Source organism: Ochotona curzoniae, unplaced genomic scaffold (assembly GCF_017591425.1).
Source record: "Ochotona curzoniae isolate NIBS_2020 unplaced genomic scaffold, NIBS_Ocur_1.0 contig_2927, whole genome shotgun sequence".
Classification (NCBI taxonomy): domain Eukaryota; kingdom Metazoa; phylum Chordata; class Mammalia; order Lagomorpha; family Ochotonidae; genus Ochotona; species Ochotona curzoniae.
In genome coordinates, this window is record NW_024465654.1 from 3,189,893 (window position 1) to 3,311,195 (window position 121,303).

The 121,303-nt window shown below is 53.2% G+C and overlaps 7 protein-coding genes, 1 non-coding gene and 1 pseudogene across 11 annotated transcripts; 3 read left to right on the top strand and 6 right to left on the bottom strand.

The window, feature by feature from the left end:
* Window positions 1-637: 637 nt before the first annotated feature.
* Window positions 638-4,961, bottom strand: PHB2 (prohibitin 2). 2 transcript variants are annotated; one of them, XM_040978827.1, is made up of 10 exons: window positions 4,628-4,961; window positions 4,454-4,538; window positions 4,083-4,162; window positions 2,943-3,127; window positions 2,370-2,499; window positions 2,176-2,279; window positions 1,693-1,770; window positions 1,335-1,411; window positions 1,037-1,042; window positions 638-947 (listed from the first exon to the last, which is right to left on the bottom strand). In XM_040978827.1, exons 1-10 carry the CDS (start codon window positions 4,752-4,754, stop codon window positions 920-922), a joined length of 900 nt encoding a protein of 299 aa, XP_040834761.1. In that variant the 5' UTR covers window positions 4,755-4,961; the 3' UTR covers window positions 638-919. The 2 variants fall into 2 exon arrangements, with proteins under 2 accessions (XP_040834761.1, XP_040834762.1); XM_040978828.1 differs by lacking the exon at window positions 2,176-2,279 and having other exon boundaries at window positions 1,693-1,763; window positions 4,628-4,930.
* Window positions 1,843-2,100, bottom strand: LOC121155609. The gene has a single exon (XR_005883687.1). It is a non-coding gene; the product is annotated as a small nucleolar RNA U89 (small nucleolar RNA).
* A 136-nt stretch (window positions 4,962-5,097) lies between the features above and the next one.
* On the top strand, window positions 5,098-11,756 carry EMG1 (EMG1 N1-specific pseudouridine methyltransferase). Of its 2 annotated transcripts, XM_040978831.1 has the most exons (6): window positions 5,106-5,323; window positions 9,404-9,505; window positions 9,610-9,751; window positions 10,044-10,102; window positions 11,091-11,240; window positions 11,467-11,755. In XM_040978831.1, the coding sequence occupies exons 1-6, from the start codon at window positions 5,150-5,152 to the stop codon at window positions 11,578-11,580; spliced, it is 741 nt and encodes a 246-aa protein (XP_040834765.1). In that variant the 5' UTR covers window positions 5,106-5,149; the 3' UTR covers window positions 11,581-11,755. The 2 variants fall into 2 exon arrangements, with proteins under 2 accessions (XP_040834766.1, XP_040834765.1); XM_040978832.1 differs by lacking the exon at window positions 11,091-11,240 and having other exon boundaries at window positions 5,098-5,323; window positions 11,467-11,756.
* Window positions 11,757-11,958: 202 nt separating this feature from the next.
* On the bottom strand, window positions 11,959-42,322 carry LPCAT3 (lysophosphatidylcholine acyltransferase 3). Of its 2 annotated transcripts, none has more exons than XM_040978829.1 (13): window positions 42,168-42,322; window positions 17,959-18,066; window positions 16,829-16,935; window positions 16,189-16,282; window positions 16,038-16,075; window positions 15,450-15,628; window positions 14,668-14,776; window positions 14,076-14,162; window positions 13,818-13,981; window positions 13,510-13,657; window positions 13,280-13,438; window positions 13,070-13,198; window positions 11,959-12,340 (listed from the first exon to the last, which is right to left on the bottom strand). In XM_040978829.1, exons 1-12 carry the CDS (start codon window positions 42,316-42,318, stop codon window positions 13,082-13,084), a joined length of 1,461 nt encoding a protein of 486 aa, XP_040834763.1. In that variant the 5' UTR covers window positions 42,319-42,322; the 3' UTR covers window positions 11,959-12,340; window positions 13,070-13,081. The 2 variants fall into 2 exon arrangements, with proteins under 2 accessions (XP_040834763.1, XP_040834764.1); XM_040978830.1 differs by having other exon boundaries at window positions 11,959-12,337; window positions 13,068-13,198.
* Window positions 42,323-46,817: 4,495 nt separating this feature from the next.
* Window positions 46,818-56,151, top strand: C1S (complement C1s). The gene is made up of 12 exons (XM_040978833.1): window positions 46,818-46,937; window positions 47,626-47,793; window positions 48,030-48,237; window positions 48,441-48,618; window positions 49,410-49,535; window positions 50,289-50,488; window positions 50,682-50,835; window positions 51,177-51,292; window positions 51,585-51,663; window positions 52,097-52,225; window positions 52,876-52,950; window positions 54,685-56,151. The coding sequence occupies exons 2-12, from the start codon at window positions 47,771-47,773 to the stop codon at window positions 55,470-55,472; spliced, it is 2,076 nt and encodes a 691-aa protein (XP_040834767.1). The 5' UTR covers window positions 46,818-46,937; window positions 47,626-47,770; the 3' UTR covers window positions 55,473-56,151.
* Window positions 56,152-59,827: 3,676 nt separating this feature from the next.
* Window positions 59,828-76,986, bottom strand: C1RL (complement C1r subcomponent like). The gene is made up of 17 exons (XM_040978966.1): window positions 76,920-76,986; window positions 76,202-76,430; window positions 73,575-73,764; window positions 72,560-72,685; window positions 72,363-72,437; window positions 70,721-71,489; window positions 70,070-70,102; window positions 65,602-65,830; window positions 64,622-64,814; window positions 64,189-64,338; window positions 63,910-64,106; window positions 63,519-63,666; window positions 63,310-63,431; window positions 62,409-62,487; window positions 61,950-62,105; window positions 61,232-61,306; window positions 59,828-60,903 (listed from the first exon to the last, which is right to left on the bottom strand). Coding segments are annotated over exons 1-17 (3,549 nt in total). The 5' UTR covers window positions 76,922-76,986; the 3' UTR covers window positions 59,828-60,127.
* A 3,037-nt stretch (window positions 76,987-80,023) lies between these two features.
* On the bottom strand, window positions 80,024-80,438 carry LOC121155586 (annotated as a pseudogene).
* Window positions 80,439-85,053: 4,615 nt separating this feature from the next.
* On the bottom strand, window positions 85,054-87,791 carry RBP5 (retinol binding protein 5). The gene is made up of 4 exons (XM_040979028.1): window positions 87,719-87,791; window positions 87,269-87,447; window positions 85,457-85,558; window positions 85,054-85,107 (listed from the first exon to the last, which is right to left on the bottom strand). The coding sequence occupies exons 1-4, from the start codon at window positions 87,789-87,791 to the stop codon at window positions 85,054-85,056; spliced, it is 408 nt and encodes a 135-aa protein (XP_040834962.1).
* A 1,709-nt stretch (window positions 87,792-89,500) lies between these two features.
* Window positions 89,501-115,413, top strand: CLSTN3 (calsyntenin 3). Its single transcript, XM_040979029.1, has 18 exons — window positions 89,501-89,642; window positions 91,766-91,888; window positions 92,239-92,434; window positions 94,193-94,401; window positions 94,610-94,759; window positions 94,985-95,170; window positions 96,549-96,830; window positions 97,152-97,264; window positions 98,725-98,887; window positions 99,037-99,093; window positions 99,591-99,748; window positions 99,854-100,002; window positions 106,575-106,801; window positions 107,102-107,272; window positions 107,508-107,653; window positions 107,832-107,967; window positions 114,790-114,992; window positions 115,244-115,413. The coding sequence occupies exons 1-18, from the start codon at window positions 89,579-89,581 to the stop codon at window positions 115,382-115,384; spliced, it is 2,874 nt and encodes a 957-aa protein (XP_040834963.1). The 5' UTR covers window positions 89,501-89,578; the 3' UTR covers window positions 115,385-115,413.
* Window positions 115,414-121,303: the final 5,890 nt, after the last annotated feature.

A 121,303-nucleotide genomic window follows, 5' to 3' on the forward strand; every position in this document is an offset into this window, starting at 1 on the left:
GTGTCACTGCAGAGCCAGGAAACAATCAACCAAGACGCTGGAGCTGACCTGGCCCTTAAATCCTGGATCTGGGGTGCCAGGGGTGGGAGTCTGGCGACTACAGGGGCTCAGGGCTCAGCACCAGCCTCTCTGATGCAATGAGGGCTATCTTGGAGGGAGGGTGGGTGCACCTGTTGTGGGCGGAAGGGGCCCCTGTCGTCAGGGGCCTGCCATGGGACTAGCCCCTCTGAATTTCCTGATGAGACTGAGTGCAGAAGCAGGCAGGGAGTCTGACTCCGCTGGGCTTCTGCAGTCCCTCAGGAGGCACCTGCGAGTCTTCCCCATAGCTACGGAACCCCGTTGCCAAGGAAGCTGCTCCCCGAGGCCTTCACGTTTCTAGTCTGGCTCAGCAAAGCCACAGCTGCGAGAGCCATGGGGTGATGTGGCAGGAGCGGGGTGTGTGCATGTGCGCGCTGACCAGGACGGTTGGGTTCCCGGATCCTGGACCTCGGCTGGCCTCGGAGGGCAGCGCCCGCCTGGCAGCTACCCCGGGCCGCGCTCTCCTGCGCCCCCTGCTGGCGGACACAGGGAAAGGCCCGAGTGCATGGATGTGACCTTGTGCACGCGCCTCCAGAACCCAGACACACGAGGCGCCGACTTCAGCTTAAGTAATAAAAATTTATTGAGAATTCCTGGGATGGTGGTTATTTCCTCCCACCACTGTAGGAAATTACTGAGAAATCACACGGTCCCAGTCCCTGGACATCATTTCCCCAACTCCTCAGGCTTAATCCGAGAGTGCTGGGGGATGAGCCAGAGGGGACCATCACGTGGGAGTGGGGTTGGGGTGGGTGTGGGCTGGGCTGGCCCCCGTCGCTCCTGGAGAACTGGAGGAACAGACATCCACTTCCTCCCTCGGGACAGTTCTTGGTTACCAGGCTCATTTCTTACCCTTGATGAGGCTGTCACTGGAAAACGGGACAGATGATGACATTGTCAGGGAGTGTTAAGTGTGAGATGCACAGCACCCCACCAGCTCCCCCTGCCCCCAACTCACCTTCCCCTGTGGCAGCAGTCATCAGCCCAGCAGGAAACAGAAAGAAAAAGCAGGTGTCACTGACAGCTCCGGCCCAGCTAGCCCCGCCCTGTTGGGCTCCCAGGCTCCAAGCGGGAGTGACTCCTGACTGGCCCAGGCCACTTTCCTCACATCCTGCCAGGTGCCACAGGGACAACCGAGTGGCATTGATACTACTTTTCGGTTACACAAAATACCACCCCCAACAATCACCCTACTTCATCTCTGAGTATTGAGCCTATGGTGAGAGGGGCCCAGGTGAGCAGACTCCATCCCTCACCGCGTGAAGCTCTCATCCTGCAGGTTCAGCACGAGGTTGTCCGCTGTGAGATATATTCGGTTCTGTGACGTGGCGATCTACAGGGCAGTGGACAAGACAGGCTTCAGTCCCAGCCCTCACATTGGGCCCTGGGCAGCTCTGACAGGACCCAATGCGACTCAGGGCAATGGGCTAATGGCCTAAGTAGCTCAGGGTTTCTGGGCTTTTGCTCTGGTGCACTGTCACTTGGACAGGAGCCTGCTTGCCAGCCTGGGGGGCCCATGGGGAGCATCCTTGGTGAGAGAAGAGGGAGAGGCTGGTCCGAGCAGTGCAGGCATCTCAGGGTGGCTGCCCCCACTCCTGGTGGTCCTGCACTCACCGTCTTGGAGATGTTCTGGGCGGCCCGGATCTTGCGTAGTTTGATGTAGCCGGGGTTCTTGCTCAGTGCCTCTCCAAGGTGAGCAGGACAGGGTTAAGGGGTCACAGCAGGCTGGCTCTCAGTCCCCCGTCGCCCCAGTCCTCCTGGGGCTGTCAGATCCAAGGATGCGCTCAGCCAGCTCCTGCGCAGGCTCCGTCTGTGGGCCTGCCCCGCAGGCTGCTGCCCGGGACTGGCCAGCAGCAGCAGTGGGGGAGGCCAGTGGGTGCTGTGGATCTGACCTTACAGTGGGGAGCTGGGCCTTTGGAGCCCCCACTAAGATTTCAGATCCCATCTGTGGCCCCTCCCTCCCTCCCCCCGCGGAGCCCTGGGCAGAGCAGGATTCGCCTTCGCCTTAGTCTCATCAGCCAGCCCGTGGGGTGTGGGGGGGGTGCCTTAGTCTCATCAGCCAGCCCGTGGGGGGGGGGGGACGTGAGGGGAGGATATCATCTTGGCGGCCTCAGCCTCTCCCTCGGCCTGCACAATCTTCTGCCTCTGTTCCTGTTTGGCCTTTTCCACCAAGAACTGAGCCCGCTGGGCCTCCTGCTGGGCTGCAGAGGGCGAGAGGCGGGGCGGTGGGGGGTCAGGGACAGAGTCCATCCTTCTCCCACATTCTCGGGTGCCTGTCCCCAGCGACTCACCCACTTGCTTGGCTTCCACGGCGGCCGTGTACTCTCGGCTGAAGCTCAGCTCTGTGATGGCCACATCGTCCAGGATGAGGCTGAAGTCCTTGGCCCGTTCTGTCAGCTCACGCCGGATCAGCAGAGAGACCTGGGGGCAGGGGAGGGCAGGGCAGGGCAGGGATGGTTGGTGGGAACTGGTGAACTGAAAGGAAGGTTTGTGTTGCTGTGACCACGGGGCTACAAGCTCCTGAGCGCCGCCTTCAGCTGGGCCTCCCCTGGCTCCTCGCCTTAACGGCCCACAGGTGGAGAACAGCCTCAGGGGTGGGACCACCACAGCTCACACTCCAGACCCTCTGCTGTCTCCCTCACAACGCGCATCTGCTCAGCTTCCCACCACCAGCCTGGGCGCCCCAAGCGATGCCCAAAAAGCCCAGCGACCTCTCTGCTTCCGCCCTAACTGCTCCCAAGTCTAGGTGCGCGTGTCCCTTATTCCTCATTGTGCCAGTGGGCTCAGCTTTTAGGTGGTAACCGTTCTGGGGCTATAACCCTAGGAGGGACATGCTGACACGGTACCGGTGGTGACGGACAGACCTGGGCTCTCTGGGTGATGAGCTGTGAGGCGTTGAACTTGGCCACCACGCTCTTGAGCACCTCGTTGACGATGGACGGCAGCACTCGCTCCTCGTAGTCCAGCCCCAGGCGCTGGTACATGCTGGGCAGCTCTTGGGCGTTGGGGCGAGACAGCACGCGCAGGGAGATGTTCACCATCTGCAGGTCTGCGAGGGGAGTGAGAGGAGAGGGGTGCTCAGGGACGACCCCCTGCCCTGATCATTTGCTTGCCCCCCTACGCCCAGTACCAGGCTGTGCAGCCCTGCCACTCCCCAGGGGAAAGAGAGCAGCCAAGCCGACAAGGAACATGGACACAGACAGAAACCACCCTCACCGGGGCTGGCGCTGTGGCCTATGGGTAAAACCACCTCATGACAACCAGCACCCCACCTGGGCGCTGGCGGGAGGCCCTGCCCAGCGCCCTGCTTGTGCCCTGGGAAAGCAGCAGCCGATGGCCCAAGTCCTCAGAACCCTGCCCCTGCATGGGAGACCCAGCAGCAGCTTCTGGCATCCACCCGGCCCAGCCCTAGCTGCTATGGCCATTTGAGAAGTGAACCAGGATGAAAGAGCCAGTTGCTCTTCGGGTATCACTGGGCAGTCTTTACTCATGACTCCAGCCAAGAGCAGAGCTAACTCCTCTTCAGCCATTGCATCTTACTAGACCACGAAGACATGAGGACAGGGCTGTTGCTTTGTGAACCTTCCCAAGACCCAGGCTCTAGTCAATGAGTAACAGAGCTGCGCTCAAAATGGAACAGAGCAGCGCAGGCTCTAGGTGAGCTACTTGTCTAAGTGCATACGTGTTTGTGTGTGAAGGGGGGAATGAGAGGGGAACAGGTGCACTGAGCGGGGCCAAATTTCTCCAGGACAGAGGGTACTAGTGGAGGTAGCGATCAAGTGAAACATTAGAGAACAAGGCTTTGATCTTGGCAGTGAGGCAAAGGACAGCGGGTGTGTGGGGGAAGGGACAGTGTTCCAGGAGCATTAACCCTTGGCGGCAGAGCCTTCTGTCAGAGCTCCTCGCCATACGTGTGGAGTCCAAGCCCTAGGCTACCATGTTCCGTTAGTCTAATAATAATAATTTTTTTTTTTCCAGAGTGGCCGCCAAGCACCCAGACCTACCTTTGGAGCCTGTGGGGGAGGAGATTTTGCGGGGCCTGGCCCGAATGTCATAGATTATAGGGTACTGGAACCAGGGGATCCTGCAAGGGAAAAGGACGGGCAGAGGTCTCGGGAGACTGCGGCTTCACGGCCTGGCCGGGCGGCCTCTGGCCACGCGGTTCTGGCCCGGCCCCTCCCCGCGTCCTCCCGACAGGACAAGGGGGCGACTCCCCGCTCCTCGTGGACAGCAACAGGTATGGGTCGACCACACTTGGGGCGGCACTGGCTGCCCAGGCTCAAGGGGCTGAGGAGAGAGAAGGGGCAGCGCGGACGCCCAGTCCGATCACAGCCAAAGGGCGGGTCAGGGTCAAGTCCGTTCTGTCCACTGTTACCTGAAGTGGAGGCCCTCGGCCAGGATGGTGTCCTGCTGCACGCCCCCGATGCGGTTAAAGAAGATGGCTCTGTGTCCGCCTTCCACTGTGGGGGAGAGGGACAGGGGTCAGGCCAGAGAGCGCACGTGCTGGCTGAGGGCTGGCGGGGCGGCCACGGGCGTGCAGACTGCTCACCGGTGAACACGGACTCGCGGACGCCGTAGGCCACCGCGCCGGCCCCCAGCAGCAGCTTCAGCGCCGTGCCCATGCCCCGGGGCCCGGCGGGCAGCCGTCCGGCCAAGTCCTTCAAGTTTTGGGCCATGTCTGGTCCCGAGGCCGGCGACACCAGAAGTCAGAGCTGGGGTGCCGGCCAGTCTCCACCCCACTCCAGTTTAGAGATCACACCCCACACACACGAGGGTCTCAGGCCGTGGTGCTCCAGGGAGAAAGGGCACCGGAAGTGCGCTCTTCGCTAAACCCTCCCTCTCGGCTCAAGGAGGACCCGAACTTGGCGGCCAGGAACGCGCACCCGGAAGTCCCGCCCCCTCCTGGAACCCTGCCCTCTCGGGGAGGCTTCGTTAGCGCCGGGAGGCAAAGCCCGTCGCCATTTTCAAGCGCCCATTTTCAAAATGGTGTCCGGAAGGAAGTTTGTCGCGTTGCGACGAGCGCGTGGTCTTCATCTCAGGACGCTGGCGCAACTTCCGGTCCGGTGGCAAGATGGCTGCCCCCAAGCGCGAATTTCCAGCTCGTGAGCGGCGCTTCGGGGAGCCGGAGCAGGAGCAGGACTGGGATGCTACGGCGCCCAAGCGGCCCCGGCTCGGGGCGGGAAGCAAGAGCGGAGGCCGCCGGCTGATTGTGGTGCTGGAAGGGGCCAGTCTGGAGACGGTCAAGGTAGTTTGCGACAGGAAGTGTTTATCGTGGGTTAGATGGGGCTTGGAATGATGGCGAGGCGTTCGGGGTGGATGGGGAACGCGGAGAGGCGAACTGGCGCATTTCGTGGGAGGGTTGAGTTGCCCGTGTTCTGGTTGGACATCCTGGGACGACTGCTGATTTCCTTCTCACACCCCTTCCGGCCCGCGTCTTCTTGCTTGTGGTTGCTTGAGCACGCTGCTGCGTTGTTATTAAGTCATTTGAGGGGATGCGAGTTACTGAAGACGGACAGCTACTGTAGCTTAGTAAGCCCACCCTTTAGTGCCTGCGAGCTGGGTGTTTGCATTCGTTAAGGGGTCCACTGCCGCCCCCCTCTGGATAGGATGAGCCAGATCGTATTTAATGCTTTTGTGTTTTCATTTTTTGCTGATCGGTCGTATCGTTCCCCGAATGTTGTAAAGCCAGCAGCGTCTATCGTAAATCCTTGTGAAATCTTTTCTTTCCTTCTTGGCGCTCATGCTTTTCTTACTCTTTAGAGCGAAACTTGTTCCAGAAGACCTAGGATTGGTTTAGCAACCAGACCTGGATTTTATTTATCCTTGCTTTTGTCACTTATGTCAAGTATGTGATTTTGAGAGTGCGTTCTGTCCTCGGTTTGTACACTGAGGAGAATTCTCTGAGTGAGACCCATTGTGAAAATGTTTTCATCTAAGGGGACGTGGTTTTGCATCTGTGCCACTTTATTAAGCTTACAGTCTGGAGAAACCTGTGTCTTATTGAATGATAGCCAACTTTTGTTGTCATTTTCTTCTGTAGTCAATGTTTATAGCCTAATTCTAGGTTGGTTTTTCTTGTTTGTTTTTAAAGATTTATTTTTATTTGAAAGGCTAATTTACAGAGAAAAGGAGACACAGGCAGGCTGTGTTTTATAACTTCCATTCCTCAGCTCTTTGCTGCATTAATTCCTCCTGCTGATCCGTTGATTTCACTTACAGTTACTGAATTTCTGCTGTGTTGGTTATTGGATTAAATGTACGTGGCTGTGTTATGAATGAGATCCTCTTGTAAATGATTTTCCCTTCATACTGTTAATCAATTTGAACTGTCCATGTAATTGCTTATTGTTTGCTAAGGACAAGAAATTAGCTTTTGAAATGATTTCTTATATCTTTACTAGCTTTTGTAGTCATGACAGGTGGTGGCATTAGTTCTGACTATTCTGGTTAGTAGTTTTCAACCTTAATCATCACAACCCACCTTAAAAGTTACTATATAGGCCAATGTACACTTCTAGCTACATAAATTCCAAATGTTTCCTAAGCCAGCGGGGGGGCCTGCGTGTACCAAAGGGCTCCTCACAGCCCGCCACAGGCTCCTCTCATTCAGTTCAGTGTCATCTTCTGCCTCTTGCAAGATTGTTGGGAAAAGAAGGTAAGAATGAACATACCTACGTGTGGAAGTACTCGGATATTTTCTATTTGTTTCATTGAATGAACAACCCCCCTGGTTATATCCTAATGGGCCCAAACAGGATTATTCTTCTTAAGAGATTTTTTTTCTGCAACTAAGAATTCCCCATGGATTTAGTTCTTGCTCCTTTGTGGTGCTTCTTTTTTCTTTAAGGTTTATTTATTTACCTGTAAGCAGAGTTACCAGAGTTGGGGGGAGGACAGCTCCGTGGCCCTCACTGAAGACCAGCAGTTGTACCGTAGCTGTTGGTTTCCAGCAGAGGCCTGAAGCACCGTCTTTCACTGGTCTGGAACCTCAACAGGGAATGGCTGTTTGATTCAGCACTCAAACGTAACTCTGTCTCCCACTGGGAGAGCCTCAGGAATGCTGTGATAGCTTCTGACCTTGGGGGACAAGCCAGCTAAGGGTGTGGAGGAAAACTACCCGGCTGCCTTGTTTATGTTGTCTCACTCTTGTGGCTAGACATGGGTGTTGGTAAATGAGGCTTACTTCAGAATGAATAAATGAGCTCCTAACTGAAATAAAACAGAACTCTTTCAGCTGCTTCTTCACTTCCCCTGTGGCTGCCATGGCCTGGGACTCCCACGTGGGCCCTGTTTTGCTGCTCTCTCAGGCATGTAACAGAGCTGGGCTGGAAGAGGAGTAGCTGGGACTTGAACTGGCGCCCATGTGGATGTGGCGCTGCATAGGGTGGCTTCTCTTGTACATCCTAATGCTGGCCCCCTTTGTGCTATTGTTTTATTTCAGCTTGTCAGATCATTTAAAAATCTGCATTCCCTTTCCCCCAAGCCTTGTGGAGCCAGGTGCTAGGACACAAATGTCCTTTGATACAAAACATCTCTGCCTTTCAGAACTTGTGTTCCTGCCAGTTTGTGATTGTTATGGACCAGCCTGATTCACCATGAGTCAGATTGTAATTTGCAGTTACTTTTAGCTACTATTGGTCCAATTGCTTAGCATTATCAAACTTTTTTTTTTCCTTTTAGAGATTTATGTATTTTTATTGGAAAGGCATATTTACAGAGAGGAGAGAGAAAAATATTATGTCTGTGAGTTCACTCCCAAAGGGGCTGCAACGGCTGAAACTGAATCAGTGTGAAGCCAGGGGCATCTTCCAAATCTCCCATGCAGGTGCAGGGTTCCAAGGTTTGGGGCCATTCTCCACTGATTTCCCAGGCCACAAGCAGGGAGCTGGATGTGAAGTGGACCAGCTGGGACATGAATTGGCACCCATATGAGAGCCTGGTGTGTATAAGGCGAGGATTTAGCTCCTGAGCCATTGCATTAGGCCCATTATCAAACTTGTAACTCGTGTCTTTTCTGGTACAGAATCCGCAGATTTCTGTCATTTCCTCTTCCTTTAGAACTGTTGCGCTATCCTCTGCTGCTTTGCCAAGTGCTTTAGTGGGGAACTGCATGGGAAGTGAAGCATCCGGAATTTAAAGGGGCATATGCCAATGGGATGCTGGTGTAACAGGTGGTGGCTTAATATGCAGGCCACGGTGCTGGCCCTTGGCAGGCCACTGGGTCTGTGGGAGGCTTGTCGGCTGTGACTCTTCTGGCCTTGTTCTTGATTGGGGAGGATCTGCATTTTACAAAGTGACTAAATTCACTACCCATTAGTGGGCTCAGTTCCCACTTTTGTACAGATATTCCTGTTTCTGCTTTGTCTTGATTTTATTTGCTCATGCTGGTCTTTTTAAAACCTTTTTTTTTTTTTTTTTTTAAGTTCCAGGGTGTATTTGAGCCAGGAAGTTGGTTTGGAGGTGGGGTGGGACTTGAACCCAGCACTACGAGACGGAAACATGCCGTGTCTTCATCGCTGTTCTGTTCTGCTTTGCTCGGCCTCACGCTGCTCACACTCGGAGCCGCTCTTCCTGTTTTATTTCCAGCTGCCTCCTGCAGCAGCAGTTTTCACACATCCCTATTTAGATGAGTAGCCCTCCACTTAGTGCGCGTCTGTCATAAGCAGACTGAAGCTAGCTGCTTTGGTGTGTTTTGCCCGGGCCATACAAGGGCATTTCAAAAACTTCATGGAAAAATAAAGTTGAGATTTTCTTTTTCCCCCATTACCTACTTTTTTCTCAGGAGTTCTGGAAGGTCTTTTGCACGCAGTGCTTCCATGATAGACATAAGCTATCAGCTCTGCTTTGCAGCCTAACACCTGCCTGGCTCTGGGATCTTATATGGAGCTTGCCAAGCCCAGAATCCATCCTGTGAAACTACAGCTCGTGCCCCCTTAAGATGTCAACTGGGTGCTGAGTGCTAGGGTGTCGTGCGTTAACTCAGCGCTTCAAGTCCCAGCTGTTCCACTTTGTCTCTAGCAGGTGACGGCTTGACTTCCGTCACCAACCTGGGAGACCTGGCTGGATTTCCGTGCCTCTGGCGTCAGCCCGCCTCATCCCTGGCTGTCATGCGCTTTTCAGGGAGTGAACCAGCCGATGAACATCTGTCAGCCTGCCTTTCAAGTATAGGCAGGATGTGCGCTTCTGATGTAGCAAGTGTGGCTATACCTCAGAATCTGCCTGGAAGTTTCCAGATGACAGAGGAGCCTGCTGGTTCTGGGAGCACGCCTCGACCTTGAGAACCACTGGGTTAGCAGTCATTGACCCTTCCGTCCTCGTTCTTCAGGTAGGGAAGACATACGAGCTGCTCAACTGTGACAAGCACAAATCTGTGTTGTTGAAGAATGGCCGAGACCCCGGGGAAGTGAGGCCAGACATAGCGCACCAGGTAACCCCCAGGCAGTTTGCAACCTTCTGGGGCCCCGGGCAGGCGAGGCAGCCACATGCTGCTTCCCCACAGCCTTAGCTCGGCCGTGCCTCCCGCTTCCTTAGAGCCTGCTCATGCTCATGGACAGCCCGCTGAACCGCGCCGGCCTGCTGCAGGTCTACATCCACACGCAGAGGAACGTGCTGATTGAAGTGAACCCGCAGACTCGGATTCCCCGGACCTTCGACCGCTTCTGTGGACTCATGGGTGAGAGGCCCTAGGTGGCTCTGGGAAGCAGGACGGGAGCATGGGGACTTCAGCAGGCACTTTCACGCCTTGGCCCTTCTCTGTGGATTTTCACATGGAGAGTGCTGTCTCCTGCTGTTGGGCGTAGCCAGTCTTCCTGGCTTTGTGAAAAAGCAGAGCGAGCAGGCACGCGTGCAGCAGCATTTATCTGTAACCTGCACGCGGGCTCGTCTGACCTGTGGGTTCTTCTAGGTACATGACTGGCTAGGATTGCCGCTCCCACCCAACTCTCAACTCTTTCTTTTATTCCTAGTTCAGCTTCTACACAAACTCAGTGTTCGAGCAGCTGATGGCCCTCAGAAGCTGTTGAAGGTAAGGAACTAAGCCTGCTGCTTGGAGCAGGTGTTGTGGCGCAGTGGGTTAACCCACCACCTGTGCTGCTGGCATCCTGTATTTGATTGGTTGGAGTTTCAGCTGTTGGGCTTCTGATGCAACTTTCTGCTCATGTGCCTGGAAAAGCATTAGTGAAAGCGGATGGGTCTCGGCGAGCGCGTGGGTGGCCCAGATGGAGTTGTAGGCTCCTGGCTTTGGTGTTTAGCGTTGGCTATTGAGGATGAGCCAGTGGCTGGAAGCTTTCTCCCTTTCTCTGAGTTTCAGTCATTCTGCCTTTCAAGGAAATAGCTTCGCTGTCCCCTCTCCGAGTGTCTGGGATCAGGCCCTAGCCCCCACCTTTGCTTCTCACCACCCAGCTTCTTGCCAGTTTGCCTGGGAAGCTGTGGACGATGGCTCCAGCACTGAGTCCCTGCTGCCCGTGCCGGAGTCCCCAGGTGCAGCTGCTGTCTCCCGGCCCAGCCTGTTGCAGGCATTTAGGGAGTGAACCAGTGGATGAAGATCTCCCTGTCTCTTCCTCTTTCTGTCACTCTGCCTTTCTGATAAATAAAAAATGAGTACTTAGGGCCTAGCATGGTAGCCTAGTAGTTTAAGTCCTAGCCTTGCTTGTGCTGGGATCCCATATGAGCGCCGGTTCTAATCCCTGCAGCTCCATTTCCCATCCAGCCTGTGGCCTGGGAAGGCAGTCGAGGACGGCCCAAAGCCTTGGGACTCTGCACCCACGTGGGAGGCCTGGAAGGGGCTCCTGTCTCCTGGCTTTGGATCAGCTCAGTTTTCGCCATTGTGGCCACTTGGGGAGTGAATCAGTAGAAGGAAGATCTTTTTGTCTCTCCTCTCTTTATATCTGTCTTTCCAATAAAATTGAATAAATCTTAAAAAAGCCCAAATATACATTTGGAGAAAAAAATGAGAGCTGCTGGCTGGAGGCGGTGTTCTGGGAATGTTTTTGGACTTTCTCCCACTCCATCAGGTCATTAAGAACCCAGTGTCCGACCACTTCCCAGTTGGATGCATGAAAATCGGCACTTCGTTCTCGGTGTCAGACGTCAGTGACGTGCGACAGCTGGTGCCCAGCACTGACCCTGTCGTCTTTGTGGTCGGAGCCTTTGCCCACGGCAAGGTAAGGTCTAGGTTCAGCCTGCAGGTGTTGCCACACTGTGTGCTCAGCACAGAATCCCAAGGGTGTCAGCACTCAGCGGTGCCTGTTCCTACATGTTGGGAACTTGAGGGTGGCTCCACTTCTTTCCCGGGGGTCGTCTGGTGGGGACTGCTTACTGCTGGCCTGCCCTAAGCAGGGCTGAACCTGCTGCAGGGCCAGAGCGGGTGACAAGACTCTCTGCCCCCAGGTGAGCGTGGACTATGCAGAGAAGATGGTGTCCATCAGCAACTACCCCCTCTCGGCTGCGCTCACCTGTGCCAAACTCACCACTGCCTTCGAAGAAGTTTGGGGTGTGGTCTGATGACACGAGAGCCTTGTTGGACCAGGACTGTTACCCCACGCGCCTTCTGGCTGCTGCTTGGCCTGGCTGCTGGGGGTGGACCCCTGCCCCAAGGTCACAGTCGGGGACGCCGCGGCTGTCCAAGTGCCGCTTATCCTAAAAATACTGTTCTTGCACATGTGTTTTGTTGTTGTTGCTAAACTTAGCGGTAGCTAATGCTGTAAAAACAGTTTGCTCTCCCTGAGCTGGGGTGGCAGAGTGGTCGAGCAGGAGGGCAGTGTGACTGGACCCCAGGCTGGAAGGCAGGCTTTGTGCTGTAAAGGAGAGAAGCCGATTGTTGAGCTGAGCGAGTGTGGAGGTCGGCCTTGTCTGGGGGAAGGCAGTGAGCAATGCCAGTGGTGAAAAACTGAACAGAAGTGATTTTATCTGGTACAGTTCCAAGGTAGAAAAAGTGGAGCAGGCAGGGCCATGTGCCCCTCCCCCCCATAGGGGGGGCAGTGGGAGCGGCACTTATACAATCATAGTAAATTGGCAGAAGAAAAACAACAGATTCCTGGCTAGAGGGGAAGATAAGGCCACGTGCATGGGGGAGCCGAGAGGGGAGACCCGGCCCCTCAGCTCCTCCCACGAGAGTGTCCCCTTTGGCCCCAGATGAAGACTTGGCTAGCAGCAGAGGCACGGCTGAGAGGACCACGGCTTCCAGCTCCTGGCTTTCCTGTGGTCTGTGCTGTGGGGCGTGGGAGTGCTGTGGGGGGAGACCACCAGTCCTGCTCTAGGCCACCTGCAAGACAGAAGAGATGGGGGGGTGGGAGCTGGAGGGTGGCACACGGGCAGCTGGCTTCACTCCTAGCTGCTCCACTTATTTTTTTTTTAAAGATTTATTTATTTATTTATTTATTTATTTATTTTTGCAAAGTCAGATATACATAGAGGAAGAGAGACAGAGGAAGATCTTCCACCTGATAATTTACTCCCCAAGTGAGCGCAATAGCCAGTGCTGCTTTGATCTGAAGCCAGGAGCCAGGAACCTCCTCTGGGTCTCCCACATGGCTGTGGGTTCCCAAGGCTTTGGGCTGTCCTCGACTGCTTTCCCAAGCCACAAGCAGGGAGCTGGATGGGAAATGGAGCTGCCGGGATTAGAACTGGTGCCCATATGGGATCCTAGTGTGTCCAAGGTGAGGACTTAAGCCACTAGGTCACCACACTGGGCCCCACTGCTCCACTTGTGATCCAGCTCCCAGCTTCATGGGAGCAGTGGGAAATGGACAGGTGTGGGCTCTGTGCCCATGTGGGAGTCCTGGGAGAGGCTCCTGGTTCCTGGTTTGGGCCTGGCCCAGTCCCAGCCATTGTGGCCATGGGCAGGGAACTGGTCATAGTCCTCCTGGCCTGGTCTGTGGCCTCTGCAGCTCTGATGTGGCAGGTCTTCCTCTGAAGGTCAGAGTGCTTGCCCGCCTGTGTGGCCTGACAGCAGGCTACTTCGAATGTCACCCCAGAATGCCACAGGGCTTACCAGGCAATTAGGTTACTCCATTTTCTTCAGCTTCTCTTTCCTTGGCACCATTACTTTGTTAACGTAAGACAGTATGAAGAGTAGACTCAGGAAAAAGACGTGGCCGAGAAAGTAGACGGACCTATACACCTGCAGAGAGAGGGAGACCGCTGCGGCGCGTGAGGGCACAGAGGCTGCTCGCGCCCGGCCAGGGCCCAGTCACCCGGTTACCTTCATCCACTTGTCCCACGTGAAGAGGCAGAAGGCTGTCATGGAGTATCCCATGAAGAGCCAGTGGATGGTCTGTTGCACCAAGTAGAAGAAGGGCTGGAGGGCTGTGATGGAGGCCAGGTGGCTCAGGGCCGGGCTGTTCCTGATCAGGCTCTCCGCCTGCGGAGGGAGCAGAGGCGTCGGGCTCCTGTCCTCACAGTTCCTGTCCCCTGCTGTCCTGGGGGGCCTACCTGTCTCTCCACAATAACAATGAGGAATTCCATCTGAAAGCAGACCAGGTATCCTGAATGCAGGCCGTGCCAAAGGGCCAGGAACAGCAAGGAGAGTCCCTGGGAGATCTGCTTGCTTCCAAGGAACTTGAGGCGTTTATATAAGTAACTAGAGACAAAAGGGTAAGCATGAAGTGACCAGGCTAGGTCTGCAAGCCACCTGAATGCAATATGCAGTGGCTCCAGTTGTGGCCACCAGGGGGAGTGCGAGGCAGGGCTAGCCGGGGAGATAATGGGCAGGTGAAGCCGGGTGGAGGTACCAGGCTTACCGGGACACCCAGGCATTGGTGTTGATGTTGAAGGAGGCGATGGTGCCCGTGAAGCGGGGGGTGGTTTCAAAGAGCCACACCTTCATGTTTGCACAGGCATCCCACCTGGGCTTGCCGTCTTCGAAGCCATTGAAGCCCAGCCCTGTCAAAATGCATACTCCTTCCTGGTGGGGGATGGAGGGAGGGCGGGCTCAGGGTGCTTGCCGTCCTCTTGCGGGCCTGCCCTGCCTGGCACCCCACCTCAGCCTTGCTACTCACCGTGACCAACCAACAGGTGACGTACTTGTACAGCACGAATTTGCCCCAGACCAGCATGTACATACAGCGGAACCAGAATGCGTGGTTCTAGACAGAAGAGAGCACATCAGGGCAGGGTCCTCCCATCCCGGTGCCCTCTCTTCAGAATCCCGCAGCCAGGGAGCCAGCTGTCAGATGCCACTGCCTGCACAAACGGGGCCTAGTGAACATCAGGCACCTCCTGCTCCTTGGAGGACCCCCCAGCATCATCCCGAATCGCTTTGCTTGCTTTCACACAAGATGAGCACTTTTGAAACCAGTGGGTCCAGCTCAGCTTGACGTCTGTCGGACGTTCATGTTAGTAGGCAATCCAGAATGAGCATGGAAGTGGCACAAGCCTTCTGGCTGGGCAGGAGCAGCAGCCAGCACTTCCCCTCCCTCAGCTCCCGGCTGGCTCCCAGGACGAATCGGACAGGGGCCGGGGTGGGAGTGAGGCAGGCTGTTCAAGGAGAAGGGGTGCTCCGAGTGGCCCAGCCCATGAAGGACGTTCAGTGCTGGCTGCTGAACATGGCTTGGCTGCCTGGAGCGAGCATGTGTCCGTGGAGCCACTCACGTCATAGTCCTCGGTGATGAGATAGTCTTCTGTGATGTGGGGGCTGAGCAGAGTGTAGCCCACCAGGTAGACGAGGCCCAGACTGAGGCGTTTGAGAGCAGGCACGGTGCTGGAAGGCAAGAGGAGGGGTCACGGGCTGCAGGGCCTGGCATGGGGGCTCTGCTACCCATGGCCCCCACTGCTGCAAGGAAGGGTGTCCTCCCAGTGTGGGCAGCTCCCAGGAAGGGCACTGCAAGCTGATGAATGCTTTGGGGAAGGAGGGCATTGGGGCGTTCTGGCCCCTCCAGGGTGCCAGGGCTGGCAGGGGGCTGTCGGTCTGCATTAGGACAGAAAATTCAGGGTGGCTGCGCTAACCAGAACCTGTGTGCAGTCTGCTCCTCCCTGGCCTGGGTGAACTGATGCCCGAGACGCAGGCAAGTTCTCAGTGACGGCACTTAGAAGCCCGCATCCTCTGCAGATACACATCTGTGTACACTTTTACATATTTCACAGTTGATACCGTTTCTCTAACGAGCATGTGCATTAAAGGCACAGGCCTCACTGGTCTGGGCAGAATCCTGTGGCACCAAAGTGCATTTCCTGTTTGTACCATGGGGTCAGCAGGGCAGGCTGATGGGGGCCCACCACCGGCTGTGCCTGGGTATGGTACAGTATGGGGCTGTGTGCCAGGGCCAGGCCACAGTGTGAGGCAGGCCACATCTAGCCCTCAAGAGGGGCACGGCAGGTGTGACTTGGCACTGGGCAAGAAACCTACAGAGGTTTTGACCAAGAGGGGCAATTACCTGTTTGGTATCTTCCCTGGTATGTCAGTCAGCTGTCCCTGCACCAGCTTCATGTAGTGGTTCATTGAGAACTGGGGCCCTACCAAGAAGGCCCCATAGAAGTAGGAGAAACCAGCAACTTCCAGCAGGGAAGGGACACCCCGAATGGCATATTTCTGTTGCTCCGAGGACAAGGAGCTCTACGCCGAGAAGAGAATGAATGGTTCAGGACAGCCTCGAATCTCCTTCCGGGAGCCAGTCTGCGTGTCCCACCCGAGTGCCCCACTGCCTGGGTTTCTCCAAACAGCCTTCTCTTTGGGGGGGTAAACAGAGTGGTTGCTTGAGGTGGCAATGGGGGAGTGTGGGGGAGCGGAGTGCCAGGGGCTGCTGCTGCTGCTCTCCCAAGTCCCTTGTTGGCACTGTTCTCTGGACTTTGTGCCAGAGCTGGCTCCTGGGCCAGTGAGGGCTGGGATCCTCACGCTCTGCAATGGCGATCGCACAGGCTGGGATGGGGAGAGAGGCCCTGCCACTGCAGTGGGCTCTGGGGTCTGTCTCCTTCCCACCGGGTCAGGCTGGAGTGCACCTCTCTGCAGAGGAGCTGGTGCTTACCTGCAGCTTCCCTCCGTCAAAGTAGTCGATGGCCAGACCTGAGCAGAGAGAGGAGGTGTGGGTGGAGCAGAGGGGAGCAGCCAGTGGTGTGTGCGCTGAGCACAGCCCGGGCGGGAGGGCGCCTAGGAGGCCTCCCGGGGACGGCACTCACCGATCAGCTTCAAGGTCAGGACGCAGTGAGGCATTGTCCACTTGATGTCGTAGTTGCCAGTGGCCGTGTAATAATACCCTGCGAGAAGGTAGGCCTGGAGGAGGGAAGTGTGTGGGGCTCTTCAGGAGGCTCATGGAGCACGTACGGTACAAGGAAAAACCATGGGTTTCTTAACTTTTCTTCATGCTTGTCTTAATCCACCTCCCACCTTCCTCCTGTCTCCTGCCCAGCCCCTGCTCTGGTCCCTGTGCGCTTGCGTTCTCCCTGTCTCCGGGCACCATCGATGAGAGCTTGCAGAGCTTCGGGAGGAGAGCCGTGCGGGGGGTCACGGGCAGAGACCTCCAGCTTTCCCAGAGAGATGCAGCTGTCCAAGCTTGGCCACGTCCGCTCATGCTCAGTCCCTCCCCGGCCTTGCCCTCCCCGGCCTTCCCTCCTGGACATCTGGGTGAACCCTAGTGTGGGTTCCAAGGATCTTCCCTGGCAGGGAGGGCCCCCTGAGCCTGGGGCACTCTGCTCGGTGCTGGGAGAAGGGGAGAGATGCCGGGGGCTCTCCTGCCCTGCGTTCCTCACCCCAAGTCCCCTCCAACCCCCCGCCCTGTGCTGTGGGCGGCCAGGGCCTCAGCTGGGGAGAGCCGCTCACCATCTGGACACAGAAGGTGGTGAGCACGGCAGTGATGGTGCGGCCCATGAGGCGCAGGATGAGGAACTGCAGCACGATACATAGCAGGGAGTGGTAGAACTGGGATCCTGGAATCAGAGAAGAGCAGGATCGAGCCTCACCCTGAGACCTCCAACACAAAGCACACAGGAAAAGAAAATGTTGGTCTGGATATTGTGGTGGAGTGGGCCAACCTGCTCCTTGGGATGCTGGCATCTCACTTGGCCTGGGTTTGAGCCCAAGCTATTTCACTTCTGATCCAGCTTCCTGCTAAGGGCCCCTGGGAGGCAGCAATGGGGGGGTCAACTAGTTGAGGTCCTAGTGCCAGTAAAGTACCACTTCAGATATTGGCATCCCATATTACAGTGTTGATTCAAGTCCAGGCTGTGCCACTTGCAATCCAACTTCCTGCTTACTCACCTCAGGGGCCCAGGGTGACTAAATCCTTTGCCTTATAACTGTTGGGATCCTATGTGGGTGCCAGTTCATGTCCTGGTGCTTTAATTGCCATCCAGCTCCCTGCTTGTGGCCTGGGAAAGCAGTGGAGGACAGCCCAAAGCTTTGGGATCCTGCACCTGCATGGGAGACCTGGAGGAAGTTCCGGGCTCCTGGCTTCAGACTGGCTCAGCTCTGGCTGTTGTGGCCATTTGGGGAGTAAATCAGTGGATTCAAGATCTTTCTCCTTTTATCTGTAAATTTCTTAATAATCTTGAAAATACATTTTAAAAAGGAAACTTGGGTATTAGGATCTTTTTCTAGAAAACTCCTAGGTATTAGCGGAAGGGATGCAGATGAAGGAGGAGAGCACACTGGGAACTGAGCATGCCTGCGCATGGAGTGTGGGGGTGCCCTTGGTCAGAGCTATGCCAGGGGACCTGCAGGCTCTCTGTGGCAGGGGCTGCCAGGGGCACCATGTTCCCAGTGCTTTTTTTCTGATCAGAGTGTCCGTAACAGCATAAAAGAAATGTTTCACGGTGTTCCTGTCCACTGGACCCTCTAAGCGAGCAGGGCATTCTAACTCCTCGACCCACCAGGTTCTCTCGAGGAGATTCTGGAGTCTGAGTCGTCCAGGCTCCCTGGCACCGCACTGGCACCGCCCACAAGCCACTCACCAAAGTTAAAATAGGCAATGGAGAGGCCGGTGAAGGTGTGGTAGAGATGGATGAGGTAGCTCTCCTTGTAGAAAAGGTAATGCCGGTAAAACAAGGCGAAGGGGTAACCTGGATGGGCAGAGATGGGAAACGGTTACTTGGGCCTGGTGCCAACCGGGGAGTGGCTTGGCTGTTTATCGGGCATGAAACTTGGCCTGGAGAGAAAAACGCATGCATGGCATGAATGTCAGCAGAGCAGACGTAACAGCACCCCTAAACTGGGGCCTGGGGAAGACGACTTGTAAAGAGGTTATCTGGAACAGGCCCCCAACACCACCTTTCACTCACAGCCTCTTAACTATTGCTGCGGATTTTCTCATCATGGAATTAAATATCCAAGGAACTCAAGATGCCCAACCACACCCCAGAAACACAAGTGTAGTTTTACAGAAAAAATTTACACTCTGTGACGTGTCCTGTCAGCACAGTACCATCTGATTGTGATGTTGGCCACGCACAGCACGGACCCTGAATGAGCACTGTGTGTGCATGCCCACACGCCCTGCAGTTACCAGATGCCTGGTTCACAGATACCCCTCCCCCTCCCGACAGCTGGGCAGTGACCACGTTGTAAAATCCCTGTTGGTGCACTGGGAGAATGCCTTCTCAACCATGACCCAGAGTAGGGCGTCGAGACCCCGGGAGACAATAGGGACCTCCAGATGGCGGGGGCTGGAACACAGGGCCCAGGGCTGCTGGCTGAGTTCACATGGGGGTGGTATACTTAGTGTTCTTAAACTACAACCGGTGTGGTCCTCTACACGGCCAGGCTGCTGCGTGTCACCAGCGGTCCACTGCATGGCCAGGCTGCTGCTGCGTGTCACCAGCGGTCCACTGCATGGCCAGGCTGCTGCTGCGTGTCACCAGCGGTCCACTGCACGGCCAGGCTGCTGCGTGTCACCAGTGGACGCCTCCCGCTGTGCTTGCTGGGGCACCCCACTGTCTTGCTGGCCTGTCACACTGGGCACTCTTGAGTTGGCTATGGCTTGCATCTGCTGTGATTCTTGCTTTTAAATGACAAGTGGCAGTTTACTGCGGGCAGTACAGTTCCTCATGAGCTCGGGGAATTCAGCTGTGCTTACAAAGTTGTCATACAGAAAGTGCTCCGATTTTTTGGATAATCACATTGTACATACGCTTATATCCTTCTATGGTCATTTTCACTGTTTATCTTTCGGTCTTTAAAAAGGTTTATTTGGGGCCCAATGCAATGACTGACCTGGTTGGCTAATCTCCCCACCCTCCCGCAAAGTCCTGGGATCTCATATATGCACTGGTTCGTATCCTGGATACTCCATTTCCCAGCCAGCTCCCTGCTGTGGCCTGGGAAAACAGTGGAGGATGGCCCAATGCTAGGGACCCTGCACCTATGCAGGAGACCTGGAAGAAGCTTCTGGCTTCAGATCGGCTCAGCTCTGGCTGCTGTGACCATCTGGGCAGTGAAGCAGCGAATGGAAGATCTGTCTCCCCTCTCTCTAAATCTGCCTTTCCACTAAAAACAAATAAATCTTAAGTAAATAAAAGATTTACTTGAAAGTGTTACAGAAAGAGAATCTTCAAGCTGCTGCTTCACTCCTCAGATGATTCCAACAGCCGGGGCTGGGGGAGGCTGACCAGGAGTTTCAGCCGGGTCTCCCACATGCGTGGCTCAGGGCCAGGCACCTGGCCATTCTCTACTGCTTTTTCAGACCCCTAGCAGGGAGCTGGACGGGAAGAGGAGCAGTCAGGCTTTGAACAGGTGCCCATGTGGGATAAGGCCAGCATTCCAGGAGGCAGCTTTGCCTGCTACCTGACAATGCAGCCCTGTGAACAAAGCAAGCATGGACACAGCCTGTATCCTCATATAATTTATTCACATGCAGAATACCAACCATTCGATTTTCCTGGTGCCAGGGTTTACTGGTGTTTCTTTGATGATTATTCTCATAATGGGCCGATTTATTCCTCAAATTTACACCTCCATGCAAGCAGTTAATTCTATAGAGAAGTCTGGGGCTCGTTCACTTATTTCACAAGCATTTATGAAATTCTTACCACATGGAAGCTATTTTATGCACATAGTGGGGGAGGTGAGGCATGTAATTTTTTTAAAAAGGCTTTTTTGGGCCTGGCGCGGTGGCGCAGTGGTTAAGGTCCTTGCCTTGCACGCCCGGGATCCCATATGGGCGGCGGTTCTAATCCCGGCAGCCCTGCTTCCCATCCAGCTCCCTGCCTGTGGCCTGGGAAAGCAGTCGAGGACGGCCCAAAGCTTTGGGACCCTGCACCCGTGTGGGAGACCCGGAAGAGGCTCCTGGCTTCGGATCGGCATAGCATCGACCGTTGCGCTCACTTGGGGAGTGAATCATCGGACAGAAGATCTTCCTCTCTGTCTCTCCTCTCTGTATATCTGCCTTTCCAATAAAAATAATAAAATAAATCTTTAAAAAAAATAAAAAGGCTTTTTTATTTGAAAGGCAGAGGGAGGGACGGAGGGATTGAGTATCTCCCATATGCTGGTTCACTCTCCAGAATGTCCTCAGTAGCCTGGGTTGGGCCAGGCCAAAGCCAGGAACCGGAAACTCCATTCTAGTTTCCCACATGAGTGACGGGGGCCCAAGCTCCTGACCTATCATCTGCTGCCTTTCCGGACACATTAGCATAGAGCCAGGTCAGAAGCAGGGTCGCCAGGACTTGGGTGGCACTCTGACATAAGATGCTGGGATTGCCACACCCAGATTAACTCACAGAGCTACAACCCCAGACCCAATGGTTTTCTTTTTCTTTTATTTATTTGAAAGGCAGAGTTAGAGAGAGAGAGAGAAATCTTCCATTATCTGGTTCACTCCCCAAATAGGAAACAGCCAGGGCTAGGCCAGGCTGAAGCCAGCAGCCAGGAGCCTCCTCTGGATCTCCTATGTGGGTGCCGGGGCCCAGGGACTTGAGTCATCCTCTGCTGCTTTCCCAGGCCATAGCAGGGAGCAGGATTGGAAGTGGAACTGCAGGGATTTGAATGGTGCCCATATGGGATGCTGGTACAACCCCGACACCACAGCGCTCGGCCCAGGTTTGTTTTCCAGTTGGCTGAGACAATGTGATACAGGATCACCAGTTCAGTGCAGAGGGAGACAACCCTTTTACAGCCAGACGGATAAGTAAAGAAAGGAGATCAAGTTTTAGTCAAGTATTATAAAGTACACAGCATAAGGCCCAATGCCTGGGAGTCTTGGTGCGGGGAATGTCCAGCCCGCAGGCTGCAGGAGGCTCACAAAGCATCTGGCCCTGCCCTGCCAAGGCGACCGCAGATGGGCCCAGCACTTCAACAGATTTGTACAGCAGGCTAATTTTTAAGCTAGTAATTTGGTGTGAACCATGGATGGTATTATAAACACCCAAATGGCCCTGGGCAGAACAGAAGCTTCCCACCCCTGCCACTTCTGCTGCTTCTTTCAGAAACTGAGGGGTAAGTTACGGACAGCCAAGAGCTTCTCTTTCTCGCTCCGGTTCCCTCTCCAAATGGCCGAAGCCAGGAGCTTCTTTGGGTCTCCCATTTGGGTGCGGGGGCCCGACTACTTGGGCCATCTTCTGCTGCTTTCCCAGGGGCCTTAACAGGGAGCTGGATGGCAAGCTCCAAGAGTTGAACTCCTTGAGCCCTGCAACCATGTTGAATCCTTCCTACAGAGTGCTGGGCTCATTCCAACTGAGCAGAGCCGAACATCTTGGTGGACAGGCTGTGGCCAGTGCGTAGCAAAGTCGCATGACCCATTGAGGGGTGTGACACTGCTCCAGCCCTCTTAGGGCCTCCGCCGCCTGGAATTCCTGCATTTTGTACCCATTTCATGGAGCTTTTTGGCTGCTTTCCCTGCTATTCTGGGATCAACAGTCACTTCTGGAGCTTTCAGTATGCCTGCCAAGAATAATAGTTCTTCTCCCTGTTTTGGATTTAGAGCAGTCTTTAGAAATTGGAACTGTAGGGAGACTTACTTCCTGGAGAGACAGAAAGAGACAGCAAATACTCCTATTTATACCCCGATGCTTACAACATCTGGAGCTAGGCCAGGGAGCTGGAACCCCATGTTAGGCAGCTGGAACACTGTATCCACTGCCATCCTTCACTCATGTGGCTACCACTGCCTCCAGAGTGCCCACAGTAGGCAGCTGGACTCAGGAGGGCAGAACAGAATTGGAGGGACTCTGATATGTAATGTGGACACCCAGCAGGCAGCCGGGGCTCTCAGCCAAACACCTGCCCCATAACTTGGCTTCAGGGATGAAAGTAAAAAAAGGTACAGTGAGAGTGTTGAGTGCTGGGCCTGGTGCAGTAGCCCAGTGGCTAAAGTGCTCACCTTGCATGTACCAGGATCCCATATGGGCAATGGTTAGTGTCCTGGCTGCTCCCATCCAGCTCCCTGCCTGTGGCCTGGGAAAGCAGAAGAGGATGGTCCAAAGCCTTGGGACTCTGCGCTGGTGTGGGAGACCTGGAAAAAGCTCCTGGCTCTAGATCAGCTAAGCTCTGGCTGTTGCAGCCGCCTGAGGAGTGAACCAGCAGATGGAACAGCTGTCTGTCTCTCTTTCTCTCTGTATATCTGACTTTCCAATAAAAATAAATAAATCTTTAAAAATAAAAGTGTTGGGTGCTGTCCTTAGATTCAGCGCTCAGGGCTAAGAACAGCTGGTGTGCAACCCTGAAGGGCCATTTTTGCCATCTGGTGTTTATGGGAATGGAGGCTGTGGATGCCACGCAGGTGAAGTGCATGCCGACAAGCACACATGAGGAGGAGATGCAGAACTCGGAGAAACAAAAAGAACACAGCAGGCCGGGTTACCAAGGGCACTGACAGGCTTCAGAGACGACAAAGCCTGGAAGGAAGCCGCCCGGGCAAGAGGAACTGCGCGGGGAGTTGCTGTGACAACCCGGGCTGATTTTGCGTGTGTAAACACTGAACCTCGCTCCTGGCCCCCTCTCAGCTCAGCAGGCTCTGGAGCCAGCTGTCCAGGCAGCCCCTGAGGAACGGGGCTGTTTCTAGGGAGGCCATGCTCCCACAAGCTGCTTCTGGGTCTCAGTGTTTTTCCGTGGGCGCCAGGGTTCCAGCAGAGCCTACAAAATCCACCCAGGGCCATGCAAGCACCCCCACCTCACCTCTCGCCCTCTGAAGTCTGAGCCCTGCTGGGCCAGGGAAGTGGAGCCATCTGGCCATGCTGCCAGGGCCGAGGCCTGGCCTTCCTGGCATCCTGGTGTGAAGGGGATTGCAGGGGTGGTGTGTGTGTGTGGGGGGGGCGTCTAGTTCCATGCCCAAGGCCAGGGGCTGGCATCTCCCGTTTCACAGCCCCAGACTTGGGTTTAACCAGGCTGCTCAGAGAGCCTCCTTTTGGAAGGCCTCATGACCTGAAGTACACTCCAGCCCTGAGAACCACCTCTGAGGGCAACAACCAGGTCGTGCAGATGCTGCGGCTGCGAAGGCAGCCAGCAGGGCACACCAGCACCAGCCTCTCCACGCAGGTGGAGGATGCACAGCTGTGCTCCGCAGTGGCAGCCGTGACCACAGTCCCGAGAGATGTCCGTGCTCCAGAGCGTGTCTAGCCCAACGCTGCAGTGCTGGGACAACTCCTTCCCGTGACAGCAGTCGTGAAATCACTTAGGAAGCCCAAGGTGGCGGCGTTCCCCTCAATAGACTGCTCATGCCCTGGCCCCAGTCAATTAGTCAGTGGCTCCTAAGACCCTGGGGAATGGAAATCAGAGCTGGTTTTGGAGAGCGTGAGGGAGCAGGCGGAATCGGACAGGATGGCTATGTGTTGGCTCAGAGACCAGTTCTACAGAAGACAGAACACATTACCCGATACCACCCAGACACGGACAGGGTGCAGCATCTATAGTGCATAGGGCCGTATTCCAGTTTTGTGATCTGAGGATCAATTTACACTTTTGAAAATTCCTGGGGACCTCCGGCGATGTCTGTTACTGAGGGTACTGTCCACCATGCCTGCTACATTAGGAAGGAAGCATAGCAGTGTGCTGTTGCACTCACTCCTTCTGATGGCTGAGTGCCACTCCTTTGTACCCGGAGTGTGCCTGGGTACATTAGCTGACTCTGGGATGGGCTGCTTTTATAGTTTTTAGTGCTTTGGAAAATGCGGCTATAAGCATTGCTGCTTTTGATGTGAAAGTGTGTTCTCAGTTCTCTGGGCTGGATAGCTGGGAGTGGACCTCCCGTTCCTTTTATTCTTTAATCCCACACTTCTCAGTGAGGGGCACAGTGGTTTGTTGGTTTTCCCATCAACAATGGATCAATGCTTTGATAAGTTACAGTATTTTTATAAAATATAGGGGTGAGAGTGTCAGGGCGGCGGGGCTGGCAAACTGCTACACAAGTTCCTAACCATTTACTCTCACTTCTATGCTTATTTCACCAGCTACAGGGGCTGCTGGCTGGCTCAACCTGTCTGCGGTGCCCTCATCCATCTCCCTCTTCCCCTTGGAACAAAGCCTTTTGGTCCTGGCTCCTAAACATGGCTGACTTCCATATTTAGGAGCTGGCCTTGGCTCCTGACCAGCCTTGCTATAGTGCCTTTTGGGAAATTTATCTGTTCTCCTGTGACTTAATACGATTATTATATGAGTTCTAACTTTAGTCCTAACTTCTCAAAAGTTTTAGCTCCACACTTCCTACTTCCTCAGTGGACGCCTGTAATTTGGTATTTTATACCATCTCAAGCTGCGCACATCTAAAGCATCATTTTCTTTCTAAATCTGTCTTCTCTTGGCTCCTTTTTCTGTCCATCAGTGGTGTGGGCATTCCCTAGGCCGCACAACCACATCCACACCCTGGAGGTTGTCTTGGGTTCCCCATTTCTAGGCCTCAGACCCTCCACATCTCTCACCATCAACCACTCCATTTTGTGGGCTGCATCTGTGGTAAAGGCTCTCAAGTACTTCGATCTTGAACTCTTACAATGTCTCCCACCTGCTTGCTGTGGGCAGTCACACACTCCCAGCAGGTTTATACCAGATTAATCTTCAACTTCTGCTCAGGAACTACCAATGGGTACCAGCTGACTACACAGCTGCTCCCAGTTCCTAAGCACGAGACTCAAAGTCTGCCAGCCATGTAGGGTGGTGGTGAAGGTGCTGCCTCAGTCCCCACTGCCTGTATTGGCATGCCTTGCCTTGGGCCATGCTCCATTGCTGATTCCAGATGCAGTCCCAGGCTTCAGCCTGCTCCAGCCCCTGCCAGTGTGACTGAAGATCTCTCTCTCTGTCTCTGTGCCTTTCACATAAAATAAGAACAAGCAAAATTTTCCTTGAAAGGCAGAGTTCTGCATTAAGATTTTCCCATGTTCACATCTCCTTTCCTAAAGTCTTGCATGCCTTTAGAGCTCTGACAGCACACTGCCCTGCTCACCTTAGCTTCTGACTGATTGACCCAAGGCTACTGACATTCAATAGCTGTTCAACAATGAGCCTCAGCTTTGTAATGTGGAACGGGGGCACTAACAGCATCTCCCTTAGTCAGGAATGGAGGGAGACAGCGTATCTCATGGGGTTACACAGTGCTAAGTTAAACACACAGACTCAAAGTTAGGGCGAAGTACAGCAGGCCTTATCAGAATTCTGGGGCAAGTGGCTATGGGTGTTCCTGACTCTAATCTTCATTTGAGTGTGACAATCAAATGACAATCAAATGACGGAGGATTCTCCTCCGTCTGCATCTCTACAGGATTCATAACATTTTATAAAGATACTGATTATGGCTTGCCAAGAGCATGCTGTCTAAATTGGAATATACCATTAATTATGGCACTGGATGGTTAGAACATGGAGATTGGAGTGAAGTTGAGCCTCAGTTTGAATTCTGGGTCCTCCACTTCCCACCTGTCACCTAACACTGGCTGTTTAATCAATCTCTCTGATTCCTTGTTTGCACACAACAAGTGCTCAATCAGTACGATCGCAGTGCTTGGGACTCTCATTCAGTCACGTGCTTTAACATCCATAGACTGGAGTCTCCAAGCGTTCATCATGAGCCCTTGCCCCGAGTTCTGTGCCTGCAGTATCTGCTGACATGTCAAGCATGTGCGTGCCTAAGGTTCCCCCGTACTTCAACAGGTGCCAAATCCTTCTCACAGCCTGCTAAACTTCCTTCCCATTCAGCCTTCCCCAATTCACCAGACAGCATCTTATCTTCATGTTTGCTCAGTCATTCTTGACCTTGCTGCACTCTGTCCCCGGTCCAGCCCACGGACTGTGTCTGCTCTACGTTCCAAGCAGACCCAGCACCTGCCTTGCCCTCTTCACCTGTCCTGCTTCCCTCTGGGCCATCATCTCTGGCTGCCCTCCAGGTAGTTCTCAGAGCAGAGTTCAGGCCAGTTCCTGCTTTTGCTCAGAGCTCTGAAGGCCTCCCGCCTCGGTGGGAGTCAAAGTCCCACCCCAACCTCCGGACTGGCTCCTTCCCTCCCAGCCACTGGCCTCTGCCGCTGCACAGAGCTATTCCTTTCTGGACCGCCAGGCAGGCAGAGCCTCAGACTCTTCACGATATTGGTTCCTTCACTGGAACGCTTTTTCTCCAGGTTAAGTTCCGGTCCTTGCACTTCACATCTTTGGCAAACTGTCGCTTAACTGTGAAGACTGCGCTGACCATCTTAGCTAAAACCGTAACCCGCCTCCCTGCACCTTCGCATTCCGTTTTTTTCCCTCAGCACTTCTCACTCTTGAACATACTGTGTATTTTACTGACTTCTCAGTGGTTCTGGGACAGCACTGTCATCTATTTCGCTCCCTACTGTACCCAGTGCCTATTACATCAATTCTCAAATACACTTGCTGGGGTTGGCGTTCAGCTTGGTGGGGTAAGGCACTGGTTAAGACCCCCCATGTCCCACACAGAAGGACCTTCGTTCCAATCCTGGCTCCTGGTTCTGGCTTCCTACTAATGCAGCCCCAGGGAGACAGTGTCCATGGCTCCTGCTCCCATGTCGGGGCTGTCTGGTTCGGGTCTGCTGAGCCCTGGCCATGCGGGCAGTTAGGGACTGGGCAGGTGGTTGAGAGCTCTGTCTTTCAAGTAAATAATTTAAAATATTTGCTGAGAGCATGGAGGAACGAGTAAACAATTGCTCTGAACTTTAGACAGTCAATAATAAAACATGCATTAAGCACCCATTATGTGGTTAGCACTGTGCCAGGCATTACAGGGAATACGGCAGAAGAAGTGCTTTTTACTCCAAGGAGCTTATTTTTTAGATAGACAAAAGGAATTTTGAATATGTCCTATGACAGATGACAACTGCAGGAAATGGCCACTGCAGCAGAGTTCAGAGAGAAATCCATTAGGCCAGAGGTGTCGGGATGGGGAGGATTTGGAACCAGAGGAGACTCCAAGGGTGGGGCAGAGCGGAGCAGGACACGGAGAATGCGGGAACAGAGTGCGGGAGAGGCATTCTGGGCAGTGATTAGCAGGGGTGGGAGAAGAGCTCAACAAAAGCAGACAGGGGGAGCCACGCACCCAACAGGGCTGACTGCATGTGGGAGAAGGACTCGGCCGGGATGATTAAGCTGCTTAATGGCTGGAGGTCTCATATATTTCAGACAAAAACCTGCCATCTGCAAGTTCCCTCCTTGGCTGGGCTGGGCTGGGCTGGCTGGAGTCTGGAGCCAGAGGCTCAATCCCGATCTTCCAGGTGGGGGATTGGAACCAGGTATTTGACTGCTCAGGCTCTGCCTCACAGAGGGTGCAGAACTGGATTAGAGGTGGAGCTGGGACTCAATCTAAGACTCTGACATGGGCGACACAGGATTTGAGGGTCCCAGATCTGCCTCCACAACTTACACAAGCGTAAGTAATAGTGATGACACTGGTATGTCCTAGTGTCTGTTGAAGAGTTACTTTAAAAGGCCTCTGGCAGATGTCTGTCGCATAGCCTAGTCTCAGGAGGCCCTCCAGCTCCCTGCCTGTGGCCTGGAAAAGCAGTGGAGGACGGCCCAAGTCCTTGGGACTGCACTCCACAGGGAGACCTGAAAGAAGCTCCTGGCTCCAGATCAGCTCAGCTTTAGCCACTGTGGCCATTTGGGGAGTAAACCAGAGGATGGAAGACCTTTTCTCTGTAAATTTGCCTTACCAATAAAATCAATCAATCTAAAACAACAACAACAACAAAACAAAACAAAACCCAAAAGCCCAGCTTTATTAAAAAAAAATAAATAAAAAACAAAACCCAAAAGGTTAGTGGAGCTGGCTCTTGAACCCAGGCCTCCTGATAAGGGTTGGGCCTGTCCTCACTGGTATCTTAACTGCTGTGTCAAATGCCTGCCCTGGTCAAATTTTTTCATGATAACATTATCATTAAGATTTCTACTTTGAAGACATGTCATTTTTTTCTTATTCTTTCATCTAACTGGGACTTCCTGGGCTAGAAAACAGAGAAAAGGCAAACAGGAAGGAGGAGCGAGGCCCACCGACCCGCTGCGGGAGCACCTGCGGATTACGCAGGAGGCGCTGCGGGAACTCCCCTCTGGAGTGCGCACTGCTTCCTTGTGCACACAGATAACGCTGTGCTGACAGTGAGGGCAGGGCGGCAGCACACCTTGCACTTTCCAGCAATCCTGTACCTCTCAGAATGAGTCATATGTGCTGAATGGTTTGCATGAACAGATTCTTAGAACTGGAGAAACCTTAGAGATCACCCATCCCAGGCCCTTCACTGGATCAGGCACGCAGGCCCGAAGGCCGGAGAACTGCCACGCCCAAGGTTAACCCGGCAGAGCCCAAAGTAGAATCCACATCACCCGATTTCCATTCTACAACCTTAGCTGCATACCGTGGTGCTTGGCAATGGTTGGGAAGTGGCTTTCTAGCACCAGCTCTGTGTTCTGTTAGAGCTATAGCTGTATTATTCTCCGAGTTCTAGATTACAATCTACATTCCTGCAACTGTTTGTGGACACAAAAGTCACTTTGCTGATATTCCTATCCAAGGACATTTATCAATTTCATATTAGTGCTTAAATGAGCTTTTATATTTTTCTTTATGTATCTAATTCTTTACCCCATCTCCCTTCAATGTGTGGTTACTAGCTAACTCAGGGTGAAAATTTCAAGCATTCTGAAAGCCAGGACACAGGATTGGGAGAGATGAGGACAGGTGATGAAAACCACCCTGGGGATGTCATTGTGGTGTGGCATGTTAAGCTGCCACGTGCCACCTGCAATGCACTGGTTAGGGTCCTGGCTGCTCTGCTTGAAATCCAGCTCCCTGCTATTGTGCCTGGGAAAACAGAGGATGAGCCCTCAAGTAGTGAGACTTCAATAAAATTCCAGGATCCTGGCTTGGGCCTGGCTCAGCCCTCACCACTGCAGCGACTTGGGGAGTGAACCATCAGATGGAACGTCTCCTCGGTCACTTGGCCTTTTAAAGAAATGAACAAATCTTCAAAGCAAAGCTGTGCTAAAGATGAGGGAACATGAGCGGAAACCAGTAGGTGGCTGTTACTTTATGAAGGAGAAAAAGGGCTGTTACGAAGAGTAAGAAATACTATTTTGGGGCTGGAGTCATGGTGAGCAAAGCCACTGCTCATCACACTGGCATCCCATGCCGGTGCTGGTTCAAGTCCAGTTTGCTCCAGTTTTAATCCAGCTCCCTGCGAACATGTGTGGGAAAGCAGCAGATGGCGGCCTCAGGTATCCACGTGGGAGACCTAGATGGAGCTCCTGACTCCTGGCACTGGCCTGGTTCAGGAATGCAGGCTGTTTAGTGCCAGCAGAACCTGGAAAGCTGTGTTACAGCATTTGGGATTAGGCACACAGAGCCTCTCACAAGCTTTCCAGTCCGTGGCAAGCTTGGCCAACCAGTGGGTGCGCTCTGCATCGTCATCAGCTGGCAAGAACATTTGGATTATAGCACCTTCCTATTCCCCAGTAGACTGTCCCAATGGCATTTTGATTTGAAAGGCAGGGAGACGCGCATATACACACACAACATGAAGAGAGGACTATCACCTGCTGGTTTACTTCCTAAACGCCAACAGCCAGCACTTGGCCAGGCCAAAGCCAGAAGGCTGGACCTCCATCTGGGTCTCCTTTGTGGGTGGCAGGGGCCTCCTGGAGTGTGCCTTAGCAGGACACTGGCTCGGAAGCAGAACAGTTGGCACTTGAACAAGACAGCACAATACGGGATGCAGACATTCGAAGCAGAGTTCTGAACTGATGTGCCACACACTGTCCCCACTTACTCATTCTAAATACTTCTTCCCTCCCCAAAGATATTCTATAAAGATTCGTAGGTTGGGGGTCCATGTTACGGCGTACCAGGTTAGGAGAGCACTATGACATGGGCAGCCCATACAGGGGTGCTGGTTTGAGTCTGGGTTGCTCTTGCTTCTGATCCTGCTCCCGGCTAAAGCACCCGAGAAGGCAGCAGATGATGGCCCAAGTGCCTGGGTCCCTGCCACCCATGTGGCTTTGGCCTGGCCCACACCCAGCTGAAGTGGGCACCTGGGGAGTGAACCAGCAGACTGGCCCTATCTCTTTTTCTGTCTTTCCTTGTCACTTCACCTTTTAAACAAATAAATCATTAACAATATTCTTAGTCTGAAGGAATGTTAAAGCTCAAAGGGGTTACTCTATCTTTATCTTTTAATTTTAGAACAAGAGAACAGCTGCTCAGATGGACTTTAGAGGAACTTAAAGATACCTTATGTGCCTTAAAAAAAAAAGATTTATTTATCTTTATTGTTAGATATACAAACAGGAAGAGATACAGAGAGAAAGGGCTTCCAAAGGCTGAATCACTCCCCAAGTGACCACAATGGCTGGAGCTGAGCCAATCTGGAGCCAGGAGCTTCTTCTGGGTCTCCCACGCGGGTGCAGGGTCCCCAAGGCTTTGGGCCATCCTTGAGTGCTTTCCTAGGCCACAAGCAGGGAGCTGGATGGGAAACAGGGCAGCTAGGATTAGGACTGGTGCCCATATGGGATCACAGTGTGTGCAAAGCGAGTTGGTTAGCCACTCGGCTACTGTGCCAGGCCCACCTTATGTGTCTTTACTAGCAACAATAGAACCATCTCCCCGCCCCTGAACCCTGCTGCCTGCATTGGGGCGATCTGCCCTGTGGTAAACCTCCTAGGTCATGCGGAGGCAGTTTCCAGCTAGGTGACCCGAGTTCTGCAAGCACTCCCTCTGTCCCCGATTTCTCCATCTGTAAAGCTGACCACTGTGGCCATCCTGCAGGGCTCCTGCACAGCACATATTCAATAGGAAAGTATTTCCACAAGCATGACAGACACGGCTGTCCCCATATCTGCCATTTATTACCTGCAGTTTGGAAACATTGGTACTGGATGGAAAATCCCAGAAATAACTCCTCAGTTTGGAACTGCGTGGTGTTCCAAGTGGCGTGACAAATCCTGCTCCATCCTGCCCGGGTGTGAATCATCCCTTCGTCCAGTACATCCACTCTGTCTACAGTCCTCGCCCACCAGCCACTTGGAAGCTCCCCAGCTGTCAGCTGGACACTGGCGTAGCCATCGCACTGCCTGTATCCGCGGGTGCGCATTGGGCGGGGGGAGGGGGTCCTGGCAATTCAGAGCCCCCAAAGGGAAGCAGTAGTGCCTGCTTGAGGCAAAAAGGTCGAAGCCCACGAAGGTATTTTGAGAGACAAAGTAATCCACATGCATGTGAATTTTATTACAGGAAATTACTCTTACTGTTCTGTGCATTTCTTACTATGCCTAATTCCGAACAGGTTATATGGGTGGGAGGCTCACGTCGTGCACAGGGTCGGCTGCCACTGCCCTTGGCAGCTTCAGGCGTGGACTGGGGTCTCAGAATGCATCCTGTGGAATGGGGAGGGAGTCTGAATGTAGTTCCTTTAGGTCACTTTTGAAATATTTGCTCTGTGCATGTCCAAATATTTACACAGGCATATCTATACCTGCTTCCTGAAAACGCACTCTTTTAACTGTGTGGAGGCTTTTTGTTTTTAAAGACTTAAGCTATGCTGCTTCTTTTTTGGAAGGCAAAAATTACAAGAGAGAGATCTCCCATGCATTGGTTCTCTCCCCTGCTGGCCGCAATGGACAAAACTGAACCAATCTGAAGCCAAGGAGCCAGAAGCTTCCTCCAGGTCTTCCTCATGGGTACAGGGGCCCAAGGACTTCGGCTATGTTCCACTGCCTTCCCAGGCCACAAGCAGGGAGCTGAATGGGAAGTAGAGCACCCAGGACATGAACCGGCACAGTGCCAAAGGTGGAAGCTTAGCCTACTATCCCCCAGTACAGAGACCCCTTAACTGTTCGCCCAGCCTGCACTGATTTGATGAAAGCAAGCCTACGGAAAGTTCAACCACAGCGCTCTGTGAGCTGCACGCAGCCAGCAGCTCGTTCACTGCAACGAGTGTCTGCCTGAACATCCTGCTGCTTCTGCCAGAATCGCACGGCTGCAGGCCTTCACCCACGCTCTCCCCACAGGCAGGCACAGTCCCAAGCCTGGGCCCAGCAGGGATGGCGGGAGGGAGGTGTGTGGATGCAGGGTTAGTGCTGGCAGGAGCTGCTGGTGGCCTGCAGCAGGCACCAGGAGAGGTGAGGCTGGGACCGCCAGGCAGGGCAGCAGTTGGCAGGCAGGGTGTGGGGTGCCAGGACTGGATCTGCACCAGGGAGGCCCAGGAGTTGCCCTGTGGCACAGCCCGGTGACTGACAAATTAGCTGCTCTCTCTCCAAGGCTCATAATCTCCCATCTTCCAAGTTGCCAGATCCTATCTCTGCACATAGAAACAAGCTGGGAGAAGCGGCTCTGCCGGGCAGGTGTTTCAGACAATGTAACAATAAACCCTTTCTTACTCAATTGAAGATTCTAATGAGAGAAAAGATAGCTGTGCTAAATATCCTCATTGTCCCTACGCATGTAGACAGGTGTAAACTGTTGGCTTCTCTCTCTTTTTGAATACCCCTTCAAAAGGAAACAGAGCAGGAGTGTGACTTCTATAACAACATTTCCCGGCTAGTTTCCATGCAACAAGTGCTGCATGCTCGCACACACTTGTGGACAGCTGGGGCACATTTTCCTTTAGATTATGCAGAAGAGAAAATGAGCAAAGCACAGAAGTATAACATTCAATTGTGTCAAGACATGTGTGTTACCTAAAGAATTTGAAACTGGCCTGAATGAAAGCCATTTTATTTGGTTATTAAAACAAGAGTTGGGCCTGGCGCAGTAGTCTAGTGGCTAGTCTTCGCCTGGCAAGTGCCAGGATCTCATACGGACACCGGTTCTAATCCTGGCAGCCCTGCTTCCCATCCAGCTCCCTGCTTGTGGCCTGGGAAAGCAACTGAGGACAGCTTAAGGCCTTGGGACCCTGCACCTGTGTGGAAAAACCCAGAAGTGGCTCCGGGATCCTGGCTTTGGATCGGCTCAGCTCCAGTCATTGTGGTTGCTTGGAGCGTGATAATCAATGGATGGAAGGTCTTCCTCTCTCTCTCCTTTGTATATTTGACTTTCCAATAAACATAAATAAATCTTAAACACATACACACGTGAATTATGAGCCCTGAGTGATAGCCTAGTGGCTAATGCCCTTGCCTTGCATATGCCGGGATCCCGTATGACTGCTGGTTCTAATCTCAGTAGTCCTGCTTCCCATCCAGCTCCCTGCCTGTGGCCTGGGAAAGCAAGCAGGAAACACATCATAAGTGTTTTTAAAATAAATGCATATTGCTGGTTGGTGCAGGTAATGAACAGAACCTACCCTGCACTAGGCAATACACAGACGCAAGTCTGAGGTCTCCCTCAGCAAGGTTTTTTTTGGACTCCCCAATTAGATCACTGGACTCAAATTCTGGCACAGGATGTGTGGTTTGACCTTGGAGTTCACGTATCAAAACTGGGCTTCCTCAGTTGCTGATGCCTGTGCAGTGGACAGCATGCCCAGATGCTCACAGGAGACATGGCAGCCAGCTTATCTAGGCCAGCAGGGATGTCAACTGCCTCATCAGAGGATGGAAAGCAGAGCAGGTTGGACAATTCTCCCGGCCAAGCCTTACAGCATGCTCCTGCGTCTATGGCTGTTCCAAGGTGGACTTTGTCAACCAACAGACCTTGGAAAGCTTTTTCTCAATGACGGAGCTCATCGCTGATGAAGCCAACCGCATCTCAGAACAAAACTATTCAAGTCACACTCTTGGAACACCTTTTCCCACACTGGGGTTTCTAAGGCATCATCAAATAACCTCCCCCATCCTCACGTGATGTAGTTTGACAGCAAGGAGTAGACCCCTCTCCCGGCCTCAGTGTGAACGTAAGGAGGGAAGAAAAATGAAGAACTGAATCATGTGTCCCACCTACCTTCCTCCATACCCTGACCCTCCCCACCCTAACGGAGGCCCAAAAGGGTGGGCAGCCCTTTCAACTATGAAAAGAATATGACAAATAAAATTTAAAAAATAAGAAATGCTAGCCATTTAAGAATTCCCATGTTTTGGTTTTCCTTCCTATCCTTTCAGAGAGATGGTGATCAATGAAGACTTAAGTAGTGGAGTCTGAGATTATCCTTGTGCTAGAAAATGAAGCTTTCTGGGCGCTCCTGCTCGTATTTTAAGCCAGGGTCCCCCAGTAGGTCTCCACTCCAATCAATGTCTCCTCCTTGTCCGAGGTATGTGCCACCAGAACCTCCTGGGGGCAGTATTCTAGGTGGCTTCTACCTGTTGGCTGGTCACCAGAGGTTTTATATTTACAGACGATAAGCAGAGTGGTGTCCAAGTCCATCTGAGAGTAGAGTTGCTATCACAGCAGAAATGGGAAACCTCAAGAGCTAAAATCATCTGCCCATCTACAAGGGTGCGACTTCTCCTGACAGCACACACAAACACACCGCGAGGGCGACCCGTTCCCCTTCAGGGCTCTCACCCGCATTCAAGCAGAGCAAGTAACAGCAGACATTCCTCAACCTTCCGGGGTTTGACCCCGAGATTTCTGTTTAAAAAGATGCACAGGAATCCTCTATTTTTACAATGAATTCTTAATTGCCAGATTACTATCTCATCATAAGTAATTTATGTAGACAGGGCCAAGTATAGTTTCCTCACGAAAATGCCATAGCAACATGAGTAGCTGCTACTGAAAAACATCTTTTCTTAAAAACAAAACACTTTTATTATTATTATTTTAAAAAGAAGAAAAGGCACAGCCTCCTTCCTTCGGTCCTTCTGTTTTACATCTTCTAGTTTTCTTTCTTTCAAAGGCAAAGTGACTGAGGCGTGGGGCAGGGAGATCTGCCTTCTGCTTACTAGTTCACTCTCCAGGAGGTGACTTAACTTGCTGTGTCATAATGCTGGCTCTCAGCTTTTTATTTTCTTAAAAAAGAGTTATTTGGGGTTGGCACAGTGGTATAGTGGGTTCGGCTGCTCTCTGAAGTGCCAGTCTGCATGAAGAAATACCTTAAGCCTGCCTTTCTTCAACTCAAAGGGGATACGCATTAGGCCGGGGAGTTTGTTGTCCCAAGGTGAGTTTCTGGGCCACTTGTCCAAGTTTCTCATGCAGTAGGTCTAGCTGGGTAGACCCCCAAGTCCTTGAGACAGGCAGATGTTGGCTTCAAGAGCCTCGCCGGAAGGAAGCAGATGGCTGTGTGAATGCACCTGAGCCCTGCACGGCCAAGTGTTTACACAGCTTCTCACTGAATCCTCCTGGCATCTCAGTGAGCCAGAGTGGCAGGGCGGGGGCGGTAGGAGACACACCCCACACGGGAGGACTGTGTCCCCCACGGGAGCCACGACTGACTTTACCCAGTCCTACAACTGTTCTATTGCTCCCAAGTATGCAATCGTACTAACTGTACTGCTGCTTATTAGGAAGAATTAGAATTCTAAAAATTATTAGAAGAATTGCTCAACTCTTAACCTCACCTCTTTTAGTGTGACTGATCTGTGGGAATGTGAGGAAACGGGTGGCTGAAGTGTGCTAATTAGCCAATGAGCGAACGTGGGGAGATGTGATGGTGAAATAACCATCAGCTCATTCTTATTGGGTCCAGAGCTTGAATGGAGGCCAGCGGGTCTCTAAGGATGACGAAGCCCTTCCACCTGCCCCTCCGGCTCTCCCCGCCGCTCTCAAGGCTCTTCCGCTCTTCAAAGAGGACTACTTGCTATTCCTCGGGTTTTTCTCACACGTCCCCTTCTCCCCAGATGTGGCCATTATTCTGTGCAGTTGGTCAGCTTCTCCTTGCATTCGCCTCATGATTAGAATCTCCTCACTCCCTCTAAGACTTGCCTGAAATGCCATTTTCTTTTTAAAGTGACTTATTTATATGAAAGGCAGACAGAGACAGACACGCAGAGCCCTCCTCCATTGGTTCATCCCACAGCTGACTGCAATGGCTGTCCAGGTGGTGCTGAGGCAGGGGTCTCAGGTCAAGTCTCGCCCCATGGGTGGCAAGGACTCGACTACCTCAGCCATTGTCATGGTGCCTAGGGTATGCATCAGCAGGAAGCTGGGAGTGGGCAGTGGGAGCTGGGTACTGCACCCAGGTACTCCGACAGGGGATGTGGGGATATTGCCTACCAGGCCAAAGGTCTGCCTCATGATTTTCTTTCTGGAGACCAAATACCACTTCTAAGAGGGTGCGGGACGGAATGCCTTCCATCCATTCCCAGAGCTGCCCAGACAAGCTTTAATGTCACTGGTATGTCATTTTCTTGTAAATAAGCTTGTGCAAACAATCTCATATACCCACATTTCCTCATGTTTCTGCAAAGAAATGGTTCTGTTTGATAATAGTTATACTACGGAATTCAAAACCAGTTTTCTACAGTGTAAGACACTGGCTATCAAAAACAGAAGTTGGAAAATCTAGTGAAAAGAACTTTCCAGAAAAGGTGTTGTGTTGTGATATTTTAAACTGCCCTTTGGGGTGCCCATATCACCAGAGCCCCATCTCAGCCTCTGGCTACAGTGCACCCGAGGAGCAGATGATGCCACCCACGTGGGAGATTCAGATAAAGCCCCTTGCCCTTGGCTTTGGCTGGTGTGGCCATCTGAGGAGTAAATGAGAGGATGGAAGATGGCTCTCCCCTGTCCCTTCTAGCTCTGTTTTCCAGATAAATCAAAGAAGAATTCCCAAATAGGAAGCTTTGTCGAATACAGTCCTTTGGGCCTGTGAGTTAGGATAAGAACGAAAAAGAGAGCAGTAATATACTCACACTTGCAGAATTGGAAGGGGCCTTGAAAGTCATTTAGGACTTGCCCTTGATTTTGTGTTGACGTAATGTTTGGACCGCGTGTTACTGTCAGAAGTCCCATTTGTTTGGCTGATGCCATTCAATTTCCATCTATCTTGGCTTTGGTCTTTTCATACTGGGATTTCATGGCTACCAGAGAAAGAAAACTTTTTATCCCCAAAAAGCTTTAGTTGCTTTGTTTCTGGAATGGATTTCGTCTGAAGGGTCAGCCCTGACTCTGGTCCACAGGGAGTCAGCCTGCAGGATGGACGTGCGTTAGCTTTACTGTGGCTGGTTCTGAGCCGCAAAGGAACGAGTTCCTGTTCCCCCTCCACTGCACTGTGGCATCAGTCCGAGAGCCGAGCAGCCACAGTCACGCCCAAGACCAGAGCCACTCCTACGAAGGCAGCAGGGTGACCATCTGCTCCACTTGGCCAGCTCCGGCTTTGGAAGCTGAGAGGTATCTCAGATGCTGATTATATCTTGGCTTAACCTTGGAGAGTGAAAAGAGGGATGCATATCAAGGGCATTTATCTTTCTACCCCACAGGCTCCTCCCAATTCCAATATGGTTCAAAGCAGGAACTCCAGAGTAGGTGGAAGTGAGCGTGACCCCAGGCAGGTCCCCTCACCTTGGCAGGTCGTATCTGGGCAAGGACATGGTGACGGAACTGCAGCTTCTGGGTAACTGCCAGGGTTAGGTGGGAAATCACCAGCCTCGCATTTAGGACAATGTTCAGGAAGTGGCCAATTCTCAATAAATGGCAACTGTAACTAGTTTCAACAAGAGTAGCAACATTCACACAACGCACATGGACTCAATCCTCTCCTTTACATGGGCTTCACCGTGCATTTCAGTCCTTTTTTATTTGATCATAATAACAATATCGACTCCGCAAACTATCTTTTGCCTAACTCCCCATCTGAGCTGAACACCAGTCCTCACAATTTCACTGACACCCAGTGCTCAGAGCCCAAAGTAAACCTCAAGATCTGACCTCTGTGAATGATCCCATTAGTTTTCCAGTTACCTAGGCAGAAGGATAGAGCTATTAAAAATAACAATACCATCCATTAATCAGCTGCCAAATCATTCATTCATTGCATTCATTTGTTTGACAAATATCAACGGGTCCTTTTCTACACCAAGCACAGTGCTAAACCCTAGGTACATGCAGCGACCAGAATGGACACGGTTTCTGTCCTCAGCTGCAAATATAGACTTTACACTTGGATGGACATTTCAATCCATATGAGAAAGTGTAACGGGGACATAATTTACAACAAAGAGTTAGGGGAGAACCCCAAGAGAAGTGACAATTTGAAAAGCGGGGCAGAGAGGTCAGCGTGTGCCCAGGCACTGGGGCCGGCGAGGGGCGCTGCCCTTTCCTGAGCAGCTGGAAGGTGGCCATGGGCTGCAGGGTGGTGAGCTGGCTGCAGGGGAGGCTGCAGCGGTGGGCAGGGGCTTACCAGCCACGCATGGGAGCCCCTGAAGGGTTCTGAGCAGGAGAGGCACAGCATCGGGTCGCTCTGGCTGCTCTTGGCGAATGGACTGGAGGGGGCAAGAACAGAGTTAGAGACTGGTCAGGGGGCTGCCTGGCTGCTTGTGAGGACAGATGGCTGGTGGCTGTGGCGATGGAGAGGAGCAGATGGGTCTGAGGCAGTCTGGAGGACCGACAGGGACTTGGTGGCCAGGATGTGCAGAGCAAGGAAGGGGAGGTGCCGAGGTGGAGTGTCAGGTTTCTGACCGCCAGCTGCTCTGTGCAGCTCAAAGTGTCGACAGAATCTACCTTTCGGGAGACCTTATGTTCCTAGAATATCACACGAGAGATCCCTGCTTGGCCTCCAAGACATGATAACTCCCTCCCTGAGTCACTGCTCCTTCTTTGGAGTTTTCCTACCCCCTTTCTATGCCAACCTCAGATCACCCCATGCGGCACTTCCTCCCCACTTCAGTCCAGTCACATGGCGCCCCATTCACAAATCTCCAGCAGTTCCTTCACACCTGTTTCGGCACACCTCAGCGTGGCTTCCAGGGTTCCCAACAGCCCGTGTTGCCCCACTTCTGCCCTTTTTGGGGGAACTGCATTACTGACTGTCCCTTGCCTTGGCTCCAGTCCTGAAATCTTACCATCTCAGTTAAGTGAAACCTCGCCCAGTCCTCAAAGTTCACTGCTTACGAAATGCCCCATCTTTAAATCCCCTAATGCTTTGTATCTTTGCAATAGTACTCCAGTTCTGTGTTTTTTTAAATTGGGACTATTAGTTTTATCATGACTTACCTCGTGTGCATTCCCTGCCCCCTTACAGATCACAGTGCCTTTGTGTGTGTGGTTGTTATACTGCTCCCACTTCCCTGCCCTTACAGGGCCAAGAACATGACTTCAGGGGCCAGCATCGAGATGTGGAAGGTTAAGCCACCACCTATGTTACTGGCATCCCGTACGAGCTGTTCCATTTCCTATCTGGCTCCCGGCAAGCAGGCATGGGAACACAACAAACAGAAGCCCAAGGACTTGGACTCCTGTCACCATGTGGGAGACCTAGGAGCTGTAGGCACCTGGCTTTGGCCTGGCTCAGCTCTGGCCATCTGGAGCAAACCAGCAGATGGAAGATCCCTCCATGTCTTCTCCTTCCCACCTGTTAACTCAGCCTTTCAAACAAACACATCTTTTTTGCCACTTTGCCCGTAGCAGGTGCATTTTCTTAACTTTAATTTGGAACAATGTATATTATGTTATGGAGTAATGATAACCAAGTTGGTTATCCTCTCTGTCTCTCCTCTCTGTAGAATATCTGACCTTCCAATAAAAAAATAAAATAAATAAAAAAAAACAGTAATGAATTGGAGCTGGTGTTATGACAGAGTAAAGCCACTTCCTGCCAATACCAGTATCTCACACTGGTTCAAGTCCTGGCTGCTCCACTTAGCTCCCTCCCTGGGAAAAGCAGAGCAAAAGGGCACAGGTACTATGTGGGAGACCTGGATGAAGCTCCTGGTCAGCCTGGCCCAGCCGCAGCTGTTGGGCCATCTGGGAAGTGACCCAAAGGATGGAAGATTCTCTCTGTAACTCTTTCAAATAAATAATTAAAACAGGTACGGGGGCTTGGGAGTGTGGTAGATGTATGATGCTTGGGGTCTACATTGCTGGTGGGTGGTGAGGAGGATACAGAGAAAACCGTTCCCCAGTCAGCTGAGCGCCCGCGACGGTACACGGCACCAGCCCACCTGAGTCACCCCAGGCTCTCGTCGCACCAGCCCACCTGAGTCACCCCAGGCTCTCGTCGCACCAGCCCACCTGAGTCACCCCAGGCTCTCGTCGCACCAGCCCACCTGAGTCACACCCAGGCTCTCGTCTGGCCAGCACACAAGAGACCAGCCCCAAACCCCAACTCCAGACCTAGCTGCACTTCACAGGTTTCCCCTTATAATGTGCTGTTCCTCCCATCACATTCGCCACTGATGGTTGAGAAGCCAGCGCCAGGCTTCCTGACTAATGCATGTAAACACTCTTAATTGTCAATTACACTTCTGACAAATAACTGGGTCAGAAGCCAGAGGTGGCACATCAAAGCTACTGCAGTACAAAGAGCCCTACAACGGGTGCTGACCCATTTGGGTTATGCCTGGGTGACACTGGGCCTATTGCACAACCTCAGGCCCTCCCGCCCCAACTCTGTGGCCGACAGGTGAAGGTAACCTTGGCTGGAAGGAAAAGAAGCCCATGAGATGGAAGAGACACACAATGCCATTCTCCAGGCTTGTTTAAATATGAATTAATTCATCTCTCACAATCCAGATTGGGTTAACACCCTTTGGTGATATTCTATGTCAAGGTCTCTGCTGACGACTGGAGAAAGGCCAAACTTCTTTCTGGCATGGCAACTTTCCCACACTGTCCAATTTCAGCTCCTACTTTCGGTGGCTCCGACCTCCAGCCCTCTGCGCCGCCCCCAGCACCACCCGCCCTGCCCGGGTGTGCTTATCATCACTCTACCTCGGCCGAATTCCTGGCCACCACTCCCTCTGCCAGTAACCTTCATTAAACCTTCCGGAGCAAAGTTCTGAAACCTTCGCGAAGACTACCAGCTGCTCCAATCACACTGAGCTCGGGTCTTTGGCTCCGCATTCCTACAGGACCCACCCAGGTGCTGGGAATTATCCTCTTGTCACAGATAAGAACAGGAGGCCCAGGGGAGGTGGGCGTGAGCCACAGCCATTCCAGGTGTGGGTCGTTAACCTGCTTTTTAGTGTACCAAGTCACCTCCACCTCTGAAAAGACGGCAGGAGGAAAGATGGGATTCCAAAAGCTTATCAATCAGCTCTAAAACTGCCTGTGGTAACATACACTCAGGTGCACCTTTGAACCATTCGAGTAATAAATGATTGGAGTAGCACAGGTGGCTCTTAGGGGGAGCGGGTTGCTAGTCCTGTTTCCCAAGCCCAGTATTAAAACGACACTCCAAAGTAAATGACAGGTGGGTGGCTAAGGAGGGAGGAGGGGAGAGGAAGCAATATGGTATAAGAAAATATTAGAAATGTGGCAGGAGATGAAAGTGTAACACAAGCACAAAATGGTCAGAAAGTGGAAGTGTGGCAGACGGGGCTGGGGAAGCCCAAAGGGCTAAAGTGTCTAAGTTCAGGGGCCTGGTGAGAGGCACGCTGCTGTGTGTGTGGTGGGGTGCTCATAGACAGCAGCGCACATGGCCCGGGACGGCAACTCAGCAGAGCGCTGCACAGGGACAGATCCAGGGGCCAAGGGTGGAGCATGGTTTGCCCTGGAGGCTGCGGGCGCCGCCGGAGGGGCCAGAGGGCACGGCACCCCCAGACCCAGACACCCACAGACGGGACCTGTCTTCCCCTACACCGCTTCAGGATTCACACCCACACCCCATAACAGCCCTCCTCGGTGTGTGTGTAGAGAATGAGGTCCTGTCCCTCCCCACGCCGCCTCTATTCCCGGACAACTCTGTGAGGGGGCAGAGGGAAGCAGGAGGGTCCTTACCCAGGAAGATGGAGATGATGAGCCGCAGCGCCTGTTCTGACGCGCCCAGGGACGCCGCCAACTTGTTCAGGCTCAGCTCCTCGAAACCCGACTGCAGCCCCCTCACGAACTCCCCCGCCGTCCCCACGTCCCCCTCCGCTGCGGACGCCATCTTAACTGCGGGCGCCCCCCCTCCCCAGGGACCCCCAAGCTCCGCGCGCCCCGAATGTGGGCAAGACGCTGTGTGGCTTCACCCCCAATTCCGGCCCGGGGCCCGCCCACGGCGTGCGCATTGGCTGCAGGTCCGCCCAGCGCCGCCAGGCCCACCCGATTATTGGTCGAGGCGGGCCTGGGGGGCGGGGCCTCGCGCGGTAAGGTAGGAAGAGGGCGGGCCGGAACGTTTGTAAGGCAAAGGTGACTCCTGCCCGAGAGTGAGCGCCGGTCGGGGCGGGGCGCCGTCCGCCGGAGCTGCCATTGGAAAGGTCCGTGCTAACTGCTCGGGGGGCGGAGTCTGCCGGAGCGAGTGTCCGGCCGGCTCGTTCGCCGCCTTCCCATTGGCCGAGTCGCGAGCAGGCGAGAGTCGGCGCGGGGAGGGGGGCCCGTCACCCGACCGCGAGGTTACTTTCGGTCGCCGGCGCGCTGGGGTTACTGGGGCATGTAACGGGGAGAGGCGGGAATGCCTGCCGCAGCCCCCCTCGAGCGCCTCCTAACGGTGCTTCCCGGCCGTTCCCGGCTTCCTCAGCCGTTAGGCTGGCAGCCACCGCTCCCCAGGGGCTGTCGGGGAGAGCCACCCCCTTTGATCCTTTCCCGGTGAAATTTCCCACAGTAAAAATGTAGCCTGCCCCCACCCCCCTCAGAGGCGATGACATTATAATATGCCTGATGAGCACGTATGAATTGAAATGTCAATTGGTCTGTCCCCAAGCAAGTTCTGTGCAGCCCACAGTGTAGACATGTAAAACGGAGTCGATTATATATATATACTTGTCATGTGCCAGGAGCTGTTGCTGGGTGGGTGTGCGCGCCCCAAAGCCCTCGGTGGGGTGATGCACAGTGGCTCTGACCTGGGGTGAAGCTGCACACGAAGGCAGGAACTCTGAGGACAGGACCCAGGTTCCCTGCGCGTCTGCAACCAAGGAACACGCAGCGTCTTGTAGTCACTGGATTTGCCCAGCATTCTCGGACAGTTACAGCTTGTGTTTTTCATAGTGCTTTGCACTCTCTCACACACATTTTATTATTATCATATCCTCTCAGAGAATCACAGGCTAGGAGAGATTCAGTGCCTTTTCCAGGAAGTGGGAGAGACAAAATGTAGACCTCGGTCTGTAATGTAAGCATCCCACAGTGGACGGCTTGCCTGCGTCCTGCGTTCTCCACTTCCTGCTAATGTGCCTGGGAAGGCAGCAGAAGAGGGTCCAAGAACTTGCATCCTTGCCATTCAGACTGTCAGGCTCACCTAGAGGTGAGAGGGCTGGGCCTAACACCGTAGTCTGGTGGCTAAAGCCTAACACCCACGAGACCCCACATGGATGCCAGTTCAAGTCCTGGTTACTCCACTTCCCATCCAGCTCCCTGCTTGTGGCCTGGGAAAGCAGTCAAGGACGACCCAATGCGTTGGGACCCTGCCCTCGTGTGGGAGACCTGGAGGAGGTTCCTGGCTCCTGGTTTCGCATCAGCACAGAACTGGCAGTTGCACTCAACTTAGGGAGTGAATCATCAGAAGATCTTCCTCTCTCTCCTCTTCTCTGTATATCTGATTTTGTAATAAAAAGAAATAAATATCTTTTAAAAATACCTAGGGGGCCCGGCGCGGTGGCGCAAGTGGTTAAAGGTCCTCGCCTTGCACGCCCGGGATCCCATATGGGCGCCGGTTCTAATCCCGGCAGCCCCGCTTCCCATCCAACTCCCTGCTTGTGGCCTGGGAAAGCAGTCAAGGACGGCCCAAAGCTTTGGGACCCTGCACCCGCGTGGGAGACCCGGAAGAGGCTCCTGGCTTCGGATCGGCATAGTATCGGCCCGTTGCGCTCACTTGGGGAGTGAATCATCGGATGGAAGATCTTCCTCTCTGTCTCTCCTCTCTGTATATCCGCCTTTCCAATGAAAACATAATAAAAATAAATCTTTAAAAATACCTAGGAAGTTAGGTGAGGAGCTCTAGTGTCCATCACTGAACAGAAGAGACAGGATATCTGTCAATTCCAAATTCAGCGTGGAGCTAACCATGTGGAAGATGTGTGCGCAAAGATGAAGCTTCCTTGTATCTAAGGCCCGGCTTCCTCCACCTTCCACCAGTCCTGAAATCAGGATGCACCTTAGCATCAACAGCTTAGCCCAGCGTGGTATATTAAGACATGTGTACCTCCAGGCTGTAGGCAGCTGCCTAGGTTGCCTTGTACCTGTGCAAATGTTACACTGCTGGGAGAAAAGCAGCCAAGGCTGGTGGGCATTCTGGGCCTGGTTAATGCTAAACTTGTGTTAATGATACCAATGCGCTAGCATAGTTGTCTATTGTATTATTTAAAAATAGTTGAGCCATCGACTAAAATAGTTGAGCCATCCTCTTCCACTTTTCCAGGTGCACTGGTAGGAAGCTGGACTGGAGATGGAGCAGCTGGGACTAGAACCAGTTCCTATATGGTATGCCAGCACTGCAGGTGGAAGCGTAGCTTACTATACCACAGTGCCAGCCCGGATGTATTTCCATTGTTATCGTAAAGGTGTGTGTGTGTGGAGAGAGAGAGAGAGAGAGAGAGAGAGAGAGAGAGAGAGACTGCAGCAGCTGGAGCTGGGCCCCGCTGAAACCAGGAGTTGGCACTCAGTGTTGGTCTCCCATGTGCGCAGAGCCATCACCATTCCCTCTCAGGATGTGTGTTAAGAGGAAGTTAGAATTGCAAATGTGGGGGGGACTCAGACCCAGGTCTGGAAAGGGGGTACAGCTGTTCCTAGCAAAGTCCTAACCTCCATGCCCAATACTCATTCAATGCCTTTTTTTAAAAAAGATTTATTTATTTTTATTGGAAAGGCAAATCAGATTTATGAAGAGAAGGAGATATGAGAGGAAGATCTTTCATCCAATGCCTCACTCCCCAAATGGCTGCAACAGCTAGAGCTGAGCCATTCCAAAACCAGGAGCCAGGAGCTTCTTCTGGGTCTCCCCTGCAAGTGCAGGGTCCTAAGACCATCCTCTACTGCTTTCCCAGGCCACAGGCAGGGAGCTTAGTGGGAAATGGAGCAGCTGGCACATGAAGTGGCACCCATTTGCGGATCCTGGTGCTTGCAAGGTGAGGGTTTACCCTTGAGCCATCATGTTGGGTCCCCAAATAGCTTTTTCACTTCTAATGATAGTTGAAATAGTGCAGCATCTTCAATTGATGAGCCCAAGACACTTTGGGATGCAGCGACTCAGACAAATGATGGAAGGGGGTAAGAGACACAGAGAAAAATGAGGCAGCGAAGGCTTTTGTAGAGGAGGGGCTCAGGGTCCCTCATTTGCAATTCTAATGTCTACAAGACTCTGAAAGCAAAGCATTCCCTCGCCACCAAGTGCAGCCACAGACATGGGCAGCAAAACTTGAGCTGAATGGATGGGAAGTGATTTCTAGCCTGAAGTTATTCCACTGGCGGCGAAGATCAATGTTTAGCTGCAGAAATATTAATGTTGGACAATGGCCTTGTTATCCCGGTTTCTGAGGGCAGGGGGCAGAGGAGAGACGTGTGAACTAACACCAAGACTGTTCTGCATTGCATTAAAAAATTGTTTCTGTGTGAAAGGTGGAGAAGCAGCTCTACACACACACACACACACACACACACACACACACGCACACAGAGATATGGTCAATCTGGTGGTTCAGTTGCCAAATGCCTGCGACACAGGAGCTGGGCTAGACTGAAGCCCAAGATCCTGAAACTCAGCCGGGGTCTCCTTTGTGGCTGGCAGGGACCGCAGTACTTGAGTCATCACTAGTTGCCACCCAGGGCATGCGTGAACAGGAAAGCTGGGATGGCAAGCGGAGGTGGGATTTGAACCCAGGCGCTGTAATCAGGCATGTAGGTGTCTTAAACATCATCTGAACTGCTGCTCCAAGTACCCACACTTGTGCTTGTTTGAAATCTGTAAATGTCTCAAAACAAATGCGCCTTCCAGGGCCGTGGCCGAAGGATTCTGGGTTGTAGACACGCTGCGGCTTGAGGAGTGAATAGAATCAAGATGTTGGGGATGTGGAAGAGGCTTTAGGAAGAGGACAAGGCATCATCCACACCAGCTCGGGTCTAGGTTTTGTTCAGCTGAGAAGTGCTACACCAGTCACTCTCCCTTAACGCCCAGTTGGGAGGGTGGGACTTGCTGAGTTTGGCTATTCTCCTCCTGTCAAGCGCCTCCTTTTCCCCCAAATCACCTGACTTACCCGAAAACGCTGCCTCCCACCCTCTTTGGCTGAGCAGGAGCGTTAAGCAATCTCCGAAATCCCCATTCCTCCCATCTGGTGCTGGCTCCACACGCGAGCACAAGAACCTCCACTCGGGCGGAGGCGGTAGTTCTCATTTCAAAAGCAGAGGGAGCTCCAGGATCAAGGCTGATCTGCCCGCTGGCTGTCGTGGTCTCCCAGCCCCCCTCTTTGTTTGGATCAGGGAATTCTGGACATACACCCTGGGGCAGGGACCCAGGACAGGGAAGTGCCTACAGAGGGAGCGGGAAGGCTGGAGCTGCCATCCTAGGGAACCGCTGCCGTCCAGCATGCCTGCTGCTCGGACGGGGACCCCCTCACCTGCTCCCACCAGCTTCTGAAGGTAAAACTCTTGGAAAGGAAGAACAGTTTTGATAGTGCTGGGTGGAGAAAGGTTTGTGGTAGAGCTGTAGGGCTGGGGAGAGGAGAATGAAAAGAAGGCAGAAGTAGGGGTCCATCCTCCGCGTTTTGTGGGACTTTGGCAAGTCTTCCTTGAGGACCCCAGGAAACTAACACACTTTCTTTTTTGTTGGAAAGGAAAACGAACAAATGCTGGACAAGGGATCTAGGAAATTTTCTTCCCTCTCTTTTAGGGTCCTTATAATTCCAATGTTTCTTCTTTTTTTGCTCTCCCGACCCTGTCTCAGACCACTCAGGGTCCTGTTGAACTGCACAAACGCACGCAGCAGATGATTCAGTAAATAAGGTTGGAGTGATAAGGGGTGATGATGGTTGAAGAAGAAGGAAAGCTGTCCAAGGTGGGTGGCCCTGATGAGCAAAGACCCTTGAAGAACCCAGGTGCAACAGGGAGTGTTGCTCTGTGACAGCTGCAGGGGGTAATATAGAACAGAAAGGAAAACTGGGAGGCATTACTCATGCCTTTTGGCAAAAATACAGAAGGCCTCAAGAAGCACTGGAGAAGAATAAGATTTAGTTGAAGTCCAACATTTGCTGAAGTCAGACCAGGGAGGGTCAGACCTATGGTGATGCTTCATGACTCAGCTTTTCTTGAACTTTTGTGTTATTCTTAGGAAGGTGACACTGAATCCTAGGTGACTCCTGGCCATCAAAGCAGACACCTGAATTTGTCAGACATCGCCAGTCAGGCCCACCACTTTCAACGCCAAGGTCCAGAAGTGCCAAGGGCTGGGACCAGGAGACACGCAGCTCGTCAGGATGGGCCAACCTCCAGTGGTGTGGTCAGTGGTCAAGTGTGGGCAGATACCTCCGTGGACTGCCCTCTCCCAGGCCTCTCAGCCAAGGGCTCAAATCTGAAACCTGGGCTTTGGGGTGGCCTAGGTCCTTCCTTTATGGCTCTAGTCTAAGATTCTTTCTGTTATTGGTTGACTATCTTCTCCTTCCCCCTTGCTTCTCCCTGTATCAAGTGTTAAAGGTGGCTGCTGGGTCACCCACATCTTGGTGCTCTTTCTTCCAGGTGTGTTGTCCTGTTTTCCATTTTGGCATGTGTTTATGCTGGGCCTACTATGTATGGGGAGATCCTGTCCCCTAACTATCCTCAGGCCTATCCCAATGAAGTCGAAAAGTCTTGGGATATAGAAGTCCCCGAAGGGTATGGAATCCACCTCTACTTCACCCATCTGGATATTGAGCTCTCTGAGAACTGCGAATATGACTCCGTGCAGGTATGTCACAAGCCTATGAGAAACAGACATGGAAAACCAGGGCTGGGTGGTGAGATTGGGGGCAAAATAAGAAGGATCCAGAAAGTGCCACAGGTGTATGACAGAGTCAGACAGTCCCATGAGGCCAATGTTCTTCCTCTTCCCTCCCGGCCCTCATCCTTAATGTTACCTTTCTCTAGCTCCTGTTGGCCTCTCCTCTTTAGATAATGTCGGGAAACAATGAAGAAGGGAAGCTGTGTGGACAGAGGACCAGCAAGAACCCGAGTTCCCCAGTTGTGGAAGAGTTCAAAGTGCCCTACAATAAGCTACAGGTGATCTTTAGGTCAGACTTTTCCAATGAAGAACGTTTTACTGGGTTTGCCGCCTACTACGTTGCTGTAGGTAAGAGACCCTTATGAGTTTTACTGATCCAGCTAAAAGATAATCCAGTCCACGTACACAATAGTCTTCTTGTAACTCTTACAAGATGTTGACTTGGTTAACAAAGATGTGAATTGCCTTTGTGAAATTCAAGTGCATGGTTGTGTCTTAGAGGTGATGATCATGGTGGTCATAGATAGCAAGCAGTAAGGTATTGAGAACACTATAAATTGGACATCGTGTTAGGAATCTTATCACCATCCTCCAAGGTGGGTGTGATACATACAAAGGTAAGGCAAGTGAGAACTAAGAATGTTAGTAACTCGCCAAAGAATCACACAACAAGCTGTGATTTCGGAACTCATTCAAAACAGGACATTCAGACCTTCCAATTCAGGTGCTTTTAAATCTAGCTCCACATTGGAAATGAAGTTGGAACATCTCATAAATCTGAATTATGGCTTGGATTTTATGAAAGGCTCAATGGCATATAAAGTAAGGCGTGAGCTCATTGTTCCTCCCTGCATGACTGTCGCCGGTAGAGTGCTGTCTCAGGGGCAGACACGCACGCGTGTGTGAACAAGCTAAGTTTTCTGGCTCTGAGAACTCTCTTCAGCTGCTCAAGGGGAGGGTGCAACTCTGAGCTTACAGTTCAGGGGAGGAACCTGGACTAGCATCATCCGCCAGTGAGATTCCTGGAGGGCCTCCAGCAGTCCTCTCCTATGCTCTTGTCCTAGTAAGTTTTGGGTTCCATGCCATTCTGTTTTCCCAGGTCTTTGCACTTGACCTCAATCCTTCTCTCCTCTTTGTAGACATAAATGAATGCACAGAGTTTGCAGATGTCCCTTGCAGCCACTTCTGCAACAACTACATTGGTGGTTACTTCTGCTCCTGCCCACCGGAGTACTTCCTCCACGATGACAGGAGGAACTGTGGAGGTGAGCAGGGTATCGAAACAGGTGCCAGTTGCCTCCGATTTGCAATGGAGGTGGTCTCAGCAAGGGCTTTGTCCTCCTAAGTGTTTGATTAGGATCAACCTTCCTTTGTTATCCTTTTTTAAAATTAAAAACTTGATTTGTTTTCACTTTATTTGAAACGGAGAGAGAGAAAGGCAGAGAGAGAGAGAGAGATATATTCCACCTGCTTGTTTAGTTTCCCAGTGTCCACCAAGAGCTGGGCCAAGCCAAGATCAGTGATCTGAAATTCATCCAGGATCGCTCCCATAGGTGGCAAAGACACGAGCGCTTACCTGTTGTCTTCCAGGGTGCACATTAGCAGGAAGCTGCATCAGAAGCAGAAGAGTTGAACCCAGGCATTCTAATTTAGGATATAGCATCCCAAGCAGTGTCACAGTCTGGGCCCTGATATCCTTAATTGTTCTTAAACTGAGAGGGAGCCACGGGAGAGGAAGAAGAGAAGGCTTCAGGGGTAAAGTTAGCTATTTGGAGAAGAGATCAATGCCCCTGAAGGGTCTGGCTAGATCCTTGTAACATCAGACTCTGCCGTCAGCGAGGCAGTGAAGAGGCCATAGGCATTGAACTTGACGTTTGTATTCCTGGCTATGGCCTGTAACTCCTGGATCGTGGATCCTTCAAGCTCAGGTTTACAGAGTAGGAGTCACAGAATAGGGCAGGATGCCTTTGATTGGCCCTACCTATTTCATTATTCCTTTCTCTTTTTTACCCTCTCAGTCAATTGCAGTGGGAACGTATTTACCACACTGATTGGGGAGATTGCAAGTCCCAATTACCCCAGGCCATACCCAGAGAACTCCAGGTGTGACTACCAGATCCTGCTGGAGGAGGGGTTCCAAGTGGTGGTAACCATGCGGAGAGAAGACTTTGATGTGGAACCAGCTGACACAACGGGGAACTGCCGTGATAGTTTGGTTGTGCGTGATGAGTGACTCATCCATCCCCCCGCCAGCTCACAGATTGCTTTCCAAAGAGAAAATTATCTTTCCTTCTGCCTCACATTTCATGTTGCAAATGACATTTACTGCCTCCTTTGTTTTGTATCTTCTCCATGTCATCTCTTTTCTTCAGTTCTCTCTTCTTGATCTCATCATGGTGTTTCCCTTCCAGTTTGTTGGAAAAGATCAGCAGTTTGGTCCTTACTGTGGCAACGGATTCCCTGGGCCACTGAGTATTGAGACCAAAAGTAATACTCTGGAGATCATCTTTGAAACTGACCTAACAGAAGAACACAAGGGCTGGAAGCTTCGTTATTATGGAGATCGTGAGTAGCCCAGGAGTGCCTTTTTGGTTAGTGATGACCGAGTCCTTGGGCAAGGTAGAATCAAGACAGTGAGACTGCTGTTGTCTGGGAGAGAACCCTGAGCCTCTGCACCTGTTCAGGACAATCCAAGCCTGTTAAGGGCTGTGAGAATTTGACCCAAGCATGAAGACAATTAGTGGATAGTTAGTAACATTTCTGTGATTTGAGATACCTGCCATGTTGGGGTGTCAGGCTTCAGGAATGAGGCTGACTGAATGATTTTAGGAAGTGTAAGAATGATGCATATGGAATTGTGTCTCTAGCTAGTAAAGTTTTTTTTTTTTTTTTCTGTTCTTTCTAAGCAATCCCCTGTCCGAAAGAAGTCACTGCCCATTCTGTTTGGGAACCCGAGAAGGCAAAATACGTGTTTAAAGATGTGGTGAAGATCACCTGTGCGGAGGGGTACGAAGTTGTGGAGGTAAAGTGCTCTCAGGCTCCATACAAGCCCTGGTCCCCAGATCAGGACGAGTATAGTGAAATCACACACTTAGCTTCACTGTAGCTACAACAGCTCACTCACTTCTGATGGGGCCTGGAACTCCTTGGTCAGCTTGGCATTGCCTCTTTGCCTTCTGTCTTCCTGGCCAAGCGGAGCTGACATGTTGTACAACCTCATTGATCCAAGGCCAGAAATTGATGCCATTATTTTGTCTTGGTTTTCCAAATACCTCTTTATGAGTTAATGTTATGTGATGTCTGTTATTTTCCAGAACAATGTTGGCTCAACATCTTTCTATTCTGTTTGTCAAAGCGATGGGAAGTGGAGTAATTCCAAACTGACATGCCAACGTACGTGCCTCCTCCAACTGGAGCTCTCTTTGTCTCTCGAAAGGAATTGGAAGAACAGCACCTCAACATTTCAATGCTTGGATTGAACTTTTGAAAGGAATCCACTCCTGGTGGGGCCTCTCTAGTCCTACGACTGATCTGGTCTCAGGTCATCTCAACTGTCAAGATAGTGTCCAAAGAAAGGGACAATGGGACCAGTAGAGTTAATAGCCCCGTGGAGGTGCATCTGTGGCTTCCACAGGTTCTTCCTTGTAGATTTTAAGGGGCTTTGTGGATTGGCAAATGTTGGTGCACTGGAGTAATACCAGCTAGAAAGGATGGCTGCAGGGGGTGGGTATGGGATGCCTGTGAACAAAGTGCAAAGGAGTGAGGATGACCACTCTTCCCAGGAGGAAGAGGTTCTGACCACCAGTTTCCTGCCTTCCTCTCATAGCTGTGGACTGTGGTGCTCCCGAACCTATCCGGAATGGCAAAGTTAAAGACCCAGGAAGTACCTTATTTGGTTCTGTCACTCGCTACACCTGTGAGGAGCCCTATTATTTCATGGAAAGTGAAGGCGGGGGTAGGTGTCTTCACCTAGAGGAAAGAGAATGTTCTGGAGGGTGTATAGCACAGTCTCTCTGGGTTGCAGAGTCTGGAGGGTGTATAGCACAGTCTCTCTGGGTTGCAGAGTCTGGAGGGCAATGAGAGATGGGACTGGTGGGTTCATCCTCTGGGCTTATTCTGAGGATATGGCTTTCATGTGGGGCACACCCCATCCCTTCACAGGGACCTACAGAGTCCACCTCCATGCCACAGCTGCAGCAGGAATTTCCCTGCTACATCTGTTCCATGGAGTTATCAGCTTTTGAGAAAAGATCCTATGCAAAACCCACATCTTCAAGTCACCATGCTGGGACTGACTGGCTTTGTTGAGGTAGAAGCTTGGTGGTGCTGGAGGAGCCCCAGTATATTCAATCACATTATTGCTCAATTCATTTACTTCCATGTCCGGACTTGAAGTCCTTCCAAAACCATTTGTTCACCTGCTTTGGAGGCTTGTGGCCTGAGGGACTCCTTGGTGGTGAGGCAAGGTTTTCTGAATTCTGATATAGCTGATCTTATCTGATCCTCTACTAAAGTCCTAGAGTAGTGGAGGCTCTGAATGGAAGAGGGGAAGGGAAAGGAGAAGGCATAGGGGTGAGCTTCACTGTGTTCCTTGTGCCCTTGCAGGGGAGTATCGCTGTGCTAGTAACGGGAGCTGGATGAACGAGGTGCTGGGCGCAGAGCTGCCTGCATGTGTTCCAGGTAACGAGGCCTCAGGGATGGGGAGAAACCACAGCTTGGTTTCTATCAGGTCAGGCATGGGTAGAGACCACAGCTATGGGGAAAGGGAACATGTGCATGGGTGGGGCTACACTGTGGGTGTGTGTGGGTGGGTGGGTGGGTGAGTTGGGGGTCATCTGAATGTAGCTACAACCCTCTTGGGACTTGACAATCTGGGCCCACCAGAGCCCAGTTCAGTAATGTGGTGGTGCATTGGGACATGAGCCTTCCAGGACCTTGAGACATCCCCTCAACCACACTGAGTCAGGTCAACTGAAGGGGAATAGAAGTCAGTCTGACGGTTGGTCAGAGCTAGGGCCGGTTCAGTCTAGAGGTGCAGCTGGAACAAGTGTATATATAAACATTAAATGCGGGAACTAAAAGTCGAAAATGAAGAATTGACACATAGAAATAAGACCATTTTCACAGTCTAGTTATGATATTGAAAGGGTTTAGAGGAGTAAGACAAGAGAAAGACGGCAGGAAGAGCAGGGTTGCACAGGAAGCACTGGCCACACCGGAGTAGTGATGACAGTGCTGTCAAGAGCCAGGGTGTGGGCTAATTGATCTGTGGCAATTGTTCTTCTATCCGCGCCTTTGTAGCAACCCTGTGAATGAGATGTTATAGGTCCTGCTTCACAGATGCAATGCAAGTTGGCATAATTAGTTAAGTCACAATGGCAAGCTTTGAACCCAGGTCTGACTGAGTTCAAAATCCATTCTTTTCTTTTTCTTTTTAAAAAAAATTCATTTATTTAATTAGAAAGTCAGATTTACAGAGAGAAGGAGAGACAGGGAGATTTTTCCATCCACTGGTTCATTTCCCAAGTGGTTACAATGGCCAATGCTGATCCGATCCGAAGCCAGGAGCCAGGAGTTGCTTCTGGGTCTCCTACATGGGTGCAGGGTCCCAAGGACTTGGACCGTCCTCAACTGCTTTCTCAGGCCACAGGCAGGGTGCTGGATGGGGAGTGGAGCAGCTGGGATATGAACCGGTGCTGCTATGGGATCCCAGCGTATGCAAGGCGAGGGCTTTAGCCACTGGCTACCGTGCCGGACCCAAAATCCATTATTTTTGAAGTGGAGTCCAAGCAGACTGGCTAGTAAGGGAGCTGGAGAAAGCAAGTTTTCCTGAAATTCAATCCTCGTGGGCAAGGGCAAGCGATCCTCCCTGGAACTGCTTAGTGGGGACTGAGATGCAAACTGAAAAAGAGGCCTGTTTTTACTCCCTAGGCTGATAGACCTGTCCGTAGAAGGGCCAGGCACAGCGGGGCCATCTGTGAAGAAGATGACAAGAGTTTGCTCTGGGCATCAGTAGAGACTAGAGAGCTTGGTGTCCTCTGCCATCCGTATGAGCACGGAGTTTTTCAGCGCTGGTTCTTTGTTGGGTCCCTGGCCTTGAGCCTGAAGGCCAAGTGGACCATGAGTTCACTGGGAATGATTGTGACATTCTGGCTCATTTGGACCAAGCAATTTACACCTACCTCTGTTTAACCAGTCTCTCCCACGAGCTTGCTTGTAGCATGGGCAAAAGAGATGGAGAGGTAAGGCCAGGATGAACTCGGTATGCAGATAGTGGGCCACCTGGGATTAACGAACTGTTTTGTGCTAGAGAACTCAGCAGGCCAGCGTTTAAAAGTCCCCGAGTGGTCAGGTTTGTAGGTGGTCCGCATCGTGTTCTGTTTCACACACTGCCTTCTTACGGCTTCTTCCTAGTCTGTGGTGTTCCCAGCCAGCCTTTTGTCATGAAGCAGAGGATAGTCGGAGGATCCGATGCAGACATTCAGAACTTCCCCTGGCAAGTCTACTTTCGGTACCCCTGGGCTGGTGGGGCGCTCATTGATGAGTACTGGGTGCTGACGGCCGCTCACGTTGTGGAGGACAATGATGCTCCGACCATGTATGTTGGCTCCACATCCGTGCAGAGCTCCCGGCTGAAAAATGCACAGATGCTCACGGCTGAACGTGTGATTATTCACCCGGGCTGGGAGCCTCGGGACCCTTCAAAGGGACGAAAGAATTTTAACAATGATATTGCCCTGGTGCAGCTGAAAGATCCAGTGAAAATGGGACCCACCGTTTCCCCCATCTGCCTGCCTGGCACCTCCTCAGAGTATAACCCCTCAGAGGGACACCTGGGCTTGGTCTCAGGCTGGGGCAGAACGGAGAGGAGAGATCGCGCCATCAAACTCAAAGCCGCAAAGCTGCCCATCACCTCCCTGCAGCACTGCCGGCAGATGCGAGATTCCCGTGTGGACATCAGTAGCTTCACTTTCACTGAGAACATGATCTGCGCTGGAGGCATCATGGGTGTTGATAGCTGTGAAGGGGACAGCGGTGGGGCCTTTGCTGTGCAAGACCCCACCACGGACAGCCCTAAATTCTACGTGGCTGGTCTGGTGTCCTGGGGTGCCACCTGTGGGAAATATGGCTTGTACACCAAAGTGAAGAACTACGTTGATTGGATCACTGATACGATGCGAGAATATGGTATTCCTAGTTAGAACTTAGCAGCCACGCACCCTCAGCCTCTCGCAGGACTGTGGCAAACATAAGGCTCCCAGGTCTTCACAATGTCATTTCCAGGATCTCACCGGACTAAATTACGCCCCTGATTTCCTGGGGACTTGACATGGAGTGTGACTTGCACACATCATAATTGTCAAGATGTGCAAGCTTGATCACAGAATCATGTTGGGCTTGGAGTGGTGGTCTCAGTCTGTGAGGTCCTCTCCCCTATAACCTGGTATAGGTAGCCATATGCGTGGGGGCACACCTACCTTACACTGCTTTGTAGGAGTACCTTCATCTGATCCCTTTGCGCCTGTTTAAAATCGCCTGGACTGTATCATTGTCAATGTTCATCATCCACTTACGATCATGCATGTGTCCTAGCCGATCCAGTTGGACACAGCTTACTCCACATCAAACGCTGAGAACTGGGACTGGGAGGAGAAGGCTGCGGTGTCACTGGATTGGGGCATTTGGGGAGTAGTTATGGAGACAAGGAGTTCAGTGTTTCTCCTGTCTTGTAACTCAGATTTATTGAATGTTGTGAACAGTTAGCATTGGCTCTTTAAGGTCTTTAAGTTTAAAGTGCTTCAGCGTGTAATCTGAACGTTAACTTTCCTCTCAAGCTCCTTTGTATAATGCAAGGCTATGATTTCATTAAAGAAGAAAAGGCAGAGAAATCCAGCATGTTCTCCTTGATGTTCCTGGTGGATCTGATCAACTTGTCGGTCAGGGAAACCACATCTTCCTCAGGCCACAGGCAGGGAGCTGGATGGGAAGTGGAGCTGCCGGGATTAGAACCAGTGCCTATATGGGATCCCGGGCATGCAAGGCGAGAACCTTAACCACTGTGCCATCGCGCCGGGCCCCCAAAACCCTTTTAAAAACACAGATTCTTTGCAAAGTTAGTACAGAGGGGTGCTGTGGACCCTTTCCTAGTTTCTTTGAATGGTTACGACTCCTGGAACTGTAATGCGGGGTCAAAGCCAGGACACACGGCAATGCGACATGCATGCACAGTCTTGTGTCACCTTATCGCGGCCATCAAGATACAGAACGGTTCCAGCACCGTGAACGCTCCCTTATGCTAACCTCTTTGTGGTCAAACCCTTCCTTTTCTTTGCCATTTTTTTCTTATGATTTTGAAAAGATAATTTTGAAAGATTCAGTTTTTCTCAGACCGAGGATCAAGAGAAGTGAATGTTGGGTATGATTGCTTCGGAACCAGGAAAGAACACGAAATTGATTGGCAGAGGTGGGGGTGAGTGGATAGAGTTATCTCAACAGGAACCACAGTGGGGGGAACCCTCAAGGGCTGGGTACCAACCTCTATCAACCAGGTATCCTTGGATGCAGCTTCTGTGTTGGGGAAACTCTTCCTACAGGGGAGAAATTTAAAGGACAAAGGCAACCAGCAACTGCTATAGGAAACCAATTCTAATTATTTTTTAATATTTATTTTTATTATTTTAACATCAGAGTTGCAGAGAGAGAAAGAGAGGAGAGAGAGATGTTTCATCTACTGGTTTACTCCTCAATGACCGCAGCAACCAGAGCTGTGCTGGTCTGAAGTTGGGAGTAAAGAGCTTCTTCCAGGTCTCTCATTTTGGTGCAGAAACCCAAGAAGTTAGACCATCCTCAGCTGCTTTCCCAGGCCACAAGCAGGGAGCTGGATGGGAAGTAGAGCAGCTGGGATTAGAACCAGGGCTCATATAAGATGCTGGCATTTGAAGGTGGAGGGTTAGCTAATTGAGTCGTCATGCTGGTCCCCCAAATTGAGGTCTTGCCTGTATGGGTGTATCTGCCAGTGTTTGGGGAAAAACTCACAACCAAACTTATGTAACCAAAAAATGAGACTGCCGCATCAAAGAACAGCTGAGCAGGAAGCTCCAGGGGACCTTTCTAGCGCCTGGCCACAACCCCCTGATCCCACTCTCCTAGATGACGATTTCATTCCTTCTCTCCTCAAATCCCCACACCGTCTTCATCTTCATTACCTGATGACCTTGTGTCTTTATCTCTCACTTCACTGAGACTGATGGAGAGCAAAGAGGGATGGTGTCGCGGGCAGTGGGTTGAGCTGCCGGCATCCCACGTCACACGAGTGCCTGTTCAAGTCCCAGTTGCGTACAGGGGGAGTTGCAGGCACCTAGCTTCAGCCTGGTCCAACCTTGGTCACTGTGGCCATTGGGAAGAAGATTTCCTTCTCTCTGTCCCCCCCCCCCAACCTTTGTCACTCTGCCTTTCAAATAAAGAACATCTTCATAAATAGGGGAGAACTTCTATATGCTTCTATCATAACATCTAGTGAAATGCTCACTTGTACTCCCTCCTGCCCCCGTTGTTACCATAGATAATTCAACCAAGTTTCCAACGAGATTACGGCTTTGTCCTGCCCCCATGCATCACTCACATTTTCTCCCTCTTGTGCAATTCCCATCAGCAAATAAACACGTTGTTTAAACAGTTCCTCCCACAGTTGCCCTATCTATTTACTCCATTTTGCAGCAAATTTTTTAAAACCCTTGATTATACACTTTCTAGTTCCTTTTTTCCCCCCTTCATGTTTCAGCCCAGCTCTAGGGTGGCCTTTGCCTCCGTCATTTCACTGCCTCATGCTTTTCTGGGTAAAAGCAATGATTTCTGAGCATTGATCCTCCCTCCCCCTTCCCCAGGATGCATTGACCTCTCTGGGACTCCCTTCCCCCTCCGCGGTCAGGGCCTTAGCAGACCCAGCCGACTGGTGAGAGGCTGCTTTGCTTCTCTGCTCAAAGTCCTGGGAAGGCTCGGCGCTGGGTCTGGCTGCTGGGGTCAGGTCCGGCCCTCAGCCCTGCTGATTCAGGGGACTTTCCCCTGCAATGATCACATGTGGTTTTCTTTCTCCTTTCTTGGGGATTTTTCTCTTGTGGTGTTCTCTGCTGCCCTGGGAGTCACCTCTGGGCAGTGTTTGTGGTGGGGACTCCGTGGCTGGAGCCATCACCTCCTGCTTCCTGAGTGCACACAAGCTGGAAGCTGGATCGGAAGTAGAGTAGCTGGGACTTGAACCAGGTATTCTGATGGGACTCTTGTGTCCTAAGTGGTGATTTAACTGCCAAATGCCCACTCCAGTAGGGGATATATAGAGATTGGAATGTGAGCTATTTAAAAAGCCATTAACTTAAAAATATTTTTTTATCTGTCTGAGTGGCAGAGAGATATAAGAGAGAGACAGACAGAGAGATGGAGATCCTCCATCCTCTAGTTCAACTCCCAAATGGCAGCAGCAGCTAGGGCTGGAGCAGGCCAATCCCAGAAGCCCCGGACTCCATCTGCATGGCCCATGTAGGTGTCAGGGCCCGAGGAAGTGGGCCAATATGTGATACATGTTGGAAAATCATAATAATTTTCTTCATAGTATAAAATCAAAACAAAATATGGAAATACATTCTCTATAATTCTGATTCTTTTAAAAAATATTTATTTTTATTTGAAAGGTAGATTTTATATATAGAGAAAAAATAGAGAAGATCTTTTACCTACTGGCTCACTCCCCAAATGGGTGCAACCGCCAGAGCTAAGCTGATCTGAAGCCAGGGGCCAGGAGCTTCTTTCAGATCTCCCACGTGGGTACAGGGTCCCAAAGACTTGGGCCATCCTCCACTGCTTTCTCAGGCCATAAGCAGAGAACTGCATTGGCAGTGTTGCAGCTGGAACACGAACTAGCACCGAAATTGTGTGCTGGGGTCACAGGATGGAGGATTGGCCTGTTGAACCACTGTATCAGCTGCTATAACCCTAATTCTAAAAGTGCAAATAAACTTAATTGTTCTCATTGCATTTTTAAGTAAACATATTTAGATATATATTTACTTATAATATAGTTATTGGGCCTGATGCAATGACTGAATAACTGAATTCTCATCTTGCAAGTGCCAGGATTCCACACGGATGCTGGTCCGTGTCCTGGCTGTCCTACTTCCCATCCAGCTCCCTGCTTATGACCTGGGAAAGCAGTTGAGGACAACCCAAAGCCTGGGCACCCTGCACCCGCATGGGAGACCCAGAGAAGCTCCTGGCTCCTGGCTTCAGACAGGCTCACATTTCCAGCTGTTGTTGCCATCTGGGGAGTGAACCAGTGGACGGTTCTTTCTCTTTGTCTCTTCTCCTGTAAGTTTGATCTGCTTTTCTGATAACAAAAATAAAGAAGTATTTTTTAAAAAGGCAAAGAAATCACAGGTACACGTGGATCATGTTTGGGAATGGAGAGAATTGAGAGTGGAAGGGTTAATTAACTATTTAAAATATGAGTACACTATATAACTTCCTAGTAATTAAACACCACGTTTGAGGCACTGCATGCTATAGAATCTCTCGTAACATTTTATTTGGAAAGGGTGTTTATCCAACTATACAAAGGTGCAAAAATGGGAGAGCAGAATGATAGCTGAGGGATTGGCAGCTGCACGCCCAGAAAGCTACAGAGGGAAGAAAGGGCGCCTGAGAGATTTCAGGTGAAGAATTATGGTGGGACCACAGCAGACAGAGTTCATGTCACACAGCACATCTCTGCATCCGTGGCTTTAATCGTCTTAGTGGTTATCAACACCTGCTTAGGTGGCTTTTTTTTTCCCACCCTTTACTCTGGCTTCTGACCGGGGGCATCCTGGGCTCAGTCCTGCTCCTCCTCCCCCATCTCCTTCTTGATCCAGTCCACGTAGTTGAGTAACTTGGTGTAGAAGCCATACCCCCTGCTACACCCAATGCCCCAGGACACGATGCCCGTGGCCACCCAGCGATCGCTGTGCGGGTCCCTCACCGCAAAGACCCCGCCGCTGTCTCCCTGGCAGGCATCCTGCTTGAGGGTCGGGTCCCCAGCACAGAACATGTTTTCAGAAAACACATCGTTCCTATTTTTCTCCCGGAGCCAGCGCTCACAAGCCTCTCGCCTCGCCACGGGCAGACGGACAAACCTGAGGTCATAGGCAATCCTTTCCTCCATGATCCCAAAGCCGCTGACATAGCCCACGAGGCCCTTGTCATAGAAGGTCTCGTTGTCGGGGAGGCAGATGGGCAGGAGGTTGGGGCCCAGGGTGACACTGTTTTCCAGTTCTAGAAGGGCGATGTCCCCATCGAAATTATGGGACTCGTGTTGACGGTAATCTGGGTGGATGCTGACCCTGCGGATGGGATGATTGGACATCTTTCTGATCTCCTCCACGTTCGTGTGGCCCAGGAACACGTCCACGGATGCATTGAGCTGCGAGCTGTGGTCCTTGGGGAATAGGGTGTGGGCGGCTGTGAGGATCCAGCGGTCGCCCAGCAGGGCACCGCCGCCCCGGCCGTGGATGGAGGTGAGCGCCTGCCAGGGGAAGTTCCCCGGTTTGGCCTTCTGGCCCCCGACAATGCGTTGCTGCTGTTGCACCGGATGCACCGGCTTCCCGCAAACTGGAGAGGAGGAATCAGGAGACAAGGCCAGGTGAGCGCCAGGTCCCGCCCCCTCCGCAGCCCTGCTCCTGGTCCTATTCACAAGCCTCCTTCGCTGGCCTGCTTGTCCTGGTGGATTCCTTCCTCGTTCCCAAGTCTCCACCTGGGCCCTGGGCATTCCGACTGGCCTGGCAGCACTGCGCCCTGCCCTCCGTCCCTCCGTCCCTCCGTCCCTCCGTCCCATCCTCCTGGGGACCTTGTCTCCTGTGTCTCCTCCCCCCTCCCTCAGCTTGGCACCATCTCCCCTTGCTTCACCCATTTTCTGTGTGCTCTGAGGTTTCCCACTGACCAGGCAAACACCGTGGGATTTTTTCTCCTTCCTGTTCGTTCTTCCAAATGCCCTGGGCTGTGCAGGTGAACGTGCCTGCGGAGAGAGGAGGCAGGGTCAGACAGGGAGGTGCGGCAAGAGGCCAGAGCGCCCTGAGCCTGCTCTTGGGGGAGCGGTGGGGGAGGCCCAGGGAGGGCGCCCAGTGACCTGTCTTTTCGCCGTCTGTATAAAGGATTTCAAAAGTATCAGGACGCTCCACATATGTATTTTTTGTTTTTTCTGTTTATAAAACGTTTTTAAAAAATTATTTGAAAGGCAGAGAGAGAGAGAGGTCTTTAATCTGCTGATTCCCGCCCCAAATGTTACCAACAGCTAGGGCTGGCCAGGCTCCAGTCTGTAGCTGGGGACTCAATTCAAGCCTCCCACGTGGGTGGCAGTAACCCACACACCTGAGCTGTCATTTGCTGCCTCGAGGGGTGTGTGTTAGCAGGGGGCTGAGAGGGGACCAGGGCCAAGCAGGGTAGAGGGGGCTGAGAGGGTCCATCTTTTCTTTGCATCAGCTCAGATACCTACTTCTTCAAACCTATTAGGTCCTTCTTGGGATGTAACGTATGTTGCTGAAGCTAGCGCTCCAGGCAGACACCTGAATACACTTTCCCTAGAGGTTCTACAGGAAGAAATGCCACAGGACTCCCCAAGAAGATGGGAGGGAGAGACCGAAACGTTCTCCAGTTCCTACCTCGTGTGGCCTCACTGATGCCAGCTCTGCTGTACATCTTGTAATATGGCTCCCGGCAGTGGTACTGGATTTGGGCCTGGTAGGTGTTGACGCCCGTGGCGGTCGTGTAGTGGAAGTCCCCGTTGGGCAAGTCTTTGGGCTGCCCGCAGTCTTTGACTTTGGGAGAACACAAGGCCATGTGAAGAGCTGAGAAAGACTGGACTAGAACTTCAGTGGGAAGGGATGGGAGTCGTCTGCCTGCTGGACAGGCTGAGTCCCGGAGAAGTGTGCCCAACAGAGATGGCAAGCGTGAGGAGTGTGGGTGCAGCTGAGGGCTCAGTGTGTCCTAAGGGCCTCAGGCTTTAGGGACAAGTCACAGGGGAGGCTCCCTCGTGAGAGGCCTCGTCTGGGGTTCCTTTCCTTCTCAGCCCGGTTCTTCAAGCTGGCGAGAGGCAGACACACCCCTGAGCCATGACTTACTCTTGCATCTGGGCATGGCGCGATGCCATGTGCCGTCATCCTGACAGACAGCCGTGAAGGAGAGCAGCGCTTTGGTGCCCTGTTGGAGCAGAGGTGAGAAGCATGCTGAGTACCTGATGCCCCGCACGTGCTGTGGGGAATGGGTTTCCCTTTCCTTCTGCTTTGCCAGTCCCCTGGATCCTGAGTCCCTGGCAGGAAGTCAGAGCCCAGAGCTCAAGATCAGACCTGGACATCTTCTCCCCACCATTCGTCATTTTTGCCCCCACCCCCGTCATCACGTGTCAAGTGGAGCATTTTCTGCGTTGCAGCACAATCTCTCCCTGACGTGCCCTGAACCTCTTTTTCTCTTCCAGACTGCAGTCTCTCTCCAATACCAGTGCTGCCCCGGGACACCCGGATGTGCGACGTATCGTGTGCCACATGCTGGGTGACTCCAGTGGTATGTTTCTAAGAACAATCTGAGTCTCGCAGCGATCCGAGCTGGGCCGATGGCTGAATCCTGCCTTCCTTCCAGGGTTGGAGGGCAGGCCCAGAATAACGTTACCAGGGTGAGTCAAGGGGAGGACACGGTCCAGCTGGGTCCTAGTTCCTGCTATCCGAGAACCGTGACACGATGCTGAACAAGTCGCTGCGCCTCCAGCCTGCCTTTTCAGTTTTGCAATCTACAGTGAGTGATGAGACTTCACCTGCCGCTTGGCAGCATAGCACGCTCATCCCGAGGCCCAGCCTGCACTCCAGATGGACCCAGGCAAAACCTCCCTTGTGGCCTGCAGACCTCAGTGGTTTTAAAACGTTGTGTTGTCTGGGATTCCAGGCAGGGGTGAACCCACAGCCACTGCGGGCCTCCCCGTCTGCATTTCCTTCTGAGACTGCCTCTGTGCCCTCAGCCCGGGGCTCTCACCTCCACCAGCTGGTAGCCCTGCTTGCAGCTGACAATGAAGTAGTCACGGAACTGGTACTGAGACTGCAGGTCTTGGATGATGGTGAACTCGTCCAGCGCCTTGGGCTGGGGGCACTTGATGACTGCGAGGGAGACCAGAAGGCATGGTTAGTTCAGAGCTGCTTGTCCTTCCTTCCTCCTCCCCACCCTGGGGCCCCAGGCAAGCTTACTTTCGCTGGTGTAGCGCAGCTTCCAGCCTCGGCTGTCCCCCGACTCGTCTGTGAAGAATAGCAGATCCGCAGCGTTGCTGCTGGTGTCTAGGTCGGGGGGCTTTTGTGTCCCGCAGAACTCACCCAGCATCTTGCCATTGGCATAGATCTGGGGGAGCAGAGGAGGAGGAGGCAGGAGATTTGCATCAGCTCAGGTTCTTGGACCAGGGGCCAAGCAGGGTAGCGGCCTGGTGGCCAGGGTGGCAGGACCATGTGTGTGTTTTCAGCTCCTGTCCAGCTGTGTGGGGGACTGGCCAGATCCACTGGCGTGATGCTGGTCCCGCTTGGCTGGGAGGATGCTGGGGGAAGGAGAGGGAGAAGAAAGGAGGGGGCCGTTTCACGGAAGCCGCACCTGGAGCTGGTCATAGGGACAGTGCACTTGCTGGTGGTCGTCAATCTCGAAGGGCTCCAGGAACTTGAGGTGGAGGGTGAGACCGCGTTCCACCCGGATGCTGTAGTTGCACTGCAGGTTTGGCGGGTAGGGCTGGGGATACTCCAGACTGGAGATGTAGCCGGAAGGCTCAGTGTACAGCCTGCTGCTGCACTCGGCTGAAAGTGCGGATGGTGCCGGGTCACAGGGGCCCAACCAGCCCCTGCCTTTCCCCGACTCCGCATCGCTCCCAGGACTCACCCTGGCAGGAATGCTTGTCTTTCTGGAGTGCGTAGCCTGGGTGGCAGGAGCAGAAGTAGCCGCCAATGTAGTTGTGGCACAGGTGCTGGCAGCGGGGTTGGGGAGCATCGTCCACAGAGCTGGCCGTCTGAGGAGCACATTCGTCGAGGTCTGGAAGGGGGTGCGGGAGGGGAGGCTTGCACACGCATCAGAAGCCTAGGGACAAAGTCAGCCCCTGCCCTCCCTGGGACCTCCCGGGCTCTGGCACGGCTCTCTGGGGATTGCCCAAAATGCACACAACCCAAGTGACCAGGCCTTGTCTGGAGGAAGCTCTTTTGGAGTGGAGTCATGGGTTCAGGCAGAGCTATGAGCCCTGCTCAGAAAACAGGGTTCTGGCTCCCCGAGTTCTGTCTGTTCCCCATTCCTACGGCTGAGAACAAGAAAGAGCACCCACCCACAGCGTGGTAGTAGGCCAGGAAGCCCTTGTAGAACATGACGGTGCCATTCTCCTCATTAGAGAAGTCGGTGTGGAACGTCAACAGCATCTTGTTGCCTTGAGACTCGAACTCCCGCCTTCCCGGGGGATTGCCCAATGGAGAGTCCTGCTGCCCGCAGAACCTGCCCAGGCTCTTCTTGTCAGCAGAGATCTGGTCGGAGAGGGGCTAGGTTGGAACTAGGGAGAAGAACCCCAGCTCCCCGTGTGGAGGGCCGTGGGGGCCTTCACCTCGCCCCAGAGTGACTCCTGGCGCAGCACATAGGTCTCGCCCTGCTCGACTCTGGGAGAAGGGGCAGGGGCTGCCAACTCCCACCGGGGTTGCCACTATGTCTGCCTGAGGCTTTGGCACTGCACTGGGTTCCTGCCCTTCCCTATTCATGTTCTTTTCTCTGCCATTTCTTGGGGTGACAGGCAGGGGGAGGGAGGTTACTCCCACAGATGTCCGATCTTTACCATCACTCATTCCTAGAGCCTGTACTGGGCTACTTGATTTTTTGTCTCATTTCATGTTCTGCAGACAGCCGTGCCACGGCTACAGCCAGCAGCACCCGTGAGTGTGCCCTGCCCCCTGGCTCGGTGACCTTGTTCTGTCTGAGGATGTGCCACTTTCATGGGATCCACAGGTTTTCCCCGAGTCCTGGTTTTGTTTTTGTTGTTGTTGTTATGGAAAGAGGGGATTGGAAGGTTCCCTTTGTCTATATTTCCCTTCCTGTGGCTCTGTGAAGGAGGTGTGGGAAGGGAAACTGAGGCACAGCAGCTGCCCGCAAGCTCTGTGGATAAGCCCGTTCTTCCTCTTCTGTGAATCTTGCGGTTCATGGGGGACCCCTCGACCCTGAGAGCACCCCATGCTCGGCCATGAGCTGAGTTGTGTCCAGGGCTAGCCAGGACTGTGGGAGCACAAGTGCCTCTGCTTCCGGGAGTCCCCTGCTGCCCCCTACCTTGACGTAGTCATAGAAACAGCCTTCGGAGGGCTCCACGTCAAAATGCCAGAAGACCAGCTTCACCCGGTGGCCCGCGGGCACCGAGATCACCGTGGTTGCCTCAAAGTTGTTTGGGTACGGCTTGGGGTACAGGGGTGAGGTCACCTCCCCAAAGAGCTTCTGGGGCATGTTGATGGAGCCTCCGGCCCTGCAGAACAAGGCTAGCAGCGAGACACAGAGGAGCCACCTGCCAGAAAGAAGCAAGGGGTCCAGGCAGTGGCTGGGTGCGTGGTGGGAGCGCCTGGCGCTCCACTTGGTCCCTGTTGCCCATGCGGGACCTCCCTGAGACATTGGGGGTAGGGAGACTAGGTGAGACTAGGTGAGACTAGGGTGGCCAGCCTCTGTTGCTGTGTTCTTTTCCCAGGGCGATGTCCAGTCCGGAGGTCATCTCATTATCATCTCACTCCCTCCCCAACCGACCCCTGCACCTCCTCTTCCCGGAACAGGATTGGCCTGGGACCAGCAGAGTGAGGGTGAGGGTTGCCAGCCACGGTGCTCCCAAAGCCCAACCAGCATGGACAAGCACCGAGGGTCCTCCTCCTGGACATAGGGGATCCCCTCCCCGCTTGCCACTCGCTGCCTGGGGAATGCCTCTCTGCGGCTTTGCACAGCTTCAGGAGGTGTGGGGGCTACCTGTAAGTGCGTTTAAGCAGTGCACCCAGGGACAGGGAATGTGCCCAGCTCCCTGAATAACACGGGAGCAGGATGAAGGGGTCTCCCATGCCTGCCCCTGGCTTTCCTTCCCATCAAATGCCCGTCAGCCTTACTCACATTTCTTGGGACTGGGTTCGCAATCCCCGGCTCTCCTTGAGTGCGCCCTCCCGCCCTGCGTGTTGAAGGCGAGAGCAGGGCGTGCAGAGGAGGCCGAGCTGAGGAAATGACTGTGGAGGTGGAGGGGGCCCATTCCCAGAGGAATGTTAGGGAAGAGACTATTTGCATAAACAAAACAAAAATTTGAGTTTCCACTTTAGTTTTGATTTTGAAATCCCTGGTGGTGGTGCCACCTGCTGGTCTCTATGCGGAAGGCCTGCGGCTGGAGTCAGGTTTGAGGGGCTTGGCACTGGTGGGTTGGAGGTTTTCACTCCTTAACTTTAAAATAAAATAAAATAAAATAAAAATAAATAAATAAATAAAAAAAACAAACATTCCTTAACTTTTTGCTTTCTTTCTTAAAAAATAGTTTAAACCTTATTTTATTTGCAAGAGAGAGACAGAGATAGACACTGGCCGAGGCCATTCCTTTGGAAATTCCCACGGAGTGGCAACTTGGTGTAGGTCTTCCATGAGGATGTCAGGTGCTTGGGTATTTTAGCCATCACCTCTTCCTTCCAAAGCATGCATCAGCAGAAAGCTGGACTCAGGAGTGAGTCTGGGACGCAAACACGGGCACCCTGTTATGGGGTGCAGGTACCACCATAAGTGACTTCACGATTGCACCTAATATCTGTTACACTTTTTTGTCTCATGAGCATCCCCTTTCTGCAGAGGCCTTCCTAGGGGTGGCTGCTGTGTGTCCAGGGCTCTGACTCAAAGGGAACTGGGGGATGGGGAGCTGCACGTGTCCTCTGACCTGGTTCTGCTGTGGTCCAGGAAGAGCCAGCACCCGGGGTGAGGTGTCAGGGCCGTGGAGTGGAGCAGGGTGGGGCAAAGGGCAGGTGCAGAGAGGAAAGTGGATCCTAGTTGTCAGGGGTCCTGGCCTACTTTACTCACGAGTGACACTCAGTTGTAGGGGGGAAATTGCCATGGCATTGTGACCCCCAAGGCAGCACCAGCTGTTGATACAATTGCTTGCCACCTCCGTAGTTCAGGCTGGTCAGTGAGCTTGATTTTTAGGGAAGCCAGGGAGTGAGGTGGCCTCTTTTCCCAGACATGTGCTTTCAGTTCCTGAGGGTTATGCAAAAGGGTGTGGCTGGGAAGCAGGAATGGCTCATCCTTTCCGAGGGGAGGGCAGGGCCCTGGCTGGCATGGGTCTCCTGCCCCAGGGCTGTCGTGCCCTTATTGAAAAGCTCCCACACTTCCTAAATTTTTCTTTATCAGCTCTGCGTGCCTCTAAAAACCCAGAGACATTTTGCCCCATGGGAGGCTTGGACTGGAAAGCAGGCCTCCGCGGTCCTGCACAGGCTCGCGTCCTCATGAGCTCAGTCCCACCCTCCAGCCACTCATCTATCCACCACTGTTCCTGTTACTGGAAGCTGTGTTATGTGCCAGGTGCCCTTTCCAAGACGCGTCATCACGCCTGTGGAAGACCTGTGGGGTCCTCCTGCAGCTGGATGCATCAGAGCTGAGGAATGGGTCTGGGGGCAGGACTGATTCTGGACTTGACCATGACACGACCCCTGCCCTTGCAGGTCAGGAAAGGCTTAAGATAGGAGAGAGGAGAAATGGACCAATCAGAAGACAAGAAGGACATGTAATCCTGCCTAGAAAATGGCACCTTAGGATGCTGATTTCTCTGAGTGTGAGTGTTCATAACAGGGGCAGATCCCATAAGGAAGTAAGGGCTCCAAGGTGAGTCTCAGCAGAAGCCCTCTCACTCATCCTAGAGACTTGCAACATCTGCCCTTTAAAAATATATATTTATTTGCAAAGCAGGGTTACAGAGAGAGAAGGAGAGAACAGAAAGATTTTCAATTCACTAGTTCACTTTCCAAATGACCATAATGGCTAGAGTTGGGCTGATCGAAAGCCAGGAATCTGACCCTTTGGGGTTTCCAACAACGGCTGCAGGGGGCTCAGCAGTCGGATTATCCTCCGCGGCTTTCTCAGACACATTAGCAGGGAGTTGGATCGGAAATGGAGCAATTGGGACTGGAACTGATGCCCCTATGGGATACTAGCACCAAAGGCAATGGCTTTACCCACTGTGCCACAGCGGCAGCCCCCAACATCTGCCCTTGTACCACGCAACATCCCCGGGATGCTTGGTTATGCCCTGGGCTCATGGAGCATTCTAGGGGCTGTGAGTTCCAATCCTGGTAACACACACCATGGCTAGAAATAACAGGACTTCCTCCTCGGGCCTAGCCTTGACTCCATTCAAAATAATCTTGATTTATACATTTTTGTTAAAACCTGGTGTCATACCAAGAGCAGAAAGAAGAGCGAGCCGAGTGAAATGGCTGTGCACCTGTTTGAAAACTGGCACGGAATATGCTTGTCTGCTCTATCCCTTCCAAAGAAGGGTGGATTCTGGGGAAAAGATCCCTCTCTTTATGGAATGGTAGGCTTTGCTCTCTGAATCTGCCTCTATCTCACCGTCTCTATTTTTAGATCTAGCTCATCTATATCTTTAGATCTCTGGGTGTAGCTAAATGTGTCTGGAACGCGAGAGCTGGAGAGCTGGATCTAGAGTGTGCAGATAGACAGGTATGTACATTTTGTCTCGGCAGGCAGAAACATGTCCATTTTTTTTAGCATTAAGAATAAGGACAAAAAACAGCATCAAAACTTTCATTAAACAGAATTTAGCAAACAGAGAATGGCAGGAAATCAACCGGCCAAAATCATATGGATTACATAAAGCAATGTCTGTTTAGTAGTTTGCATTTTAAATATTTTCCTGTGTTGAGGTTTTAAAAAAATAAAAGTAACGGGGGCTGGCACAATGGTCTATCAGGCTAGTTCTCTGCCTGCAGCGTTGTCATCCCTGTGGGCACCTGCTCATGTCCTGACTGCTCCTCATCCGGGCAGCACCCTGCTTATGGTCTGGGAAAGCAGCAGAGGATGGCTCAAGCTCTTAGACTCCGCACCCAGATGAAAGACATGGAGGAGGCTCCTGGCTCCTGGCTTTGGATCGGCTCAGTTCTAACAGTTGCAGCTATTTGGAGAGTGAATCAATGGATGGAAGATCTTTCTGTATCTCCTTCTGTCTGTAAGTCTGCCTTTCCAATAAAAATAAATAAATCTTTACGAAAATAGTGGCTTCATCTATTTACAATTTTAGTGTTTTTTAGAAGCAAGTTTGTTTTTAAAAAAAGATTGTATTTGAAAGGCAGGGTCCCAGAGCGAGTGGTGTTCCCATTGCTGGCTCACTCCTCAAATGATCACAATAGCTCGGACAGTCAAAGCCAGGAGTCAGGACTGTAGCCATGACTCCCAGGTGTTTAGCAGGTGCCCAGGCACTCGGCCCATTTTTGCTGCTTTCCCTCGGGGCCAGTGGCAGGGAGCTGGGTTGGAAGCTGAGCAACTGGGACTTGAAGTGAAACTCTGATATGGGATGTTGGGGCCGCAGGCAGTAGCTTAACCAGCTGTGCTAACAAATGTACTCTCGTTTGTTTCATTTCTATTTCCATTGGGAAATTGTATTTTATTTTGTCTTTCAAATTTTCATTATCTCAAATCTAGCTTCCGCCACCCCCCCCCCCAAAAAAAAGAGAGAGTTGGTCTTCACATGGGTCCCAGGGCTCTGGATGTTGGAGGCCCACACTTGAGGATCTCCAGGTAGGGCTCAGCCACAGACCTGTTAGAAAAGGGGGTGCATGTGGGGCGGGTGACACCCCTTTCCTGGAAGGGAATGAGGCCCTGGGAAAGCCTGGAGGGTGACTGAGAGGTACCCCACAGCCTTGGAGTGACACAAGTTTGGGGGTGCTTTGGCTTGAGTCCCTGTAACTCCTTGTGTGCAAGGCAGATTATAACAGGTTTTCTGCAAACACAGTGTGAGGTTAGGTGAGATGATGCACAAGGCACCTGGCATACAGGAGACAGAGAGCTGTCACTGTCAGGGTTGACAGTCTGATGACTCGGAAGTCAGCTGCAGGGTCCTTGAAGGCATCAGAAACGAATGCTGTGACGGCCCCTCCATCCACACCCTGTCCGCTTGAATATGTGAGCAGGTGGCTCTTTCACAAGCAGGTACGGAAGAAGCTGTATTAAGGGATGAAGTGTAAGAAGGTGGCAATTGCTGAACCATAGGGGGATGCCCTGGTGCCAAGGCACTGGGAGGCAGAGGGACACAAGGTGCTGGGGGATCCCCACTTCCTTTGTGGGGTGCAGTAGGCCCAGAGGAGAGAAGCTGTCTTACACGGCAGCTTGCTTTATCTTGGTGCCAGGCAGTCCCTGCCACAAATCCCAGGCTCACTCTGTGCTGCCCATCACTGCCTTGATCCACTCCACATAGTTCAGCACTTTGGTGTAGAAGCCATAGCCAGTGGCACACCCGATGCCCCAGGACACGATGCCTGTGGCCACCCAGCGATGGGCACGGGTGTCCCAGACCACGTAAACACTGCCACTGTCCCCCTGGCAGCCACTGTCTGGCTGCACATTGTCCCCAACACAGATCATATTGTCTGAGAACACTTCCGTCCTGCCCTTCTCCCGGAGCCAGGCCTCACAGGCCTCCCTGGGGGCCACGGGCAGCCTCGAGTACTTTAACTGGGTGGTCAACCTGCCCATCTCCATGCCAAACCCACTGATGTAGCCCTGCACGCCGGTTTCATAGAGAGTCTCGTTATCTGGGAGACAGACAGGGAGGAGGTGGGGACCTAGCGCGACCCGGTGCTGGAGCTCCAGCAGGGCGATGTCCCCGTTGAAGTCGTGGGACTTGCCCTGGTGGTAATCTGGGTGCACCACTACGCGGCGCACGGGGTAGCTGCCCAGCTTCAGCATCTCCTCGATGTCTGTGTGGCCCAGATACACATCCACACGTGGCTTCCTCCTGGCAGAGACGCTGTCCTTGGGGTAGATGGTATGGGCCGCAGTTAGGATCCATCGGTCTCCCAGCAGGGCCCCACCACCACGGCCGTAGATGCTAGTAAAGGCTTGCCAGGGGAAGTTACCCAACTTAGCTCTGGAGGAACTGCTGGTCTTCTGGTCCTGGATAATGGGGGTGACTGGCTGCCCACACACTGCAAGAGATGGGAGGGCAAGATGAACAATCAGTGGTTGCAGTAGCACGTATCGATTAAAGACTTGTTTCTAGGCGCTGATGTGGTGACATGGCACACTAATCCTCAGGCTGTGGGGCCAGCATCCCATATGGGTGCCGGCTGCCCCATTTCTGATCCAGTTCCGCGGTAACGTGCCTGGGAAAGCAGCAGAGGATGGCCCAAGTCCTTGAGCACCTGCACATGCTGGGAGACCCAGAAGAACTCTTCTCCCTTGGCTTTGGATTGGCCAAATCTGACTGTTGTAGCCATTTGGGTAGTGAATCAGCAGATGAAAAATCTCACTCCCTCTCTCTAACTTCCTTTCAAATAATTAAATACATATATTTTAAAAAGCTTTAGAAGCATACTTTAAAGATTTATTATTATTGATTTGATAGGCAGATTTACAGAGAGAAAGCAAGACAGAAAGATCTTCCATCTGCTGGTTCACTCCCCAAGTGGCTGCAATGGCTAGAGCTGAGCTGATATGACGCCAGGCGTCAGGAACTTCTTCCTGTTCTCCCATGTGGTTGCAGGGTCCCAAGGCTTTGGGCCATCCTCTGTTGCTCTCCCAGGTCATAAGCAGGGAGCTAGATCAGAAGTAGAACAGCTGGGACATGAACTGGGATGCCAGTGCTGCAAGCTGGAGCTTAGTTGACTATGCCGTGGCATTGGCTCGCTTTCTCAGATTTGTCTTAACCCTGGGGGAACAAGGAAAGCTCCTTCTCATCTCTGAGCCCTCTGCAGGCTCCTTCCCCATCTGCTTTAACACCCTGCATCCCAGGTCTCCAATCACTGCCGAGGCTACCTGGGGAAGTCCATGGGGACGGTGCTGGGCAGCTCACCACTCACCAGGCACACAGTGAGGAACCTCCTCCCTCCCCTGTTGGTCTTTCCGGGCGCCTGATGCTGTGCAGGTGGCTGTCCCTGAGGACAAAGAAAGGGATGCAGAGTTAGAGGGCGTTGGGCTCACACAGCAGGCGCTCAGAGCCTCTGCCCTCTAGGTTGGAATGGAAGCAGATGGAAGCGGATGGAAGCCCTCTCCTCACCTGAGAAGACCGCCTGATAGTAGGGTTCCTGGCAGTGGCTCTGGATCCCGGAGGAGGCGTCCGCAGATGCGTTCACCGTCTCAGGGTCCCTGCTGGCCCAGGAGGAGGGCTGGCCAGCATCCCTGGCTAGAAGAAGACAGACGGAAGGCGTTGGGATTCAGCATGCACTTAGCCCTGGTGAGCGGGGCTGACTCTGTTCCCAGCTGTCTTCAGTTCTGCCCTGCAGTGACTTTGAAACACACAGTAAACCATTTGGGCTGGTTTTCGCTGCTCAGACTGTCAACACTCAAAGGGAAAAAATAACCGACTTGTGGTACAGGGAAATGGGTACTTTTAGTCATGGATGGTGTGGATGGATAATAGTAAAAAGTTTTTGGAGGGAAATTTAGCAGCACCAAGATTGAAAATGCATTTTTACAAGGTTTATTTATTTGTATTTGATAGATTACAGAGAGATCCTTCATCCGCTGCTGTTCACTTCCCAAACGGTTGTGATGGCTGAAACTGAGCCGACTTGAAGCCAGGAGCCAGGAGCCTTTTCTGGGTCTCCCTCGTGGGTGCAGAAGCCCAAGAACTCTGGTTATCCTCTGCTTCTCTTCCAGCTCACAATCGGGGAGCTGGATGGGAAGTGGAGCAGCTGGGACTCGAACCAGTGCCCATATGGGTTGCTGGTGCTACAGGGTTGAGGATTAACGTGTTGAGCCACTGTGCCAGCCCCCAAAATTCGTTTCTTAATCCAACATTTCCGTGTCTAACAATGTGCTGTAAAGATGCCCTCACACAGACACTCAGGGGTGGACACAGACACCCAAAGCTGCTCTGTCGATAGAGAGCCATGAATCGCACCATGTGCATCAGTCAACAGGATGCCATGTTACCATCGCAAAGGAGCTGCTGCAGCAACCTGCCTCTGGCCTCAGCTGTCGCTCTAGCTTCAATTTGTCACCTCAAGACACCCCAGGGGTTATAGCAGAGGGTGGAGACCCCCTCCTTGCATCCCCAGGAGCAGACTCACCTACAGCTTGGTAGAGGGCCAGGAAGCCCTTGTGGGGGTGAGCGTCCTGGTCTTTGCAGGAAGCACGTGTGTGGAAGCTCAGCTGTAAACGCCTGCCTGGGGACACGAACTCCCCCTGAGCAGGAGAGCTGCCTGGAGCAGAGTTCAGCTGACCGCAGAGCCGGCACATCTGCTTCCCACCGGCTGAGATCTGAAACAGAGATGAGGAGTGAGGGGCAGGTGTGCTTGGATCTGGCCTGTCATGGTGTCACCTCCCCAGGCACGACTCTGGTCCCACCTTGGAGGCCTGTACCCCTCTGGGGCTCAGAAGCCACACTTCTGCAGGCCCATTCCTGGTCCATGCTGACTCCACCTGCGTTTCTCTCGCACATAGTCCAACGCCTTTTAGCTGACACCATTATCTCAGGAAGGCCACTAGGCTTTCCAGAAGCTCTTCGGGGACTCTGGGCTTCTTGCCCTAGGAACCGGGTTGGAAGTTCTAAGAAGGCGGGGATTCCCTGTTGGACTCCAGGGAGAGACCCGAGGGCCAGCCCCGTGCTTCTCTTCTTGTTTTCTCACCACCATCCCAGCACAGCCACTTCCCGGAGCAGTTTCTTTTGAAAAACAGAGTTTCATTTATTTTTTTTTATATGTATTTTGCTTTTATTGGAAAGGCGCATATACAGAGAGGAGAGACAGAGAGGAAGATTTTCTGTCTGATAATTCACTCCCCAAGTGAGCTCAATGGCCGATGCTATGCCAATCCAAAGCCAGGAACCTCCTCCAGGTCTCCCACGCAGGTGCAGAGTCCCAAAGCTTTGGGCCGTCCTTGACTGCTTTCCCAGGCCACAAGCAGGGAGTTGGATGGGAAGCGGGGCTGCTGGGATTAGAACCGGCGCCCATATGGGATCCCGGGCATGCAAGGCGAAGACCTTAATTACTGCACCATCGCACCGGGCCCGAGTTTCCTTTACTTTTAAGGTGTTTGAAAGGCAGACACAGAGAGATCTTCCATCTGCTGGTTCAGTCCCTAAGTGCCTGCAGGAGCCAGATCTGCACCAGACTAAAGTCAGGCGCCCAGAACCCTCGGTGGCAGGGAGTCGAGTCACTTGAGCCATGGGCTGTTCCCCGTAAGGCATGCATCCGTAGGAAGCTGGGTTGGAGACAGGGCGCAGGCCTGGGATGCTGCGTCCCATGTCGTGTCGTCACGGATGCTCTGAGCACCTGCCCTCTTGAGTCACTTTCTAATGGTCACTATCTGGGAAGCAAAGACTCGTTCCCTGGGGCTCCTGGTCTTGTTTGGGAATCCCCCTTCTCTCATGCCATGAGCTGTGAGTGAGCCTTGTGATGTGTGGGAGCCTGCAGACACAATGCTTGAGTACTTGGGGTGTCGCCGCTTCATTTGATAAGCTTTTAAATCAGGTTGCTTCAATTCCCTTTGACTGTCTTGCTACTGTTCATTTATTTTCCTGGTATCTCTCCAACTCAAGAAATTTCCCAAGTCTACTTTTAGTTAAAAAAAAAAAATATTTAACAGCAATGTGCTATAGCTTGGTGGCTAAAGCCCTTGCTTGCATGCGCCAGGATCCCATATAGGTGCTGGTTCATGTCCTGGCTGGTCTACTTCCCATCCAGCTCCCTGCTTGTGGCCTGGGAAAGCAGTTGAGGCCGGCCCAAGTCCTTAGGAACCTGCCCCTGCGTGCAAGACCCGGAGGAAGCTCCTGGCTCCTGGCTTCGGATCAGCTCGGCTCTGGCCGTTGAGGCCACTTGGGGAGTGAACCAGCAGATAGTAAATCTTTTCTCTCTGTTTCTCCTTCTTTCTGTAAAATCCGACTTTCCAATAAAATAAGTAAATCTTTTTAGATATTTATTTTATTTTTGTATTGCAAAGTAGGATATATAAAGAGGAGGAGAGACAGAGGAAAATCTTCCATTCAATGATTCACTCCCCAAGTGACTGCAATGGCTGGTGCTGCGCTGATCCAAAGCCAGGAGCCAGGAGCCCCTTCCAAGTGCCCTATGCGGGTGCAGGGTCCCAAGATTTTGAGCCATCTTCGACTACTTTTCCAGGCCACAAACAGGGAGCTGGATGGGAAGTGAAGCAGCTGGGACACGAACCAGTGCGCAGATGAGATCCCGGTACATTCAAGGCGGGAGGACTTTAACCACTAGGCTACTGTGCTTGGCCCTACAGTTTAAATCAAAGGATAACATAAAGTTTAAAAATGTCCTGATTCTGAGTAAAGCTCTTGTTGTAAATCTATTTTATGACAACTCCTCTAAGCTCAACGCACTGGTTACTCCATCTGCTCTTGTCAGGCCCAACTCTGGTACCTGACAGAGCAGGCAGGGCTACTGCAAGACGTGGTATTTTAGCGACCGCTGTGTGGGTTCCTGACTTTTATTCTGCAGGTGTGCAGTATTTGTGGGCTGTCCTCCTCTTGCTCCTTGGGGCCTAGGAGGTGTCTAGGGAAGAAGATGCTGGAGGGAGGGATGACCTCCTGGAGGCCTCTGCCCTGAGCTCTTCACGTCTCCTCTAGACGCACTCTGCAGGGCAGGGACACCTCCCACATGCCCCCGGCAGCTCCTCCCAGAGGCCTTGCAGGCTCCCAAGCTCCCCACTCCCCCACCAGACCCTTGTGGCTCACCGTGACCGCATCCCCCTCACAGTTTGGGGATGTCTCCAGGTCGAAGTCCTGGAAGACGAGCCTCACGGCCAAGCCCTCTGGAGCCTCGATGTCAAGGCTGGTTTCTTGGCCTTTCATGTATGGCCCGGGGTAGCCAGGAGAGGCAAACCGCTGGGGCTGCTGCTGGGCCAAGAGGACGAAGCCCTGTGTGGCGCAAGCCTGGAGGACTCCCCAGAGGAACAGCCACCACCTGTCGGGCGGGGGCGAGAGGGGACAGGAGGAGGAGGCATGGTTGTGACTTGAGGTCTGTGTGTTAGCGGGGAGTGGGGGCCCATGAAGCTAAGCCCTGGCAGAGGCAGGGGCCAGCAGCTATGGCCCCAGCTTTGAGGCCTGGCCACTTGTGCCTACTCCTTGCTGCCTCTGCCCCACATAACCTGTGGCTCCCCTCCAGCTGCAGGACGCAGAGCTCCCCCCTCCAAGGCAGACCACTCTTGCTTCTTTTCCTGCAAAATAGGGGGTTGCTTCCTGTCCCAGTAAAACCCAGCCCAGGCAGGGATCTGAGAGACCAGCCTGGAATGTTTCCCCTGGCTCAGTCATTGAGTCTGAGCATGGTAAGAGGCCACGGCTCTGCATTAACTGCCGTGTGTGTGTGTGTGTGTGTGTGTGTGTGTGTGTACACCCTTCCCCCCTCCCCAAACTCCTTCCTCCTCCTCCAGGCCTTTCTGCAGAGCATACTCACATCTTGCCTGGGCAGCTGGTGAAGGGAGGGCTTCTCCAGAGGGTCCTCACTCTGGGACCAGTTCTCCAGAACTGGACATCTGGGAGCTGCGAGTGGACTTGGTTTAGGTAGGGGAACAGGAAGGTGGGGTGAGGGAGGAGGAAGTTACTGGAAACTGGTTAGGTAACTGAGCTGTGTGTTTGAAATTTTCTGGGTTGCACGCCACCTGCCGTCCGGCTTAGGAATAGTTCACCCCCACAAAGGGAAAAACCTGGGGGCCGCGAGCGGACACTCAACGCGCAGTGTGGTCCTTCAGCTGCCTCTTGGGATGCTCACGTTACCAGTTTAATTTTCAGCTTCTCCACTTTCTTTATTTTTGATAAAGTTTATTTAAAAGACAAGGAAATCACAGACACATAGTCATGGATAGAGTAGGCAGAGAGAATGGTGAGATATTTCTGCCTTCCTATTGCGTCTGCAGGGAGAGAGAGGGGGCAGATATCCTCGCCCTGTTTGGCCTCTCCTGAGCCTGGGAAGGGCAGTGGTTATCCGACGCCGCCCTCCAGTGCCCTCGAAGGAGAGTTCAGCCTGGAGAGAGGCTCATCCGATTGACAACATCACCTAAGGCAGGGAGGCGTGACTTCCCGTTTGTGAGTCTAAGTTTGCTATCTCTCTGTCCCATTTCATTCCCTCCTGAGATTTCTGACCCTCATTATTTTTTGTTTGTTTGTTATTATTTTATTTTGATAATCTTTACACAGTTGATTAGGGCACAAAGTCTGACCTCTATTCTTAAGTATTGCTAAAGGATATAGATTCATCTTATCTTATGTAGCTACTTCCTGCTGATCTGAGGCCTTGGATGTCCTGGGTTTGGATCCATCTCGGGGGCCAGAACAGTTGCAGGGGTTTCCATTGGCTGTGTTCCCGCCACACCACTCTGAGAAGTTCCTGGGTGTTTTTGTCTTTCAGCGTGGTGTACGGGGCCTCCATTGTACACAGGAGCAGGCTGACTCATCCTGTGCGTACCTGGGCATGAGCCTCTCCTACACAGCAGTCAAAGCAGAAGCTGCCACAAACATGCACGGTGTGTTCCGAGGCCAGGACACACGCGCCGGTGTCTGGTCCTTGTGGTCCGAGAGCATGTCACCTATGGGATCAACTGGAAGTGAAACCTCAAGTTTCTTGGCTACACTAACGGCCGTCAGTGTCTCCTCCCCATCCACCTAGTGTGGTTGGGTGCCATGGGTGCAATCACCTAGAACCTGTTGGGACCTTAGCCTGATGCTCACAAACTGGTAACACGGCCTGGTTGGTACTCATCAGGTGTTTGGTCTACCAGAGGCCATCAGTGGAGGTCTTCCAGGATCCTGGCCCCAAATCCTTGGTCAAGCACAGTAGAGCACCACAGGTATGGCCAGCCCAGGACTGCCGTGGGTGTAGCCTGCTTAGAACCCATGGGCCCCGGGCCTGCCTGCTCCCAGATCGGTGTTTTGCTGTGCCACTGGCGCAGCCTGTCTTCTAGGACCCTGTTATCTAGCCTCTAACCAGAGCAGTGTGGTGGCACCCCATGGGTGCTGCCTGCCTAGGACCCTGATGTCAGGTCCTTGGCTTGCCATTCCGATCTGCAAATACTTTTCTAAGACGTATTGGTTGTCCCTGATTATTTGGTGACATGCTGTAGAAGTTGGCTTGAAGTGTAGGGCAAACTGCCGGAAGCAATAGTGTGGTTTCTAAGATTAGTGTCATATGACCAATAACCGCGATCCAATAACAGCCTCTAGAGGGGGTCAAGAGAGATCATTGGGCCATGTCAGCCTTAAAGTGCTGCAGCCTTAACGCAGAGGAGGCCGAGACGGCAGCTGCTCATCCTGTGCCTTTTGAAGAGGTATTTGAAATCTTTGACTATTCCACTGGAGTGAGCAGGCATATCTCCCACGTGCACCTTGTCCCACGTATTGTGGCTCTAGACCCAGGACGCCTCCTCGCCAGCCTGGGTGACCACCTTGGCCACGTGGCTCTGTCTTCCAGGGCCCCTGGCCTGTGTGCTGAGGCTCTGGCCCTGGGCATTCCCCCACATTCTTTGAAGGAAAGGAAAGGAAGAAGGAGGAAGAAGAAAGAGTGAAAAAGCCAGCGTCTTCACTTTCTGTCCAGCTCCCTGCTAACGGACCTGAGAAGGAGAGGAAGATGGCCGTGGGCCCCTGCACCCAGAGCAAGCTCCAGGCTCCTGACATGAGTCCAGCCTAGGCCACTGCAGGCATTTGGGAAGTAAACCAGTAGACAAATAATCTCTTTCAAGTAATAAATATATCTTAAAAAAATAAACAACATGGACTGTCTGTCTGTACCAGCAATGTTGGGATACACTTACATAAGAGACTGATGGGATTATAATTCCTTATGAAAGATTATACCACTACAGTAAAATGGGGAAAATCTGTTGGGGGGTGGGAGTTTTGGGGGGAGGAAATCCCAGTCTATATGAAATTGTAACACATACTTCAGAAATTCAAAATGAAAAAAAATACATATCTAAAAAAAATAAACAACAAAGGCCAAAAGACAGTGAAGCATTTAAAAAAAGTATTCATTTATTTGAAAGAGTTATAGAGAGGGAGCTATAGAGCGATATCTTCCATCTGCTGGTTCTCTCCTTTAGCGGCCACAATGTTTGGGACTGGACCAGGCTGAAGCCAGGATCTCCCACATGGGTGGCGGGACCCAAGCGTTTGGGTCGTCCTCACCGCTTTCTTAGGTGTGTTAGCGGGGGTCTGGATCAGAAGTGGAGTGTCATACACTTGAGCTGGTGCCCACATTGAATGGTTGGTGTCACAGGCACGGCTCTGCCATGACCCCGGCCCAAGCGCAACGTTTTAAAAAAAATGCTAAAGAAAAGCAACTGTCACCTCAGAATTGCTTTTCTAACAAAAATATTCTTCCAGAAAGAAGACGAAACACGGATATTTTCAGATGGAAAAAAAGAAATTTTGTCATCAGCAGGACTGTGCTACGAGGGATGCTAAGGAAAGTTGTTCAGGTGGAAGGGATGTGAAACCAGATGAAGAAAGAAAAACAGCAAAATTGCAGGTAAACATAGATCTTCTTTCAAAAAATATTTATGTTCATTTTATTTGTTGCTTTTTTTTCAGTCTTACAACTTTATTTAGTTCTCATGCACTTTGACAGTCTGTAGATTTTTGAAAGTGGTGACAGACACGTGGGTAAGCAGAGTCTAGAGCTTGTTGGCGAGTCTTCATCCTCACGTTTTCTGGACAGTCTCATGCGGATGCGGTATGGGTCGCTCCTTATTCCTTTGGCCCACATAGCTTTGTTGAGCCTCCTGTCAATGTGCACGTCTGGAGTACCCATTTCTTTCACGCCAAACTCCCGGATCTCCTTCAGCGGCCGAGGAGCTCGCTTCTTGACGCCCCCTCCATGGATGCGCTTGTGGGGGTCGATGGGGTGCTTCCGCGTCACCACCTCGTTGATGGCGGAACGGCCCTTCTCGCCGCCCTTCTTTGCCGGAGCCATCTCGTAAGGCCCAAGCCGGAAAGTGTTCATTTTATTAGAAAGGCAGATAAACACATATGAGAGAGAGAGAGAGAGAGAGAGAGAGAGAGAGAGAGAGATTCCATCTGCCAGCTCATCCCCCCCAGAAACTAGCAAAAGATGGGCCTGGGCCAGGACAAAGCCGAGCTCAAGATCACTGCAGATCTCCCCTGTGGGTGGGAGGTGCCAGGCTGCTCTGCTGCCTCTGCCAGCTTCTTGTCTGCTGCACCCTGGAGAGGAGCCGGGCACGCAGGGGTGCAAACGCAGGGCTGGTATATACACACTTGAAGTTTGGACTTTGTATCTTTTGGTTTTAGTTTTGAAAATCCTCTAGTGCTGCCACCTGCTGTTCTATACGGGGAAGAGCCCAACAGCAGCCAGAGTTTGTCCCCGGAGCCTCTGCCATCTCCTGGGGCCATCTCAACCTGCAAACTAAGGCCTTGACCAAGGTTATGGATGCCTCAGCAGGGGGACTAATCAACCCCAAAAGAAGTATTGGCTATGGGTCTCGGCCCTTCAGGCCCACCCTGCCTGCCCAGTTGATGTCTGTCCCTGCTCATGCCCCTCCCATGTAGACACCCTTCAGGGTCTGCGCCTTTTAATGCAGGAGCGCTGGTCTCTGGCAGTTGCTTCCAGAAAGCTCAGGTTCTTCTTGCTTTACTATCCGCACTCCATGTTCTTCCCACTGGCACGTAGAGTGGCAGGGAGAGCGAGAGAGAGAGAGAAGAGAGAGAGAATCCCACACCCACAAGGTCACCACTCCCCACCTGCCTGCAAAGCCAGGGTTAGCGTGAACAGCAGGGATCTGGAAGTGAATTCCAGGTCGACCAGCTGGATGCCTCCCAGGCTATACATGATCAGAAAGTGGGGATGAAAAGGAGAACCAGGATTATTGTTGTTGTTATTATTATTATTATAAGGTTTATTTGAAAGGCAGAATGACCTGGTGAGGAAAGGAGAGAGGGAGACAGACAGTGAGAGGTTTTCATCCACTGATTCATTTCCCAAGAAGCTGCAGCAGCCGATGCAAGGCCTTGCCAAAGCCAAGCGTCAGGAGCCTCCTCCGGGTCTCTCCCAGGAGTGGCAAGGTCCCAAATCCATGGACTATCCTCTGTTGCCTTCCCAGATAAGTCCAAGACATTCTGAGCTCTGAGGCACCCAGTGGCTCGCCCCACTCCCCAGAGCTGAAAGGATCCTACTCTGTGGCCACAGCCAGCCCCTGCCCTTTCCCTGTTGCAGAACAGCGAGAGGACAAGGCTGCCTGCTATAGGATTATCACAAGGACCACGAATCACCTGCAGGTATTCAGGTGAATGCCTGGCACTTGACGAATGACAAATGCAGTTGCTTGCTTAAGGAGGCAAAAGCAACACAACAGAGAGGTTGGTTTTGCTCCCCAAGGGCTATCGGACCATCTGGAGACTTCCGTCCCTGCCAGCCGTGGTTCCTTCCATCTGGTGGATTAGGTGACTGTAGTGGAGTCTCCCATTGCTGAGAGGCCAGCAGGGCCAAGGCTGAGAAGCCTGTTAGGTGGCGAGGATCCAGGCTGTTTGGGTTCAAACCCCGGACCCCCCTGTAAGGCTGGGACCTGGCCTTTTGTAAGTTACACGCACTTCCTGTCCTTAGTTTCCTCAGTTATAAAACAGGGACCATGATGGGCAGCAGGATTCTTGGCAGGTGGCCACCATGCCACGGAGGGTGGCTGTTATTAGAACTTCTCCCCTCCACCAGGAAGCCCTCCTTGACCTGGAGTGATGATTCTCCCTGTGCTGCAGGCATGGTAACCACCTATCCCCTCACCGATCTGAGGCTTTTTGAGGAAGGGACTTTGTCCTGTAGATTACCGCACTCCGAGGACACCTCATCTGTGCCCATTCCTCTCCTGCCAGTCAGTGTCCTCTGGGGCTCTGATCTTGGTGGGGTTGGAAGTCTAGAAGGTTCTTTGTGACTGGGTGGTACTGTCCGGGGCTGATGGAGCAGAAGTGGGGCAGGAGCCTGGTCGCAGCTGGCTTACTGCATTTATTTCATCTCACAGGGAAATAACATTTTACATTGCTGTTCCATCTCTGGTCCACAAAATCAACTCCACCTGTGGCCATTGGGCCCTCCCCTGCCTTTATTTCATTTACCTGTTGGTGCCCTGGTGACCATCACTTCTTCCTGAGTGAAGGGAGCCTGATCTGAATGCAGGACAGGGTGTGTGTGTGTGTATGTGTGTGTGTGTGTGTGTGCGCGTGTGTGTGTCCAGGTCCCACCCAGGAGGTAAAGCTTCTCCCGCTTGACTGCTATGAATAGCGCCCCCTGTTCCTCACAGTGGAAGAGCACCTCCAGCTTCGCAGTCTCGGCAGGTGCAGCTCCCATCATTCTGCATCCACTGAGTCCTGTGGGATTGCAGGTGCTCCTCTGGGTCTCCCAGCTCTTTTTGGATCCTAGTTCCTGCAGGGGTGTGGTCAGGTGCAGGGCAGGACCTGCAGTTGGAGAAGGCCTGAACTGAGCCTGAGCTAGCTTGGGGCCTAACCACTCCAGTCTCAGGCCCTCCGGCCAGACTGCAGCGAGGGGCACTGGACAGGCAGGAAAGGCAGGTAAGACGATCCTGCGTGGGGAGGTCTGGCATGCACCGTGTACTCGGCTGGGATTGGTGGGGTCCTGGTGGCCGTAGGCACCGGGCAGGTTCACAGGGGCACCCTCCTGTGCCTCAGAGCACCTCCTGGTGGTGGAGAAAGGAGAGGCTTGACCAGGAAGAGGGCTGTCTCTCTGCCACGTTGCTGGGGGTCTCTGCAGAGGGCCTGGGCTGGAATAAGCTATTCAGCTGGACTCTGAAATGCCTTCCAGAATGTGAGGTGGGAGCAGGCTCGCAGACCTCATTCTTGGCCCAGCTGGGACTGGGGGGTCTGAGCTACTGCAGGAACATGAGGGACTGGGGCTTCTCAACCCTTCCACCGGGCTTTGTGCCCGCCCCACTCTTAGCCCTCTGCCCTCTTGTTTTTGCTCTAGAGTACTTTTATTCTGAAAGATTCAAGGTCTTTGGGGACAGGGAGGAGGCCACAGGCTGGAGCTGCCCAGCCCTGGCGTCTCCTCCAGGCTGCTTTCCCAGGTGATAGGAGTTACAGACTTAGACTTGGCATGCCTCACAACCTGCTACATTACAAAACTACCTTGGGCAAGCAGGGCCACAGCAAGCAGCACATTGAGGCCAGAACATTCTGTGCAAAGCAGGCGGAGCAGAACCTCTGCCCTTGTTCCTGTTCAAATAATTAGTTCCTCCCCTGTTTCAATATAGATGATCAGTTTCTCCCCTGCTTCAATGAAGATAATTAGTTCCAGGAAACCCCTCCCCTCCCCCTCCTCCCCTAGAGAAGAAGGTATATATATAAGGAGTAAAATAAAGGGCGTTGGCACTCTTTTTCACCAAGTACGTGTGTCCGTGTGTTTCTTGGGCCAGCAGCCGGCATCCCCAGTCCACCCCCCCGCCATTCCCAGTCCACCCTCAGGGTTTGAGTGTTTCCTGCCGGTCAGGACACCCAGGGAAGTGAGGGGCTCCAGGCTCCTAAGACCAGGTCATGCTGACCTCAGCTTCGCCTCTTAACCACTGACCCCAGACTTCCTGATCCTTAAGTGAAGGGTCCCTAACTTCCAGACCTGCAGGAGGGTCTTCTCATTGTCACCTGCACATCCCCAGACCCCCTCATATATTTATCTAGTGGCTTTGCCTCTTCCAACTGCTTTTTTTTTTTAAAGACTTATTTATTTTTATTGGAAAGGCGGATATACAGAGAGGAGGAGAGACAGAGAGGAAGATCTTCCATCTGATGATTCAGTCCCTAAGCGGCCGCAATGGCTGGACCTGAGCCAATCTGAAGCCAGGAGCCAGGAGCTTCTTCCAGGTCTCCCATGTGGGTGCAGGGTCCCAAGGTTTTGGGCCATCCTCAACTGCTTTCCCAGGCCACAAGCAGGGAGCTGGATGGGAAGCAGGGCTGCTGGGATTAGAACTGGCACCCAAATGGGGTCCTGGGCATGCAAGGTAAGGACTTTAACCACTATGCTATCGTGCCGGGCCCCAACTGCTTTTACCATCAGTTTTTTTCTGGTCTTTTTAGTGTCTCTACTTCCCATAGCAGAAATGGAGGCAAGGCATGAAGGAAGGGCCAGTGCGAAAGCTCAGCTAGCTAATCCTCCACTTCCAAGCACTAGCATCCCATATGGGCACCAGTTCGTGTCCTGGCTGCTCTACATCTGATCCAGCTCGAATGCACCCTCGCCCTCCCATCCACCCCCAGCCTGCACAGAGTTGTCACTCTGCTGGCGTTTCGCCTAATGCACCATGCTTAGTTCTTAGAAGGAAGACGAGAGGCCAGAGGAACTGCAGAGTGGAGGTTGGCTGGTCTCCACAGCTCTTTGGCCTTTGCCTGTTTCTTTCATCCAGGAGGCCAGACCTTGAACTTCAAGTGAGGCCAGCCAGTGGGCCGTGGATGGGTGAGAGGTTACAGATTAACATGGGGAGGGAGGGAAGTTGGTCTGAGGCAGGGGTGACGGACCCGGTGCCATCTTGGTGCATCCCAGTGCAAAGTGGATGCTGCTGCGGTGCAGGGGTCTCCTCCCCTCTGGGCTATCTGATCTTCCTGAACACCTGCTGGCACACAGCATCTCCTGCGGTCAGCTCCTGGGGAGGGACAGGGACTCATGAGTTCCTGAGCTCCACCCACTGAGAGCCTCAGGAGAAAGCAGCTGGAGTGGCTGAAGGATGGGGAATTGGATCACGGTTCTAAACTTCCATTCCCAAGGAGGGAAGAGAGCCAGCTCAGTGAGACAGAAACCAGCCAAGTATCTGTCTCTTGGAGTAAGATCACAGGCAGCCACGTGGCTTGAAGCCAGGGCCTACCTGGCCCCTCTTCCCACTCTTCCCAGGGTCCTTTCTCTCCCTTGGGAAGCGAGAGGAGCAGGGCTAAGGGGTGACCCCTCCTCCAGACAGGCCCATTCGTGTCTGCCCTCCCAGTCCTCACCCTGCTTACCAGGTGCAACTTTTCTCCGTTCAGCCAGTGTCTCCAACCTCGGTTGGGGACCTCTCCTTTCTGTACACACACCAGCTGCTCCCCCTCCCAGGTGACTGTGGTCTGTGGGGGGAAGGCAGGGATGAAGGCAGCTGGCGGGGCAGGATACCCCACTGCTGCCCAGCTCCTTCACTCTGAGTGATACAAAGAGGCTTTAACTGCCTGCACCTGAGGTCAGCTGAGGGGCCATAACTGCCTACCTTTGTGCTGGAGACCAAGGGACTGGCAAGAGGCTTGGATTGGCAAGAGGGGAGAGAGGTCAGCTTCTGGCTGACCTGGCGGGGGGACTCTGGGGGAAAGGCAAGAGTTTGGGGTCGGTATAATTTCTTTCCCCACCCCATCCCTGCCTTCTTAGTTTCAAGGATGGCTGACAGGTCCAAGGAAGGCAAGGGTTGACCCTTTGAGTGTGGACAGGCCAGTCCACATTTAGTGACTAGACAAGGAATTCAAGTCTTGAACAACCAGAGGCTCAGCAAACAGGGTTGTTGACAATCCCTGATGGGACACAGTTGGAAGTTTCTAGAAAGGAAAGAAATGGCACGGAGGTAAGAGAGGGGTAGATAGTGCCGAAGGGCTTGAACCTGGGGTACAGGTGTGAAAGGTGGATAAGGAGGTATTCCACACACCCACTAAGCACGTGGACTTTTCTGGACTATAGTGGATGGTCACTGGAGAGTTCCAAGTGGGGTCTGACGTGGCCGTTTTTTTCTTTTCAGACAGAGCCAGGGCCTCATGTTTTCGTTTTAGATGGAGTCAGGGCCTTACCCTACACCGAGTGAAGTGAAGGAATGTTAGGACTGGGGCACATTTCAGATGCAAGGTGAAAAAGGGGGCCTGAATTAAGGTGCTGAGATTGAGAAAGGCTGGGGGACAACTGGGAAGTTCCATTTTGAAGAGTGACATCTAATGGAAACCAAATGGGTCATAATTTCAACATTTCTAGGAGTCCTACTGGAAAAGCAAAGCAAAACAAAACAAAACAAAACAAAAAACAAAACAAAAAAAACCAAACCAGGTAGAATTAATGATATACTTTATTGAACCTAAAACACCCAAATATTATAATTTCTGCATGTGGTCAGTATCAAAATTTCTGAGATGTTTTAGATTCTTTCTCCTGGGGGGAGAAGGAGGCTATTAGAAGGCGACATGTCGATTTTAAGATGACGGAACATCTTGCTTTTGATGAATTGCATTTTAAATATTCCGTAGCTACTTGTGGTGATTAGTTACCATATTGGGCTGTGCGGAAATGGCTTCTTGACCAGGTCCATGCGAGCTGTGTGTGCGTGCGGGAGTGCCCGCCTGTGTGCACACACATGCGTCTGCCTCAGGCACAGAGAGCCAAGGAAGCCAGAGGTGCTGACCCTGACCGTCACATTATCACCATAAATGGACACCGTAAATCGAGCAGCAAAGTATGTTTGAGCAGGAAGATAATGAATTCGAGTCTGACTTGATGAGGTCAGTGGTAACGTTTCTCAGGAAGCTGACACTGTCCCCCGGGGAGCGCAGGACAAACTCAGCTGGGAGAGTGCATGTCCAGGGCAGTGGTAGAGGGCAGCAGAGGAGTGGACATAGAGGATATAGCCAGGAGTGGTGTGTAAGGGCACCTCCAACATTGACCGGAAAATCGAATTAAAGGGCAGTTTATTTGGACTCTTTCAAAAGTCCATATTATGGACTTGCCCTGGTTCTGGCATGGGGTCATTTGTTAGGAAGCATCCACCCAACCCCTTCTCTCTCCCTCCCCTCCGCCAACCGGCTGGGTACCTGGCATTTCCGGCCGTCCACCGCCTTCAGGTCCTCCTCAAATTCAACTCCCACCTTGAATTCCATAACGTAGCTGCGGAAGGGGCTCAGGGTCTTCACCGTCATGCGGTCGCCCTGTTGGCTGATTTCCTTGTCCGGTTTCAGCAGCAGCGCCACCTTTCGCACAGCCACGTGGATGTCTGGGGTGGGGTGGGCATCTCTCAGCAGGGGTCCTGCCAGCCAGCCAGGAGCTCTGCTGGGTAGGGAGCCTCCCTTGGGTTCAGGAATGGAGATTTAACCTCTCCCAACAAAGCCCCTGGTTGGAGAAGAATCTCATACTAGCATTTTGAGCTAGTAGTTGGCCAGCGATGGGAGACTGTCCACCAGCTGCGACCCCAGCATGGCTCCTTCTTAGCAGTCAGGGAGAGGGAGGGGTGAGAGCCAGTGCCAGCCAGGAATGCGAGCAGTTACCCAGGGCTTTCAGGTAGTCCTCCAAGTTCTGCTGTGAGACGAAGCGGTAGTAGCCGGTAAGGTTGGGGGGCATGGTCCCAGATGGAGGCCAGGGTCTCACGAGAATAGTGGAGGCAGGGTGAGGAGGAGGAGGGCTGGGAGGTGTGCTGGCTGGAAGGGGAGGATGAGTGGCCCAGCGGCAGCTGTGTGTGAAGGTCCACCAGCCAAGGCTTTTATAGGGCCAGGCCCTGCTGCAGTAAGAGTCCCTGCCGGCCATCCCCCCTCTCCCCAGAAGAAGTTAGGGACCGAAGTGCGCAGCCTGACCGCAGGCTAGAGGTTTGGCTTTTCCTGAGAAAGGAAGCAGGGGCAAGGACTGGAGCTGCCAGCCAGGCCAGCCAGCCATTTCCAAGGTCACTTTGGGCCTCCACCCCAGTTTGGGCAGGTTTGGGTACAGATGTTCCTGGCTGTGTCTGAATGGGGTGGTGAGAGGGGAGAAGGAGGGAGGGAGGCGGGGGTGAGTTTAGACCACACAGCCTCAGTCCCTAACCTGAGGCAGGGCCCCCCAAAAATGGGAGGGCAAGAGGCTGGGTCGTTAGTTGGCTGAAATGAAGTGGAAGGCCTGGGGTAGGGGGCAGCAGGACATAAAGTGTGTTTCCCTGCCATAGAGGAGGGCATGGGGGCTGGGGGCAGCCTGAGGGGTGCCAGCTTCCCAGCCCCAAAGCAGAGGGAAGGTTTTGGCTAATGATTTGGCATTTGTTGGCTTTCCACCCTGGGAGTCCTGGGTGAGGAACCTCAGCACCCAGCTCATGGACAGCACCCCCCTCCTGGTCATACAGGCAGCTGTCAGGGTGGTGACAGGCAAATGATTGTGCACCCATCCCCTGGCCCACTTCTCTCCCAAACCAGGAGCCTCCTTCCAAGTTCAGAATCTATCCGGTTGGTTCCTCTCGGCTACAGGAGTGACATAGAGGGACAGGGAGGTTGGGGAGTGGGGCGGTGGGCCAACAGGCACTGCAGAGCTGTGTGGAGACAGGCTCCACAGACCCCTCACTTCTCCTGCAGCTCTAGGACTCTGCTGACCACCCTCGGGCCCCTCCACCCCTCCACCGGTTTGGAGGGGCGTGGGGTGGGTGGGTGGTGAAGCATTGGCTTTCGCGGGCTCAGGAGGTAGGCTTTACTTGGCAGCTCCCGGAAGGCACGCAGCAGGGCCTGGCTGATAGATCAGGCGGTGGAAAGAGGTGCAGGCAGAGTTGGGGGCGGGTGACGCGGCTGCAGCCCCTGCTGGCCGCCCTCAGGGCTCCGCTGACGTCTCCATCCTCATGGCCTGCCTCTTCCCCCGGACTTCTCGCTTTTCCAGTCTCCCCACGTCCCTCTGGATGACTTCCCAGCTCCCGCCCTAACCCCCGCAGTCAGTGCTCTGTGCCCCCAATTGCCGGCAAGGGAAGAAGCGCTAACCCGACCCCCCTCCCCTGCTCCCCGGCCTCCTTGGTCCCCGCCCCCGCGCTGCAGCACCTGGCTCCCCGCGCCTCCCGATTGGGCCGCGGCCCCGTCAATCCCGCCGGGCGGTGCTGACGTCATCCTGCAGTAGCGGGCAAGGGTGGGAGTGAGAGAGCGCGAGGACGCGGGGCTCGCGGGGGAACGAGAGGGGGCCGCTTCGAGTCGCCCACCTCGGTCTCCGGGCTCGGGGTCTGCCTGGCCCGGCTCTATGGCATAGCGTGCGCGGGGGTCGTTTCCTTTTCTGTGGCTGCCCTGCTGCCGGCCCCGCCGTTCCGTCCCCTCTTCGGGGAGCCCCGGCGTCCTCCGCCAAGGTGGCATCTGCAGGCTTGCGGCTCCCTGGGGACCGCGAGCCTGGCCCTGCCCTGCCCTGCCCCGCTCGGCACCATGGCCCTCCTGCTCCTGCCCCTCTTGCTGGCATCTCTGCCCCCGCCCAGCTCGGGTATCAAAGGTGAGTGAGGTGGGGGGGCAGTGGTGTGGGGGTGGGGAAGGGGGGCTTGGGGCTGGCTGGCGCCTGCCAGGTGTAGCCTTGCCCGTCGCTTTTCTCCGTCCACCGCCTGCCCCTCTCACGCCGCATCCGGTCTCGTGGACCATCGCTGGAGTCTTGCTCCCCTTTTGCGTCCTGGATTTCCTCCCGCATTGCCCGGGGCTGGCAGAAGGCTGGGGTTCTGGGGGGCTGCCTTCCGGAGTGTGGGGTGGGTTTCTGCTCTCAGCGGGGCGTGCACGGCCTGGGGGCAGATCCCTCTACTGCGTCTCCATCCATCCCGTCCTGGGCAGCAACTGTTGGACCACGCTCAGCGATTCTGGGCACGTCTGGCAGTGCGCTCTCCTCTGCATCGGTTCCCTTGAGCCCGCATCCGCCGGGCTCGGCGCCCCAGAGCGGCCCTCGCTGGCGCGCAGCAGTGGGAGGGGCGGGCTGGGGGCGCTGGGGGCTCCGAGAAGGACCACCGTGGGTGTGTGTGTGGTAGTGGGAGGGTGGCAGGTGAACGGGGAGAGGGAAAGCTGAGAAGGAAGTGAGGGCAGGCGTGGGCGAAGGCTAGGAAGGGAATGGGAAAGGGTGAAAGGCTGGTGAAGGGGTGTCTGGAAAGCCAGGGGTCTGGTGAGGGGGAGAGAGCGAGAGGAGCGGAGCGAGGCAGGTCCAGCGGCTGGGGGAGAGGAACCGGGCTCACCCCTCTGAGCCGGGAAGGTGGGACTCAACGCTCCCCGGTAGCGCCCCTGGCTCTGGCGGGGCTCCTCTCCTTAGTGGCCCCTGCCTCGGCCGCCCACCGCTGACTGCTGCCTCCTGCGCACCATCTTGTGGCTCTTAGCCACCAGGCCCCAGGGGTCATAGGGGCAGTGGGTGACAAGGGGGCCAGCTGATGGAGCTTGGGGTTGGGGAAGAGGATGGAGATGGACTTTTGATGCCCACCAGCAGTGATGGGGTCAAGGTGCCCGTTAGTGACTCAGTTCCCCCAATGCTGTGTGCGGCCAGCCTTGTCCTCCCCCATGTCCAGCTGACATGCTTGGGGAGCTTGGGTGTTGGCGTGATGGGTCAGATGGGCAGAGCTATAGGGAGGTGGAGGGTGAGGAATGTGCCGTGAGTGCTGGGGCCCCTCACCAGGCTGGTGGGAACTTGGTCCCCAGAAGGGGTCCTGGCTGGATCCTTGTTGGACCTGTGGGAGAACTGGGAGTCTGAGACAATCTCACACCCGTCCTCTCTGCCTTGGCTGGTGGCAGAGTGGAGGAGGGCCGGGCAGACAGGAATGAAGTCGTGCGTCTGTATACCAAGTGGGGTTCAGGGGGTGTGGGGCTGGGTGGCCTTGTGGAGGAGGTGGCAGTGTGCTGGTTCTGACTGTGGTCCTTTGGGGCCAGGGGTGGGAAGCAGGGTGTGTGTGTCAGGGCCATGGGATCTGCTGTGTTTCTAGGGCAGCTCAGTAATCCCTTGGGATGTTGGCTCTGCTACGTCCAGTCAGTGGCATGGATTCCTCGACTCTCTCCTTGCCTTCCTCTGTCCCCCTCCCTCTGTCCTATATATCATCTTCGCTCAGCTTTCGTCTCTTCCTCTGCTGTGGGGGAATGGCCTGAGGTTGGGGCTTGGCTGGACAAGTGCATAGGAAAGGGAACCTTCTAGATCCTCTTCTGCTGGTCTCAACCTTGCCCCTCAGCTAGCTCTTTCTTTTCCTGGAGCCTCCTGTGGGTACCCCCTGCCCTGTGGGTCCCTCCCTGCCCTGTGGGTCCCTCCCTGCCCTGTGGGTCCCCTCAGTTTCCATTCTCCAGCAGGTGAAATCCTTCAAGAAAATTCCAGCCACTGACCCTGGCTCCTAGGGGACAGGTGGTCCCCTTCCCCACAGGGCCCCACCTCCATAGGGCTGGTTGTTGCCATGGAAACTATCTATCCTGCCACAGGCAGAGGCTGTGACCTCCCACGGACCCCCTGACTCCTTCTGTAGCCAATTTCCTATCTTCGGCTACAAAGGGCAATGATACTGGGGTGGGGGTTTCCTGGTTAGTCCGGGGCTGGGGTGGGAGTGGAGGCCTCCCTGCTTGCACGCAACTGATGGACCTTTCCTCTGTTCCCCCCTGGGGTGGGGCCAGCCAACAAGCACAAGCCATGGATCGAGGCGGAATACCAGGGCATCGTCATGGAGAATGACAACACGGTGCTGCTGAACCCACCGCTCTTTGCCCTGGATAAAGATGCCCCCCTGCGCTATGCAGGTGCTTGGGGTTGGGGTGGCGAGGCAGGACAGGAGCAAGAAGTGAGGGTGGGAGGGCAGAGGGCGGAGGGGAAAAAGGGAAAGCAGAAATGGGCTCAAGGAAGGAGAAGGATGACATTGAAGAATGCAGACTGAGCAGGGATGCCCGAGAGGGCATGGGCAGGCAGGAGTTAACCGTGGCCTGGGTTTGCCAGATCTCAGGTCTGTGGCTGCTGCTCTGGGAGCTGGGGTGGGAGTGGAATATGTGATGATGAGGCCAGGGCTGTGGGAGGAGAGGGGGAGGCTGCGGGCAGGGCAGGGGCTGCAGCGGGCGGTCCAGAGCCTCACTCCTTCCCCGCTGTCCTTGGCCAGGTGAGATCTGCGGTTTCCGGCTCCACGGGGCTGGGGTTCCCTTTGAAGCGGTGATCCTGGACAAGGCCACGGGAGAGGGGCTGATCCGGGCCAAGGAGCCAGTGGACTGCGAGGCCCAGAAGGAACACACGTTCACCATCCAGGCCTACGACTGTGGCGAGGGCCCCGACGGCGCCAACACCAAGAAGTCCCACAAGTGAGCACAGCCATGTCTTCCCTGCTCCCCAGCCCTGCGCTGCCCCCTGTCCGTGCCAGGGGAGGAGCCAGCTCCACTGGTCACAGGGGTTTAGGCATTTTCTCAGTCAGGACGGCAGAAAATCTAGCAGGAATCAGTGTGCCTGGTCCTGGTTTTGCCTCCTAGGACTTTGAGCAATTGGAGTCAGCCTTGCTAGATGTGTTTGTCCTGTGGGGATGGTGATGACCCTGACGCCGGAGGGGTTGTGCAGAAAGCTGGGGCTCAACGCCTTGCACGGGGTGGAAGTCACAGTGTGTGGGAGGAGGGCAACAAGGAGGGGAGAATGAACAAACCCAGATCACAGTCCTAACGCACACAGTCCTAACGCACACAGTCCTAACGCACACAGTCCTAACGCACACAGTCCTAACGCACACAGTCCTAACGCACACAGTCCTAACGCACACAGTCCTAACGCACACAGTCCTAACGCACACAGTCCTAACGCACACAGTCCTAACGCACACAGTCCTAACGCTCACAGTCCTAACGCACACAGTCCTAACGCACACAGTCCTAACGCACACAGTCCTAACGCTCACAGTCCTAACGCACACAGTCCTAACGCACACAGTCCTAACGCACACAGTCCTAACACACAGGTCTCGGGGGCATGGCAGGAAGGGGCCACAGCCTGAGAGATGCGCAGGTCTGTTTCTCACTTGGGGGCCAGGGAAGGATTAGCACTTAGGATTTCTAGGCCACTCAGAGGCACGAGGGAGGAAATGTTCTTTGTGACTCAGTTTCCCACTTGGAGCTGGTATTTTCACATCTGGGCCTCGGGAGCCTGGACCTTCCCTGGCAGTGGGGAGGGCAGAAGGGCCCAGAGGGTGCATGAGCAGGCAGAGGCCGCAACTGACACATTTCATAGCCACACAAGGAAGGGCCCACGGGGCTCACTCCTCAGATGTGACAGGTGACCTATGACGTGTTTTTAGAAGACTTCTTAATTTATTTGAAAAACAGAGTTACCAAGAGAGAGGGACAGAGATCTATGAGCTGTTTCACTCCCCAAGTGACTTGCAATGACTGGAGCTGGGCCAATCTGAAGCTAGGAGTCTGGAGCTTCTTCTGGGCCTCCACATGGATACACTGCTTTCCCAGGCACATTAGCAGGGAGCTGGATTGGTAGTAACGCTGCCGGAACTTGAGTTGGCACCCCTAGGGGATGCCAGCACCATAGGCAGATGCTTAGCGCGCAGTGCTGGTCCAGGAGGGGCAGCTTCTGATTTCCCAGATGCACTAGTAGGAGCTGGATCAGAAGAGGAGCAGCTGGGACCCGAACAGCATTTGTACGGATGCTGCAGGCAGTGGCTTGACTCCCTGCATCACTATGAGGGCCCCAACTTAGGATTTTTGTGCAAATGCTGTTTTCCTTCTTATGCCTGGTCTGAATTTAATTTTCTCTCTGTGTACTTCACTAACCCATTGGGTCTGACTGGTGAGGGAAGGACCTGCCCTGCCTTCTGCCTTAGCCCTTGTCTTGGCCCCCTGGCCTGTAGCATTCTGAACAGAAGCCATCAAAACAAGCTTACATTAGCCACCTGCTCCCATCCGGGCCCTCTTCTCCGGCTGCTCTGTCTCTGGCAGGACTTTGGTGCAGCCTGGCATCTTGTAGGGATGAGGAGGAACCTGGGGTCGAGTGGCTGCCTCCTGCTGCTGCCGAGCTCTGGCTAATGCCTCCTCGCCGTCCCTCCTCCCTCCCTGGTGCATGGGCAGGGCCACAGTGCACGTGCGGGTCAACGATGTGAACGAGTTTGCACCCGTGTTTGTGGAGCGGTTGTACCGTGCTGCGGTGACCGAGGGCAAGCTGTATGACCGCATCCTGCGCGTGGAGGCCATCGACGGTGACTGCTCTCCCCAGTACAGCCAGATCTGCTACTACGAGATCCTCACACCCAACACGCCCTTCCTCATTGATAATGATGGTGAGTCGTCCCTCAGCCTCTGTCCCAGCCGCCTGGCCTTTGGTCACCCACGTCCCTCAGGGCCTCCCAGCGCCGTCTCCTGTCCCTCGTCCCGGGCTTCCAGCTTCCTGGTCCAGCTGCAGCCCGTTAGCTCATCCCTGCCCATGGCCTGCCTGAGTCTGTTCCAGCGCCTCACGGCCCTATTTGACCTCGCTCACTCCTCCCCCAGGGAACATTGAGAATACAGAAAAACTACAGTATAGCGGTGAGAAACTCTACAAGTTTACCGTGACAGCTTATGACTGCGGGAAGAAGCGGGCGGCTGATGACGCGGAGGTGGAGATCCAGGTGAAGCCCACCTGTAAGCCCAGCTGGCAAGGTGAGGAGTCTTGGGAGCCACTGTTCATGCTGCTCTCTCCTGTCTCTGATGGTCCTGGTTAGGGGAGGCCAGCTGGAGGTTGGCAGCATCTTGGTTGGCGGGCTTCTGCCCTGATTGGGCCATTTTCTTAGGAACTCAGGGTGGACGTGGCAAGGAGGAATGTGAGCGGGATAAGCTGTCTTCCCCTGCTCTCATGCCATTGCTTCCTCTCTCTCACGCGCACAGGCTGGAACAAAAGGATTGAGTATGCACCGGGTGCCGGGAGCTTGGCTCTGTTCCCTGGGATCCGTCTGGAGACCTGCGATGAACCTCTCTGGAACATTCAGGCCACCATAGAGCTGCAGACCAGCCATGTGGCGAAGGGCTGCGACAGGGACAATTACTCAGAGCGGGCCCTGCGGAAGCTGTGCGGTACGTGCGCTCTGCACCCCAGTGCTCCCTGGACCGGGTCCTCCCGTCTAGCTCCTGCTTGGATCTCCTCTGCCCCTGTCCCAGGAATGTGCCTCCTATCTTGTCTGGACATGGCCAGGTGCATATACCCATGGAGGCTGGGGCAGGGAGTGCTCTTGTGGCCTAGAGGATAGGCCAACACTTCTCTGGCAAAGCCATGTGCCTGTAGCAATAGTTGTGGATACCTTATGGACTAATGGTAGGGAGAGAGAAAACGCTGGGGAATGGAGAGATTCCTGGATGACAGGTTCATACCTCTATTGTCTTTTTTTTTTTTTTTTTAGTGAAAATCTTATGTATTTATCTAAGGTATTTGAAAGGCAGAGTTACAGAGGCTGACAGGAAGAGGGAGAGAGAGAGAGAGAGATCTTCCATCTGCTAGTTCACTCCCCAGATGTCTGCAGTGGCCAGGGCTGTGCTGGTCTAAGCCAGGAACCAGGAGTTTCCTCCAGGCCCAAGCACTTGAGCCATCCTCCATCCGCTGCTTTCCCAGGTGCATCAGCAGGGAGCTAGCTGGGTAGGAAGTGGAGCAGCCAGGACTCAAACTGGTGCCTGTATGGGATGCTGGCACAGTAGGGGGCCGCTTTATCCACTATGTCACGGCACTGGCCCTAAGAGATTATTTTTCTATCTTCCCTATCACTCAAAGGCCCACCCCAGCCAGGACTGAGCCAGGTTACAGCCAGGAGCCAAGAGCTTCATCTGTACCTCCCCTGTGGGTGAAAGGGAAGTGAGAACTTGAGACACCAGTCTCCTCTTTCTCTCTTTTAAGATGTCTCTTTACTTTTATGGGAAAGTCAGATACAGAGGAAGATCTTCCGTCTGCTGATTCACTCTCCAGGTAGCTGTGATGGCTGAAGCTGAGCCGATCAGGAGCCAGGAGCTTCTTCTGGGTCTCCCAAATACGGGTGCACACTGGTGCAGGCTCCTAAGGCTTTGGGCCATCCTCAAATGCTTTCCCAAGCCACAGTCAGGGAGCTGGATGGGAAGTAGAGCAGCTGGGATTAGAACCGGTGTCCATATGGGATCCTGGTACATACAAGGCGAGGACTTTAGCCACTAGGCTACAGTTCTGGGCCCCAGTCTCCTCCTGTTAAAGGGTAGGTTAGCAGGAAGCTGGAATCAGGGACAGATTCAAAACTGTACCCTGTCACTCTAACATGAGCTGCAGGCTGTGGGTGTCCTAAGTGGCTTTTTACCTATTCTGGTACCCCAAATCTACTCCCACCCCCCTCCTGGCGTGAGGCTGTGAGCAGGTGTTTGCCTTCTTGTCAGTCACTCTACTTTGAGTCTCTGCTGCCTCTCGGTGTTGATGCTTGTGCTTCTGGAACTCCTGCAGGTGCTGCCACCGGGGAGGTGGACCTGTTGCCCATGCCCGGCCCCAATGCGAACTGGACGGCGGGGCTCTCAGTTCACTACAGCCAGGACAGCAGCCTCATCTACTGGTTCAATGGCACCCAAGCTGTGCAGGTGCCCCTGGGGAGCACAGCTGGACTGGGCTCGGGACCCCAGGACAATCTCAGCGACCACTTTACCCTGTCCTTTTGGATGAAGCACGGTGTGACCCCTAACAAGGGCAAGAAGGAGGAGGAGACCATCGTGTGCAACACTGTCCAGAACGGTGAGTCTCCCCGGGAGAGCTCAGCCCTGAGCTGCTCTTTGATTTCCAGCCACTTCTCCCATTCCTCCCGAGCTGATGGCAGTTGTCACTCAGGAGGTATGCTATCAGCCAGTGGGCTGAGAAAGAGCTGGATAAGGTAGGCTGGGCAGCAGCCTGCTTCCCCAGGGCCTGGAGTGTGTGTAAGTGTGTGTGTGAGTGTGTGTGTGTGTGTGTGAGAGAGAGGAGAATGTGAATATGGAGACTCCAGTGCTGCTTTCCTGTGGCTTTGAACTTGTTCTTGCCTCGGGCCCTCGCACCTGACCCGTGCCCTCTTCCTCCCAGAGGACGGCTTCTCTCATTACTCTCTGACCGTCCATGGCTGCAGGATCGCCTTCCTCTACTGGCCCCTGCTGGAGAGTGCCCGCCCTGTCAAGTTCCTCTGGAAGTTGGAGCAGGTGAGGGCAGTGCCCAGCCGGGGGCGTAACCAGCTTCTAGGACTGAGGCTGGCATAGTCTGGGTTATTCCGTACTCCCTCTTTCATGTTCTACTTTCAGTCCATGACCATGTTATGGTTTTTTTTTTTTTGTACTTTTCTTCTAAGGTTGGGTGAGCCGATTGATGGCTTGGGAAAAGCAGCAGATGGTGAAGGTGTCTGGGCTTCTGCCAGCCATATGGGAGACCCGCAGGAAGCTCCTGGCTCGTCTGGTCCGGCTCTGGCTGTTGTGGCAACTTAGGGAGTGAATGAGTTGATGGAACATCTCTCTGTCTCTCCGTCTTGCTTTTAAATAAATAATATATATATGTATTTTCTGAAATCATGCATTTGAAAGGCAGAGTGACAGAGAGGGAGGGACACACAGAGATCTTCTATCCTCAGTTCACAACCAAATGCCCACGCTGGATAGACTGAGCCAGGTCAAAGTCAGGAGTCAGCAATGCCCATCAGGGGTTCCCACGTGGGTGACAAGGACACAGTACTTGGCCATGATTTGCTGGCTTCTCAAGTACGTGACGGAAGTGGAGTCCTTGGAACCCACACCAGCACTCCTGTATGGGAAATCCCAGGCATGGACGTTTTAAGCAGTTACTTAACCTGCTTTGCCACCATGCCACAATGCCTACCCTTTGTTTTTGTTTATCCTAAAAAGCTTATTCAAGGGGAGGGCATTTGGTGCTTGGGACCCTTGCCCCTCGTGCCAGTGTGCCTGGGTCCCAGGACTGGCTTGGATTTCAATTCCAATTTCCTGTGAATATACATCCTGGGAAGCAGCTGATAAGGGTTCAAGTACTTGAGTCCCTATACCCATGGAGGAGATCTGAGCTCCTAATTTGAAAAGGCCCAGGCTTGGCTGTTGGGAGTGTTTGAGGAATGACCCAGCATCAGCTAATGAGAGACAGACAGACAGACATGTACTGGTTCAGTGTCCCCAGTCACTGTAACAGCCCAGGGCTGGTCCAGGCTGAAACCTGGAGCCAGAAACTCCATCGGGGCCTCTCAAATGAGCAGCAGGGGTCCCAGTACTGGGGCCTTCATTCACCTGTTTTCCCAGGCACTTTAGCAGGAAGCTGGGTCAGAAACAGCATAGCCACAGCTGAAATTGACACTGTGGTGTGGGATGCTAGTGGCCCAAGTGGCAGCCTAACTCACTCTGGGACAACGCTGGCCCAAACCTGCCCGAGTTTGACTTTTCTTAGGAATGCTTATGGTGTTGTCATTTACCTGGATAGTGGAATAGGTACTGGTGATTTGGGTCCTGGAGAATCACCCTTTGAGCTGGGTGGCCAGGGGTCTGCATGTAAGCCTTGTTGTAGAGCTGAGTGTGAGGGGCAGCCCCTCACTCCTGGAAGATGGGGTCCACACCTACCATTCCCTCCCAGAACAGGAAGTGACCGCTTCCCTCCCCGTCCCTTGCAGGTGTGCGATGACGAGTGGCACCACTATGCTCTAAACCTCGAGTTCCCCACGGTCACGCTGTACACTGATGGCATTTCCTTCGACCCAGCTCTCATCCATGACAATGGCCTCATCCACCCGCCCCGAAGGGAGCCGGCCCTCATGATCGGGGCCTGCTGGACTGGTGAGTCCCTTGGGGGTCTCTGCCAGAACCCGGGCCATGAGGAGCCGGGCTGCCTGACCCTGCGGCTTTGAGGCCCGTGGGCAGCACCTGACTCCTCGCACATTCTTCTCTGCTCTGACCTCATTGCCGTTTTTATTGTTGGTCACCAGAGGAGAAGAACAAAGAGAAAGAAAAGGGAGGCGACAACAGCACCGACAGCACCCAAGGTAGCCCGTGCGCCCTCGCTGCCCAGCTCTCCTCTGGCCTTGTCCGTTAGCCCTCTGTGCCTTGCTTAGGGCAGAGTGGTGGCATGAGACTGTGCAGGGCTCCTGGGAGCAGCCCAGGAAGGCCCCTCCCAGGCACCCCTCATGGGCTGAGGCCAAGGGCTTCTCTCTCACCTGCTCAACACAGACAGGCGGTGGTAGGAGGCTGCCTTCCCGGAAGGAAGTTCGCGTGTGCGTGGAGCTGGCACACATCCATCCCGGTCCCCTGCATGGTGCTGCGGGCAGCCCTCTCTGCCGGCACCCTCTTTCCCCCTTTTCCTTCTTTCACCCTCTTCTCTCCTTTTGTTCTGTCCTCTGGGGCTCTCTCTCTCTTTCCTTCTCCGCCCCTACCTTCTACCCTGCTTCTCTCCCCTCTGCCATTCTGTCTTTCTCCCTCGGGCCCTGGTCCCAGCCCCCTCTCCTCGCACACTTCCCCATCAGCCCCTGTGTTCCTGCCCTAGGAGACCCCTTGCCGGTCCACCACTACTTCCATGGCTACCTGGCTGGTTTCAGCGTGCGCTCAGGTCGCCTGGAGAGCCGCGAGGTCATCGAGTGCCTCTATGCATGTCGGGAGGGGCTGGATTATAGGGATTTCGAGAGCCTGGGCAAGGGCATGAAGGTACAGCCCCTTCCCCCTCCCCTCCCGCATGTCCCCGGCCCCACCCCCTCGGCCCTGACTCCTCCCACCCCTGAGCGCTCAGCTGTGCCTGTGTCTGGGGCCCAGGTCCACGTGAACCCCTCGCAGTCCCTGCTCACCCTGGAGGGGGATGATGTGGAGACCTTCAACCACGCGCTGCAGCACGTGGCTTACATGAACACTCTGCGCTTTGCCACGCCGGGCGTCAGGCCCCTGCGCCTCACCACTGCTGTCAAGTGAGTGCCGGGTGGGCGAGCCAATCGCAGAGCAAGGCCATCCCGGTCACCACCTAGGGCCCTGGGGTGAGGACAGGGACCTCTGCTGGAACCCTGCAGATCGCAGTCCCGTAGTTGGTAGAAGAGTCTCACCAGTCCCTTCTTCTCACTAGGCTGCACATCCAGGATCTGGAGGTATGGATTCGCCCGTGCCTGTAGGGCCAGTGTGAGGATTGGTAGCTGTGGGAGCTGACATGCATTGGGACTCAATATATTGAATGATCTTAGACAAATAATGAACTTTAGGAGCTTCACTTTTTAAAAGATTTACTGTTTGAAAGAGTTAGCAGAAAGAGGAGAGAGAGACAGCTAGTCTGTTGGGTCAGTCCCTGGATGGCCAGAGTTGGGCCAGGCCATTGCCAGGAGTTTCCTCTGGGTCTGCCATGTGGCTAGCAGGAACTCATACCTGGTGCAACTTCCACTGCTTCCCCATGCTATTAACAGGGATCCAGGTAGGAAACAGAGCAGCTGGGACGTGAACCCGCATCCATATGGGATGCTGGATCTACAGGCAGCAGCCTTACCTGTATACACAATGCTGGCCTTGCCGCACTTGTTTTAATCTTGCTGCACAAGCTCTTATTGAGTCAAATATGAGGATCTAAGTCTAGGAGCTGGTAACCTCTGGTTCCAGAATGCCCTTTCATTTGCATGTCACCAATGGCTGCCTTCACGCTCTGACGCAGAGCTGAGCAGTGGAGCAGAGACTAGATGACCTCAAGAGATGAGGATATTTACTCTCTGGTAATAGGTAGTTGCTAAGTAAATGACTGAATTTTTTAAAAGAAAACTTGTAGATCATTTCAAAATTTAGACACATGAGTGACATTTAAAAATATAAATTGGGACCCAGCGTGATAGTGTTGTGGTTAAGATCCTCACACATGCCGGGATCCCATATGGGCGCTGGTTCTAATCCTGGCGGCCCTGCTTCTCATCCAGCTCCCTGCTTGTGGCCTGGGAAAGTGGTTTAGGACGGCCCAAAGCCTTGGGACCCTGCACGCACGTGGGAGACCTGGAGGAGTTCCTGGCTCCTGGCTTCAGATTGGCTCAGCTCTGGCTGTTGTGGTCACTTGGGGAGTGAACCATCAGACGAAAGATCTTCCTCTCTTATCTCTCCTCCTCTCTGTATATCCGCCTTTTCAATAAAAATAAAAAATAAATCTTAAAAATACATATATGGATTGAGCAGCCATGAAAACATGCAATTAAGGATCCAGGGTCTGCTGGGGGAAATGCCAGGCGGTGGAAGCAGTGTTAGAATCAACCTCATAGAATTGATGTGAGAAGGATTGAAATAATCCAGATCAGATGCCTGGCAGGGAATCTATGCTAGAAACTGACCGTCATGAAGGCGTTGCCACCCTTAATTATGGCTTCTGGGTAGTTCTTAGCAGATAGTGCCAGCTGGTGGGTGGATTACACATGGAGCAGCCAGGATCTGTGCCTTTGCCCCACCCCCTGCCTCATTAGATGAAGATGATCGTCTCTGACTCGTCTGTCTCGTGGGAGGGATGGAGGTGGAGGAGAGAGCTCTGAGTCGTAGCAATAGACTGGACGTGCTTATCAAGATCTCAGCGTTAGCGCAGGGCCGGTGGCCGGGGAGACGTGGGCTGTGGGCACATGGGGTGTTCTTGGTGGGGAACAAGCGAGCGTGTGTGTACCCACGTCCTGTAGCTCTGCCATCCTGTTAGGAGAACTTTCAAGGACTTGCCTGTCCCCTTTCAGTGTGTCCAGGCTCTGGTTAGTTATGTGTTTATTCTGTGCCTCGAATACAGTGCTAGAAGGGGAGTTCTCCCAGAGGGAGAAGGGCTGTGTTGGTCACTCACGGGCTCATTCCAGTTCCTTCTCTTTCATGCCCTTGGTTGGAGGTTCATCCCTGACTTTGTTCCTTGAGTCAAGGGAAGGGGCCTTAATGTTTTATTTATGAAGTGAAGAAAGAGTTCTCCTTTCTCTATTTCTAGGGCTACCATGAGGTTGATGGTATTCCATTGAAAGCCACATTTATGCCATTCTCCAGTCAATGTATAAAATTTGGATTTTCACTATGTAATTTTTTGGGCAATATCTCATGGCATTTGCCTCTGAGTTCATGGCCACCACATATTTTGCGCTAGCTTTATCCTTTGTTCTTTCCGTGGCTCTTGAATTTACCTCTGCTTGTGGTAACCTCTGTTGGCGCTTTCATCAAAAGAGCGTATGCTGAAACAGGGCTAAAGAGCCAGTGCCCGTACTGGCCCAGCCCCAAATCCTTTGTCCTGCATCCCTGTCTTTGTGGTTACCTGGGCTCAAAACCTTGGAGTCATGTTCACTTCCTGCCTCCGTACCTCCAGGCCCCATTGGTTGCCACATGACCCAGATCCTGTGCTGGGGAGGTCGGGGTCTGTCTTCTCTCTTTGACCTCTCCAGCCCAGCCGCTGAGCACCTGTTACCTAATCGAGAACGACTTAGTCTCCCAAGTAGTTGGCCTGGTGCTAATCTTCTAACTTTACCTTTCCCTGAGGCTAGGTGAGTAATGAGATTTCCTCATGCTTCCCTGATGAAGAAGATGCCTGTGGTCTGCTCTTGGCCATGGCATAGCAACAGAGCACACTCCTAGCAGGACAGGTCCTGGCATTGGGAACTTGAGGAGCTTTTTCAGGCTTTGCCAAACTTACACCATCTCTTTTTGGTCTCAGCAGTCACACTAGTAATTATGGTTCTCTAAGCAAAATCATTTCAGTTAGTACAATCGTGTGAGCCAGAGGCTGTCCTCCCGAATGACTGACTTCTGGGAAGACAGCTTGTTCAGGGCTGGCCATGTCTCTTTTGTACTGCTGTGACCAAATACCAAATTCCAGAGACCGCATACTTAGTAAAGAATAGAGATGTGGTTTTTGTGGTTCTGGAGCTGGGAAGTTCAAGATCAAGGGGCTGGCCTCTGGCAGTGGCCCTTTTTTCTGCATGGCAGAAGGTCAGGGAGCAGGTGTAGGGGAGAAGGTGAAAGAGACAAAAGATTGAACCTCTAACCTCAAGTCCTTTTAACGATTAGCATGATCCGTTCATGAAGATGAACAGGCATGGCCACAACATCTTCCATAGAGCCGCATCTGCCAACACTGTTATGCTGGGAATTTGTGTCTCCAACACAAGCTTTTTTGGGGATACATTTAACTATAGAATTTCAAAAATACATAAACTATATCGAATTCCACTCCTGATCCCCCCAACTCATGTTCTTCATTTGTTTCATTCCAGAAATCCCACCTGAGGAGTCACAGTTCCAGAGTTTCATTTAAATCATGTGTGAATGAGACTCCTAGGACAACGTGTCCTCAAATCTGCCTCTGGGGGATGAACCTATGAGGTCGAATAATTTCTACCACACAGTGGTGGAGCTTGCGTAGGGGAGACATTCCCATTCTAAAAGTGAGCAAGAAGAAAGAAATAAAGAAGGGATGATTGGTCCTCAAGTAAATCCCAAAGCAACAGGACAAATATCAAATTGTGCAACTCCAGAAATAACCTTTGACTCTGTGTCCCTCCCGCGCACACACTGGGACAGCCCCCGTCCAGGGTTTGCTGGGTTCTGCCTGTGTAGAAGCCATTCCAGGTTGGCATGTCATCCCTTGACCCTGCAGCTTTCCTAGGCATTGCCCTTGTGGGAGCTGGTGGCCCGGGACCCGTAATTGCACTCAGCGTTGTCCTGGTGGGGGCTCTTGAGGGTGACTCTGTGGTGTTTCTTCCCCGCGGGGGCCCAGACTGTCTTGGAAATCCTGTGACATGCAGGTGCAGGAAGAAGCCAACCTCCCCCAGCTCTTAAGCTCTTACATGTACACCTGCAGAATCAGCATTACACACACAATCAAGAATTGGCGTGTGCCCTTTGGCACAGTGGCCCAGGCCACACCTGGGCTCGTTTGAGTCACGGCCAAGGGGTGCTGCCTGGAAGGCAGAGACACCTGAGGCAGGCCAGCTGGGAAGACGAATTTCCCTGGGTGTCTTGGGCTGGTCTTGGGGCTCCTCACAGCGCTCTGGATGTCTTCAGGCATTCCCCCATGTCTCTATGAATACATTAGCACCCGCCTGCCTTCTAGCCATGGCTGGTGTCCTTGCCATCTCCAGCAAAGCCTGCTTGGCCACACTCTTGCAAGTTTTTTCCTTTCCTTTTTTTTTTTCCCAGATCCTTTAAAATGCTAAGTTCTACTTTCCTCTTCATTACAAATTTTATCCTTAAATCAATTTTTCTTTCATTCTGTCCTAGGAGACTAGCAACCATTTAGTTTCTTTGACATTTTGCTTAGGAATTTCTTCTGCCAGAAAATCTAGTTCATTTCTCTTAATGTCTTTCTGCCACAAAACCTTTGGGCATGGACATGATTCAGCCAAGTTCTTTTACTATTTATAACAAGGCTGACTTTACCTCCGAGTTCCAATAAGATGCTGCTCATTTTTTATGTGTAACCTCATCAGACTGGCTTTTACCATATGTCTGTCTCTCTTTTAAAAAGAATTTTATTTATTTGAAAGGCTGAGTCAATAGGTGGGAGGAGATCAAAATGGGAGACAGAGGTCTTCCATCTGCTGGTTCATTCCCTCAATGACTACAATAGCTGGGAATGGTTCCAGCTTAAGCCAGGAGTCAGTAACTCCATGTGGGACTTCCACACGGGGTGCAGGGGCTCGAGGCCATGGGTTACCTTCTGTTGCTTTCTCAGGTACATAAGCATGGAGCGGGTTGGAGATGAAGCAGCTGGGACTTTTGCTAATGCTCCTATGGCATGCCAGCTTTGCAGGTAGCAGTTTAATTTGCTGTGCCACAACATCTATCCCAACCATTTGTGTTTCTACTAATGTTCTGATGCTGATCACTTGGTGGGATTGGAGTTCGGCGCCTTCCCGAGACTTCTCTTCTGAAGCCCCTCCAGCAGGACCCTCAATGCTGAGCCCAAGGCAGTGCGGGGGGCCCTTGTCAGCCTTCACTTCCACCTGCCGCAGCCTCTCCCCGCAGCAGTGGCAGAGCTGCTTCCGCCAACAGCATCCCTGATGCTCTGGTGCCAGTGTTGTGTGCTGTGTGCGTTGTGCTGCTGCGGCCTAGTCCCCAAGCCAAGAGGTTTATTTCTTATGTCTCTGGAGACTGCGAAGGCTGTGACTGAGGGACCAGTGTTCAGCGAGGGCCCTTCTTCCTGCTTCATCTTGTGAGAGTGGAGTCCAGACTCCCGGCCCCATGCCTGTTGTTAGCATTGCTGTATTATATTCCTGAAGGTGGAGCCCCATGACGTCACCTCGCACACTGCTGCATTGAGACATAGATTTGCAACACATGCTTTCTGGGGGACACATTCAAGCTGTATAAATAGATTTCTTGGATGCGAGTCAGTCTTCCAGTGGTGGTTGTGGTTCAGGGGAATGGTCTTTAGACTTGCAATGAGAATGGTCCGAATACTGTGATGTGTATTCCTTGTCTGATTCTTCTTCCTACTCTATGACCTTGGTATAAAGTTGCAATGGCCAGAATGCTTCCCACCAGCAAGTGCCGTGTGATGGTGAGGTTATGGGCAAGGCCGGGAGCAGGAGTAATCCTACAAGTTTAGGTCCTGAGTGTCCGTGCTGATGATGGGCTTGGCCAGTCGTGTCCTCTGGGTGTAGCTTGTCCCAGCACCATGTCAGTCAGCTCACTTGGGACAGCGGGTCTGGGTCCAAGCTGATCGGATGATCTCAACTACCTGAATGTGTGTGTGTGATATGGAAGGGGACTGAAGACACACCAGGGAGAGGAAGGATATCTTTGAGAGCTTTCTGACCTCACCTGGTTTTCTTGGTGCGCATTGCAGGGACTGTGTCAGCCAGATAGGGTAGTCATGTGTTTTTTTTTTTTAAGATTTATTTTTAAAATCTTTTTTATTGGAAAGTCAGATATACAGAGAGGAGGAGAGACAGAGAGAAATATCTTCCATCTGTTGATTCATTCCCCAAGCGGCCACAATAGCCAGAGTGAGCCAATCTGAAGCCAGGAGCCAGGAGCTCTTCTGGGTCTCCCACATAGGAACAGGGTCCCAAGGCTTTGGGCTGTTCTCGACTGCTTTCCCAGGCCACAAGCAGGGAGCTGGGTGGGAAGCGGGGCTGCCGGGATTAGAATCAGTGTCCATATGGGATCCAGGTGCATGCAAGGCGAGGACTTCAGTTGCTAGGGTATGATTGTGTTAGGCCCAGGATAATCATGTTTATTTTACCTTCTGCCTAAATGGCTGGGTGCATATATTTGCTTTTATCCATTCATTTGGAGTCATTTCTTAGGAAAACAGAATCTAATACACGTTCCGTAGTCCAGGTGTGGCATTGTGATGGGACTCCCTGCAGCTTGATTTTCTGTCCCTGACATGTCCCTGCAGTGACAGCCTCTTACCTGGAGGTACAGAGGCCCTGCCCATCTTCCTTTCCCTTCCAGGGGGTGATGGGCTGTGGAAGTAGAGGACCCTGGGGATGAAACACGACGTGGGCTGAAGGGAGGGCGCACTGAGTCACGGTTTGCCTCTGTCTCCTTTCCCTTCTAGGTGCTTCAGTGAGGAGTCTTGTGTCTCCATCCCCGAAGTGGAGGGCTATGTGGTGGTCCTCCAACCCGATGCCCCCCAGATCCTGCTGAGTGGCACTGCTCACTTTGCCCGTCCGGCTGTGGACTTTGAGGGGCCCGAGGGGGTGCCTTTGTTCCCCGATCTGCAGATCACCTGCTCCATTTCTCATCAGGTGGAGGCCAAGAAGGATGAGAGCTGGCAGGGCACAGGTGAGGATGAGTGAGGGTGACTCTAGGGAATGACACCACCCAGAGAAGGGGGCATAGCTTGACAGGAGGGTGAGGATGGAAAGCTGGAGTGACCTCCCGCTGTAGGTGCAGGACCGGTGCCAGCTACCCTTGAGCAGTGGAGCCAGTCGGGGGGTCCCTGGGCCAAAGGAAACAGTTGTGCAACGATGTGCTTGAAAGTGCTGCCAACTTCCCTTAAGGGGTGACTCTAGGAGGGGAGGTGATGGGTGGGTTTTGGTGGATACAACTCTGACCAAGACCCTGCCTCTTTGCCAACCCCAGTAACGGACACTCGAATGTCAGATGAGATCGTGCACAACCTGGACGGCTGTGAAGTGTCCCTGGTGGGGGATGACTTGGACCCCGAGCGGGAAAGCCTGCTCTTGGACGTGGCATCCTTGCAGCAGCGCAGGCTGGAGCTCACCAACACGTCTGCCTACCTCACCATTGCTGGTTGGTGGGGCCCGAGGGCCTTTCTTCTTGTGTGTGTGTGTGTGTGTGTTCTGTCTACATGGTTAAGCAAGCAGAACAATATCCCTCTAAGCCTGTCTCAAAGCTTGGCTGGGCTGTGGAGGCAGCTCCGCTTCCAGCCCTGTTCAGGGCAGGGGCCGACTACCCCACTGTATGGCCTGGTCTGCTGGAGGGGCCCGGGGGCGGATCCTGTGCTGAGGTGCCTCGCCTTCGCCAGGGGTGGAGAGCATCACTGTATATGAAGAGGTCCTGAGGCAGGTCCGCTACCGGCTGCGGCACGGAGCTGCCCTCTACGCCAGGAAGTTCCGGCTTTCCTGCTCCGAAATGAATGGCCGCTACTCCAGCAATGAGTTCATCGTAGAGGTACCACTCTGTTTCCTTCCATGGTGACCCGTCTTTGGCCAGAGGCCAAGATACTCAACCTAGTAACTGGTGGGAATAGATGCTGCTGCACGGGACCCCCAAGACCTGGCCCTGGGAGGAGGAAAGCTGGGGGAGCTGGGGAAGGTGCGTGTGTCCATGGAGCACTCCCTCTGCCCAGGTCAACGTCCTGCATAGCATGAATCGGGTGGCCCACCCCAGCCACGTGCTCAGCTCCCAGCAGTTCCTGCACCGTGGTCACCAGCCTCCCCCTGAGATGGCTGGACACAGCCTGGCCAGCTCCCACCGGAACTCCAGTAAGTACGGCTGAGTGGGCCTGTGAAGGAGGGAAGGTGGCGACAGTGAGGGGGCTGGGTGCAGTGGAGACCTGCCTTAGTTGACAGCTGTGGATCCCTGTCTTCATCCCTTCCAGGGACACTGGGCTCACCAAGGCTGTGTGGGGTTCAGCTGTCTTTGTAATGCCTGATCTTCCCTCCCCCGACAACTTCACATCTGCCCTGGATGTGGGCTCCTCTGTCCTGATGTTACTGAGCATGTGTTAAGCACCTGCTGTGAGTTAGCATTGCCCCAGGATGCTGCTTGGGATGTAAAGACTTCTGGGGTAGATCCGCTCCATTCTCAAGGACAGGTTTGGCAACAGCGGGGTTTCATTTTAATCCAGGTCCTTGCCTTTTACTTAAAATGCATTGTAAGCACAGGCATATATACGGTGCACAACATGATAAAGTTGATCCTCAGATGCTCAGAAAACACACATGGGCATAGTTGGAGTGGAGAGGGATGTGGAGGAAGGGAAGCAGAGAGGGGGCGCCCTCAGTACCTTCCTGGCCTTGTTTCTGAGCACCTGCTTCTGCGAGGTGGGGCAGTCACCTGGGAGGTTGTGACACCTCATACACTTCCGCACGAAGCTTCATACACCTGTGCACGTGGGCACCCTTCCCCAAGTCTTGGATGAAAACAGAGCGTGTTGGGAACGGAGTTGTTCTGACAAGCAGACAGGACAGAATGACATGGTTTGTAAGCTCCAGCTCAGCTTATCCTGTGTCAGGATGATGTGTGCCATCATGTGTGGTGGATGTTCCTGTAACAAAACATGTAAAGGATTCCATCTAGGACCAGTGCTGTGCTTTGGGGCAGCCTTGTTCCCTAGCCAGGGTCATTGATTAGGTTTGCAATTTTATTTATTCCTTTGTCTTTTAAATTAAAAAAAAAAAATCTAAGAGTGACGGGGGGGAGGGAGAGACAGAAGAGAATTTTCATCTGCTGGTCTACTCCCCAAATAACTGCTATGGCTGAAGCGGGGTCAGGTTGAAGCCAGGAGCCTGGAATTTCATCTGGGTGTTCCAAATACTCGGACATCTGCTGTTTTCCCAGGTGCCTGAACAGGGAGCTGGGTTGGAAGGGGGAGGAGCTGGGACTTGAACCTTTGCTCCAATACAGAATGCTAGCATCGTAGCTGGTGGCTTAAGCTGTTGCAATGCATTGCCAGCTCTGCAACTTTTGTTTTTTTTCTAATCTGAGTTGCTGAATTGTAGCAAAAGTAGAACCTTGCAAGTATTAGGAAGGAAATCCAGCCATAGTCCTTCGGCAGAGCTTGGTTAATTTGGCATAAGTTCGTAAGTTCCTATCATTTTTCTATGCCTATTTTTTTCTTTTTTTATAAAGTTGAGCTCATACTGTCTTGTAGCCTGTTAGTTACACTTGATATCATAAAATGAGTCCTCCACATTATTAAAAAAAATACCGTAAAGGTGATGCTGATAGTGCCGGGAGTGATTCTTGGAGGAATGGTTTTTAAATTGTTCTTGAAGCCAACTGAGGAGGCATTTGTTTTTGAGACTTTCTCGCCACACCTGGCTGTTGGCTCAGGTCAGTGTCACCCAGCTTCCTCACCCACTTTCGTTAGACTTGGCTGCAGAGATCATTTGCAATTTAAAAACGCTGAGCCTGATCTCAAAACCTGGACATTGGTCATCATTGGAAAAGACCAAAACCATGCCTAGATCCCTGTGGGGTTCTGTGAGTACTTTTCTGGAAGACGTTTAGGGTCCATACTGTGGGAGCATTGCCCCAGTGTCCACCCCCGGGCTGGTCATCCAGACCAATGGCAGTTCTCCCAAGCTGGGCACCGGGCTGTGCCACCCCAGGCTCTGCAGGCCTTAGCTTGCTTGGTGCTTACCCACGAGACGTGGCATGGAGGCGTATGGGTTCAGGAGCACAGCTAGGAAGGGCTGGAACCAGGATGCAGATCCGGGCAGTGTGATGCCAGATCCCGTGCCCTTACCCTGGTCCTCTGTGACCCCTGGGTTGGACGCTCTCTTGTTTTTAAATTAGCCTCACCACACTGGAGTTGCTCTGGCAGAAATCCCAGGCTCACGTCACTGCCTGCCCCATCTGTGTGTCCTCTTCCCTGGGCCCAACTCCCCTCATCCTTGCTTTCTCTAAACACAAGCGCAGCAGCCTTTTTTTTTTTTTTTTTTTAAGATTTATTTTTATTGCAAAGTCAGATATACAGAGAAGAGGAGAGACAGAGAGAAATATCTTCCGTCTGTTGATTCATTCTCCAAGTGATTGCAACAACTGGTGCTGTGCCGATCCGAAGCCAGGAGCCAAGAGCTCTTCCGGGTCTTCCAGGCAGGTGCAGGCTCCCAAGGCTTTGGGTCTTCTTTGACTACTTTCCCGGGCCACAGGCAGGGAGCTGGATGGGAAGCGGGGCTGTCGGGATTAGAACCAGTGTCCATATGGGATCCTGGTACATGCAAGGCAAGGACTTTAGCCACTAGGCCACAGTACTGGGCCCTGCAGTAGCCTTTTAAGGTATTCCGCTGTGAGCCACCACAGGGGAGTAGATGGCAATAGGGGCGAGAAAGGAGTGTAAGACGCAGTCAGGCGGCCAAGGGTTTAAAGATGCATGAGTTGGAGCAGGTGCTGTGGTGTAGTAGGTTAATCTTCCACCTGCAAAAACTGCCGTTCCACATGGGCATCTGTTCATGTCCTGGCCGCTCCACTTCCCATCCTGCCCCACTGTCTGTGGCTTGGGAAAGCAGCAGAGGACGGCCCAAGTGCTGGGGACCCTGCACCTGCATGGGAGACCTAGAAAGAGCTCCTGGCTTCAGATTGGTCTGGCTCCAGCTGCTGTGGCCATTTGGAGAGAGAACTAGCAGATGGAAGATTTCTGTCGGTCTCTGTCTCTCCTCCTCTCTGTAAATCTTTTTTTTTTTTTTAAGATTTATTTTATTAGAAAGGCAGATGTACAGGTTTGGGTGGTAGGGACCCACGTCCTTGAACCATCACTGCTGCCTCCTAGGGTGGGCGTGAGCAGGGAGCTACATCAGAAGTGCAGTTGCTGGAACTCAACCCAGGACAGGGAGTATGGTGTTCCAAAGCCGCCCGAGCCTGTTTTGTTTGTTGTTGTTAAATTTACGTTTGGAGGTGACTTCTTTTTTTCTCTTTTTACTTTACCCACCCCCTCTTCCACCTCCCCTCCCTCTCCTTCCCCTCCTCCTTGATTCCCCTGCCCCCTCCTCTCCCTCCCTCCTTTCCTCCTCCTTCCCTCCCTCCTTTCCCCTCCCCCCTTTCTCCTCTCCTTCCTTTGCCTCCTCTTCCTCTTCCTCCTGAGTCCTGAGCTCTTTTCTCCCTTCCTCTCCCTGGCAGTCATTCCCGCTTAGCCTCTCCTGGGTCGGATGCTGTGTCCTGTCAGGTGCTCCTCCTAGCAGATCTAGGTGCTGCTGGGCCTCCTTAGTCCTTGTCTCTGGTTTGAGGTCCTTGTTCCAGTTGTCTCAGCGCTCCCGCCACCCCTCCGCATCCAGCGCCTTCGCGGGCAGTGCTGCCCAGCACTCACCCACCTTGCCCAGAGCGGCCGCCTGGCTCCACCTCCCCATGGGGAAGCCCCGCCCCCTGAACCATGGCCCCAGCCAGGGCGTTGGCGATGAACTTCACCTGAGCCCAACAGGTGTTCCACTTGGTGAAAGTCGGACTCCTTTCTTGACTGCTTGAGGTGCTCTTGCCCTTGACCTCCTGACTCAGAGCTGAGTTGCAGGATGAGATTTCACAAGGCCACACGGCTCAGAGCCCACAGAAGCAGGCAGAGAAGCGTGTCCTCCTGGAGGTCTCCGGCTCACTGCCCTGCAGAGACCAGAGACTGCTGTGACGGGAAGGGGTTGGGATGGCTGTGACAGGGAGTTAGACTTTAGAAAAAATGTTTTTAGATATTTTATTTGAAAGCCAGAGTTAACACAGAGAAAGGAAGAGACACAGGCAGACAGAGCCAGGTCTGGCATCTGCCGGTGTGCCTCCCTAATTGTCACAAAAGTTGGAGTTGTGCCGCACCGAAGCCGGGAGTCTGGAGCTTCTTCTGGGTCTCCCACATGGGTGCAGGGTCCCAAGCACTTGGGCCATCTGCTGCTGCTTTCCCAAGTGCATTGGGCAGGGAGCTGGATGGGAAGTGGGGCAGCTGCATCTGGAGCTGGTGCACACGCGGGGTGCTGGCTCTGCAGGTGACAGCCTTCTGTGCTGCTTCACAACACCCACCCTGAGTCGGAGAGAGAGGGTGAGTGGGTGCCTGCCGGTGTTTATGTTAGGGAGAGTAAGACTGAGAAGGGGGAGACAAGTTGGTGAACACATTATTTACCCCGTCATCCCAAATGTTGGTATAGGCAGAGTCACCTGGGAAGCCGTCGTAAACGCTTGGTGTCTAAGTGACACCTACAGCAATGGAACCAGCGCGTCTGGGGTGGCAGCCAGGCATCGCTGTGTGATCTCTGGATGCACCAGCATTTTCTGATGTTGTTTCCTGCAATTATCTGCAGCTTTGCAGAAAGACCACAAAGCAACAGCATTGGAAAAAGGAAATTAGGAAGTTAGGTGGAAGAGAAAATGGAAGAAAACAAACAAAAAAGGAAGATAAAAGTGGAAGCCGGGGTGGGTTGAGGGGCAGTTCTTAGAATGCTGTAAGGTAGGGCCCGGCACGGTAGCCTAGTGGCTAAAGTCCTAACCTTGAATGTGCCAGGATCCCATGTAGGCACCAGTTCTAGTCCTGGTGGCCCTGCTTCCCATCTGGCTCCTTGCTATGGCCTGGGAATGCGGTCAAGGACGGTCAAAAGCTTTGGCACCCTGCACTCATGTGGAAGACCTGAAGGAGGCTCTTGTGACAGTAACCTTAGCGCCTCCCGTGCTACAATCCCGCTTCACTCTGGCTGCGGAAGACTCTCAAGGCCAGCGTTGACTGCCAAGCCTAACCCAGACAGCTGGCTGTACCTCTTCGCCTCTAGGTGGTTTTTATACGGAGCCAATTCGGAAACCTTCCCAGCTCTCCCCTGGCTTTATTCGCCACGTCTGTACTTAGTCGGCAGGTGCTGTGTGCCTTCTTGCGGCTGTTTCAATCTGTCATTTTCCTCACTGGGCCAGGGGCTCACAGGGACAGATGCATTTCATTAAGGCACCAACTGGAGACTGTGTGGCTCCTTGTGGCTGTGTGCAGAGAGCAGGTTCACCTTGTGGTGATCTTCATGCTACGGGGTGGAGTTGATCCTTCCAGAACCTAGGCTTGGCCACAGGGACCAGGCACTGGCACGGTCACCCTCCTGGCCCTTACCATGGCCACAGAGACCGGAAAGGGACTTTTCCTGCAGATGGGCAGAAGAGAGCTCGGAATCCTCCCAGCCGCCTGTATCCCTGGGCAGTTGAGAGACGCTGGCCAAGCTGAGCTCGGTTGGTGCCTGGGGAGCCTCCCCGACCTGCTCCCACACAGTCAGCTCTGATTGGCCAATGACCCCAAGTGGGCCAGGGGTCGGGTTAGGATGGAGACCGAGTGGGCAGAGAGCCATCCTAGGGCGGCTTCAGGGAGTCTGTGTGGCTGGCAGGCTTGCGGGGCAGGGTGCTTTTTGCACACCTGGTCGACTGGCTGTGGAACGGGTGGCAGTGTGAGTGTGCCGGCTGCTGGTGAGAAGGGGGCCTTTAGCAGGGTTTTGTTTTGGGGGCGGGGGCACCGTGCTGTCTGCTTCTCTCCTTTCTGCCATGTCTTGTAGCGTGCGTGTCTCAGGCTGGCCTGCGATGGGTGTGTGTGTGTGTGCGTGTGACTGCTAAGTGTATGTGAGGGGCGCATACACATGGATTAGCGCCCCAGTAACAGCACTGCCCAGTGGTGAGTAGGGCTTGGCTCATGTGGGGTGTAGTGAGCCGGCTGCCTGCCAGGGCCCTGGGCCTGGGCGTGCTTTTGTGGGATTACCTGCTGTCCCTGGGGCTGTGGGCTCTCTCGCTGTGCCTCCTGGGGCCTCTCCGAGTGCTGCGTGTGTATGCGCAGGTTGGGTGCAGGGCTGGGCTCACGGCTGCCAGCTCTGTGGCTCTCACCGCTCATGTCTGTACTGTTTATATCGTCCTTCAGAGCTTTGCCTGGGCTGCCCAGGTCGGGGGGAGCTGGGTGAGCCTGAACGCCAGGCTGCTCTGTGCCTTACTGGAGACCCTCAGGCACCCTCCTTTCCTCCCGCCGTGTGAGCAGGCTGCCCGGTGCCTGGTGCGGGTGGCTGTGTGGGCTGGCAGAGGCCTGGCTCGGGTGTGGGGTGTGGCCACCTGTGTCCAGCTGTGCGCCCGTGTGCTCTTCCTGGGCACGTGTCTGTGCCTGCACATCTGCTTTGCCACCGTCAGCTCGGAGGTCCGCGTGAGAGTGCGCAAGCCCGACCGTTTGCCATGGCCCTTCAGGGTCTCTGTCCCCCTGAACCTGGGCCTCAGATGGAGGCTGCCGGGCTGGAGGCCTGGGAGGGCCCCGGGGTGGGACGACATGGGGGAAACTCAGCAGGAGCCGCAGATGCCCAGGCGGCGGCGGAGGAGGCAGCCCAGGACAGGTGGTAAGTAAAAGGGCTACTCCCTGCCCTCGAGCCTGCCCCAGCCAGATCCTCCCCTGCACTGCCCTTCTCTTTCCCTCTCCGGATGCTGTGTGCCCCTATCCCCTGCCGAGCGGTCCCTGGGAGAGGTGCAGGTGCAATAGCCCTGGATGTGACACATTCAGTCTTGTCCTCTGTTGGCTGAGATTAGGGCTGCTCACGGCAGCGACCCTGGGGACACCTAGGCACCTTTGTCCCCCGTTCCCTGCCTCCAGCCCCATGACCTCTCTCTCCCCACAGTGGTCCCGAGCGCCGCGACCCTCATCATTGTGGTGTGCGTGGGCTTCTTGGTGCTTATGGTTATACTGGGCCTGGTCCGCATCCACTCCCTGCATCGCCGTGTATCCGGGGCTGCTGGGCCCCCGGGGACCTCCAGTGACCCCAAGGACCCCGACCTCTTCTGGGATGACTCGGCCCTCACCATCATCGTGAACCCCATGGAGGTGAGCACCCCACGGGGCACACTGCAGAGTTCAGCATGTCTGGGACAGGCACAGTCCCAGCTGTCTACAAGGCCAGGGTCGGAGTAGAGCCCTGGGGAGCTGGGAGAAGAGAGCTCAGCAGGAGCAGGAGATTGAGGGAGGAATTTTCAGGGGCTGGGGGTGGGCGTGGAGGTGGCCCTGAAGGAGAAGCCATGGGGCAGGGTGTGGGCAGGGCAGTGATGCACAGCCTCTCTGGCCCTGCTCCCATGCAGTCCTACCAGAAGCGGCAGGCCTGTGTGGCGGGGGCTCCCGGCGGGCAGCAGGAGGATGAGGACAGCAGTGACTCGGAGGTGGCCGACTCTCCCAGCAGCGACGAGAGACGCATCATAGAGAGCCCCCCACACCGCTACTGAGGCCCAGCCCCAGCCAGAGAGAGGACTCTGCCCTGGGGCAGCAGACCTCCCTGGCCGGAGGGAGTGGGGCCGAGCGGAGGGGCCGAGAGGGCTGGAGCCGCGTGGATCCTGCCGCTCTCACATCTCAGACTCCGGGAGAGCCCCAGCTGCTGTCTGCCCTGCACCGCCCACTCCTGACCTTCCACCCTGCCTCGCCTCTGAGCTCCCTTCCCCCTGTGGCCGCCTGGGCGGGCTGTCACCTGCTTGCCCATGGCAGCTGTCTCCTTAGCCCACCCCTGTTTCTGGCCCTACCTTGGCTCTGCCATGCCCAGTCTCGGGGGCATCAGCAGACATGGTGGCTGAGGCCAGGGTGGGTGGGCGCAGTTTCCCTCTGTGTCCCCTTTGCTCATCCCTGCTGTCCCTGCTGTCCCTGCCCCAGGTTCCCTCAGCTGGACCTGGCCCAGTTCTGGATCCTCTTACCTCCCCTTCCATTTCAGTCTGGGGGGGAGGGTCCCTGCTTCTCTCATTTCCCATTTGCCTTCCTTTTTGATCCCTTCTCCTTTCCTGCCCTGGCAGTCCGGAGCCCGTGTGTCCCGTCCCTTGCATGGCCTGGCCATGGCTGGGCTGTGGGGGTGGCAGGGGAGAGGGCTCTGGGGGGCTAGTATATATAATGTATATTTTTTCAATGTTGTCGTGAGCGCAGCCCCTGTGTTCCCGAGTGCAGCTCACAACCTTGTGTGTGTGTATGTGTGTGCGCGTGGCATTGTCATGTCCTGGGGTGGGGGAAGGGGATGGGTGTGTGGGGGAAGGGACACACCCTAGGGTTTTCAAATAAAACAACAAGAAGAAAATGAAAATCTCCCTGAACTGCCTGTTGCTGCTGATGGCAGGGGTCATTCTGGCTTTGGAGCAGGGCTGAGGGGAGGGGACAAGGATGGTTATCTCTCGTGCCTAACCAGGCAAACCTCCTGACCATCAGCCCTCAAAGTTACCTGGGGACAGCTGGCTTTCCTCTCACTGCCTTCTTCCCTTGTGAGCCCTTGAAAATACGGACAATTCAGGGAGTGTCCCAGATGCCTGGGCAGGTGGCCAGTGCTTTGTGGGAATGGCAGCCAGCCCCACACGTCTAACCTGGAACATTCCACACGAGAGACACGGGCTCCCAGAGTCTACCGGGAGATGGTGGGTGGCCATCCTGTGTGAAACAGAGGCCCTGGGATGGCTCCGTGGCACTCTGGCCTGGGGACCTTGACTTCACCACGTGCAGCTGCCCTGATGTGACTGCTGACAGATGGCACCCTCTGGGCGCTTTCACAGCATCCAGGCCACGGAACAGGCCAACTCCCTGCAGCTTTTCAGCTCTGGTCCTCTGGTCCTGGGCACCCTTCTTCCCTGGAGGGTCATAGCACAGGAAGAAGAAGGGCTTGTTTTTCAGAACTTGAGCTGTCTGCCAAGGGGACATCCCTCCCCAGAAACTGTCAAAGTCATTTCCTTCTTTCATTTTATTTGGAAGGCAGAGAGACAGGGAGATGGAGAGAAAGCGCAACAATCTGCTGGCTCACTCCCTAAATCGCTGCAGTAGTTGGGGCTGGGTCAGGTGGAAGCTGGGAGTCGGGAACTCTGGACCTCTGACGTGGGAGACAGGGACCTAGGACTTGAACTGTCACCTGCTGCCTGCCAGTCTGGGGACTGTGCAGAGGCACCCCACTGTGGGATGCCAGTGTCCTGGGCTTGCTTAGTCCTGAGTTCCCCGCTACCCTCAGCGCTGGCAGGTGCAGAAGGTGCATTAGCCTCCCCCGACACCTCTCCTGGCCTCCGGTGCCCCTTGGATCCTTTCTGTAGAGGGATGCAGGCTGTATCCATGCTGCCCCTCTCCCCCTGCCATCCTTATTCCCATGGTTCCAACATGAGCTGGTCGTGATGCTCTACCAGGCGCCCTTGCCCCACCGGCCCCCTCCCCACACCCGCCCACAGCTTCAATCTCCACTTCTGGCCACTGTGGCCATCTGGGGAGTGAATGAGCTGATGGGAGATCTTTCTATTGATCTCTCTCTTTGGCTTTCTGTTTCTTTCTGTAACTCTGCCTTTCAAATAAATAAATCTAAAAAACAAACAAACAAAAACCCCACCCACACAGATCGTGGGGTGCCTCCTGGGAGCGTGTCACGGGTGAGCTGAGGAGTATGCTTCCCTTAGGTTCCCGTGCACACCATCGTCTATCGCTTTTCTCAGGCACATCAGCAGGGAGCTGGGTTGGAAGTGGAGCAGCTGGGACACGAACCGGCACCCACTGGGGTTGCACATGTCACAGGCGGCCCCAATGGGGTCTTTAAGAGCATGAAGTATTGTAGGTGGCCAGACTCCTGAAGTTCTTCTCATCCAAAGCTCTGGCAGTGTGGAGTTGTGATTTTTGAACACCTGCTTTGGAGTCAGCTGTATCTAGGTTGGTTGGTTTGTTTTGGAAAGGTTTATTTATTTGAAAGGCAGAGTTCTAAAAAGAGCGACACACTACAGACACACACACAGAAAGAGAAAGAATTCTCCACTGGTTCTCTCCAAATGGTCACAATAGTCATAATAATTGAGCTGCTCCAGGTAGAAGCCAGGAGTCTGGGACCCCATTTGGATCTCCCACATGGGTACAGGAGACCAAGTAGTTGGCTCATCCTCCTCTGCTTTCCCAGGTGCATTATCAGGGAACTGGCCTGGAAGCAAGAGCAGCTGGGACTGGAACTGGTGCTGATATGGGATTGGCACTGCAGGTAACAGCTTAACTAGCTGTGCCACAACATCGGCACTTTGGCTCTTCTTACCGTGGTGGCTTACAGACACTTGGTAGCTATCATCCACAGAGAATGACGATTTTTCATTACCAATGTGACCCACACAGATGTAGGGTATATATATTATAAATGTATGTTAATAGCTGAGAGCTTTAAGCAAGATCTTACAGGCTTGCAGGTGCTAGCTCCGGCTGCCCGTGACCTGCAGAGCAAAGGTGAGCTGGTGTGGTAGATAAGGCACTAAGTTCACAAACAGAAGGTCTTCTGGTCTTTGTGTAAACATCAGCAGAATCTCAGACCTGAAGCAAAAAGGCGGACGGGATACTTTAGTTCTGGTGTTTTTTCAGCCAGATTTTCCCTCTCAAATCTGGAGCAGGAGCTCGTTCTCTGCTGAGCATGTGTGCACGGGAATGTGTGGAGGCCTAGAAACACCGCGCCTGGCAGAGCCGTAGTGTGGGATGGGGTAGGGGGTAGAGAGCGGAAGGGCCTGTGGCTCAGGTCAGGAGCCACATCCACCGAGAAGTGGCCTGCGACCAGCTCCAGGTGGCTCTGCAGCTGTAGCCTTTACAGTCCTTTGGTTGATACACAATTAAAACATGAGCCCACAGGGAAGGCTCGGCTGCAGTCCTCCCTTCGCAGGCACCAGCATCCTGCATTCGTGTCCGGCCGCCCCACTTCCCATCCAGCTCCCTGCTGACGGCCTGAGGAAACAGCAGAGAATGGCTCAGTCTCCAGACCCTGCACCCACGTGGGAGACTCAGAAGAAGCTCCTGGCTTCAGATCAGCTCCGTTCTGGCCATTGTGACTATTTCGGGAATGAACCAGCAGATGGAAGATTTTTCTTTTTCTCCTCTCTGCAAATTGGCTTTTCCAATAAAAATAACTGTTTTTTTTTTTTAAACCCTACAGTAGGATTTGGTCTTCCTCTGGAATAGGAACAGTGGACAGTAGAAGGAAAATCAGGATGGAGGAAGGAGTTCACTGGGGTCTTTAAAGACAGGCTAAACACATAGAGTAAGAAGCCCCAGGGAGCAGGCTGGACTGGGATGAAAGGGGGAAGTAGGTGTGTATGGGCCGATGGCCTCTAATTAGAGGACTTGAAAAGAAGGCCCTTGACGGGGTAATGAACATGACAAGAGACACGGAGCCTGTTAGGTGCGTCCAGTTTGCTGAGATCCAGGTGGGGTGCAGTAGTTGTCCTCTACCACGCCTGGGGTGAGTCCGACCCACCAAGAGGTCCTGGCTGTGTGACCCGTGAAGCAGTCCAGCTGGGAGCCTGGCCTGGCGGGCAGGACAGCAGAGTCCGCCAGGCTGCTCTCCATGAGTGCTGCCTTGGCGGGGAGGAGTTCGGGGTGTCCTTGTCCTGCTGACGTAATGGGGTACTTGGGAGCCCTGGACAACAAGTGTTTACTTCTCACAGTGCTGGAAGTCCAAGAGTCAGCTGTCAGAACAGCGAGCACAAACCCTCATGCCTCTTCTGATACATTGTTTGAAGTGATCAAATTTGTGGTAATTTTTAATATCAACAAGAGAAATACCAAGGCTCCCAATGCTACAGGTTTCTGAGTTGATGGCTATTTTTTTTTTAGCAACTAAAAAATAGGACACTTTCCTCTGGCCTCCTGGATTTCTGATGGGAAATCTGTCATTTGAATTGTAGCGTGTTACTTTTCTTGTGTCTTTAGTTCTCAGGAGCTTAATCATTCTGTGTCTTGTTGTGAATTTCTCTGGTTGATCCTGTTTGTGATTTGCTCAGCTTCTTTAATCTGTGGATTCAACTTTTTTTTCTCTGAATTTGGGGGAATTTACCATTATTTCTGTGAGTTCTACAGCAGCCCCGAAAGGCAGCATTAACGAGAGAGAGAAGGAGAGGCAGAAAGAACTCTTCCAGCTGCTGGTTCACTTCCTGAATGGCCACAGCAGCCAGTTCTGGGCCAGGCTGACGCCAGGAGCCAGGAATTGCAGGCTGATCTCCCACACAGGTGGCCGGGGCCCACGTGCTTGGGTCAGCTGCCTCTGCCTTCGCAGGCACCTCAGCAAAAAGGCAGATCAGGATCTGATCCATACTTACACACTCGACTGATAAAACTTACTAGATTTAATAAGAAAGTAGTAGAGCAGTTTGCCCTCTCAGATATCAAGGTGCTTTAAAACGTGCTTATTAAGTGCTGCATAGTTTAAAAAACATTACGAAACTTGATGTTCATTTTTAAAACGGGGAAGATGCAGGGAACTGTTGAAGTGTGGACTCCGCGAGGAGACAGACTAGGCCAGCAGTTAGCACGCCAGGCCTGCTGCTTGTCTCGGCGTAGTCTTCAAGCTAACAAAGAGTCTGACACTTTTAAATGATCAGAAAAAAAAAAAAAATCTAGAGAGGCATATTTGGTGACATGTGAAAATCAGTTAAGATCCCAGAGCCGACACAACATGTTGGAGCACAGCCATGCGTGCTTCTTTCACGCTACAATGCAGAGTAGAGCAGTGGGGGATAGTGACTGGATTGCAAAACCAAAAGCATTTGCCCTAGTCTCGGCTAGAGTCCTAATCTATGCTTTCAAGCCTGACAAAATTATTAGTACTCACTATTATTATAAACAGTAACTATGTCAACATTTGCAACTTATGAGGACCAAAGAAAACTGACATTTGGAATGCTTGGCGCATAGTAATTGTCATATAAGTGTCTAACAATTGGAAGAATTTAACCTGCTCCACTTTTACCAATCAAAGGTTAACTGAAAACCAAGTAAATTTTTTTTTTTATTATTTCTTAAAAACTACTTCTTGTATGAATAAGAGTGTGAAGACGGGCCAGATGAACAACATCTAAGGTTTCAAATCTAGAACATCAGAAAATTAAACATTAATCCCGGAATGAGCCGAAGACCTTTTCCCCGCAAGCCTGAACTATGGACCCAGGGGGAGACATTCTGACTTCCTAGCTTCAGCTGGGCAGTCCGGCAAGGGAACTAGCAAATGGGAAATATTTCTGTTTTTTATTTCTTTGTTTTGCTTTCTAAAGATTTATTTTGGGCCCAGTGCTGTGGCCTAGTGGTTAAAGTCCTTACCTTGAACATGCCTGGGATCCTATATGGTTGCCGGTTCTAATCCCAGCAGCCCTGCTACCCATCCAGCTCCCTGCTTGTGGCCTGGGAAT

Excerpts from the sequence above, each read along its gene's own strand:
- PHB2 (XM_040978827.1), bottom strand. The coding sequence starts at position 4,754 with ATGGCCCAAAACTTGAAGGACTTGGCCGGACGGCTGCCCGCCGGGCCC. Across the intron at positions 1,771-2,175 it reads AGGCTGAGGCCGCCAAGATG|CTTGGAGAGGCACTGAGCAA; the intron begins ATATCCTCCCCT and ends TGTCCTGCTCAC. Across the intron at positions 1,412-1,692 it reads CCCAGAACATCTCCAAGACG|ATCGCCACGTCACAGAACCG; the intron begins GTGAGTGCAGGA and ends ACTGCCCTGTAG.
- C1RL (XM_040978966.1), bottom strand. Across the intron at positions 73,765-76,201 it reads GTGAGGGGGATGCGGTCACG|ATCTCAGCCGGTGGGAAGCA; the intron begins GTGAGCCACAAG and ends TCTCTGTTTCAG. Across the intron at positions 60,904-61,231 it reads AATCCCACGGTGTTTGCCTG|TTTGCGGGAAGCCGGTGCAT; the intron begins GTCAGTGGGAAA and ends CCTCCTCTCCAG.
- LPCAT3 (XM_040978829.1), bottom strand. The coding sequence starts at position 42,318 with ATGGCGTCCGCAGCGGAGGGGGACGTGGGGACGGCGGGGGAGTTCGTG. Across the intron at positions 14,777-15,449 it reads CCAGGGAAGATACCAAACAG|CACCGTGCCTGCTCTCAAAC; the intron begins GTAATTGCCCCT and ends CTTGCCTTCCAG. Across the intron at positions 13,658-13,817 it reads ACCAATGCCTGGGTGTCCCG|TTACTTATATAAACGCCTCA; the intron begins GTAAGCCTGGTA and ends TTTTGTCTCTAG.
- EMG1 (XM_040978831.1), top strand. The coding sequence starts at position 5,150 with ATGGCTGCCCCCAAGCGCGAATTTCCAGCTCGTGAGCGGCGCTTCGGG. Across the intron at positions 5,324-9,403 it reads CCAGTCTGGAGACGGTCAAG|GTAGGGAAGACATACGAGCT; the intron begins GTAGTTTGCGAC and ends CTCGTTCTTCAG. Across the intron at positions 11,241-11,466 it reads GAGCCTTTGCCCACGGCAAG|GTGAGCGTGGACTATGCAGA; the intron begins GTAAGGTCTAGG and ends CTCTGCCCCCAG.
- CLSTN3 (XM_040979029.1), top strand. The coding sequence starts at position 89,579 with ATGGCCCTCCTGCTCCTGCCCCTCTTGCTGGCATCTCTGCCCCCGCCC. Across the intron at positions 91,889-92,238 it reads TGCCCCCCTGCGCTATGCAG|GTGAGATCTGCGGTTTCCGG; the intron begins GTGCTTGGGGTT and ends GTCCTTGGCCAG. Across the intron at positions 94,760-94,984 it reads CTGTAAGCCCAGCTGGCAAG|GCTGGAACAAAAGGATTGAG; the intron begins GTGAGGAGTCTT and ends TCACGCGCACAG.
- RBP5 (XM_040979028.1), bottom strand. The coding sequence starts at position 87,791 with ATGCCCCCCAACCTTACCGGCTACTACCGCTTCGTCTCACAGCAGAAC. Across the intron at positions 87,448-87,718 it reads GGACTACCTGAAAGCCCTGG|ACATCCACGTGGCTGTGCGA; the intron begins GTAACTGCTCGC and ends ACCCCACCCCAG. Across the intron at positions 85,108-85,456 it reads ACGGAGAAAAGTTGCACCTG|GAGCTGACCGCAGGAGATGC; the intron begins GTAAGCAGGGTG and ends GTCCCTCCCCAG.
- C1S (XM_040978833.1), top strand. The coding sequence starts at position 47,771 with ATGGGCCAACCTCCAGTGGTGTG. Across the intron at positions 47,794-48,029 it reads GGCCAACCTCCAGTGGTGTG|GTGTGTTGTCCTGTTTTCCA; the intron begins GTCAGTGGTCAA and ends TCTTTCTTCCAG. Across the intron at positions 52,951-54,684 it reads GCTGCCTGCATGTGTTCCAG|TCTGTGGTGTTCCCAGCCAG; the intron begins GTAACGAGGCCT and ends GCTTCTTCCTAG.